We start from the raw sequence: 144179 nt of genomic DNA on the forward strand, positions 1-144179 counted from the left end.
TCCTAAGTATATGCACTTGAACTTTTTGGGATAGGATATCACGACTTTCAGGCCACTGCACTACCTATAGCACTTGGATGTAGAACACAACATATCATGTCCGAGTACCGGTCTGCTACTCTGCTATGGTCATGTAAATATTTATAGAGTCTTCTCTGTTTGATACCATTTTTTAACTGTTTGTCTAACCTATATGTGAATAAAATTGATATATTTATGGCTTTGTACTCCGTTTCTTCTGTATGGCATTAATTTTGGAGTGGCCCAATTCTTACTAAAGGGAAGGTGTTCCTCGTGGACACGACTTAGCCCGTTAGGACATTGTTCTAGGAGTTTATGTATTTGTAATGTTCCGCATATGTTTGTTTGTGCCACCATCAAATTTACAAGGTCATCAGTGAAGACGTGTTTGAAATAGTTAATTTCACAAACCTGCGGTATCTACATTGATGCCTGGAGTCGCAGTGAATTCAGGCACCTGGGGCACAAAATTATCTGCGGGGATCAATGTTGAGTCAGCTGTACTGGGCTGCGATTGTGCACTACTGATGCCTACCCTTGGACGCTTACGTGGCAGTTCATCAGTAGATGAGTCACTAGATTAAGAGGACACAAAATGTCACCTCATCCCCACTACCAGAATCAGTCATGGCACATGCCTCTTTGGCAATATACAGACGCTTAGTCATTTTTTTTTTTTTTTCTGCTGTAAACTTAAATAGTAACAAATATATAACCTAGAAAAAGAAGACGCTGAGAAACTTGAAAGTATGCAAAAATAGAAAAATACTTTATTGAAATGACATACAGTAAATAAAAGAATCCATAAACCAACAGGTTAAAAGAGGACAATTGGCCATGCAACTCACTAGTAAGCAAATACAAACATTGTATTATTTGCTTACTAGTGAGTTGCATGGCCAATTGTCCTCTTTTAACCTGTTGGTTTATGGATTTTATTTACTGTATGTCATTGTGATTTCAATAAAGTATTTTTCTATTTTTGCATACTTTCACGTTTCTCAGCATCTTTTTTTTTCTAGGTTATATATATTTTTGATGCTTTTTGGGTATACGCCCCAGGATCTAGCCCATACCAATTACATGTATACTGATTGCTGCCTTGCACGTGTTGGACTGTCGGATCCATGCTGTATTTTTGGTTAGGTTAATTAGTAACAAGTGTCACAGGCGTTGAAAGCAACGTAAACCTTTATTTTTTAGAATAACTAAATTCCCTAAAACCAATGTGTTTATTTCATCTATCTACAAAAACTCCCGGGTAACAGGTGTCAAACACAGGTGGATGGAGTTTGGTATGTCCCAATTAGGCTCATACTACCGGAGGGTAGCGATGAGACAATGAAAGGGTGAATTTTTTTTACACACGTCTCTGGGCAGTGATTTGCAGGTAATCACAGGTTAATTACAGGTGGGCAGTGATTTGCCGAGATCACTGGTGATACTGGTGGCAGAGTGCTGATGAGGGTGATTCGTGCCAATCAGGAACAGGAGGGTGGAGACTCAATGACAGGATTAATTTTTTTATTTTATACGCTGGGTAGTAACAGACGTCTTGGTGCACAGGAGCCTGAATGTGGCACACAAGGCTACCAGTCTTATGATAGGGTACCAAGGTTACTGTGACGCAGATGGCGGGCGATGGACACCTATATAGGGCACAGTAGATCGGCTGCTGGGTGATCCAGGGGTTAATTTATACGGTTAATCCGTAACTTAAACTTTCACTAGCAATAGCTCCTTCCCTGATCGCTTCCCTGACAGAAGCGGTCAGAGACGGAGACTACACTAAACTCCCCCCTCCAACTGTCAAACTGTGATTGGTCCATCAGCACTGATTGACCAATCACAGCGATTGCCGGCCGAGGACAGCTGTGATTGGTCCTCGGCCGGCATCCACAGTTGCTAGGCGGTCTCGGACAGTCGTCTGTTTTAAACTCCCGCCGCACATCCCGGTGCGGCGGCAGTTTAAAGCGATCACGTAACTGTACGTGGAAATTCAGGAACAGACCGCATCCCATCATGTACAGTTACGTGAAATTGCAGGAAGGAGTTAAGGTTTGTGGAAATCTCTTTTTTTTTTACGAGACTGTCACCACATTATAAGTGCCCCATCTCCTACATAAGGAGATGGGCGCTATTATGTAGGTAACAGCAGTGCTTTTTATTTAGAAAAACAATCTATTTTTACCACGTTAAGAGCGATTTTAGCTTTATGCCAATTAGTTTCTTAATGCCCAAGTGGGCGTGTTTTTACTTTAGACCAAGTGGGCGTTGTACAGAGGAGTGTATGACGCTGACCATTTAGTCAGCGCATAGTGACACTGTTATTCGCTATGTGCTGTCTTATACTGACATATTAACGTTACCAAAGTGTTTAGACCGTGACTAGACATTCCTTCCAGCCAGGACGGGATGTCTATTCACAATCCCGGCACTTCGTAAACGTTTCTGTGGTACTTACAGCAGAGCAAAGCGTAAACTCTCACTGTAATTACCACAGAAACATTAATAAAGTGCCGGGATTGTGAATAGAAATCCCATACTGTCTAGAAAGAGACTAGACATTCCTTCCAAACACTTCAGTAACGTTAATATGTCAGTATAAGACTGCACATAGTGAACAACGCAGTGTCACTATGCACTGACTAAATGAATGGAGAGAAGTGCATGACGCTGATTAGTCAGCGTCATACACTCCTCTGTACAACGCCCACTTGCTCTAAAGTAAAAACACACCCACTTGGGCATTAAGAAACAATTAGCATAAAGCGAATATTGCTCCTAACGTGGTAAAAATAGAGTTTTTCTAAATAAAAAGCACTGCTGTTACCTACATTACAGCGCCGATCTCCTTATGTAGGAGATAGTGCACTTATAACGTGGTGACAGAGTCTCTTTAGCTAAAACAACATCTTGATAAAAATGTGGGGTCAAAATGCTCACTACACCCCTAGTGGACATCCTTATGGGGTGTAGTTTCCAAAATGGGGTATTTTTTGGGGGAGTTTCCTTAGTTTTGGCTCAAGACCTCTTCAAACCTAACATGGTGCCTAAAATATAATCGAATAAGAAGAAGGCCCCAAAATCCACTAGGCGCTCCTTTGCTACTGAGGCCTGTGCTTCAGTCCATTACCACACTAGAGCCACATGTGGGATATTTCTAAAACTGCAGAATCTGGGCAATAAATATGGAGTTGTTTCGCTCTAGTAAAACCTTGTGTGTTACAGAAAAAAAAAAATTTATTAAAATTGAATATCTGCAAAAAAAAAAAATGACAGTTGTAAATTTCACCTCCACTTTTGAATTTTTAATTCAAAGGGTTAAGAAACTTTCTAAATGCAGTTTAGAATATTTTGAGGGGTGCAGTTTTTAAAATGGGATGATTTATGGGGGTTTCTAATATATATGCCCCTCAGAGCCACTTCAGAACTGGCCCCTTCCAAAAAAATAGGCTATTAAAATTTTCTTGAAAATGTGAGAAATTTCTGCTAAACTTATAAGCCTTGTTGAATAAAAAAAAAAAAAACAACGTAACAAAGCAGACATGGGAAATATTAATAGTAACTATTTTGTGTGATATAATGGTCTGTCTTAGAAGAAAGTACATTTAAATTGAGAAAAATGCTAATTTTCTCTTAACTTGGATGTTTTTCACAAACGCTGAATTTTACCTTTGACATAATGTACAATATGTCACGAGAAAATCTTAGAGCTTAATTTTTCAAATCCGACATGTCACTTTATGTGGTAATGAACTTTGGAGCGCATTTACCTATTTGAGCAATTCTGTTAGGAAAGTCAAAAGTATTTGTTTTTAGGTCACTATACTCCGTTATACATCCGCGAAAAAGTTAAAATGTTATAAGGGCTTATTTTTAGCGGGACGACTTCTATGTACCAAAAGAGTAACAATAAAAACGACAACTTTTTGATCACTGTTTTTTTTGGAAGGCAGGACTAACAAAAAACTGCAATTCTGGAATGGTTTATTTGATTTTTTATTTGATTTTTTACGGCGTTTACTGTGCGGGCCAAATCACGTAATAGTTTTAAAGTTCAGGTTGGTACAGATGCGGCAATACCAATTATGTGCACATTTGTTTATTTTTTGTATGGGGAAAAAGTGGACATTGTTTTACTTGGAATTTTTACTATAAAACTTTATTGATCTATTTTTTAGGGTTCTTTTTAGTCCCACTATGGTACCTCACCATGCAAACTTTTGACCACCTTATACTTAAGTGTCTTCAGGCAACAATCCGTAAAAAATGGAACGGAATGCATCCGCATGTCGTCCGTTTTTCACACAGACCAATAGACTTCTATGGGCAATTGCGGTGTGAAAATCGGACAAAGATAGATCATGCTGCGATCTTTTCATCACAGACGGATAGTCCGTGATAAAACAACTGTTGCCTGAACTAGCCCATTAACTGTAATGGATCAGTGTTCAGTCTGGGTGCTGTCCATTTTACACTCCGACAGCACACGGACGTGAAAATCGTCCGTCTGAACGAGCCCCAAGTGGCGGTTCAGGAAAAGTTAAAACAATATAGCTTAGGTCAGCTGTGACAAATACTGTGGCTGCTTGTCATAACGAGGAATAAACGATATGTAAATGAGGCTTATGGTACCTCTAAAAACAATATGGATAATGATCATTCAAGGACATATGTAGTCAAGTTGTTTCTGCCCTCGCTTACATGACCTTTTCTAAAATATCAACTTAGAAATATTTTTTTTTATAATCTATTTGCAAAAAACCTACTGACATAACAGAGGAAGGACTCTGCATATATTTTATTCATTTTTTGCAGTGTAAAAAACAAAACCATAAACAATTTAGTCAATGGCATAGAAATAAATTGAAGAAACACGTAACAACTAAACATAAAATATACACATACGTTAGAATCCAGCAGACAGCATTAGGTTCGAATCACACACACAGTTTCTGTTGCAGTTTTTTTTAGCCAAACACTGGAGTGGCTACAAAAAGAGAGAAGTATGTCTTTTCGTTATACTTTTTTTTTTGCTAATTTCTGGATCCACTCCTGGCTTTGGCACAAGATAAAAAAAAAAAAAAAAAAAAAAAAAAAACATCAGAAAATGCTACGGAAACTGCACGTGCGATTCCAGCCTAAAAGAGGTAGGGAAAGGATATAGTACAAAAATACGGACATCTAAAGAACGAACAAATTTATTGTTACAAACATTAATTCTCATATCAAGAGCGTTTTTTTTTCTTCCAAAAAGTTGTTTATTCAGTCGCCGCAGGTATGAAATAGTACACGGTGTTATGTTATATACAATTCAAATTTACTAAATTCATGTAAATAGCAGCTATTCTTAGGAAACTGAAGGAAAGCTGTACAGATGTTCTTAGTCATAAGGACAGTAAAAAAAACACTGGCTTTAAACGGCATTTCCAGAACCAAGCACACAGCGAGTCTTGTTAAAGCCCTAGTGATGTTTTTAGAAGCGTTGCCATGTCTAGAGGTATAGTTCCTTCATCACCTAGTCAATTAAGAAAAGAAACAGTTAGTATTTTGCATACAAAATTAAAAAAATAAAAGGTCTTCAATGTACATTAACATTTCATTTATCGGAGACGTGGTGGTCCAGAATTCCAATTAACCCCTTAAAGATGGTGCCCAGTTTAATTTTTTTTTAACTTGCCAAATAGGAACTCGTACAGTTTTCTAATATACATGTAATAGAAATTCTGCATGAGGCCCGTCACAGTAGAATGGCATTATCCACAGGATCACCGAATAGGACTAAACATGGTCAGTTTTCACATCCGAGTCCTACCCGTGCGGGACCCGTATTCACAGATCCCTCAGACTTGTCTATTACGGGATCTGTGAAAACAGACAAAAATAGGACGTCTTATTTTTTTCAACGGGCCCTTCACACACACTGTCCGTTAAAACAACGGCCGTGTGAACAGACCATAAAAGATACAGGCAGCCGTGTGACGGCCGTTAAAAAAAAAAACAAAACAAACGGCCGTAACACTGATCACATATACGGTAGTCTGAATAAGCCCTTACATGACATACATGTGTTGAGGCCACATCCATGGGCTATGTGAATAGGACTAATGAGTAAGGGTATGTGCACACGATAGCAGGCATTTACATCTGAAAAGACAGACTGTTTTCAGGAGAAAACAGCTGCCTCGCTTCACACGTAAATGCTCCTCCTCGCATTTTGCGAGCCGTAAATCTTGAGCTGCTCTTCTTTGAGTTCAATGAAGAACGGCTCAAATTACGTCTGAAATAAGTGTCCTGCACTTCTTTGCCGAGGCAGTCAATTTACGCGTCGTCGTTTGACAGCCATCAAACGACAACGCGTAAAGAACAGGTCGTCTGCACAGTACGTCGGCAAACCCATTCAAATGAATGGGCAGATGTTTGCCGACGTATTGTAGCCCTATTTTCAGACGTAAAACGAGGCATATTTCGCCTCGTTTACGTCTGAAAATAGGTCGTGTGAACCCAGCCTAAGAGTAAATACAGGCACAGTAAAATAGCTGCCTCTAGATAATTTTTAAAACGGCCGCCTGCTGTCAAGGGGATGTGGTCATGTTAATAAAATTAAATATTAAAAAGAAACACACACAGAGGAGACAGGAAGAAGAACATAAGAGTTGCTCCTCTCAGACAGCGACAGATATGAGTCAGTAGAAATACTTTATAGCTTCTGCTCCTCAATAACCCATTATTCACCTGTTTATATACCTGAACAGTGTTACCTGAATGACGTGGGTTACACGACGGCCGCCATCTTTAGTCTACTCAGTTAGCCTATGGATACATTTCTATGGACGAATCCGTGGGCTACACTATTTAATAATTATTTTTTTTTAGACAAAGACAACTACACTGATATAAGGAACTGTATGCGAGCAGAATTTTAAATACGTATATATTAGAAATCTGTATGAGTTCATATTCTATAAATAAAATTAGTGGACAACCCCTTCCCGACATCCGTCGTTTACATATGGCGCACGTCGGGGGGGATGGGGAGCATGGGGCGGGCTTACGGGCTGAGCCCGCTCCATAGAACGAGCCGGTCAGCTGTGTGTTAAAGCCGACACATCAGGGTAACCAGCAGGATCCCGCTGGTTTAACCCGTTAAATGCGTGGTTAAAAGCGACTGCAGTAATTAACAGCAGGAGTTCATAGGAGTGTGTCAGTATCACGATATACTGCAATACATTAGTATTGCAGTATAACATGCAAGCGATCCAACGATTCCTGGTTAAAGTGAAAAAAAAAAAAAAAAAAGGTAAAACCAGGAAAAATGTTTCCCCCCCCCCCCCATTTTCCCTCAAGCACAATGTCAAAAAAAATGAATGAAAAATTAATAACTGGTATAGACGCGTAAAAGTCTGAACTATTCAAATATATCATTTAGTACGCACAGTGAACGCCGTAAAAAATAATATACGCCAGAATCGCTGTTTCTTGGTCACTTAATCTTCCAAAAAAAATTGAATAAAAAAAATGTAAGTGATTAAAAAGTCTCATGTACCCCAAACGGTACCAATAGAAACTACAGCTCGCCCCACCCCACAAAAAATAAGCCCTCATACCACTCAAAATATGGAAAAATTTTAAAAAGTTATGGATATCAAAAATAAAACTTGTTTTGTCACCATATTCTGAGTTTTTTTTCTTATAAAAGTAGTAAATCATTAAAAAAAATGTATATAAATTTGGTATCACCGTAATTGTATTGATTCACGGAATAAAGTTAACGTGTCGTTTTAACTGTACGGTGAGCGCCGTAAAAAAAAACAAAAAAAAAACACCCAAAAGACTGAGGAAAAGCATTTTTTTCTCCTATTCCACCCCACAAATATTTTTCTTCCCAGTTACCCACTACGTACATAAATGGTGCTGTGAAAATCTTCAACTCGTCCAGCAAAAAACAAGCCTTCATACGGAAATATTGAAGGAAAAAAGTGAAAATCAAAAAAATGGCTGCGGCGGGAAAGGATTAAGTACCGGTCTATCCTTGGGCCTTAATGAAAAAAACAAAGATTTATTGATCCTTGTCGCATTCCAAGAGCCATTTTAATTTTATGGTCGACATAGCCCTATGAGGGCTTGTTTTTGACACTAGTAATATTTTTTAATGTCACCATTTTGGGGTACATAAAATTTATCAATTAGTCTTTTTAATATACAGTTGAGTCATCTGGCATCAGAAGTTGCACACTGTTTGTTGCTGGAAGCAGAGGCAGTCGGAACAGCTGATAGGTGCAGGGTCCAGGTGTCCTGCGGATAGGTCAGGAGTATGAAAAACCACCCCATGCCAAGACAACCCCTTTAACTTTATTCTACAGTCACACAATCGTTAAAAGTGTAACAACTATGTATTTTTGTTATGGTGAGATTATTAAAAAATTTACCATTTGAGTACCGTGCCAATTTTGGCCTTTAAGACTACAAATATATATATTTCTTTTTTACCTAGGCATGACCTTTAAATATGCTCAGAAACCTGTGGGTTCCTTGCATGAACCCTGGGCAGTCTGTTAGGTATGGGCCTCGATTGCATACAGGGATTCCTCGTGACATGATCAAAGTTGGTTCCCCCTCCGTCTCCATTTAAGTGCTGCGACCTGCATTGATTGTGGCTTTCAAAGTGTTAAATGGCAAAGATCGGAGATTCCTCTAATATCGACGATTAAAACGGAGTTGCAGCGGGCACTTTTTTTGAGAGAGAGCGAGAGAGCGCGCGCGAGAGAGAGAGCATGCATGGCCCCATAGGAATGAATGGGGCCGCGATTCTCCCGTGGATTGTTGGGGGAATTGTGGCCTCCAAAAGCACGTTCGTGTGCATGGGGCCTTACTTTTTTTATTTTATTTATTAGTCCCCTCAGGAGACTTAAAGCAGCAATCGTTGGATCGCTTGCATGATATACTGCAATACTAATGTATTGCAGTATATCGTGATTCTGATGGAGGCAGAGCATCAAAAGGAGTACAAAGATGGCGAACCTGGGGGTCTTTGTTAGGCCCCAGGATGCCATAACCGTGCCACAGGGGCGCCCCCTGGATTCTAACACTTTAAATGCCGTGGTCGCGATTGACCGCGGCATTTAAGGTATTTAACAGGTGGAATAAAAGTGATCTTTGATTACGCCCGTTGCAGTGAGGTGTCTGCTGCGTAACACAGCAATCACCCGCTGTGTATGGAGCAAGCTCAGCCCGTGAGCGCGCTCCATACTTCCCCTTAAGCCTCATCACGTACAGTTACATGATATTGCGTTGAGTTAAAAAAAAATCACCTATTTGGTATAATTGGTTATTTGTAGATTGAAACACCTTCATTAACAGAAATAGCTCTGTAGAACGCTTAGAACTGGGTGAGAAACAGCCAAACCCCGCTACAAAGGGGAGGTTGTGGAAGACTGTTTCATGTCACCATGGCAAGACTTAGCATAGCAACAAGACACAATGTAGTTGCACTGCATTAGCAAGATCTCTCCAAGGCAAAGATTTAGACTGGGGTTTCAAGATCTTTTTAAGAATACAAAGAAACGGGCAACATTGAGTACCATAGACGCAGTGGTTGGCCAAGGAAACTTTGTGCAGCAGATCAAAGACACATCATGCTTACTTCCTTTCGAAATCAGAAGATGTCCAGCAGTGCCATCTGCTTAGAACTGGCAGAAACCAGTGGGACCCAGGAGAAGACTGGCCACACAAGCGGTCTCCATGGAAGAATTGCGGCCCAAAAGCTACACCTTTGATGTGGAAACAAAGCCAAGCGACTCAACTATGCACAAAACACATAGGTACTGGGGTGCATAAAAATAGCAGCAGGTGCTCTGGACTGAACGCAAAAATTTAAATATTTGGCTGTAGCAGAAGGCAGTTTGTACGCCAAAGGGCTGGAACGTTGGATGACAGAGGATCGGTCGGTAAATGTGTTTAACCCCTTAACGCACCTAGATGTGCACTTACGTCAAGGTGCAGGCGGATCAGTATGGAGGGCGCTCTCGTGGTGAGCACACTCCATACCCTGCGGGTGTCAGTTGTGTTTTACAGCCAACATCCGGGACAGACGGCCAGGAAGAGCGATCGCTCTGACCGCAGCATTTGAGGGGTTAAACGGCCAGGAATAATTGCCACTGCAGCATCAGAGGAGTTAGAGAGGGGGCACCCCACCTCCGACAGCTCATCGGCTGCCCCATAGCGCGATCGAGGATCGCCAATGGTTGTCATGGCAGCCCAGGGGCCTAATGAAGGCCCCCAGGTCTGCCTTCACTCTTCGGCAGGGTTTAACAAATGCCTGTAAAAATGACAACACACGTTAGTATTCCAGTGTATTGTACCAGCAATCAGCTATGGCTTTCAGAATATGGAAAAAAAAAATCTTTGGAAAAAAAGAGTAAAACCTAAAAAAAAAAACCTATATAAAAATATGGTATCACCGTAATCGTATTGACCAGCAGAATAAAGTAAATTTGTCGTTTTTACCGCACGGTGAAAGACGGAAAAACGAAACCCAAAATAAGTTATTGCCGGTTTTTCCAATTCCACTTCAATTTTTTTTTCGCTTTCCCAGTACATTATATGGTACTTTAAACGGTGCCAGTAGAAACTATAACCGCAAAAAAACAAGCCCTCACACCACTCCATTGTCTGAAATAAAAAATAAAAAAGTTATGGCTCATAGAAGCCACTTCAGTTATTCTCTTCAGGGTGCTATCCGTTTTTTTGTTTTTTTTAACTGATAGCACCCAGACTCATTAATTTCAATGCTGCCATGCACACTTCCGTTGTTTTGATGGTTCCGTTACTTTTGTCCAGGGACAGTGGGGCCCATTGAAGTATATGGGTCCGTCAAAATAACGGACGGCACACAGAAGGCATCCGTGTGACAAAGTTCCAAAGTTCACAGCATTCAACACACAAGATGGACGTTGACCGACTGATCACAATGGTGCATGACCACCCAGAACTGTGGGATACGCGGGCAGAATCGTACCACGACGGTACAAAAAGGATGCCGCGTGGGAGGAGCTTTCAAAAGGAGCTGTTGTAGTGTCGTTGGGAGCAGGGAACTCGTGCACAGCGTCAGAAAAGTAGTAAATACTCACATTGCACTTTGCTGTAATTCATTATTTATGGCCCTGTTCTGCTCGGTTATGCTCAAAGCTAGAGAAAACTGCGCCAAACCGATCATGTGACGTTCCTATGGGTGTTCCCTGTGTCATGTGACAAGTTAATTTTAATACCTTCCATTTTAAAAACGGAAGACAAAATTAAGTACAACGTCAGTTTAAAACTAAATACACGGAGTGAAGACGGAAAGCACAGGGAAGTTATAAATGGACACACGGATCAGTTTCAAACAGACGTCAAAACGGTGAAGGATGTGTGCATGAGGCCTAAGGGGTTAACCATATATTTATATATTGTTAAATATTTATTTATATGTGGTCCCAATGTTACTAAATTATCTGAACTTCACTGTAGAAGGCAGAATAAAAGTACTAGCACCATGGTAATAGATGTTTGAATAGACAGGGTATTGGCACATTTTAGTGTTTGTATTACTGCGGTCTTACGGAAACTCTTGCAAAATTTTTTATCTCACTGGTGATTTAATTTGCGGTAGTTCGGAATTAGTAGATCCTTCCTGCGTAAGTAATCACCACCAAATGCAATAACTGCAGAGTACAGGAAGGCACAGCATTAGCTAAACTTCACTAGGCTTACTTCAAGCTGAAGGAAATGGTCATAGCTGCTTTTGCCTATTAGAGCAGAGCTACAAAGCAGGCCACTAGTTAGAAAAACATTAGCAGATAAACATTACGCAAAAAGGTACTATTTACATCTAACGTATTACCACAACTGGGCATATGCTTTAGTGAAATATTACATTTTATAATTTTTTATTCAACAGCAGACATATTTTAGACTGAAATCTGACTCATACCTGTATCGGAGGTGGTCATATCTTGCTCCAGTCTTAACTTTTGTTGACTGATTTTTAGCATGGACTCCTCAATAGTTCCTTTGCCGATTAATCGGGTAACAATAACTTCCCTTAAAAAAACAAAACAAAAAACAACTTACTGATAATGCAATACTTTTTGTACAAACTCCGCGTTCTGTCGTATAGTATCACATTAAAGCTAGCCTTGTGCTCATTCAGCTAACACCATCTCGCCAGACTTCCCCAAACATGAACAAGCTTGAATGTCTATTTTAATAGGGAGAGGGAAAGACAAACTAGTCTGATAGCATATTCTCCCACAGAAACTAAAAATTAATCCTTTTTATTTCTTCTACATCTGCCAACAGGGCCGTCTGCACCCCATTCCCATTAAATCTGCCATTATAGAGGAAACTGTGGGGTGCAGTAGACTTCCATTTATTATGTAAGACTAATTTAAGGGTTTACAGTGTGCAACAAACTTTCAACAAGGTGTAAAATACAAAAGTATCTACATGTATAACACAACAAAACGATACTCTAGAAGAAAAAAAAAAAAAAAAAAAAAGGATCATGTAGCAAATGATGATCAGAATCTGCTGCATGTTACAGTACAATTCAGATAGAGGTTTTCAGAAATGGTTTTCAAATCCGCAGCATGCTCATTCTTGTGTAAATATTGCAGATTTTCGCTGTGGATTTTACCCTTTGCAATGCATACCGTGAGATCCGTGGCAAAATCCTTATACAAATGTTTGAGACTGAAGGGTAGAGGTAACCAGACAGATATATTAGTCAACATGTCTGACGTCTTCTATAACAAATTCATGTTAGAAGGAAGAATCCCCCCCCCCCTCCCCTCTTAGGAAAGATTTGCTCGAGTTTCTCTGCCTCTGGATTAATAGGAGCAAAAAAGGGTCTAAGATTTGACCCCTCTCCTGGAGGGACAGGTCATCAACTGTACAGAGCCCTGCGCTAGTATTTACCCCCAGACCCTGGTGTTTGTCAAGTTTTGTTGCATTACAACTTGGAATTAGAATGGATTTTAAATGCAATTTTATGTAATGGACCCGACAAAGTAGTCTTTATTGTTAGGCTATGTCCACACGGAGTATTTTGGGGGAGGAATATCTGCCTCAAAATTGCGTTTGGAACTTTGAGGCAGATTTTCCTCTCCCTGCACGCCGATTTTCGCCCGCGGCAATTGAGCGCCGCGGGCATAAAACAGCGCGAAATACGTTTTCTCTGCCTCCCATTGAAGTCAATGGGAGGCCAGAGGCGGAAGCGCCCGAAGATAGGGCTTGTCGCTTCTTTTTCCCGCGAGGCAGTTTTACTGCTCACGGGAAAAAGACGCCGACGCCTCCCATTGAAATCAATGGGAGGCGTTCTCGGGCCGTTTTTGCAGAGTTTTGCGACGCGGTTTCCGTGTCAAAAAACTCGGCAAAATACTCCGTGTGAACATAGCCTTAAAGTGGAATAAAAAATAAATAGAAATAAAGCTGAAAACTTGTAAGCGCCGCATCCAAGTGATTTTAGAGGGAGGGGGCTCCCTCTCTCATCCCACTGGCATCCCCCGCGTGCATCGCAGGGTGCCGATGGGTTCTTTGGCAGCCTGGAGGCCTAACAAAGACCCCCAGGTCTGCCTTTAGTAATTGCCTCATAGATCATGCCAGAGGCATGACCTAACAGGTGCCTGTCAGTTTCACACTGACCGGCAATAATACACTGCAATATCGAAGTATTGAAGTATTATAATAGCGATCAATAGTTTGTACAGTAAAGTCCCCCAGTGGGACTAAAAATAAAGTTAAAAAAATTAAATAAAATTCTAATAAATAAATGTCCCAAGTAAAAAAAAAAAAAATATATAAACACCCACGCTTTTTCCCCTTACAAAATACTTTATGAAAAAAAGTAAAAAGTTACTCATATTTGGTATCGCCGTGTCCGTAACGAACCAAACTATAAAACTGTTACATTATTTAACCCGCACGGCGAACGCCGTAAAAAAATAAAAAACAACAACGCCAGAATTGTTTTCTGTTCATCCTTCCTTCAAAAGAATTTGATAAAGTGATCAAACCGTTGCATCTACTCCAAAATCGTACCAATAAAAACTACAAGTCGTCCCGCAAAAAAAAGCCCTCATACAACTGCATCGGTCAAAAAATAAAAAAGTTATGGCTCTTGAAATATAGCGACACAAAAGCAAATAATTTTGAAAAAAAAATAATTGTTTTTAGTGTGTAAAAATAGGAAAACATAAAAAAATCCATATAAATTAAATTTGGTATCGCTGCAATCGTAACGACCCGCTGAATAAAGTTATTATGTTATTTATACCACACGGTAAACAGCGTAAATTTAGAACGCAAAAAAATGCTAAATTTTTTCTCCAGTACCCCGCTAAAAAAGTTAATCAATAAATTATATGTACCCCAAAATGGTGCTATTATAAAATACAACTTGTCCCGCAAAAAAAAAGTCCGTATACAGCTGTCGACGCAAAAATGAAAAAAAAAAAAAAAAAAAAAAAAGTTATAGCTCTTTGAATGCGACGATGGAAAAAAACTTACTCAATTGCTCAGTCATTAAGGTTTAAAATACCTTCGGTATTGGGGTATGTGCACACACACTAATTACGTCCGTAATTGACGGACGTATTTCGGCCGCAAGTCCCGGACCGAACACAGTGCAGGGAGCCGGGCTCCTAGCATCATACTTATGTACGATGCTAGGAGTCCCTGCCTCGCTGCCGGACAACTGTCCCGTACTGTAAACATGATTACAGTACGGGACAGTTGTCCTGCAGCGAGGCAGGGACTCCTAGCATCGTACATAAGTATGATGCTAGGAGCCCAGCTCCCTGCACTGTGTTCGGTCCGGGACTTGCGGCCGAAATACGTCCGTCAATTACGGACGTAATTAGTGTGTGTGCACATACCCTTAAGGAGAAACATTTAAATGTCTTGGAATGGCCCAGTCAAAGCCCAGACCTCGATCCAATTGAGTATCTGTGGCAGGACTTGTAGACTGTTTTACACCAACGCAACCCATCTGACTGAGTTCTGCCTGGAAAAATTGGCAAAAGTCCCAGTGTCTAGATGTGCGAAGCTAAAAGAGACATACCTAAAGAGACTGCATCTAATTGCAGCAAAAGGTGTCTCCACAAAGCATTGACTTAAGAGGATGAATACTGCACATTAAAGCTCTATTTTATGTCTTAATTATGGTTTGTGTCACAGTAAAAAATTATTTGCACTTTTAAAGGGCAGGCACGTTGTGTAAATCAAATTGTACCAACCTCCCAAAAATCTATTTTAGTTCAAGGTTGCAAAACAGCAAAAACACCAAGAGGATGAATACTTTCGCAGGGCACTGTATAATAGTTCACTGGAGATAAAAGCTGCATAATACGTGAAATCCATAAAATAAATGCTATGCAGACAGCATTGTTCTAGTTTTGCGGTCTAAGGGACTATTGTCCAGTTCCACTCTCCTTTTACAGTTTACATTTATTTCGATATGTAGTAAGGTGCGTTGTGCTATACATCACTGCTTGTCCTTACTTTCTCTGTCCCACTCTGTGGCAACGATCTTCGGCCTGCTTGTCGTTGTAAGGATTGCAGTCAATGTCATGAAGGATTACAATGTTTGCTGAAGTAAGATTGATCCCAAGTCCACCCGCTTTAGTAGACAGAAGGAATATGAATATATCCATGTCGCTATTGAATTGATCTATGAGATGTATCCTATGATGAAAGATAGAAATCGGTTTAAATCTTAAAAAAGCATTTTTGATACTCAGCCAGTACAACAAAACAAAGCTGCCATGGGTGATTTAATATGTCCATGTGACAGGGGACACGGACTTAAAAGTAAACATGTAGAAGAGCAGATTTAGTTGTATTTTGAGAAAAAGTTAAGAAAACCTTTTATAAAAAAATAAATAAATAAATAAAAAAAAGAAGAGCAGATTTAGTAATTGAATACAATTAGATGCAATAGCACAATCTATTTTCTGCGGTCTTTTAAATTTGAGTTAAAACCGGACCCCTGGGTCCTACACTACTGAAGCTCATTTCCCAGTTTGTGGGGCACTTATAAGACCATTTTTTTTCACAATGGCGTCTTACTTATCTGTAGTTTATAATCATTATGTCCTTGATGTAATTAAAACCGGCACTCCATGCACCTGCAATATAATTGATATGAACATAAAGAGCTGCAGTTTAAAGAATGGGGAGGGAGAGTGGCAGCTGAAGCCTCTCAGATACTGCACACTGACTGTAGGCACTGAGGCAAGGCAGAACGTAGATCACAGCTGTGCTCGAATGTAGTGGAGATAAAGGACAGTCAGAAAGCAAACACCGATGGAAATTACCTACAATCACTACGCAGATTTAAACCCACAGCTGAATATCGGCTTTACAAGACAAATGCAGTTCTTTGACGACATCTCTATACAGAAAAGCAATGGACAAAAAACATCCCTCCTAGATCATAACCAGCGCCCAAAAACGGTCATCATTGCGTCTCCGGTTCCTTCTCACAGCATCATGTGCTTGCTTGTGTGCTATGTCTAATACAATATATCGTTTAAAATACGGACAAATAAACTAAAAACAAGCGCATAATTATCTCTGGGTACCTTTCAGATATCGGAGTTTTCCCATCTAGTCGAATATATCTATGATGGTGGTGGCTCAGAAAAACTTCTAGAACATCCATCATCATGGTAAACTGGCTGAATAACACCACTCTGTCACCCTGGAAAAAAATAAATAAAAAAGTAACTGTACTTTCATAAAACTTTTGATATGTCAGACGTTCTACATGAGCAGTCTTCAGCCTAATGAGAGCAGATCACAGCCGAAGGTGCAGGGCGCTCAGCGGAGTGCTTCTGCTCCTTTGTTTTAGCCACGGTGGGGATCTCAGCACCCTTATCCCCACCAATCCAAACTTCTGATATACCTATTTGACACATCAGAAGTTTGCTGAAAGTACAGTTACTCTTCGAAAGTTGCAGTTCCAGTGCAAAGCTCATCTTATAGTTTTAGCTGCACAGGAGCATGAAAGCAAAAGAACCTCAAGTCCTCCAGGGCCCTCTTGTTCTGGATAATGTTTAAGTGTACAGTTATGTTAACACTGAAAATACATAACATATGTCCTTAAGGAAAACCACAATACACATCTTAAAATGACATAACATTGGGTCAGAGGTTTGCTGCATTGACAACCTTGCCACGGTTACAGTTTTGATCGATCTCTCGCTCTATAGATGAAAACTGTAATCGTGGCAAGGTTGTCATGGCGACATGCAGTATCGAGCGGCTACCGATCACATCTATGTTCATAACTTTGATGTGATAGATAACAGGTGACCCGCTGACACTGAACCCGTCAGTGCCGTTGACCTGACGGATTCAGGCCTCAGCGCATGATACAGCTGCTCTGTATACAGGATACCAAGCAGCTGTATCTCAAAAAGTAACAATTATTTTTAATTAAAAACCCTAATTTATAAAGAAAGGATTTCAAAAAGGTTTACATAGCCTTTAAAGGGGTTGTCCAGTCATAAGAAACTAATGGCCTATTCTAAAGATAGGCCATCAGTATGTGATCGGTGGGGGTCTGATTCCCAGCACCTCCACCGATCAGCTGTATTTCAGGGGCCGCGACGAGCGCTGCTTTCCCCTCATGCCTTATCTGCTTGTACGGAGATTTACAGACACACTTGTTGCAATATGTAATACTGTGAATCGCCGCTACAAGTGTGACACTAATGAAGGGGAAGCAGCGCTTGTATAAGTGGAGCGGTCCCTTTAAAATAGCGGATGGTCGGGGGTGGTGGGAGTCGGATCACCACTGATCAGATATTGATGGCCTATCCCGAGGAAAGGCCATCAACTTCTTATGACTGGAGAACCCCTTTAAATGTGCACATTGTTAAAAAAAATAAAAATTTAGTTCATTAAATAACTATTTTAGTTATTAACTTTTGTAATCTTTTATACAGTTACGCTTTAAGCTTATATTTGGCTAAGGATACACGCATATTTTCTATGCAGTTTAGATTTGGAGTGCAGAAGATATACATCTGCAAGTGAGTAAAGCAAATAGTGTTCTTTGGCTATGTACACCTTTGAAGGGCATTTTTTTTTCTGGTTAGGTCCGCGGGACTGATGGGTTCAGTGTCAGCAGGTTCTCCATGTCTCTGACACGCAGGATCCACCTGTAATCCATCACACCATAACTTAGATGCGATAGATTACAGGTGGATCCTGCGTATCAGAGACATGCAGGACCTGATGTCACTGAACCAGTCAATCCCACGGACCTGACGGGAGCAGGCTTTAGCGCTATATACAGCTGCTCTGTATAGAGAACACAGAGCAGCTGTATCAAAAAGTAAAACAAATTTTTAATAAAAACTATTTATACGGTTACACCAAACACACTGACTGACTGGTGTAATGAATAAAATATATATATATATATATATATATATATATATATATATATATATATATATATAGCCAAAAAAAGGAAAATCCAGCAGCACCGGTGAATAAGAAAAGATGGGTGCAAATCCCAGAGAACCGACCAAGCTCTCAATATCCACAGAAATACAAAAATAGGCAGCACACCATAGATGAAGTGAAAAAAGAAGGGTACTTTATTGGCCCCAAGTGCGACGTTTCAGCTCTATCCACTAGAGCCTTTCTCAGGCTTGAGAAAGGCTCTAGTGGCTAGAGTTGAAACGTCGCACTTGGGGCCAATAAAGTACCCTTCTTTTTTCACTTCATCTATGGTGTGCTGCCTATTTTTGTATTTCTGTGTATATATATATATATATATATATATATATATATATATAATGCACTGCAATTTCAACCACATTTTCCCACTTTCATTTCATTGTAGAAGTGCAAGTTGAGCTAAAATGCCAGTTTTAGGGGATTGGGTGGATTTGTAAGACGTGCTTTACGGTTTACATTTGGAATTTTCTTGTTCATTATGCGACTCATTCTAACGTATTTATAGCAGTTTATCATTAAGAATTTAATTTGAAGGATGCCAAGCAGGATCCGAAAGTTGCCTTCAGACCACTTTTTTTAACCCCCCTACTAATTATCCCTAGCCGTGCTTGTGCAACAGGAAAGAGGACAATACTCTTGAGTGAGCACAGCCCGGGACAGCAGAGTCACTACAGTGGGAGCTGTAAACCAGGCTGGTATCTTGGCTTTAAAATAAAAGCAGGATTGCGGCTCTATTCACCATCTAGCCAAAACTAGAGCGGGTTTGAAGTTCCAGCTCCATTGCAACTCTCAGTTCTGCCCGTGTGGAGAGTAGAGGGAGGGTCCTGTGGGGGACATGCCGACAGCAGTGCAGGGATTCTCTTATCTCTCAAAGTTTTCCTGCCAGATATTACAATGAGAATTTTAGGAGATCAAGTGTATGCATGATGTAATCTCAATCTCCTCCTAGCTAGAGCTGACAACTTCCTATCAGTGTCCCTCCTCTCCTGCACCATGCTGAACTCTCACACGTGCTCATTACAAGCTGCAGCTTCCCTTTATCTGCAGTGAGTGAGCGCCTTTCTTCTAGTAGCAGCTTTACTGCAGAATTACAGCTTCTAACTCCACCTGCTGCTTTCTTTTACTGCAGAGCCAGGGAAACGGCATATTGTTCTTCCCTGCATCATGCTGAAATCCCACACATGCTCAGGAGGGACACGGATAGGAGCTTGTCAGCTCTAGGTGGGAGGCGATTGAGATGAAGTCATGCATATATCAGTTCCCATAAAATGCTAATTTTAAAATTCCAAGGAAAATTTTGAAAAAATTATTATACAGCCACTCTTACATGGAATTTCATCAGGTCTAAGATGTATTAAATAATGAATGCAATATGTATTGTGAAGTCTGATGACAGTTCCTCTTAAAGGCTAAAATTAGTTACATGAGATGAAGCAGCATCACAAACATGGCGACCCTGTGACAACCGGGTTACTTAGCAGCATTTGATAAAGGGGTATTCACAAACTCTTGCACTTTGAATACATAGTTCTCCCATAACACCATCAATCTCTCACTGCAAGTTCTACTAAAAAGGAATATGCTTGAGATCAGGTTATTTTAACTAGTTCTTACGTTATGTGTAATATATATATATATATATATATATATACACACACATATACATATATATTTAATTTCTTTTTGCAGAACAAGCACTTTTAAAAGACATTTTTAGATATTATACAGCAATTAAATTGTAAACTAATCAAGAAGTTATACAAATTAACCAGGCCCATGTTTGCGCAATGTTTAGCTGCACCCTGTAGCACTGCTGTATTTAAAGTCTTTTAGTGAGCCAGATCCTCTCTAGAATTAGAACTGAACAAGGAATTGAAACTAAAAATGATTTACATCAAACTCCTATAGATCACACCTTTTTCTTACTGTCAGACAAAAGTTGGTCAAGAACCTCAAACTTTCCAGAATCTAACAGCAGCTCCTTTTCAAGCTTATATTGAGAAAGGCTTGAAAATTCAGAGCAAAGTCTGTGCAATTCAAAGTCTGTCATAACTTCCATGTCCTCGAAGATGAGCTCAGGATTGGCTTCACAATGTGTAGGTTCCTAAATGAAGAAAAACTAAAATAAATAATGCATCTAAAAACAACCAGGTACTGCAAGTACTAGATTTTAATGAAAAACTAGGTGGATCTGCAATTCGGCCACTGAGGACGCCGTTCTAGTAGGAACATAGAGGGTTAGACTGCATTAGTCAACCCCTTTCTATATACCCTCGGAGTCTAGGGCAACATGGCAGCTTACTTATGCCTTTTTCCAATATTTGTTTGTTCAATACATTTACATAACTCACTATTCATAAAACATAGCACAAAATATTCCGGCATCAAATGTGTAATTTAATTGTAGAGCCCCATTTTACATCTACAAATAAGATTCAGCCACTTTACAAATACAGTACTGGACTATTTTCCAAATCTTGTACTAATCTTAAAACTTCAGGTCTTTATTCCCATATAAAAAGTTGCATTCAAAACACTGTTTGCACCTGGTCTTCTCTCAGGCTGCAGGATTTTGCCACCCTCTGCTGGTTCATTGAGAAAATGTAGTATTTGGACCAGAAAAACACACAGTACTGTAATTGAAGCTTAAAAAAAAAAAAGCGATCATTTTGCCATCCGGTGTGTATAAACACAAGTGCAGCACAAGCTCAGCAGGTAGTCTGTGCAGTGGGGGTTGGAATTCTAGAAGTTCAGAATACTAATTACTAATCTACCCGGTGAAAGCGACTGTTTTGTAGACTATTTTCTAAGTGAACAACGCCTCATAATAATATTCACACTACGAGCTCTTCTGAAATCACAGTACACGGCTGGCGGTAGGGATAGATTCACCTTCAGCATTAGCTTGGACATGGAGCGCAATTTTTCTGCTGTAAAATACTGCCTGTGTAGCAAGGGGTGATTGGCCATTTTTCTTAAGTGCATCATAACATTGCAGAGCTCGGAACTTTTTTCTAAAAGAAAACAAAATGAGACAGCCTCAGTTATTGATGATAAAAATAAACTGCTTCATACGTATTGTTAAATAGGTTGTCTGAAGTGGGAGAAAGAGTTCGGGAAAAACAACCGACCTGGGTCAACATGGTAAAAACTGTAAAAAAAAAATTAAAAAAAAATCTATCACTACTCATCATACATCACAATTTTGTGGATTAACCACTTGTGCAATACTCCTGGGAGGCTAAAGAGGATGGGAAATGACAGGTCCTTCTCAAAGTATTAGGGTATGTTCACACACAGTGACCGAAAACATCTGAAAATACGGAGCTGTTTTCAGACGAAAACAGCTCGGTTTTTTTAGACGTTTTTGTAGTAACTCGCGTTTTTCGCGGCTTATTTTACGGACGTTCTTGGAGCTGTTTTTCAAGCTGTTTGAGCGGGTGTCTTTTTTCGCGCCATATTTTGACAGCGACGCGTAAAATAAAGGCTCGTGGGAACAGAACATCGTAAAACCCATTGAAAGAAATGGGAAGATGTTTGTAAGCGTAATGGAGCAGTTTTTTCAGGCGTAATTCGAGGCGTAAAACGCCAGAATTACGTCTAAAAACACTGCGTGTGAACATACCCTTAGAAAATCAACAAAAAGTTAATTTATATCAGTAATTCAATTCAAAAAGTGAAACTCATTATATAGATTCATTACACAGAGTGACCTATTTCCAGCATTTTTTTTCTTTTAATGTTGAGGATTATGGCTAACAGTTACTGAAAACCCAAAATTTAGTGTCTTCGAAAATTACGTTCTTCGACTTTCACCCATTATTCTAAACTCATGGTGTGATACTCTAATCAGCAAATCAACACTAAACACCCGCAAAGGTTTCCTAAGCTTTTAATGCCTTAACGACATGTCACGTACTGGTACGCGGTAGCCATTAAAAGGGAAGTATGGAGCGGGCTCAATGGCTGAGCTCGCTCCAGACTCAGCAGGTGACGGCTGTGTTATACAGCCGACACCTCTCTGCAACGGGCGGAATCAAAGATCACTTACATTCCTCCCTTTTAACACCATAGATAGCGACAACCGCATTTAAATGTTTAGAATCAGGGGGGTGCCCCCTTGAACACATCGAACTCCGCCCCCTTTGAACACAACATTGCGCTCCCAGGCCTGCCATCTTTGTACTCCTTTGAAGCCCTGCCTTAGGGGGCAATAAGGCCATAATTAATTGATGTTTATATCTAATAATTTTGTACACAAATAAAATTGAACAAAAAATAAATAAAATTCAGAACTCAATTAATTGACCTTGTACTTGAGCGGTTTTTCAGAGACTTTCCGTAATAAACCGTATATCTTTTGAACCGATTTGTATCTGTTTAAAATGCTGGTTTATAATGGAATGCCTTAATGAAACTGGAAAATGACATACAGCAGCTTCCCATAGCACTGCCAGGTATAAGCAGTGTTGCTACAAAATAGAACACTAAATACATAACATTGAGGTAATGCAGGATTTGCAGTGGAACCAATGACCGCTGTTAAGAAAAAGTGCTTCAAGAAAATGGAAAAAAAGTTTTTTTTTTTATAAAACACAAATACAGCAAAACAAAAAGTTTACCTGTTCCCTCAATTGACCTCTTGAGTTTGATCATTAAATCATCGTATAGCTGCTGCTGCTTTTTGGACAAATGGCAAAACTTAATGTGATCTTGTTTAGGAGGCAATTGCTTGAGGACCTAAACAAAATAGAAACAAGCAGATTATACTCCATACAGAATGAACACCACACTCACAAGCGTGACTATAAACCCTCTACACTAAACACAGGTTTACTGCCAGTGCCTCTTGACTGAGGGTGCCTGAACATGCTGCCATCGTGCTTCTATAGGTGAAGAACATGGTTTTGATGTGCTTCACCTGTACAAGCTGCGTTGCTAAGAAACACAGCAATTTGCGGTAAAGCAACGGGCGGTTTTTCTTCTTGTCAGCATGTACGGGGCACATACAGGGACAGGGAAATTACATTGTGGGGTATGGACTGATTTCAGGGATTGCAATAAAGGTTATATTAACCCCTTAGTGACTAGTATATTTTAAAGAGGCTCTGTCACCAGATTTTGCAACCCCTATCTGCTATTGCAGCAGATCGGCGCTGCAATGTAGATAACAGTAACGTTTTTATTTTAAAAAAACGAGCATTTTTGGCCAAGTTATGACCATTTTTGTAGTTATGCAAATGAGGCTTGCAAAATTCCAAGTGGGTGTGTTTAAAAGTAAAAGTCCAAGTGGGCGTGTATTATGTGCGTACATCGGGGCGTTTTTAATACTTTCACTAGCTGGGCGTTCTGACGAGAAGTATCATCCACTTCTCTTCAGAACGCCCAGCTTCTGCCAGATCACGCTGTGACGTCAGTCACAGGTCCTGCATCGTGTCAGACGAGCGAGGACACATCGGCACCAGAGGCTACAGTTGATTCTGCAGCAGCATCTGCGTTTGCAGGTAAGTCGATGTAGCTACTTACCTGCAAACGCTGATGCTTCTGCAGAATCAACTGTAGCCTCTGGCGCCGACACGATGCAGGACCTGGGGCAGGAAGTGAGTGACGTCACAGCGTGATCTGGCAGAAGCTGGGGGCGTTCTGAAGAGAAGTGGATGATACTTCTCGTCAGAACGCCCAGCTAGTAAAAGTAGTAAACACGCCCCGATGTATGCACATAATACACGCCCACTTGGACTTTTACTTTAAACACGCCCACTTGGACATTTGTAAGCCTCATTTGCATAAATACAAAAATGGTCATAACTTGGCCAAAAATGCTTGTTTTTTAAAAATAAAAACGTTACTGTAATCTACATTGCAGCGCCGATCTGCTGCAATAGCAGATAGGGGTTGCAAAATCCGGCGACGGAGCCTCTTTAAGCCTTAATGAGAAAGCAATTTTTTCCCACTTTTCCATCAAACCGCTATAACCATTTTTTTTAAATTGCACCATTTTGGGGCACATAGTTTATTGATTAACTCTTATTAAAGTGTAGCTAAACGTTTGACGTCACTATGACATGTCAGAAGTTTTGTGACACGTTTGGATTGGTGGTGTCCGAACACTGAGACCCCCACCAGTCGCTAGAACGAAGCCGCTGAAGAGTTCGTGTGAGCGCTCAGCCGCTTCGTGTCTGTTCTGCTTTTCCCGGAAATAAATGTATCGTGTACCGACTCAACAGGAAGTCTATGAGCCCGTACTCCGGCTTTTTCCGGAAAGCAAATGTATCTAACAGACACCAAGCGGCTGAGCGCTTACACGAACGCTTCAGCGGCTTCGTTCTAGCGATTGGTAGGGGTCTCAGTGCTCGGACCCCCACCAATCCAAACTTCTGACACGTCACTATGACATGTCAGAAGTTTGTCAAACGTTTAGCTACACTACTATTTTTGTGGGTGTAATGGAAAAAACACAAACATTTTGCCATTCTTTGTTGCATCTTAAATTTACACCAGTAACTGTGTAGTATAAATAACTTTATTAAGAGGGTCAATACAATTATGGCGATACTAAATTTATATAGTTTATTTTTTACTACTTTTGAACAATAAAACACTTTTTCTAAATTATTTGTTTTTGTGTCGCCATATTCTAAGAGCCATAACTTTTTTTTATTTTCCGCCCATGTATATATTAGGGCTTATCTTTTGCAGGACACCTTGTAGTTTTTATTGGTACCATTTTGGGGTACATACGACGAATGCATTTTTTTGGAAGGCAGGATAAACAGAAAACAGCAATTCTAGCATAGTTTCCTTTTATTTCAATTTTGACGGCGTTCACCATGCGGGTTTAATAACGTAGTCGTTTTATAGTTTGGATAGTTACAGATACGGCGACACCAACTCGGAGTATCTATAAAACATTTTTTTAGCTTTTTCATAAAGCATTTTGTAGGGAGAAAGTATTTCTACATTTTAGTTACTTGGAATTTTACTTTTTTTTAGAGCCACTAGGGGACTTTACTATGATATTTTGGTTGCTTTTAGAATACGCAGCAATACTTCTGTAATGCAATGTATTATGCCCGTCAGTGTAAAACTGACAGACATCTTAGACTATGCCTAATCGGAATTCAATAAAGCCGGACCTGGGGGCCTTTGTTAGGCCCCTGGCTGCCAAAAAACAATTGGCGCGTCGCGGGTGTGCTGATGAGGTGAAAGAGGGAGTCCCCCATATTTAAAAAAATATTAATACCGCGGTCATAAGTTACCACGACATCTAAGCGGTTAAACGGGCAGGTTCGAAGCGAATTTCGATCCCGCACGCTAGAGAAGGTGCCTGGCTGTCTTTAGACAGCCCGACACCCGCTCTAGCGAGCATGGGACACCAGCACCAGCCTTATGTCATGGCACAATGTCATAAGCACCCCTTAATGACTGCCGTGAAAACACGTATTGGCTGTCAGTAAGGTGTTAAAGCCACAGTATATAAATGCCGGTAAATACGTAAATAAGATCATCAATTGTCGTCTGTATAAATCAGAGGTTTGGTTTAATTTTTTTCCTGTGTGGTTTACAAAATGAAACCTGAACTTTGCTATTGGCAACCAGAACCAGTTTTGGGAAAGAAGGCCCAGTGACCTCTTTAGAAGTTCCAATTAAAACACAATGTCCAAGAGATTGTATAATTATATGGAATACTTCAGAGCAGGCAAACGTATTAGAATTCCTCATGTATCTCTTACCTCACTCTTTACTCTTTTGAGAATGAATGGCTTCATGATCAGTTTTGCATGGGCAATTCTGCCCTTTTCAAAAGTGCTTTGCTCATCAGTAGATTTCTAAATGAATAGATATTAGACATTACTGGAAACGTCATCTTCTGACATGAGAACAAATATGCAATTGCTAGATCAAGCCTATTGGTGCTTACAAATGGCATTTGTTTTCATTCACCAGTCTTTTGTGGAGCTTTTTTTATTGCACAATACACACTACCCTATAGACATATACGGCAAACATGGTGTAAACTGAGCCCAACAAAAAGATATTCAGGCATCAATCAGCCAAACATATGCCATAAGAACAAACTCACTGTATACGACTGGATACCTTTCAAATGTATGTGATGAATGTAGTGGGCAAATGCGATGTATTTAACAGTCCTGTGCGCTAAATCCTACAAAACGTTACAATACACATAGCAGCGAAAGCCTTTTTTTTTAAGGTGATTTATAGCAATAAGCTGTTAATTGCATTAAGAAGAGATTCTGCAGCAGTTTCTTTGTATTACAAGTGGCTGGGAATAGCATAATATCACCAAATACTTCATAAAAACGTATTTACCACTAGGTGGCGATGATGCCTCTATAGATGTACAGTACAGAAAACACTGGAAATTTGATCACAGCAAGGGAAAGGTTAAAGAGGCTCTGTCACCACATTATAAATGCCCTATCTCCTACATAATCTGATCGGCGCTGTAATGTAGATAACAGTGGTTTTTATTTTGAAAAACAATCAATTTTGAGCAAGTTTTGAGCAATATTAGATTTATGCTAATTTGTTTCTTAATAGACAACTGGGCGTGTTTTTACTTTAGACCAAGTGGCCGTTGTACAGAGGAGTGTATGACGCTGACCAATCAGTGACCAATCAGCGTCATACACTTCTCATTGTTCCAGCCCATTGCTAGTGTGATTGTGCAGTGAAAGAAGCTGGGCTGGAACAATGAGAAGTGTATGATACTGATTGGTCAGCCTCATACACTCCTCTGTACAACGCCCACTTGGTAAAAAGTAAAAACACGCCCAGTTGGGCATTAACCCCTTCGCGCTCAGGTCAGTAATAGTACGTCCTGCTAAGTAGAACGTTCGCGCTCAGGTCAGTACTATTACTGACCTGAGTAAACACGGCGCCATCTTTCCCCGGCGCGTGTCTGAGCTGTGATACCTGCTGTTTCCGACAGCAGGCTATCACAGCTTAGTGTGCAGGGACCGATCGCGGTGGTCCCCGCCGATTAACCCCTTAGAAGCCGCGTTCAATAGCGATCGCGGCTTCTTAGGGGTTAAGCTGCCATCGCCGGCCTGCTACACGATAGCGGGCCGTGATGGCTACTATGGCAACCAGAATCCTAACAATGGACTCTGGCTACGCCATCGACGGAAGCCTAGTGGGTCCCGACAAAATCAGGACCCACTATGCTTGCTGTCAGCGAACAGCTGACAGCTCTAATACACTGCACTACGCATGTAGTGCAGTGTATTAGAATAGCGATCAGAGCCTCCTGCCCTCATGTCCCCTAGTGGGACAAAGTAAAAAAAGTGTAAAAAAAGTAAAAAAAAGTTGTGTAAAAATAAGAAAAAAAAAAGATTTAAAAGTAATAAAAGTAAAAGTCCCCCTTTTTCCCTTATCAGTTCTTTATTATTAATAAAAATATATAAATAAACAAATAAACTATACATAATTGGTATCGCCGCGTCCGTAACGGCCTGAACTACAAAACGATGTCGTTATTTATCCCGCGCGGTGAACGCCGTAAGAGAAAATAATAATAAACCGAACCACAATCACAATTGTTTGGTCACTTCACCTCCCAAAAAATGGAATAAAAAGAGATCAAAAAGTCGCATGTCCCTAAAAATGGTACTGATCGAAACTACAGTTCGTTACGCAAAAAATAAGTCCTCGCACGGCTTTCCTGATGGAGAAAAAAAAAACAGTTCTGGCTCTTAGAATAAGGTAACACAAAAAATAAATTATATTTTACAAAATGTATTTTATTGTGCAAACGCCATAAGACAAAAAAAAAAAACTATAAACATCTGGTATCGCCGTAATCGTATCGCCCCGCAGAATAAAGTGAATATGTCATTTATAGCGCACGGTGAACGCTGTAAAAAAAATTGAATAAAAAACAATAGTAAAATTGCTGTTTTTTTAGTCACCACGCCACCTAAAAATAGAATAAAAACTGATCAAAAAGCCGCATGCACCCCAAGAAAACTACAATGGATTCCTCAAGGGGTCTAGTTTCCAAAAAGGGGTCACTTTTGGGGGGTTTCCACTGTTTTAGCACCACAAGACCTCTTCAAACCGGACATGGTGCCTAATAAATTAAATTAATTAAATGTCACCTCTACTTTGCTCTAAATTCCTGTGAAACGCCTAAAGGGTTAATAAACTTTTTAAATGCTGTTGTGAATACTTTGAGGGGTCTAGTTTCTGAAATGGGGTGTTTGATAAGGGTGTCTAATATATGGGCCCCTCAAAGCAACTTCAGAACTGAGCTGGAAACTAAAAAATAAAATAAAAATGAGGCAATACTTCGCTTCTTACATTATACTGATAATGAGCCGCGCCCACCCCGAGATGACCCCAGTTTTGACCGTTTGTATAAACGGAGACCCCTATTAGACCGTTTCAGTGCCCGGTTTTCCCAAGCATTCACCCCCGAGAAGTGTATTTCTATTGATGAGTCCTTGGTACATTTTAAAGGGAGGCTTCAATTTCGCCAGTACCTGCCGGGTAAGAGGGCAAGGTACGGCGTGAAGATGTATGAGCTGTGCGAGAGTGTATCAGGGTATACCTACAGGTTTAGGATATATGAAGGGAAGGACACCAGTTCTCAGCCCCCAGAATGCCCCCCCTTACTGGGAGTTAATACAAAAATTGTGTGGGATTTGGTGCACCCACTGCTGGACCAGGGTTACCACCTCTACCTGGATAATTTTTATACCAGCGTCCCACTCTTCAACTGCCTCGCTTCCAGAAGGACTGCGGCATGCGGCACTGCTAGAAGAAACCTGAGAGGCCTCCCTACGACTCTGCTTGGGCAAACACTCAGAAGGGGTGAGAGCAGGGCACAATCTAGCAGCAACATATTGTGTGTCAAGTACAAGACCAGGGAGATGCCACACCAGTACCCATGTACGAGGTACCAGTACAGGGACCCCCAAACTAGACTGCATCCTGGACTACAATAGGTACATGGGAGGGGTGGACTTGTCAGATCAAGTCCTGAAGCCTTACAGTACTTCTGGAAGCGAGGCCACAGGCATCGTACCAGGGCAACACTTTTTAGGAGAAGTTCCCCAAACTGGCAAGAAGGGAAAAAGTCAAAAGAGGTGCAGAGTCTGCTATAAGAGGGGGATAAGGAAGGACACAATATATCAATGTGACGCGTATCCCGAAAAACCAGGGCTCTGTATGAAAGAGTGTTTTCAAATTTATCATCCATCCCTTTATTTTTAATTTACCCCAGTTTTACTCGCTCTGATCCACTTCGCACAGCTTACCCCTCCTCATCTTTCCCCTCTGAGCCCTGCTGTGTGCCCAGGCAGCTGATAACAGCCACATGTAGGGTATTGCCGTACCCGGGAGAGCCAACATTACAGTTTATGGGGTGTAGGTCTCCGGTGGCACATGCTGGGCACAATATATCGGACACTGACATGGCATATATATAGAAAATTGCAAATCTCACTCTGCACCATCTGCTGCGCATTATCTTTTACACAATACCTGTGGGGTCAAAATGCTCACTACACCTCTAGATGAATTCCTTAAGGGGTGTCGTTTTTAAAACGGGGTCACTTCTCGGGGGTTTCAACTGTACTGATACCTCAGGGGCTTCTGCACACACGACTTAGCACCAGAAAATTCCCAGTAGGCCACATGGTGGTCCTTTCCTTCTGAGCCCTCCCATGGGCCCAAACGGCAGTTTATCACCACAAATGGGGTATTGCCACACTCAGGACAAATTGGGCAACAAAATGCGGTATTTTATTCCTTGTGAAAATAAGAAATTCTGATCAAAAATGACATCTTATTGGAAAAATTGTCATTCTTTTAATTTCACAGCCCAATTCAAATAAATTCTGTGAAAAAACTGTGGGGTCTAAATGGTCATAACACCCATAAATAAATTCTTTGAGGGGTGTAGTTTCCAAAATGGGGTGACTTCTGGTGGGTTTCCATTGCTTTGATACCTTTGGGGCTCTGCAAATGCGACATGGCACCCGAAAACCAATCCAGCAAAATCTGGGCTCCAAAGAACACATAGCGCTCCTTTCCTTCTGAGGCCTCCCATGGGCCCAAACGGCAGTTTATCACCACAAATGGGGTATTGCCGCACTCAGGACAAATTGGGCAACAAATTGGGGTATTTTATTCCTTGTGAAAATAAGAAATTCTGATCAAAAATGACATCTTATTGGAAAAATTGTCATTCTTTTAATTTCACAGCCCAATTCAAATACGCGCTGTGAAAAAACTACGGGGTCAAAATTGTAACAATAACCATAAATTAATTCCTTGAGGGGTGCAGTTTCCAAAATGGGGTCAGTTTTGGGGGATTCCTACTGTTTTGGCACCTCAACACCTCTCCAAACCTGGCATGCTGCCTAAAATATATGCTAATAAAAAAGCACCACCAAAATGCACTAGGTGCTTCTTTGCTTCTGGGGCTTGTGTTTTAGTCCACGAGCGCACTAGAGCCACATGTGGGACATTTCTAAAAACTGCAGAGTCTGGACAATACATATTTAGTAGTGTTTCTCTGGTAAAACCTTCTTTGTTACAGAAAAAAATAGAATAAAATTGAAATTCAGAAATAAAAACGAAATTTGCAAATTTCACCTCCACTTTGCTTTAATTCCTGTGAAATGCCTGAAGGGTTAAAAAACTTTCTAAATGCTGTTTTGAATACTTTGAGGGGTCTAGTTTTTAAAATGGGGTGCTTTATGGGGGTTTCTAATACATAGGCCCCTCAAAGCCACTTCAGAACTGAACAGGTACCTTAAAAAAAAGGCTTTTGAAATTTTCTTAAAAATATGAGAAATTGCTGTTTATGTTCTAAGCCTTGTAACGTCCAAGAAAAATAAAATAATGTTCAAAAACCGATGCCAATCTAAAGTAGACATATGGGAAATGTGAACTAGTGACTATTGTGGGTGGTATAACCGTCTGTTTTTCAAGCAGATGCATTTAAATTCTGAAAAATGCTATTTTTTCTAAATTTTCTCTCAATTTTGCAATTTTTCTCAAATAAAGACTGAATAGATCGACCAAATTTTACCACGAACATGAAGCCCAAAGTGTCACGAGAAAACAATCTCGGAATCGCTTGGATAGGTTTAAGCATTCCGACGTTATTACCACATAAAGTGAAATATGTCAGATTTGAAAAATGGGCTCTGAGCCTTAAGGCCCAAACTAGGCTGCGTCCTTAAGGGGTTAAGAAACTAATTAGCATAAATCTAAAATTGCTCATAACTTGCTCAAAAATGATCGTTTTTCAAAATAAAAACCACTGTTATCTACATTACAGCGCCAATCAGATTATGTAGGAGATAGGCCACTTATAATCTGGTGACAGAGCCTCTTTAAGCCTAAATGCCTATTTAACCCCTTATTTCTATTTAACCCCTTAGAGAGACAACCTATTTTGGTCCTCAGAACGTGGCAATTTTTTTAACGTTTTTTCATCGTCGCATGCCGAGAGCCATAACATTTTTATTTTTCTGTCGACATAAGGGTTTTGTTTTTTTCCAGGACAAGATTTTTTTTATACATATAATGATTTGTGCAACTTTTGTGGCGGGAGGTTGTTGCGTATGTAGAAAAAAAACCCAGCAATTTAGCCATTGTTTTTGTTGCGGTATAAATAACATAACTTAACATGTTTTTGTGTAGCCACATTCAAAAAGACATAACCTTTTTATTTTTACATCGAGCTGTACAAGGGTTTGTTATTCTGCAGGACGACCTATGGTTTCCATTGGTACCATTTCAGGGTACATGTGACGATCACTTTATTTTCTGGGGGATGGAGTCAACAAAAACAGCAATTTGGCACACATCGTGTGGGATAAATCACGTCAATTTTAGAATACGGGTTTTTTTTAATGCGGTGATACCAATTTTGTAGTGTTGTTAATGGTTTGTTTCCCATAATAAAGCCTTTTTCATTGTAAAAAAAAATGTGTTTTATGTCTATTTTCTTTTTTAGTGCTGTGGATTGTTCCTGCCTGTGAGCATTCTACTGGCTGGCAACCTATTAGGATCTGCCTCTGGCAGGGCCTAATAGGAGTTTTATGATGGCAGACCTGGGGGCCTTTGTCAGGCATCGGGTTGCCATGGAAACCCATCAACACCACGCAATCGCACTGTGGAGGCACCAATGGGCTGACAGAGGAAGCTCCTGCACTCTGTCAAACTCCTTATATTCCACAGTTCCTATTGGCTGCGGCAAAGATTCTAAGCCTGCGCCATGCGACCACCATACATGTAGGACTGTTCGCATTAAAGGGGTTTTCCCTTCAGAGACATTTATGACATATCCACAGGCTGTCTCATTAATGTCCGATAGATGCGGGTCCCACACCTACCTCTAGAACGGGCTCCCTAAACCCCATTCTAGCTCTTTGTGATGCGGCTGAAGCAGGAGATTTCCGACCATGAAGAATCAGCGTAGAGGTTTTCGCAAGTCCCATAGAACTGAATGGTAATTACAGAAACAGCGTAGCTCGCGGCCAGTCACTACTATGGGACTTACAGAAGCAGTGTAACTCAGCGAGCTACGCTGTTTTTGTACTCCCGGCCATATAGTCAGGAAATGGCGGGAGACAGCGGCAGCAGAAAAAGGTAGAACTGGGTATAGGGGCCCTGTTTTAAAGATAGGTGCAGGGACCAGAGCTGGGACCCGCATCTATCTGACATGTATGACACATCCTGTGGATAGGTCATAAATGTCCCTGATGGAAAACCCCTTTAATGACCTCCCATTGTTGCTGTAGATATACAGCACCGAACGGGAAGGGGTTGATAAAACGTGATACAGTATGTTAATAAATGTTCAGTGTAAAATTAAACTCAGACAAAAGGTATGCAACCACTGATTTAAAGTGAATTATTGTAAATTTGTGGGATTATACAGTTAATCTGGTTGGTGCATCCTCAGCATTGAGCCATTTATTGCCAGTATAATGGTGCTCTCTTTAGTTCATGAACACGGAAGCTCTGGATCAGTCACATGACGAAAAGTAACAGAAACCTGAATCCGTTGGGATTGTCATTTTGGCGGATGAAATAGCGAAGCCTTCAACGCAGATGTGAAGAGGGCCATGGTGTAAAATAGTCCAGTATCACAAGCACGCCGCTACTAATATTTAGCTTTCTACACAATTATTTTGACATTACCGCTTTGGAAGAGAACATTCTCTTGATCTCACTCGTGCTGCTGCTGAACATGTGTGGCATCACAAAATTCAGAAGAGACATCAGCTCCAGCAGGTTGTTTTGGACTGGAGTTCCAGTGAGCAGCAAACGATTCTTGGCCTGTTTGGGCAAAATGGAGACTTGTTGAGAACTATATGTACTACTATCTCACAGGCAAATGTCTAATGCAATATTAATTGATGCACAGATAAAAGTAATAAAGTATTCATTGCTTTATGGCCATGCATTAGCCCCCGGTGGGTTTATGAAATAGCCAAAACAGTGCACACAATGCAAGTGGTCTATTTTATTATGGTGCCCTCTGACACGCAACAAGCTACATTAGACTAGACAATTACAGCCTGCTGAATACAGCGCTCCTATTTCTGCATCAATCACCCAACAAACCCCTGGTGAGGCGGCTGACCCAACCAGGCAGGGTGTTGTGGAAATAGCGGAGCCCGCTTGCTGGTTACCCGAGATCTCAATATAGGTGTAGCTCCCAGAACGGAGACCTGCATCTATCGGACATTTATGGCTTATCCAATGGATATGCCATAAATGCCTTAAATGGAAATAACCATTAACTTAGCAAAAAAAAAAAACAAGTGAAAGTGCCACACAAAAAACTGAACAAGGATTTGCTCTATTTCAAGCATTCTCTGAAAAGGGGGCTCCTAATCTTCTATGCCAGGACCAACGGTCTCCCTTATCAAAGTTTAGGGAGGACTTTGTGCCCTGGCTTCTGACTAGGAGGCTGCCCAAGCATTTACCCAGGGCTCAAACTCCCCGCAGACTGCACACCTGCTCATGGTTATACAAGTCTTTTTTTGTCCCTTTTCCAAGCAGTTGTTCCCTTTATAGAACAATATTAGAATGAGGAGAGGAGGGTCTGCCCCCATGATCACTACTTTCAGTTGCGTATCTCGGGTTCGGAGAACCTCCAGAAACATTAACCCCTTCACGACTGTCATATACGTTATAACTGCCGATGCCCCGTGCAGTTAGCGCATATATATATATATATATATATATATATATATATATAGAAATAAAACGTTTTGCAGCGTGCATCGGGGTTTAATGAGTGCAGAGCTGTTTCAGCGCGAGCAGCTCTGCACTAGTCTGTGGGTCGGCTCTCCCTACAAGTGCCGACAGAACTTTGACTTCGTTTCATAAAACATACGTGTTTTTTGTTTTGTTTATGGAACTAAAGTTACGAAGTGCAGCTCTGCTCACAATGAAGTAGTCTGCTCTTTCCTCTCTCCCCGTGTCGGCACCTCCCCCTCCATCAGCTTCTGCCCAGAGATAATGGAGCCAGTGTGTGCGTTATCTCGGCAAATAAGGTACTAAAAGTCTTTTACTCACTCATAAGTCTTGTAAAAAAAAACAGAGTAAAAAAAGTTAGGATATTTAAAGTGGTTGCAAAGTGATTATCGTTTAAAGAAGCGCACATCAGAAATGGAAAATTTGACATGGACACAGTGGCATCAATGACACTTGGTCATGAAAGGGTTAAACTCCTCAGAATGTGACATTATAGCCTAGAAAAATCCAATTCATTTTTTTGTCATTTAGGTTTAGTTCTGCTTTAAATCGCCCTATCATTATGAACATTTCAAGTTGAAAGCACAAAAAAGTGGGTATTAAAAATAAAAAACGTCATGTAAAAAAATAACTGCCCTTTTAGCAGCTCTAACAGGAATACAGAAAAAAAAGCCAAGAAATATGAAGCAGTCGATGACATTTTCAAACAGCAGCATGAACATGCAAGTTAATTGGAAACCTCATATTTCATTGTCCCTAAAAGCCATTACCCACTCCAAAACAGATCAATGCTTAATGCCAGTGTAAATATAGTACTGTACGAGCGCTAGTATTTACAGATTAATGCGGATAAAACAGCTTGGAAGTGCTTCAAGTTACGGCAGCTTCTTTCTATGACATTGATGTATTATAGAACAGAATATGAACCGGCCAACTGAAAACCATGCTTGTCGGAGCAGTGTAATTTATTGGAGACATGAACACTTAATATGCATTCAACTTAAGATTTGCTCCTCTAAAGAAATGAAATAAATCAACAGAATGGCCTTGCCTGTTTAATGGCGAGACTCAAGAGGCTACAAGTGCATCGCACAAAGTCTCCTTAAAAATGATGCACGTTGGGCGATACTTACATTTAAAGTCATAAGGTGCTGATAGCGAATGGAACTCATGTTTTTCAGCATGTGTCCTTCATCAAAGATTGCATAATTGATCTTCAGGCGCCGAAACAAACTGCGATCTTCAGCACTGCTGATTGCGCAATTGTACCTGCAAACAAACAAGCCGTTTTACAGCCTTTCAAACGTGAGGAAAAAGCTCAGTAGAAAGTGATTTCAATCATACGAAACTACTATATAGTTATTTCATAGAGCAAACAACTTTTATTTAAAGTTAGGAGAAATAAATCCCTCACTGCTTTTAAATGACAAAGAAATGCTTTCTATTAACGGATCAGCAGCGGTTGCGCATGATCCACATTTTCTTACAAGGTACCTGCTGGCTCTGACATTTAATGGTCTCTTTATTTTAGGTCAGAACAAAGCAAGGTTGGTTGAAGAAGGCTGTAATGTGGCATATTTACCACAAGAGGTCACCCTATATCTATTACTGTAAGTCAAAGTAAATGTTTAGTAAAACTTACGTTGTGACAATAACATTAAATTCTATAACTTTATTCAAGATGTCATAGCGTAAATGTCTTCTTTCTTCCTGAGAACCTACACGAAAAACACAACATCAATGCTTAAAATTCAAACATAGGCTTGTAAATTAGTATGAAGAAAAAAAAGTACATACCGTAATATAATAAGATATTCATATCTGGACACCACTGATTAAACTCTCGGACCCAGTTATCTTTGAAATAAAGAAAAAGGTTGAGCACAAATGAATTATTAATATATAGATTTACTATTCTTGTTTGGGATAGATTTCAGTTTCCCCCCAAAAAATAAAAAGAATCAATCTGCAGATGACATGCAGATTTGGTCATAGATTGGACTATTTGAATGGCATGAAATCTGCAGCGAATAGTATCGTTCAGCCTAAGTCCACTATTCGAGCCATGAACGGTACGAAGATAGAAGGTCTCCATTCATCACTGATGCAAATTACAACTTAATTAGGTTATACAAAGATGAATCTGCCAAGCTTATTCCCAGAAACAAAGGTGGTCTCTACTAACCTAATGTGGAAGCCGGGACAACCACAAGATGTGGGCCGGTGTCTAAGTTCATGTAAAGATGTGCAAGGAATGCTATGGCTTGAACCGTTTTTCCCAAACCCTAAAAAGCAATGGATAACAAGATTTTAATGGCGTAAAATAAATCTACCACCAAAATGTAAGGAATTATTGAGCTGAGATATTAGAAAAGCAAGACGGCAGTAAAAAAAACAAACAAAAAAAAAACACGACTTCTTTATACATGCGTGATGACAATTCATCTATAGCCTGCTGCTTATGGAATTGGTCATTTAGGACCTGAAGTCTCCCTATACATGTTGATTCATAGTACAGTTGAACACAAGCACTGTTCCCCTTTGGCACCGGTCAGCTGAAAACCGGAGTGTATCTGCTGTCCTTGGCCAACACATGAGGAAAAGCTAGAGCCTAAACAGCCAGCGTTTATTCCCCTTTGCTCTAGCAAACACGTCAGAAATGTTATAACGTCACAGTGACCCCATAACATAGCAAGGTGGTTTACAATCAGGCAGGAATACACTTGAAGAGCAGAGAAACCATGCTAACCATCTCATCGGCCAAAATCCCGTTCACTTTATGTTGGTGCAGGAGAGCGAGCCAATTCAGACCAATCTTCTGATAAGGCTTGAGCACCAGGCTGCAAAGAGTCATAAGAAAGTCAATAAGTAATTTGTCAACTTATTAAAGTAAAAAAACAAAAACAAAAAAAACAAAACATTTTCCTAGACGATTGCCAATAACTTTCCCAAAACAGAACACGTCTCATTAGATATTTTGTCAACAATACTATAATACATACACCACTAATATTATCCGCGGTATGGTCAGTGAATGTACCTCTTGCTGAGAATAGACGGCTGCTGTACATTCCATCCACTTTCTCCATCTTCCGTGATATGTGTCACTTGCTTCAGCAATTTCCTTGAAATATCTTGGCATTTGTTCATAAGTTTCAAAACCACCTCTCTTTCTTTGATCAATATTTTGCAGTCCCAAATCAGGTCTATTGAAAGTGTATTCACTTTGTTTACTTTATTTAGCTGCATAGAAAACAAAATAACTTTTTATATAATGTCGATTGAAATTTGGAAGTGCGGTAGATTTGTTTTCAACCTCACTTAGACAGCAGGTGGCGCTGTTGCATACTTTCATACAAACGTCTATGTTTTTGCCCAGACTTGTAGGACTAAAAACATGTACATATTAATCACTCGTTATTTGGCCATATAGTCCGAGGGTGAGATTACATAGTTTTGGTCCAATGAGAAAAGTATCATATACATTATATATGAAGACAACTGCGGAGTGGGTATTTTGCGCTAAAATGGACACCGCAAAGCAATAACTATTATTCAGACAATTTACCTTACATTACTATGATGTGTGAAGTAGCAAAGGTCATTAGAAGCCATTTCTAACATAAGCCTTCAGTACTATGACCATACACACCATCACATCTCACTAGCTCTACGGACTAGGCTCCACCACTAAGGAGGTCAGATGACCCCTAACCTATTGTATATTGTAAACAGTCAACCCTGAGTGATGGCTGGGAGCCACAGACGACTAATATCAAAGGAAAAAAACAAACCAAAAACGTATTTACACGTGGGCTAACAAGAAAATGCAAAGATTTGCAAATAAATAAATTGGTGTGAAATTTAGCACTCAGCAGGTCAGCAAGCCCAGGGAGCATAAGGGGGAGTCCATACTGAGTTTATTGAAGAGTTTGACACGGAAACTGCGCCAAAAAATGGCCGAAAATGCCTCCCATTGATTTCAATGGGAGGCGGAGGAGTTTTTTTTTCCCGTGAGCAGAAAAACAGATTCGCGGGAAAATGGGAATTGCCCCATCTTCGGGCGTTTACGCCTCTGACCTCCCATTTACATCAATGGGAGGCAAAGAAAGCGTATTTCGCAGCGTTTTTTGCCTGCAGCACTCAATGCTCGCGGCTGAAAAACACAGTGAAAATCGGCGTGCAGGCAGAGCAAAATTTGCAGAATTTCCGCCTGCAAAAAAAACACTGTGAACCCAGCCCAAGGAATTCATTCATTTCCAATAGCCACGGAGCAGCTAAAGAAGTGCGACTGCATATTTACAACACGACTTCCAAAATAAAATAGGTATCATACCATCTAAAGTGCCACTTTTCCTGGGGATAGGATACGTCTGCAATATTGTTAATGGGGTGCCTTATTGTAGCCAGCTCATATGATCAGGACTCGGGAATCCTATGGCGAGCCACATGTGGCTCCTGAACCACTGCTTGGGGACCACGTCTATGCATCGTACATGAATTAGACCTTAGTGATGGAAGTGGCAAGCACAGAACAGAGTACAGAAGAATATAAAGTACTTTGAGAAAGGCTGAGGATTTATTGACAACAGGAAGGACTACTCTAAGAACCAGGGAAAAGGGTGACCACTAAAATGGCCATTTACACATAGCAAGAAGATCTAGACTATGACAAGCACTCGGAAAAATTGCCTAGTTTGAACGCATCAAGCACTCAAGGATTATTTAAAAAAAATTGTTATTGTTGGTGAAAACTAATCATTTACATAAATGTATTTTTTTCAGTTGTGGGATATGCTTGAATTTTAACAAATAAATAGAGGTCATCTGACGTGTTACTACTACTAGTATTATGTGAAGGAAATCTTTTGTAGCACATACAATGGAAGTAAACATATAAACATCTATCTTGTACTATTTTGGAAGGTGGCAGGTTTTATGAAGAGTTTCTAAGTAAATTGCCCTCAACCTCTCCAGTAATCTTCCTGAAATCCACCCCGCTCTCAGGGATAGCGCTATTTACCAGCTTATCTGATAGTCAGAAAGCTGGGGAAAACCCTTTACAATAGCTGGTGACATTACATGAACAGGAGCGGAATCTCTAACCAGCGCTCGGTGCTCCACCTTGTGTGCCAGGACATGTTACATTGACAGGATACTTAAGTGCTTTGCTGTATTAGCCTCACAGATGGTGAATAGGTTTGAAGTTCTTAGCTGGAAGCTATCATTTATTCCTTAGCTGTTCAGAGAAAATAGAGGGGTTGGGGGGGGGGGGGGGGAGGTCACATGGTTGAATACTACGTAAAAGAATTTAACATTCATCCTCAATTAACAAAGAATTTTTACAGCTTTTTTCGGTTATCCCCAGGTAGCACAAGATTTGTAAAGGATTAAAAACATGACAAAAAACTGAGTACATTAAAAAAAAAGTATGATTAGTACATTTGCATTAATACTTAATTAAATGATTGACTAAACCATGGCGGCGTTACACGGACAGGCAATCCTCTAGCATGGCAGAACTGGGGGCCTTTGTTAAACCATCGGCACCTCACAAGTTGCCGGGATTGGAGAGCACGTCATGTTTTCATCATTCACTCACACCTTCAATACTGGTTTATAATTCGGCTAGTTTTGTTTGGACCAGAGAGCAGAATTTTCTGAGAAAGTTAGGCCCTGTTCACACACAGCTTTTTGCAGGCAGAATCTGCCTCAGATTTCCTTCAGCAATTTGGAGGCAGATTTTGACCTGCCTGCGCATTTGTGCTGCATTTTTCGCCCGCGGCTATTGAAGCTAATGCAAGGACCGCAGGACAAAAAACGCTCAGAATTTAGCACCACAGGTTTTTTCAGCCTCCCATTGATTTCAACGGGAAATCAGAGGCAGAACCGCGACAAGAAAGGTCATGACACTTTTTTCCCCCCGTGAGCAGCTAAAAGCCGCCAGGGGGAAAAGAAACGCCTCTGCCTTGAGATCTATGGGGGGTGATTTCGAACCTTTTGTTGCACCGATTTAGACGCGGTGTCCACATCAAAAATTAGTGCCAAAAAACTGAACAGGGTATACATAGAAATATCCATCTTCAACCAGGGTACACATTACAGCATGGATTCTATGATGTCCAATTGCGTACACGACCACAACTCACATTCCATTTTTCCCTCAAGTGGAAGCCGGGGTCAGATTTTGACCAGTTTGATCCTTCCCCTGATTGACTATTAACACATTAAATACACAGTGGGTTTTGTAGTGTGATATCACGCTGAAGCAAGTAATCAGAGTCAAATTAAAGATCGCCACATCGTATAAGTCGCCCATGTGACGGCCATTGAAACAACGGCCATCACACGGACACGTATTTCAAGGAGGCCGACTACACGACCGTTGTTTCAACAGAGCATGTGAAGGGTCCGTGAAAAAAACAGGACAGGTCCTATTTTTTTTGTGTTTTCACACATCCCTCCATGGGCTCTAGTCTATGGGGTATCCGTGATAATGTGCCCCGCATGTGTGCACCTCAGATGTGAAAAACTGCAATTTTTTACGTTCGAGGTTGCTCACCCTCGTGTTAATGTAGCCCAAGCCAGGGAATATAACTGTAGGTCAAACCATCATCGAGAAAGAGCCAAGCTAAAGTATATTTAACCACACACTATTGTTGTTTTTCAGAACCAGGAGTGACCCATAATGTAATTACCGAATCTAAAATTTAGGTCTTAGTCTCTGCTCACATCTGTGTAGTGTTTTAAAAAATATATATATGAACAGTCTAGAATTTTTAGGCTAGGTTAATTTTACCAGTGAGAGATAGATTATACATTTAAAAAAAATCTGTCAAAATGATATATATTTATTTGCATTGTGCACAGAGAAATAAGTATTTGATCCCTTACCAACCATTAAGAGTTCAGCCTCCTCCAGACCAGTTACACGCTCCAAATCAACTTGGTGCCTGCATTAAAGACAGCTGTCTTACATGGTCACCTGTATAAAAGACTCCTGTCCACAGACTCAATTAATCAGTCTGACCCTAACCTCTACAACATGGGCAAGACCAAAGAGCTTTCTAAGGATGTCAGGGACAAGATCATAGACCTGCACAAGGCTGGAATGGGCTACAAAACCATAAGTAAGATGCTGGGTGAGAAGGAGACAACTGTTGGTACAATAGTAAGAAGATGGAAGACATACAAAATGACTGTCAATCGACATCGATCTGGGGCTCCATGCAAAATCTCACCTCGTGGGGTATCCTTGATCCTGAGGAAGGTGAGAGCTCAGCCAAAAACTACACGGGGGGAACTTGTTAATGATCTCAAGGCAGCTGGGACCACAGTCACCAAGAAAACCATTGGTAACACATTACGCCGTAATGGATTAAAATCCTGCAGTGCCCGCAAGGTCCCCCTGGTCAAGAAGGCACATGTACAGGCCCATCTGAAGTTTGCAAATGAACATCTGGATGATTCTGAGAGTGATTGGGAGAAGGTGCTGTGGTCAGATGAGACTAAAATTGAGCACTTTGGCATTAACTCAACTCGCCGTGTTTGGAGGAAGAGAAATGCTGCCTATGACCCAAAGAACACCGTCCCCACTGTCAAGCATGGAGGTGGAAACATTATGTTTTGGGGGTGTTTCTCTGCTAAGGGAACAGGACTACTTCACCGCATCAATGGGAGAATGGATGGAGCCATGTACCGTCAAATCCTGAGTGACGACCTCCTTCCCTCCACCAGGACATTAAAAATGGCTCGTGGCTGGGTCTTCCAGCACGACAATGACCCGAAACATACAGCCAAGGCAACAAGGGAGTGGCTCAAAAAGAAGCACATTAAGGTCATGGAGCCAGTCTCCAGACCTTAATCCCATCGAAAACTTATGGAGGGAGCTGAAGATCCGAGTTGCCAAGCGACAGCCTCGAAATCTTAATGATTTACAGATGATCTGCAAAGAGGAGTGGGCCAAAATGTCATCTAACATGTGTGCAAACCTCATCATCAACTACAAAAAAAGTCTGACTGCTGTGCTTGCCAACAAGGGTTTTGCCACCAAGTATTAAGTCTTGTTTGCCAAAGGGACCAAATACTTATTTCTCTGTGCACAATGCAAATAAATATATATAATTTTGACAATGTGATTTTCTGTTTTTTTTTAAATATAATCTATCTCTCACTGGTAAAATTAACCTAGCCTAAAAATTCTAGACTGTTCAGGTCTTTGACAGTGGGCAAACTTACAAAATCAGCAAGGGATCAAATACTTATTTCCTTCACAGTATACACACACACACACACACACACACACACACACCACACACACACACACACATACACCTTTATCTCGACTGATCACTTGCAGCGTGCTAGCGAACAAAAGCCATTGAAATGTCATTCAAAAAGTCAAGATAAAGGATCTTGCCACGATGTTAATGCATTAAAAGTCAAGATAAAAGACGGCTACATCTGTGTACACACACACACACACACACACACACACACACACCCCCCCCCCTTGGTCAAAAAGTATTGGGACACGCTTCTTAATCTTTGAATTCAGGTGTTTCATTTAGTCCCATTTCCACAGGTATATAAAATCCAGCATCTAGTCATGCAGTCTGTCTTTACAAACATCTGTGAAACAATGGGTCACTCTGAAGAGCTCAGTAAATTCCAGCGTGGTTTTACGGTTATAAAACCCCACAGTTGTAACAAGTCCGTTCATGAAATTTCTTCCCTTCTGTGGTATTATTGCAAAGTGGAAGAGTTTAGGAACCACAGCAACTCAGCCACGACGTGGCAGATCACGTAAAACTGACAAAACAGGGTCGCCGATTGCGGAGGCGCATTGTGCATAAGAGAGGCCAACACTCCGCTAACTCAATAACTGCAGAGTTCCAAACCATATCTGACAACCATCCGCACTAGAACGGTGCACAGCGAAGCTTCATGGTATGGATTTCCATGGGCAGCAGCAGCATGCAAGCCTTAGGGTATTGTTCAACCGCTTAACAAGAAACAGCTGGAAAATACTGATCTGTTTGAGGGAAAACAGCCTCTGATTTTCAGCCATTTAAGCATCAAGCATTCTTTTTTTGTGTGTTTTTTTACGGCCATTTTTTTGGAGCGGTTTTTCTATTGACCCAATGAAAAACTGCTCAAGTAGTGACATGCACTTTTTTTATGCACTGTTTTTACAAACGGCACGTAAAATAATGCCCAGTGGGAACAAAGTGCCGTTTTTTTCCCATTGAAATCAATGGGCAGATGTTTGGAGGCGTTCAGCCCCCACATTTTGAGCCGGCTGAAAATAGGCCATGTGAACATACCCTTACAATCACCAAGCACAATGCCAAGTGTATAGCAAGTGCACCACAACGAGTGGTGTATAGCAAGCTGCCACTGGACATAGAAAAGGGTAATTCGTAACTCCACTCTTCAATCTGGCAAACCTGACTGAATACATTGTGCCAACTGTAAAGTTTGGTGGGGAATGGATAATAATGGTTGGCCTATTGTTCCCTGTTAGCAGCCAGTCATTACCCTATTTACATACACAGGTGTAAATAAAAAAAATTGGTTTCGTGCTCCTTTAAACATTACACCTGACAGCTGAACTGCACCGTCACAATAAGGGCTTATTTACACGAGTGTGTTGAACGTCCGTGGGACGACCGTTGAAACAGCGGCCGTCCCACGGACCTATGTAATTCAATGTGGCCGTTCACAGAGCCGTAGTTTCAATGGACCGTGTGAATGGTCCGTGCGAAAATAGGACATGTCCGTTCTTTTCGCGCATCACGCATCCCTCCATAGACTCAACTATGTCGGGTGCGTGGCATCGCGCCCGGCATCGTGCCTCGCAGCGCTGAGCATGGATGCACCTCGGACGTGAAAAACGTTAGGTGCTTTTGCGGCCACAATTCCCCTGAAAATCCACAGGAGAACTGCAGCCCCATTCATTCCTACGGGGTCATGCACACGACCGTGGTTTCCAGGCTCATAGGAAATAATGCACACGGCCAGCAATTTGCGGGTGACACTCCGCCCCCGGCCGACCCGAAAATCACGGCCGTGCACATCTCTACTGTCGTGTGCATGAGGCCTTAGTCTGAGAATAAAACCTACAAAACCTCTGAGATCTCTATTAAGTACAGAATATAGAAATACAAACCATCACAGGCAGTTAAACATTTTATAAAATGTGACGGAGGAGGGTGGGTAATGCCTAATGCATTAATATAGTAATGTGATATCAACTAGTGAAATCAATATAAATATGGATTTTATTTTACGCTTTGGTACCATAGATGTACAGTTTATGCTAATCCTTTGGGATGTCCAACAGGTTAAGGCCCAATGCACACGAATGTGTTTTTGCGTCCGCAATTTCCCCGAAAACCCACGGGAGAATTGCGGACCCATTCATTCCTATGGGCCCATACACACTATCCGTGTTTTCACGGGTCCCCGCATGTCCGCGCCGCAAAAACTCAGGACATGTCTTATTACGGCCCGCAAATTAGATGCGGACATGCCCATAGAAGTCAATGGGTCCGTGGAAAATGCAGGTACAACTCCGTCTGTCAACCGCAGTTTGCGGATTTGCGGAAGTGTTGCTAGGCGACGACCGGGAAGGAGTTCTGTCGTTATCCTCTTTTACCTAGGCTTTTTTTTTTTAATCCGCATTTTGCTGATTATATACGGATGAACTGCGGAGGACATTTCATGGAACACTGTCCTGGAATTTGCGGACCAGAAAAACACTACGGTCGTGTGCATGAGGCCTTAGGGTGTGTTCACATCATTGTTGAGCTTCCCTTTGTCGGTTCTGTTCGACCTTTCCATTATGGAAACGATGAACAGATTGCCAAAGGGAAACCATAGATCCCCTTTGCAATAACATTGATTTCAATGCTAATGCTTCCATTGGAGTTTGCTTCAGTTTGTCTCCGTTCCGTAAAGTTTTCATTTTGCGCGTAAACAATAGCGTAGTAGACTATGCTATAGTTTCCGCAAAAAAAAAACGAACGTTAAAGAACAGAAATAAAACAGAAACCAACATTACAATTAAATTCAATGGTAACGCAAACTGAAGCTATTGTTTCCGTTCATCGGTTCCTCTGACGGAAAGGTTGAGCTGATCTGAACAGGCCCTTCGCTATAATATTATACAATCAAGATTGCCCACCTAGGATTTTTATATTTATTTATATTGACTTCACCAGTTGATATCTTATTACTGTATTATTGGTGCATTAGACATTGACGGAGAATGTAGGCCATACATTTTAACAGCTTGTGATGGTAATGTCTATATTATGTAATTAAGATTTTGGAGTTTAGTTTATTTTATTGTTATTTGGTTTTGTAGGTTTAGTACGAAGTTGTACCAAACCTGTTGAAAAACAAAGTGGTAGTAGTCTGCGCCTCCATCAACTGTTCTTAAAGAGGCTCTATCACCAGATTTTGCAACCCCTATCTCCTATTGCAGCAGATCGGCACTGCAATGTAGATAAGAGTAACGTTTTTTTTTAAAATGAGCATTTTTGGCCAAGTTACGACCGTTTTTATATTTATGTAAATGAGGCTTTCTAAAGTACAACTGGGCGTGTATTATGTGTGTACATCTGGGCGTTTTTACGATGTAGCTACTTACCTGCAAACGCCGATGCTGCTGCAGAATCAACTGTAGCCTCTGGTGCCGATGTGTCCTCGCTCGTCCGACACGATGCAGGTCCTGGGGCAGGAAGTGAGTGACGTCACAGCGTGATCTCTCGAGAACACGCTGTGTGTCTGCACTGCCAGAAGCTGGGCGTTCTGAAGAGAAGTGGATGATACTTCTATACACAACGCCCAGCTAGTAAAAGAAGTAAAAACGCCACGATGTACGCACATAATACACGCCCAGTTGTACTTTAGAAAGCCTCATTTACATAAATACAAAAATGGTCATAACTTGGCCAAAAATGCTCGTTTTAAAAAAAAAAAAACAACGTTACTCTTATCTTCATTGCAGCGCCGATCTGCTGCAATAGGAGATAGGGGTTGCAAAATCTGGTGACAGAGCCTCTTTAAAGTAGAGTAAGGTCCTTTGGGCCCCCTCAGACACCAAGGCAAGGGTGCAGCTGCTACCTTTGTATCCCTTCTATTACCTGAATTACTTTCTTTATGAAGAGGTTGAGATTTGGGTAATAGGAGAATGCCGGCAACTGCAATTACATGATTGGTCCAATAGGGGAAACGGCACTGATCACTTATTGAGCGCTGTGTATACAGAAACTGATCATCTATTATCACTTTCGAAGTGATGCCAAGTAGAGGGGTCTACTGCCGAGTCTGGTTTGCAGCTCTTTGCTCTGGCTTATAAAGGGGCTATTGAAGCAGTGGCACAACTCTATAATGTCCATAGGCTTTAATAGGGCATATGGACAGGCATAATCCTGTTGGAACAACCCCTTTAATCCCTCATTACAATAGCACAAGTTAAAATTATTCCCTTTCATTAAAAATATGTTTTAAGAGTTTACTGAAGATATGTCATATAAAGTATTGATCATGGGGCAGAATTAATTTTTTACTTCCTGTCAGTAATCCCATTAAGGAACATTTGGCCCGGGTTCACACAGGAGAGATACTCTGCATAAAAGCACGCAGCGTATCCGTCCTGTGCATTGCAGGGAATTTCGGGCGAAAAGCCACACCAAGCGGAGGTGCAGTTTTTCACCTGGAATGTCCGCTGCGGAAAACTGCAGCACTTAGCTGGGCTGCTAGCAGCCCAGCCTCCTGGGATGACGTTTCATCCCAGGAGACCGCTGCAGCCTGTGATAGTCTGCAGCGGCGGTCACATGGGATGAAGCATCATCCCCGGAGGCCAGCCCTCTGACGTCAACCAGGCCGGCTTCCTGGGATGATCTTTCATCTCATGTGACCCCTGCTACTTCCTGTGATTGGCTGCAGCGGCGGACACATGAGATGAAGCATCATCCCAGGAGGCTGGCCTTCTGATGTCACCCAGGCCGGCCTTTCATCCCAGATGTCCGCCGCTACAGTCTGTGATTGGCTGCAGCGGTCAAATGGGATACAACTTCATCCGAGGAGGCCACGCTGGAGGAAGGAACACAGACTTCTGGGTAAGTATCAGGCTTTTTTCCTTTTTTTTAATGCTGCGAACCCGCTGCAAAAAAACACAACTGCTATTTGTTGCGGGATTTAGCTCCCCATTGAATTCAATGAGGAATTCCCGCAACAAATAAGCAGCGTTTACGCAAATACTATGACATGCTGCGGAATAAATTTCCGCACCACAGGTCAATTTCTGAGCGTTTTTTCCGCTCAGTATTTACGCAGCGTGTGGATGAGATTTGTTCACTCGCATCCACTTTGCTGCTACTGTATTCTGCTGCGTTTTTTCCGTCTGCAATTCCAGACGGGAAAAATGCAGCAATTCCGCAACGTTTGGACAAGCCCTTTCAGTCAGTCTCTCCTCAGGCTTATATGGCTACTTACATAATAGATAACATTTAACTGTACAGAAAATGTTTCCTTAAAGGGAACCTGTCACCAGCATTTCACCTATTGAACTTTACTTATCCCACACTGGCCACTGCTATAAAAAGTTCATTGGCATTATCCCCTCTCCTAAACTCCTCCACCGACCGTAAATAATGGTCTGCAAACATTTTGCACCTTTTATCGTAATAATCCGGTGTCCCTTTCTGCGCACACCCCAGAAGAGGACATCAATGCGCAACGGAGGCATGGAGCTGTCAATCAAAAGTAAGGGGGAGGGGTAAACTCAGAAAGACTTGAGGAATGAAGATTTGACTCTTTTCTGCTCATTAGCATACGTTGTGGGAACATTAAAAAACGAAATACTAAAGCCACAGAGCCGACTAAGAAGACAATTATAGGTTATATAGGAATGATATTTCACCCACTACCACCAGGTATTGCTGGTTTAATAGGTGAAATGCTGGTGACAGGTTCCCTTTAAAGAGGCTGTCTTGAATTAGGAAGAAGGGCTTGCTCTTTTTTTTCAGGAAGAGCGCCACTCTTGTCCATGGATTGTGTTTGGTATTGCGGTCCAGCAACTTTAAAGTTAATGCGTCTGAGCTGCATTACCAGAGTCTACGGACAATAGTGGTGCTGTTCCTTAAAAAAAAAAAAATGTTTTGTTTTTTTTCCCTAATCCTGGATAACCTATTTAAAGAGAATTTATCACGGTTTTAATAGGGCATCTATAAGATGATTAAGGTATTGCGCTTCTGTGATGGCTATTGAGAAGTTCATAAGCTTGCACCGTTTGTCGATTATGGAGCTTCTCCCTAGCCTTAGGTGAAATTCACACGAATGTGTGCGTTTTGCGCACGCAAAAAGACTCAGCGTTCTGCGCGCGTTGCCGTTCCGCGTGGCATCATTGTTTGGTGCGCGGCTGCATGATTTACACGCATATGGCATCCTTATGACACACTGTTTCGATGCTTAGAAACTGCAATGAATGTGGTGCTTTTTTTCCCTTCATTTATTTAACTGTCACGCGAATCACGCGCAAATACTTCAGTGTTGCTGTGCGCGATTTTCACGCACGCATTGACTTCAATGGGTGCGTAATGCGCAAAAAACGCTCAAGTATAGGACATGTCGTGAGTTTTACGCAGCGGACTAGCTGCGTGAAAATCACGGAAAGTCTGAACGGCCCCATTGACTTACATAGGTCTGTGCAACGTGCGTGACTTTCACTCGCGTATCACGGACGCTAAATACGCTCGTGTAAATAAAGCCTTACTGTCGAGGAGGCATCACGCATGTCACCTATAAAGCGCTAACTTTGAACTGCGTTCTAGCAGGAGTACAGCAGCTGCTGAAGGATAATGCCATGAGCCTTTACGGCTGCTCTTTATTAAAGGAGTCAGTTTGGTAACAGATTGCATTTAAAAAGGAACAGGTTATCAGGTCTGTCCTATCATACATATACTCCACTTTATACAACAAAAACTGTCATCAGACCTGGATAAAAAGGACGCACAGTTACAACTAATTAGTCACATCCATGCCGCTCCCTCTTAAGCTTTTTGAAAGATACAATTCATTAGCGTCATTAGTTTTAAAACCTAGTTCAAAAGTATGAAAAAAAATATATAGTACATGGCATTAATATGGGAATAAAGGAGGAGACCCTCTCGACAAATTCAATTGAAATCGTCCTCCACTAAATAAAAAAATATTTGTCATAGGTTTTGCTTTCAAAACCCTTCCAACCCCTCAAATACTTAAACTGGATGCCACCAATGGCCGAGTTCCAACGGGCCAAGAAGAGGTAGGTGCATGTGCCTGTTGCATCATCTCCCCCCCTCAAGTCATGATCCGTAGGCCCAAATAATGTTGAGTGCCAAATGGAGTTTAAAAAAAAACCTAGATCTGTTGACCCTAAAGCTAAACAAACAAGACTGACTATTGGCTTAAGATGAATCTAGTGTGAGCCTGCACAGGAACCACCATAGCTGCTCATCCTTTCACGAATGCATAAACCTTAACTAAAAACCAACAACTTAATAGTACTGTAGATGGTGGTGTAAAGGCGGCTAGTGTGTTAGACAAAAATAGATATATTTCAGAATCCAAACAATGGAGATTATATAATATATATATATATATATATATATATATATATATACGCTAGAAAACCTCATGGGGAAAAACAAAAAAAAAAACACTATTCATGAAAACCTTGTAGTTTACTCTCCAAAAGATGACATGCAGCATTAGTCTAAGCCTCATGTAAGAATAAGCCCGGTAATACTTTATCCATGAGCTTAAGCGATGATACATTACCAGATTGTGTGGGTAATAATATGGATGACGTCCTAGCACCAAATGCATTATGTGGGACACCTGGCAATATCTAAAACAGCTGCACCAAGCTTCTACATGACAATGGGATAAGTGCATGGATTTGAATGCGTCACCATATTACTTGGTTAGAAGACATCCCAGAAAACCTCAGAAATATAATCTACAATATCTAAAACACCTGGCAGAGGTTTCGCTACACACCTGGACGTGTAAATGGCACAATATATTGCTGAATGGACAGATGTTGCTATGAGACAAGATAAAAAATGCAATGCCATATAGAATAAAAGGGGATTTTATGGGACTGTATAAATACAACTAAAATAATAGAGCACTAAACTTGGTGTACAAAATAGGACTGTAGTATGCGGGGGGAGGGAAGGTTTGTCTGCTTACAACTCACCCATGAACACGGGATACCTACGGATCCCTATGAACATGTCCCACGTGCACGGTGGTCTGAGTATACAAACGTTTCCCAAAGCAAATACTATTTTAGGAGATCAGTGTCTCTTGTATCTCTTATTTCAGCCATAAGCATGGACTCAACATATAGTCTTCACTATAATGATAGTGTATTGATACAAACTGTCTCTACCATACCTAAATGAAAACTTAAAACTTAGAGAAAACTTTGCAAACTGTATTTTTAGAGATACTTCTAAATATATCCTGTTCATAAAAGGCAGCAAGGATAAACATGAAGTACGCGAATATATATTCATTCCTTGGCCGCTTAACATCTGCTGGAAGTCAATTATTTTTTTGTGCCTTTGTAACATGATTTGGGCATGTAGTTACAGCGACCCAGGAATATTTGGGCGTAGACGCATGAACATGTATATAAAAGGAAAAAAAAAAAAAATCTTCTAAATCACTGCAGGTCAACACAGCATTTACAACATAATTTTTTTGCCAAAGGGAAGAAAAAAAAAAAAAATGAAGACAGACATTTGTGGGAATGGCAGCCCTTTAGCAAATACTTTCACAAAGAATTAGTTAAGGCGAAGCCCAACAAGTTCAGCGGTGAGCTGTCTAATAGACAGATGTTGTCAGAGCAGCCAAAAGCTTCAGGCAAAACTACTCTCCAGTGTGCAAAAGAGCAGCTTGTGACTGTGCTGCAGCTTTAGCAAGAACATATCTCGTGTACTGTCTTTCTGTCCCCATTTTTAGAAGATAAAAAATGCTCCGATGTTTCTGTGATGGGATTGGAAACATTGGTTTGGTTACCCAGAATACCTAGAAACTTTGCCCACTTCTTCCACCTTTGTCCCTCTGTGTAATAAAACAACACTTCAGAATGACAATGTAATCATTTCTACAATAATCCTACATATAAAGCAGCACAATATGTATATAGCAAGGCCTCCACGGTTACAGACTACTAAACACATGCCGTACTAGAAAAGCCAGGCAAGTAATCAGGAAAGAACGTGCTCTACCATAACAAGTACTTCTATTTAACAAACTAAAACGGATGTATAACATGTATGTACTTACCACGTTCACTTAGATTATCCATTTTAAAAAAAATAAAAAATAAAATTCTTTGCTCTATGGGGGTAAGTAAAAGTCTGACAACATCTCAGAAAATGGCAGCAATGTTTAACCAGAAGAAACGTGAAAAGTTCACTTACAGGTTATAGCTGAGGAACATGCCGTAAAAATGGGGGAAAATAATGCTGCTTTGGAAGAAAATGGCATTTCATGCTGGCATCTGGAGGCATGGAGCTGCCCTTGCAGCTGTTTCTTCAAGCAGTCACAGTGGAAGTAAAAATCCTGCCACATTCTTGCCTCCTGCATGATTTGTCTGCTAAAATAGCTCAGGAGAGACTGGCAAAGTTCTCCTCCTCAAAGGAAAGCTCTAATGTCTGCTTCAGCAGAGCTCTGAACCAAGTTTCTAGGTTGCTGAATGAGTGACAGGATTGCCAGCCAATCAGCTTTGATTTTTCAGGAAAATCACCCCTTAATTTATTCAAAATTAGGTCATATGACACTAGATCATCTGCTATTGGCTAAAGATGAATCTAGTGTTAGCCTGCTCAGGAAAAGGCCACCCATCTATGCCTCCTTAGATTGTAGACACCTCTTCCCTATAAACATAAAAGGAGTATTAAAAAAAAAGAAAAAAAGAAAAAAAAGTATTTTACACTGAAATCTTACCAGAGAATCCCAAGAATGGAAGGGCCGGAGCTCAGTGATCCTCTGAGCTTTCTTTAAAGAGCACTGAGGGATGAGAGAGAGCTCATCTAGAGAAGCATTTTGCAGGAAGCTCACTATTTTAGCTTTGAATACCCCCTCCATTATTTCATCCCCACTGCTGTAGTCTTCATCCAGCACACTGCCTGCATCCGAAGCCGACTCCTCGCTTTCTGAGTCTCTTTTAATGAAGCTAATGTTATTTTTGTCTTTTGATTTCTTCTTTAAGCCATTTTGCATTGGTTCAGCACGAGATTTCTTGTTGGGCTTCTGTTTCGTGCGGTTTTTAGGGGTATTTTTGTCTCTTTCGGCAGCTCCTTTGCCATTAGTGACATCGTTTTTGGAAGCATTCTGCAAGTCATCTGTTTATGTAACACAAATACAGATTTAATACAATTTCTGCATGCAGTATTCTCAACTCTAACGTTTGGCATGTATGTTACGACTAATAAGTAGTTGAGAAAATCGCGTTCAGTTGCTCTACTTTAAAAAAATAATTAAAATTAAAGTTTGCACTGTAATTCATTTAGCTTGGACTTTACACGACTACTAACAGGGAACCAAAACACAATGAATGGGGCAGGTTACATATTTATATGGTCACAAGGAGATGAAACATTCTCTTTTCTAATAACATTATGGTTTGACTCCTGCTGCGGTCCCTAAAATCACAAGTTAATACATTATTCCCACTGTGGGTGGAACTCTTAAGTATGCTCCAACATGATCACTGCAGATTACTCATGTCCTATTGATCTGTACAGATGTGCATGAACACAGAGGTCTTTCTGAACTGAATATACTATCCATTCCTCAGGATAGTTTAAGTGTGTTTTTACCAATTATCGCTGTGCTTATAGGTAAAGATACACCCCGTTAAACATGTGATTTGCTTCAAATTATTAAATGTTCTACTCGTCGAAATTGATAAAGTCTAGAAACAACTGTTAACACAAAACACTGATCTACACTGAACAGCCACTTTATTAGAGACATCTGCCCTTTCATGATTGGAGCGTCCCTGTATGGAAATTGGACACGTGACCCCAGCATAAAAATCGAGCGAGCAAATTTTCAGTGGATCAGTTTTAATGTAAATCCACATTAAAATAGGAAAATCATGCGATCTGGGAGACTTCAAACAAAGCATGGTCATTGGTGCTAAAACTAGCCGGGGCCAGTATTTAAAAAGCCACCAACCTCTGATGCAATTGTGTCGAAAGCAAACCAAGAATGGTGAGAACTAAGAAAAACATCCAGAGAAAGGGGATTCTGTGGGCATAAACAACTTGTCAACAAATGGGGTCAGAGGAGGAGGTCAAGAAATATTTTAACAAACAGGCGGTTCAGTGTCAAGCAAATTTCAGACTAATACAACGCTGGTGCTCCAAATAACGTATAAGAGCGCACAACTCGTCATTCCTTAGAATAGATGCACTATAACAGCAGGTGACCAGTTCAGGTGCCATTGCGAAGGAAAACAAAGGCTCTAGTGGGCAACAAAAATTGGATTACTGAGCAGTAGAAAAACCATCACCTGGTCAGAAGAATCCAGATTTGTGTTGCCCAATGCTGATGGGAGGGTTAGAAATTTGCACAAGCAGCATGAAAATCGATGAATCCCTCCTGTCAGATTTCAACAGTTCAGGCTGGTGGAGGTGGAGCAATGGTGTAGGGAGTGTTTTTTGGCTTACCCATGGTCCTGGGATACTTGTGGTTGGACGTTTGAACCCAACATTTTGGCGGACAAAGTTAATTTCTTCATGGCAGCAGGACACTTTAGAGGCAACTGTGAGAAGCTATATTGTCCGCATGGGCCATAACCCTGCAGAACAATCTCAACATCTAGTAGAATCTAAGCCATGACGAATTGCAACGGTTCTGAAGTTCAAAGGAGGCCCAATGTGCTACTAAATGGGTGTGTCTAATAAAGTGGCCATTCATTATATATCTACACACATACATAAAACCACAACAGTTGGGAGACTATCTTAAAGCACACCTAACTTTTCAGGAGTCTAATCAGAATAAGCGGGGTTGTGTTTGTACACGAGGAATAACACTATTTATGGCTATTATATTATTATTACTTGTCAACTGCATTATTTAGCAGTTTTCCCCACTGCCTGCTCTTTAATTCTCAGAGCTAGTGGGTGGAGCCTAACTGCTATCATGTCTTCTATACATTGCACACGGATAAGAGAATCCTGCTCTACTATCTCTATCACATCTATAGAAGCAGCATGGAGGAGATTATACAGCAGTAATGAGCAGTGTAGCTGTGAATCCAACACTGGGGTGAGAACACTAACTAGGAAGCTGCTGCAGCATCTGTGCCCCTCGCTCTGCTGCTGCTCTCCTCCTCCCACCCTCTCTCCATAGACTTTAATGGGCATCTGTAACCGGATCCCTGAGTGGATTATTCGTCTCCTCACGAGGACACAGAAAAAGATGATCAGAGTGACGATACAGTTAGGAGAGGGGAGGGTAGGAAAGGAGCCTGGTAAGTGGATAAAGAAGCCTCTCTCTAGAGATATATTGCAAAGTTTCTTATATTCGCAATAAAATGTATTTCATACTAAATCTTTTATTTATTTTTGCTTTTTTTTTTATTAATGTTATTACATTATTTATTTTCATCTCAAAGAGATTACTTTTTTTATACTTCTAATTTATTAGCATACTCCTATATGCTAATACTTTATCTACGGTGTCATTATGACACAGGTTACTGTGAGGCCAACATTAGTGTGTCCTAACAGCAGGCTTACTGAACAGACAGCCCTGGGGTCCCTTCTCTGTCCCCAGGGCTAACTCCAGAGGGCTCCCCAGTTTCCGTTGGCAGGAAACCTGGGGACGCGATGGAAGTAGGGAGTCCCCTTTTGATCATGCTGTAGTCACAAACTGCATCAAAGGGTTAAACAGCCGGGATCGGGTGTTCCTTCGATCCCAGCCGTACCCAAGAAGCTTCCCTAACAGGAGAAACTTGTTCTGGTTAGCGCAAAAAAATATGACGTGTATTTTGGTGCCTTTAATGCACAGAAATATGCGTCAAAAACAGCTTGATTAAGCTTCAAATCAATAGGAAATCGTGCAGTTCGTACATACACCAGTTTTTTTTTTTAGACAAGAATATTTAGAAACGTGTTGGGAAAAAAAAAGCGTAAGGTCAATTCTTTGACGTGTAAAGTGCGCCAAACTTTACTATAGTCAATAGTTCTAATTGCGCGCTAAAAACGCATAAAAAAAAAATAAGTGGAAAATGCGTCAAAACACCGGTATTTTAAAAGCGCTTCACAAGAAATGCTTGCGTATTTGACACGTTCACACCTATTTTTTTTAATGCCATGTGAACAGGCCTTTCTAATACTTTTGTTTTTTTTTAAGCTAAAGTTGTTTAACATCACATCATTGTATAATAAAAAGCTAGATACACCTTTCGAATATACATTTTTCTGCTACTCGTCATTTTCAAAATCTCTGCTCGCTGCCAGCGAATAAGAACAAATTTAATTTACGTTTAAAGGCTGAAACCTATACATACCTAATACTGTTCATGGCTGAAGGTTTGCTAGAATTATGCAGTCTAGGCAATCCTCTGTGATTGCAACAGCAGATTTCAGGTTAATAAATCTAAGGCCTCGTTCACGTCTGCGTGGGAGGCTCCATTAGGGGCTTCAGCCACAGATCTTGCCGAGATTGCCATAGAAAATAGCGCAGCATGCTGCGCTACTGTCTCCGGTAAAACCATGGACAGCCCGACACAACCCATTAAAGTCAATTGTTTCCGTCGGCCGCTGGTGGTAGTTGCTTCCGTTATTCCCTTGTTCTGCTACTCTGATGGAACAGAACTACGAAATGACAACGCAGGTATGAACCCAGCCTTACTGACTCGGCTATATTGTGGCAAACTATCACTATTGGAGAGGGATTTGTTTAAACAAGAAAGTGTTCTTATTCACTGAAAGCAGCGATATAGAAAATTATGAAAAATGAAAACACAAAGATACACATTTTAATAACTGTTCATGGAGCATTGCTTAAAGAGGCTCTGTCACCAGATTTTGCAACCCCTATCTGCTATTGCAGCAGATCGGCGCTGCAATGTAGATTACAGTAACGTTTTTATTTTTAAAAAACGAGCATTTTTGGCCAAGTTATGACCATTTTTGTATTTATGCAAATGAGGCTTGCAAAAGTCCAAGTGGGCGTGTATTATGTGCGTACATCGGGGCGTTTTTACTACTTTTACTAGCTGGGCGTTCTGACGAGAAGTATCATCCACTTCTCTTCACAACGCCCAGCTTCTGGCAGTGCAGACACACAGCGTGTTCGAGAGATCACGCTGTGACGTCACTCACTTCCTGCCCCAGGTCCTGCATCGTGTCGGCCACATCGGCACCAGAGGCTACAGTTGATTCTGCAGCAGCATCAGCGTTTGCAGGTAAGTCGATGTAGCTACTTACCTGCAAACGCTGATGCAGAATCAACTGTAGCCTCTGGTGCCGACACGATGCAGGACCTGTGAGTGACGTCACAGATCTGCACTGCCAGAAGCTGGGCGTTCTGAAGAGAAGAGGATGATACTTCGTCAGAAAGCCCAGCTAGTAAAAGTAGTAAAACCGCCCGATGTACGCACATAATACACGCCCACTTGAACTTTTACTTTAAACACGCCCACTTGGACTTTTGCAAGCCTCATTTGCATAAATACAAAAATGGTCATAACTTGGCCAAAAATGCTCGTTTTTTAAAAATAAAAACGTTACTGTAATCTACATTGCAGCGCCTATCTGCTGCAATAGCAGATAGGGGTTGCAAAATCTGGTGACAGAGCCTCTTTAATCTTTGTTTACATGAAACCAAAAATAGTCATTAAAGCATAATTTTAAGAAAATATTAAATCCATTCAATTCTGACAGTGGGTTTCAGTTGGATCATAGTACTCCGCTCTGGTATAACTACATCTACACCTGATCATAAAGAACACCAGAATACCACTGCAATAAATAATCAAATAAGTGTACATTTTTTAATCCTGGTAAAATATAGAAAATTATTGAGTACGCCTCATATGAACACTATACTTGTCATATAAAAAAAAAAAAACACAGTATATGGAATTAGTGAGTATTTCGTACTGAAAATCTGCAGCAATTTACATTACAATACAAGTGAATGGGGTTTTAAAAACCCCATCTAGAAGCAGAAAAAAATTCAGCGCAGAATTGAGGGCATGCAACCGATTCTCTATTCTGCAGCAAATCAATTTGGCTATGGATTTTCACCTTTGATTTCACCTTTTGCCATGCAGAGGTTGAAATCCAAACAAAAATAGAAAAAGTCAGCAGCGTGTGGACTCAGCCTTCCTGACCAAGCCTGTTAGGGCCTTGACACTAAATTTTTTGATTTGTGCCTCACCGTATTTCAGCAGTCCTAATTTTCTTATTAGGTTATTGATGTGGCGGTGTATGCGGCCTTGTTTTATGTGGGAGAAATTGTAGATTTTAGGTGTAATTTTGGGAGGACATTATGTTGCAATAATAAATATATATACACATACATACATACACATAGATATATACACACACACACGTCCTTCTCAATGAATTAGACGATCATCAAAAAATCCATTTATTTCAGTAATTCAATTCAAAAAGTGAAACTCATATTAGATTCATTACACACAGAGTGATCTATTTCCAGCATTTTTTTCTTTTACTGTTGATGATTATAGCTAACAGTTAACGAAAACCCAAAAATCTCAGAAAACTAGATTAAATAAACCCAATTTAAAAAATGATTTAATACTGAAATGTTGGCCTACTGAAAAGTATGTACAGTATATGCACTCAATACTTGGTCGGGGCTCCTTTTGCATGAATTAATGCATCAATGTGGCATGGCATGGAGGCGATGAGCCTGTGGCACTGCTGAGGTGTTATGGAAGCCCAGGTTGCTTTGATAGCGGCCTTCAGCTCGTAGGCATTGTTTGGTCTGTTGTCATCATCTTCTTCTTGACAATACCCCATAGATTCTCTATGGGGTTTAGGTCAGGCGAGATCGCTGGCCAATCAAGCACAGTGATACTGCGGTTATTAAACCAGATATTGGTACTTTTGGCAGTGTGGGCAGATGACAAGTCCTGCTGGAAAATGAAAATCAGCATCTCCATAAAGCTTGTCAGCAAAGGGAAGCATGAAGTGCTCGAAAATTTCCTGCTAGACGCTGCGCTGACTCTGGACTTGATATAACACAGTGGACCAACACCAGCAAATGATATGGCTCCCCAAACCATCACTGACTGTGGAAACTTCACACTGGACCGCAAGTAACTTGGATTGATGCCTCTCCACTCGTCCTCCAGACTCTGGGATGTTGATTTCCAAATGAAATGCAAATTTTACTCTCATGAAAACAGGACTTTGGACCACTGAGCAACAGACCAGTCCTTGTAAAGGCTTAGGAAACCTTTGAGGGTGTTTTGTGTTGATTCGCTGATTAGTGTCACACCTTGAGTCTAAAATACATTTTTACCCAATATTCACATTTTCAGAGACTAAGTTTTGGGTTTTCATTAACTGTTCGCCATAATCAATATTAAAAAGGAAAAAATGCTGGAAATAGATCACTGTGTGTAATGAATCTATAGAATATATGGAGTTTCACTTTTTGAAATGAACTACTGAAATAAATTTACTTGTTGAGGATATTCTAATTCACTAAGAAAATGGTGGGGATTCAGTCCACTTTCCGCAGGAGGAATTGACATGCTGCGGTACGAAAAATTCGCACCGCAGGTCTATTTCTGGTCAGAAATATACCGCAGTGTGTGGATAAGATTTGATAAATCTCATCCACTTTGCGGCTTGTGTATTCTGCTGCGTATTTTCTGTCCGCAATTCTGGACGCAAAATACGCAGCAATTCCGCTACGTGTGGACAAGCAGTTAGGCTTTATGCATTGGTTACAATAGATAAAGTTACAGCCTTTTTATGGGGCTGTCAGAACATTGACAACCAGTCTGTCAAACTTCACAGGTAGTCAGCTCAAGGCCCAGATTGGGCAGAGCATATTCAGGATGACTGACAATACCCAAACCACACACGTCTCCATCTCTTACTGCCATATTATGAGGTCTATATAAGAGACAACATTTTGATGGAAACCCTTCCATAATGCAGTGTTTTATTTCTGAAGAGAAGGAGATAAGGTCATACCCGTTCTAACTACTTTCACAATAGGATACCAACATAGCTTTAGTGTTTGACCACCTCTGTGGTACGAGTGATTATATACTTTTTACTTACAGTAATTTGTGTTTGAGAAACAAACAAAATTGCTTTAGCAACTATTTTAAAACTATCAGGAGCCTTTATAGGGTATTGTGATTAAAGCCTTCAAAGTGTAAATATTCATAAAATATGGAAAATTTTAGAAACCAGTGTAAAAAGGTACAATTAATTAACGATAACAAATGTTCAATGTTTAATCTATTAAAATGGGATTTGTAGTGAATATTGTATGCCTGTGTATATCCATAGACTGGTGTCTTTACAAAGCAGATGAATACAGACATGGCTAGATTACAAATAACATTTCACAATATAAGGCTCCTGAATGGTTTCAAAGGGATTGTCTGGAGGAAAGAGAGAAGGATTTAAAGGAGTGCTGTGTAATTCAAGTGCGTCCACATAATGCACAGTGAGAGCTCCACCATCCAGCGGCTCCCCTCTATTACCTATATATGACCTAACAAGGCATTTAGAAAGGGATTCTTCAAAGTGAAAAACCCTGTTAAAAACTTGACATTAACCCCTTCAAGACAGTCATATGGCTACATACGTTCCAACTGCCGATGCCCCGTGCAGTTGTCACATATATAAACTTTGGCAGCCTGGAACAGAGTTTAATGTGTGCAGTGCTACTTCAGTGTAAACAGCGCTGCACTCATGTCTGCCGGGGCTTTGAGATGCCAGTAATACACCCACCTGTAGATGGCGCCACACAAACCCCCCTGTAGATGGCGCCCCGAAGCACCCTCTAGGAGCGGAATCCCTGGTCAGAGGTCGCCTCCTAGAGGGAGCTTATGGGGCGCTCTACCTACAGTCGGAACTGTAGCACTATCTACAGTGGGCACCATTTATGTGGGCACTGGCACTAGTGCCACAGTGCCCACTGTAGAGATCTACAGGGGCATCGCAGTTTTTTCAGGGGGTTAAGACAAAAAAAAACAAAAAACTTAACGCTATGAAAAACAGATTCGAATTTTGAGACACATTGATGTAAAACCGCCATGAAAATCTGACCGTTGATCTGTTTTTTTTTACTGGTCATTTTTTTAAGTCGAGTGAATATAACCTTATAGCCCTCCTCACAGCGATTCAGGCTGACTGAGAGAAGACTTAGGGTATGTGCACACGGTAGCAGGCTTTTACGGCTGAAATGACAGACTGTTTTCAGGAGAAAACAGCTGCCTCGTTTCAGCCGTAATTGCTCTTCCTCGCATTTTGCGAGGCTTCTCTGACGGCCGTAAATTTTGAGCTGCTCTTCACTGACTTCAATGAAGAACGGCTCAAATTACATCTGAAAGAAGTGTCCTGCCCTTCTTTTGACGAGGCTGTATTTTTACGCGTCGTCGTTTGACAGCTGTCAAACGACGACGCGTAAATGACAGGTTGTCTGCACAGTACGTCGGCAAACCCATTCAAATGAATGGGCAGATGTTTGCCAACGTATTGTAGCCCTATTTTCAGACGTAAAACTAGGCATAATACGCCTCGTTTACGTCTGAAAATAGGTTGTGTGAACCCAGCCTAATTGTTACAGAGCTACAACAGTGTATGTATCTATACACATAATATAGACAGACTAATATAAAAAAAAAAAAATATATATATATATATATATATATATATATATATATATATATATATATATATATATATATATATGAATCAAAAAAGTTTTTCACATTTTTAGTCATTTGTCTGCTCATTATAATTGAAAACATGGAATTAAACTTATCTAGACAATTAAAGCCTCAAGTCTAGAGAAAATTCAAAGCGGTTGCAAGGTTATTAAAGGGTTAAATATGCCCTTAAAAAGCAACAGAGTCTTAAAGTGGTAGCACTCAAAAGTGATCTTTAGACATCGGCTTTTTCTGGTCATACCTAAAAGGATTTCTCACAATAAGGGATTAGTCAGACTAGAGTAATACTCGTCCATGTGCTGTGTGTTGAAATAACGGACATCACACGGACCCATTCATTTCAATGGGGCTATTCAGACAAGCGTGAGATTTCACGCAGTGAGTGTCCGTTGCGTGAAACTCACTGCATGTCCTATATAGGTGCGTTTTCACGCACCTAGAAAGTCAATGGCTGCGTGAAAACCACATTCAGCACACGGAAGCACATCCATGTGCTGTCCGTGTTTTACGCATGAATTACATTGAAAAAAAGAAATGCTTGCGAGTGCGGAAAAACACATGCCACTTGCAAAGCACACTACTGCATAACGCAACACACATGGACAGATTGATGCACATTTTGACGTGCGTAAAGTCTGTCATGCTCGTGTGAATACAGCCCAAGACTTTGATTGTTCTTTTTGCACACTTCTAGTATGAGTTAGTGTGCATACGGGACTCCCAGGAGGCAATGCTCGTTCTCACTCACCCTGTTGCCCCTGTTTATTGACTTTTCTAGTTAGGGCAAATGTAATATCTTTATGAACAGAAAAAATGTACTACTAAAGAAAACTGGTTAAAAAGGAACCTCCCCGGTTACCAAAATAAAATAAAATTATTTTCTTAGAATGCTCTATATAGTCACTGAGCATAAATGCTAAATGAATGCTTTTTTAGCTTTAGATTTGTATGATTTTATTACCTTGCTCATCTTCTGCAAATAACTTTAGTGCCTCAAGTGCTTCATGAAAAGACCAGTCATGTTCTTGAAGTACTTCTCTAAGCTCCTGTCCAAAAAAACATTGCATAATCATACAAAAGCACTTATCCAAGGAGTTACAGATCTGGAAATGAAACAATCCTTCATAAAAGAAATCACTTTTCTTATTGACGGACAAATATAAAGAGAAGACATTTTTTTTCGTTCTGATACAGAAAACGGTTTAACGCCTAACATTCATAAAGAATAAGCCACGCTCAGACTTGGGCCCTTTTCACACTGTGTTCATCGTCCACAACTGACGTATACGTCAGGTAAAGCTCCCGACATATACGTTAAACTGAGGCTGTGACTGATGCGCAAGGGTCATTCATCACTCAAACTATAATAGGATATGTTTGACTCTCATGAAGTATCCGTTAAACAGATCCTATAATAGTCTATGGGTGACGAATGACACGGTTAGGCATCAGTCAGCATCTGTCAAAGGGTTAAGACATCAGTTTAACAGAGTCATAAAAAGGAATTAAAAAATGCTCATGACGTATACGTTAAACTGATGCCTGTGACTAATGCTATGCAGTGGCAGCCATCGAGCATAAAACAAAAACGGAACTGGCATAGGCACGTCCTTAAAATCTAAATCTATAACAATATATTTAACCCGCACTGAGTAGTTTAACTTAGGTTAACTTGGCTCCAAAAAAAAAAAAACACGGACAGTAAGTTGCATGTACCCCAAAATGGTATTAATAAAAACTACTCTCGCTCTTCAAAAAAACAAAAAAAAACACTTAAAATCGACAGAAAAAACAAAAAAGTTACGGCTGTCAAAATATGGCGACACAAAAAACAATTTTTCTTTGACCAGTTTTACAAAGTAAAACCTATTTATTAAACAAAAAAAAAACCTAAAATTTGGCATCACCGTAATCATATCGACCTGCAGAATAAAGTTTACAAGTCGTTTTTACTGCACGGTGTGAGCAGTCAAAACAAAACAATAGAGGAATCAGTTTTTTTTCCAACTTCAAACAATTTTTTTTTCCCGTTTCCCAGTATATTAAAATTGTGCCATTAAAAACTACAACTCTTCCCGCAAAAGAAATATGCCAATGTCGACGGGAAAATAAAAATAAAAAAGTTATGGCTTTTGGAATATGGGGAGGACAGAAAAACAAATGAAAAATGGCTGTGGCACCAAGGGGTTAATGAGCTCTGGTCACGGAATAGCGGCCAGACTGCAGTTCTGTAGAACGGCCGCAACGCAGTGGTCGGGGCCATTTGCTTCTGGCTCAAACTACTGCACACCGTTCTTTACATCCAGCGATCGGAGGCAGACGGAGCAGGTGATTAGTGCAGGGTCCGGGTGTCGGACCCACACTTATCATATACTGATGACCTATGCTGTAGATTGGTCATCAGTTGTCCGGTCATGGAAAACCCCTTTAAAGGCTCTATAGTTTGTCATTTTTAGGTGCAAACTCCTGAACTTCATTTTGTTACACATCTGACATGTCAAAAGGTCACTTTTAGATGAATTTTCTCTTTAAAGCAGAAACATACCTCAGGCTATTAAAAGGGTAAATTAATAGAGAATGTTTTTAAGTAGACTGCTGCAACATGTCATATTGACATGCCAGACGAGGACATCAATTTAGTTTCACAAGATTAAAACCCCAGTTTCCCAAAATGAATGGGCTGAAATGCTTTATAGAGCGCCTGAACCAAGCTCTTCGCTTAGGCAAAGTTCACATCTGCGCCTGGACTCCATTCAGACCTTCTGTCGGAACGGAGCCCTGATAAACTGAAACCGTAGGTTTCCATCATCATTGTTTTCTATGGTGAAGGATCCGGTAATAATGGTTTCAGTTGGTCTCCGTCGTGCAAGGGCTCCGTCGATTTGACGGGATGAATACCATAGTCGACAAAGGGCTCCGTTCTGACAGAAAGCTCAAATGGAACGTCGGAACGGAGCCCTGACGCAGATGCGAACGAAGCCTAAGTTAATACAATTCCTTCCAGCTCCATCTAAAGTTCAAAAACCTGTTTAAACGTAGGCTGCTGCCTTTTGATGACGATAAAGAGAGACCATGGGGAAATTTAAAAACGCCCATCCAGCCAGCTGAGCATTTCAGGACTGCTACCTCAGTGATGTTCTAAACGTAACCAGTTGCGTTTAACATGGTGTCCTATCCACGGACAGCATGTTATACAGCATAAGGCCCCATGCACACGACCGTGCCCGCAATTGCGGGCACGGCCGGGCGCTGACTGACAGCCGCATTTTCGGGCCGTGCTCCCATACAAAGGCTCCCATACAAAGTATGGGAGCACGGCCCGCAAAATGCGAAAGAACGGACATGTTCCATAATTCCCGGAACATTTCCACGGCACTGACACCCTTCCGTAGTGCTACGGAAAGGTGTCAGTGTTCAATGAAAGTGAATGGCTCCGTTTTTTGCTGTCGTGTGCATGGGGCCTAAGGAGCGGAGCAAATTGATGTATAATTTTTTATGTGTACATACACTATTTTTATAAACAATATTAACAAACCACAACACAAGCCAGATCAGACAATACAGTAAAGCAAATAGGGAAAAAAAGTAATGGTTCTAAAACAAAACACAAAATGGTGTATTGTAAAGGGGGATATTTGAGACTACGAAAAATAAAGACTGCCTGTATGTGCCTGAAAGTTCACCAGGTGACGCCACCATAGGTCAGAAGTGATTATTTTTCATTTCCGTTATATTACCCAGCTCTGTGCAGTACGGTTTTGATGCTGGCAGGATTTCTGTGGGTAGGATTATGATGTAAAAGACTACAATTCACATGATTCCGCTCTCATCTCACAGACATTGCCTATATAAACAGCAGCCTTCAAGTCCCTCTACTACAAGGTGTAAGGTAGTGCTACTGTGACGCAGTCCTGTGAAACACAATCCCTCTGAGAAGGGAGAGAAAGGAGCAGTGGAGATCACTGATGTGTGACATTTTACTTGAGGGGCGCTAACAAAGTTTTCACAATACGCAACCACATACAAGCAGGAGATAAACACCAGAAGTCTGTTCACATGACTGCATGCGAGACTGGCTCAGAGAGACATTTTAGCTACAGACCGATAGATCTTAGTGCAATTAAACTATTTGCACAATTTCTAAAGACCGGATAACCCCTTTAAGAAGTCTTAAAGGGAATGGGTCGCTAGAAAATTTTTTTTTTTTTTTTTTAGTTAAACAATTATTTTTTAAGTGATTACACATTGTTTCAATTTCAATTTTTTCACAAGTCAGAAAATATTATAAATTAGATTGTAATTTATAATATTTTTATGTGCTGAGAACTAGAGGGAGCAGTTCCCAAAATTGCAGCATGGTCAATGTGGTAAAGCAACCTCATTGCTTTATGCTGTGGATTTGGGGTAGACACACTCGCTCTAGTGTCCTCACACAATCCCCTCTCCCTTCTTATGGCTAGGGCCATGAGGAGGGGGTTTGAATCTTCAAACCTCCTACAGTGTGTGCCGCTATTTTCTGAGCGACTGCACAGTGTAGGAGGATTAGATACAGTGCTCAGCAGACAATAGAATACGAACATAATACACACATCACATACACAAACATAAATTACCTTCTCCTGCCGCCGCCTCCGCTCCTATTCCTTGTGCCTACGCTTCCTTGAACATATGGCCGGAAGCCGCGGCCGCATGTCGTAAATTTTACTGTCCGGCAGCAGGTTCCGGTCCACATGAAAATGGCGCTGGATTTCGGTCTGCGAACGAGCTTAGTTTTAGTCTGTGTGGGAGCGGCGCATGCACCGTCCCACACAGACGGCGTACCCTTCAGAGAATGGAACGGCTCCCGTTCGCATTCTCTATGGGGATGTATGTGCCGTATTCCATCTCTGTATGTGTCGTTAATCGACACATACAGATGAAAAAAAATGGCAGCCCCCATAGAGAAGTAAAAGTAAGAACAAAGTAAAAAGTCGAACACAAAAACACAAATAAATAAAATTTATGTTATATTAAAAGCAATATGATGAAAAAGAAATAAATTTCATTACACCTTCCCTTTAAAACAAGAGCATGACATAGTGGAAAATATACATAGTCAAACACATTGTTTGGCTCAAAAATTCTCACCTCCTTATCCAAATCAGGAAAACGTTTCTGCAGCTTTCTTACGCTGGCTTCTTGTTTTTCATATTCATCATCAGAACCAGAACTGTCATCTAAAACAAACTGCAAGAAGAAAGAAACCAAAGTAATTTATACACTAGCAACTCTAAATTCGACACTCATTTCAATCATATGCAAAAGGTAGATGGCAAGGATTAAAGGGAACTTGCCATGTAGAAAATGCAGTCTGATTTGCAAGCAGCAGGTTATAAAGCAGAAGGAGCTGAGCAGATTGATAGAGTTGGGTGGGTAAATATTTAGTATTACCAATTTTATTAGTTAAAATCCCTGCTCATTCTGGAATTAGGGTTCCAGTAGGCAGTACTACTGAGTAAATGACAGTTCTCCGTATGCATGATCATACATTAAAAGCTGTCAATCACTTACACCTCTTGCACACGTCTGAGTCCAGGATGTGAAAAATAGTCCGACCGCGGTACAGTTGAACGGGACTTCTGCCATCATAGACATTTATGATGCTAGGAGTCTCTGCCTCCTCACGGAACTGCTGTTTCGTACTGAACAAAATGATACAGTATGGAGCAGCAGTTCCGTGGAGAGGCAGAGACTCCTAGCATCATAAATGTCTATGATGGCAGAAGTCCCGTTCACCTGTACTACGGTCGGACCGGAAAATCCGGCTGGCACATGGACCGTTTTTCACGGCCCAAACTCGGTCGTGTGCAAGGTGTTAGTAGTACCACCCACTGTACTCCTAAGCCCAGAAAGTTATACTGTATCTTCTCCCACCAAACTATATATCAATCTGCTCTGCTCCAACATGCTGCCTGAAGATCAGACTGCATGTCCTACATGAGATTCCCTTTAAAAGGAACTAAAAAAACTATCAAATGTGAAAACAAATGGCTAACACAAAATAAAATTTCTCGTCAAATATCATGACCGGTTTTGTATTAAAGTAGAGAAGATGCAGGTGGTTATTACAAGAATAAAACAGTCCTAAGATATTACTAATGGTTTATTATGGTCTGTATATTGTGTCACTAATCTTACTACATCATTTCAAGAATACTGTAGACTGGAATTAGCTTATGGACTGAAATAAAACTGAAAACTGCTGTGCATGCAAGCAATCACGTACGTACATGTGATTACCTATCTAGAATTGGAATGTATACAATATCAAATGGTCACATTGGAATCTCCAATACTGCAGTATTTTGGCACTGCCCCATACCCCTTGAAAAGGCTATGGCTCTAGTTAGAGCAAGGCAGCAGCAACCCAGCCTGCTCCAAATGGCTTGGGAACCGTGTGCCAGCAAATGTGATCTGAACACATCACGGTTGGCTCAGGAGACTACGTTAACGGTCAGTGGCCCTGATTAGTTAGCTACACGTTAGAGACCAACTTACTATTGCTGCGGGCAGAGAAGCCGCTAGAGCCTGCTAGAAAGGGATTTAGAGCTGTGGTATGAGACAGTATATCTGCAGTCAGTGTTTTAGAATGGTGTGGTTTCTTTAAAACTGGGCTAGTTATCTCTACAACAGGACCTGCAAAGATGTAGGGCTTGCGTTAAACACTTCACATTACATCATTCATTATAACCATCTTGTGATCGACTACTACTTACAGAGTCAGATTTTTTTTTCTTCACAATTTGTCTTTCATTCCCATCTTGCTGTTTAGACTTTCCTTTGGGACTGTCTTCCATCTTCCTTTTTCGAGTGGAAGCTTAAAAACAACAATTAGAGAACTACATGCCCACTGCAAAAGGAGTATACTATGACAACCGTTATGTAAAACCTGGGGACCGAGCCCAAAATTGTTGCTTGTAATATTAGTGAAGTTAGGTTTTCAAGACAACAGATACAAGTGAAGTGAGGAACTGAGCAAACTTTTTTTTTTGTAATTGTACCAAGGAAACCAGTCATAACATACCAAGAATATAAAGACATGTCAAATCAACTCTTTTCTAACAAGGGATTTTTCATGTGACAAGATAATGATGCAGATAGAAGAAAATGCTGAGCTACATATTGTGATCTGAGGGTAAATTCTTTCATTGCTTTGATCAGCAACTCAACTTCAGGACATACCCGGGGCAGAATATTGCAACAGCTAATGAAAAAAACATATTTACCCATTAATTTGCTAAGGGTTAATCACAGACTAGTAGGCAGTAGAAAATAGAGGTCAATTCGACAATATATAAATAAAAATTAAAAACACACGAGCAATCTGGAATGTTCCTATCTGAACACCCTTCAGCTAGAATTAGAACATTAGTTATAAATATTTGCTAATTTTCTGTGTTTATATTCAATTGAGAACCCTGTGATACAGTATAGTATTTATGATGCAAATGATCTAAAAGCAGATGTTAAACAAGGTCTCCGCACCTCACACAAACAAAACAGTACCTGAAGTTAAATCACTTGCTATTAAACGGAAACATGCCTACTCCTGTTCAAAACCTTTTAAAATGTGGGCAACAGCTGCGAGATGAAATGGCAAAGAGCCCCAAAGGTCTGTGTGTGGAGACTCGCTTGTTGGCATACAAGCACTGGGAGTAACATTTATATAAACATCTGGAGTCAATGGGGGTGGGGGATATATTAAAAAGGTTTATGCCAGCTTCCTGGTGTACAAGAGTCACAAATCGTGCGCACGCCACTGTTCTGTTGAAGTTCGGGACTTTTTTCACCACACTCTGAAATTGGTGAGAAAAGGGGACAGGACCTCCGATGGAACGACCGTTTTACCATAAGCAGGAACAGATTTGCATTCCTGTCACATGGACAGCCAAAGATGGACCAAATTTATTAAGAGGTGTATATTCCCCCTATTATTCTGTGTAGTGATGTAATCTGGAAGTTAAAGGATTAAATATATTTTCACACAGGCAGAGAATGGTGCAGCAGAGAACCGCGTCATACTGCAATAAACAGAAGCAAAACCGCAAGTACAACGTTTTTGTATCCTTCTTTGCATGTGGTTTTTAATGCTTAGATTTTCCCATTGTTGTCCATAGGGGAAACTACAGCAAGCTGGCATCTAAAGGGCGTGTTGCAGTAAAAACAGTACTCACCATAAAATACTTTTCTGGTCCAGTTCATTGGGGACACAGACCGTAGGGGTACATGCGGTTGCAACGAGGAGGCTTGACACTAAAATAAAAAAGGGTCTCCTCCTACAGGATATATCCTGCCCACAGACACGGAGCTATTCAGTCTGTCCGCAAGCAGTAGGAGAAGCAGATAGAAGGTAAGATAATGATGTCAAACACTAGAGGGGAATCACTCAAACTCACAACCTTGAACAAAAAAAGGAAAGAAACCTTGAAAGTATGGGTGGGAGCGGTATCCCCCAATGAACTGGACAAGAAAAAGGATTTTATGGGGAGTGCTCAAAAAAAAAAAAAAAAAAAAAATTTTCTCGTTTGTTACATTAGTAGATCCAGACAGTGGTACGTCCTAGACCGGTCACTAGGGGTAGGAATAGCAACATAAAACATGGTCAGCTATTTGACAGATGCCTGCAAGACCAGGGAAGTGTCTGCAGAAGCAAAAGGTGTGCACCTGGTAGAACTTGACAAAAGGTGTGAAAGACAACCACGTGGCAGCCTTGCACAATTGAAGGGCAGAGGCCTGATGGCACATAGCCCAGGAAGCCCCAACCGTTCTGGTAGAGTGGGCCATGATCCGGAAAGGGGGAACCTTTACCCAGAACTTGATAAGCCTCGCTAACATTCATTATAATCCGAGCAATGGTGGCCTTGGAGGGCGCCAAACCCTTCCTGGGACCCTCCAGCAGGATGAATAGGGATTCCGACCACCGGAAGGAAGCAGCGATAGCAAGGTAAGTCCACAGGGCGCAGACAACCTCCAGGTTGTGGAGCCAACATTCCCTTGGATGACTCGGAGAAGGACAAAAAGACGGCAATACAACATCCTCATTCATGTGGAAGGCCAAAACAACGAAAGCAAAAAAAATAAAAAAAAAGGAAGCCCCTTGAGCACCTCCGTGTCTTGGTGAAGAGTCAGAAAAGGAGAATCGCCAACTCTGAGACCCTCTGAATGGAGGTCACTGCAACCATAAAAAACACCTTCCAGCACAGGAAACAAATCTCTCTTGCAAGGCTTCAAAAGGAGTCGATTGTAAGAGATCCAAGACCAAATTCAGATCCCAAGAGGGGATCAGAGGATGATAAGCGGGGACCGCATGAGCCACCCCCTGCAAAAAAGTCTTAACGTCAGCGTTAGGCGCCAATGAGCAACTGAAAAAGATGCAAATAGCAGACACCTGTTCCTCCAGGGTGTTTAGTGCCAAATCGAGATCTCTTTGCAAAAAAAGGGGAGAATTCTGAACAAAGAAAAAAATGCAGGGGGGGGCTGCGATCCTCACACTAACAAAGGTGGGCCTATGTACTACGGTAAATGTGGGCTGAAGAAGGCTTCCTAGCCTTAGGCCTGATTTACACGAGCGTGTGCGTTTTGCGCGCGCAAAAAACGCAGCATTTTGCGCGCGCAAAAGGCACTTGACAGCTCCGTGTGTCATCCGTGTATGATGCGCGGCTGCGTGATTTTCCCGCAGCCGCCATCATAGAGATGAGGCTAGTCGACGTCCGTCACTGTCCAGGGTGCTGAAAGAGCTAACTGATCGGCAGTAACTCTTTCAGCACCCCCGACAGTGAATTCCGATCAAAATACACACCAATCTGTGAATAAAAAAAAGACGTTCATACTTACCATGAACTTCCTGCTTCCTCCAGTCCGGTCTCCCGGCCGTTGCCTTGGTGACGCGTCCCTCTCTTGTCATCCGGCCCCACCTCCCAGGATGACGCGGCAGTCCAAGTGACCGCTGCAGCCTGTGATTGGCTGCAGCTGTCACTTGGACTGCATTGTCATCCCGGGAGGTCAGACTGGAGGAAGAACCCGGGAGTTATCGGTAAGTCAGAATTTCTGTTTTTTTTTTACACATACATGTATATTGTGATCGGAAGTCACTGTCCATGGTGCTGAACCAGTTTAACTCTTTCAGCACCGTGGACAGTGACTGTCTCCCGACGTCGCGTACCGGAAAATTTTTTGCCGGGTTCGGTCAAAACGAGTTCCGCCGAACCCGGTGAAGTTCGGTGCGCTCATCTCTAATTTGACACTCCGTTTGGATGTTTGTAAACAGAAAAGCACGTGGTGCTTTTCTGTTTACATTCATCCTTTTGACAGCTCTTGCGCGAATCACGCAGTTCGCACGGAAGTGCTTCCGTGCGGCATGCGTGGTTTTCACGCACCCATTGACTTCAATGGGTGCGTGATGCGCGAAAAACGCACGATTATAGAACGTCGTGAGTTTTACGCAACGCACTGGCGCTACGCAAAATTCACGCATCGTCTGCACTGCCCCATAGAGTAATATAGGTGCGTACGACACGCGTGAAAAGCACGCGCGTATATTACGCTCGTGTAAATGAGGCCTAAGTATAGTGAGGAAAATGCTCTCCGTAAAGCCACGAGCCCTCCGAACAGCAGCATCAACAGCTACACTTAAAAGATGCAACCTTAAATTCTGGTGGAAGAGATGTGCCTGAGAGAGAAGGTTGGGACGGAGAGGTAAGGGCCATCGGCCAACAGGGACACTAGGTCCTCGTACCAACAGCAGCACTGCCAATACGGGGCTACCAGAATGGCCAGAATCCCTTCTGCCCTGAGCCGCAGCGGGAGAGACAGAAAGACTTACCAGAAACTGAAGTTTGATCATGGCGCCACCAGAGCGTCCACAGTGAAGGCCTCAGGTTCCCGGACTCTGGAGATAAAGCAGGAGACATGTCAATTTACGTACGCGTGTGGAACTGCACAAAGGGAATGGTCTCGATTGAGGCCGCGATGGTCCCAAAAACTCACATGCAGGAGGAGTGAAGTTGGCAAAGCCGTTCGTAATGAACGGATCCCGTCCTGAAGAATCAAAAGACACTGGAGAAAAGAAAACCTTCGCCAAGCAAGTGTCGAAGGCGACCATCAAGAACATTATCTGCTGTGACAGAGACAGGCAAGACTGAGTCGAACTGATCAGATTGTCCAGAGTGATCCGGAGAGCAATCTCGTTGTGCTCCCTGATAGACTTGATATGAATGTCATCCAAGTAAGGGGTGACCGACACCCCCCTGATGCGAAGGAGTGCCATTAGGACACAGAAAAAGACTTGGAGCCGTGGCCAGGCGGAATGGAAGGGCCACGAACTGGTAATGTCTGGACAGTACCGCAAAGCGCAGGTGCACATTGCAGATCGAGACGTGCAAACACGTGTCCTTGATGTTCACAGAAGGAAGAAATTCCCCCTGGTCCATGGATGCAATGATAGTCCAAAGATATTCCATCCGAAAAGGACGTACCCGAACGTGCACACGGACACGCTTGTGGTCGAGGATGGGCCGAACTGAACAGTCCTTTCTGGGGGGACGACAAAAAGGTTTGAATAGAAACCCCGGAACCTTTAGCTCAGGGGCACAACAACTATTACCCCTTGAAGAGTGAATTGCCCAAAAGGAAAAAAAAACACGGTCATTCTGAAAGGTGACTGCGAAAAAGCAGACTGAAAGAAACGCTCTGATCGTAAGCTGGCAATTTAGATTTTGTATCCAGAGGATACCACCTCCTGAACCCAGGTGTCCAAAATGTGAGAGCCAGACGTCCTTGAAGAACAGAAGCCCAGCCTGAGGCGAATCTGGCAGAAGTGGCCTCGCAGTCTCCAGCCTTCACCAACAGGGGGTTAGTAAGAGTTACCCAGCTCTCCATCTCCCAGATGCACTGACCAGCATGAGCACCCCCACAGTGTTCCCTCCTTTACGGAGGGGACACAGGTGGAGGAGTTAGTAGAGGTGCTCCTTAGGCTGGTGGGTGACCGAAGCGGGTGCTCTTGTCCCACTAGTCTTCATAAGCAGGTTGGACAGCGGTACATTTGCATACGACACTGTGCGCCTGCCAAAAGGGGAACACAGAAAGACAAAAGTCAAACCTGTGCCCCTAGTAGTTCTTCTAAAACAAAGTAAAATAAAAAGAAAAAATTTGTGAGAGACTCAGCTTAGTGTCATAGGAAGCAAAGACGCTCAGTGTCTGTGGGCAGGGTATATCCTGTAGGACGGGCCACTTTTAGTGTCAAGCCTCCTAGCGGCAACAGCATATACCAATGGTCTGTGTCCCACAATGTAACAAAAAAAGCAGCATGCCCTGAAGACGGACCCAGTTTAACCGCATAGCGTGAATGGGATTTAATAAAAGTCCCATTTACTACAGTGTAATATCTGCCTGTTTCGGTAAATTACCATAGTACAAAAGTTGTGCGACAGTGCCATGGGTGAACACATCCTTAAATGTGGTCACCTCTGAAATCTTTAATAAACTTGTCCATCAGTGTGATTGTGCAACTTCCTAAATACATTTAATTGAAAAATATTTTTTTCTTTTTGATTAATAGTTGCTTTGTATACTTTATCCGTATAAATCCTGTATCAGTCAGGTCAGTGGCACGGACTGGTTCAGTTTCAGCAAGTACTGCGTATCTGACACAAAGTATCGAGCGGTTATAGATCACCTCTAAGTTCATATCTTAGATGTGATAGATTACAGGTGGATACAACATCACAGACACGCGGACCTAACGGATTCAGGTCTTCGCGTACAATACAGCTGCTATGTATACAGAATACAAAGCGGCTGTATTTCAAAGTAAAAATAATTTTTATTAAAATGTATTTAGGAAATTGCACCAATCACACTGATGCACAATTTTATTTAAAGAAAAAAAAAAAATACTATTTCAAAAGGTGTATATATAGCCTTTAAGAAACAGAACAGAGTGCGGATATGCAATGAATGCCACAGGTGGACTTAAAAGTAATTTTTTAATTTTCAAAGTCATTGCTTAAATGGGAGAATAACCTTGCAATATGGTGCTGCCCTGTGCATGAGGCCTTAGGCCCCATGCACACGACCGTGTTTTTGCGTCCGCAATTCCCCCGCAAATCCACGGGAGAATTGCGGACCCATTCATTTCTATGGGCCCATACACACTATCCGTGTTTTCACGGGTCTCCGCATGTCCGCAAATCCGTGCCGCAGAAACTCAGGACATGTCTTATTACGGGCCGCAAATTCGATGCGGACATGCCAATAGAAGTCAATGGGCCCGTGGAAATTGCGGATACACCTCCGTGTGTCATCCGCAGTTTGCGGATATGTTGCTAGGCGACGACCGGGAATGAGTTCTGTCGTCATCCTGATTTAGCTAGGCTTTTTTTTTTTTCATCCGCATTTTGCGGATTACATACGGATGAACTGCGGATGACATTTCACGGAACACGGTCCTGGAATTTGCGGACCAGAAAAACACTACGGTCGTGTGCATGAGGCCTTACAGACCTAATCCTGCTCACAGCTAAGAGGTGGTTATGATTGTACAATGTGTAGCCAATCCTTTGGGATTCAATACATAAGGGCCCTTTTACACCGGCCAATTATCGGGCAAGCTAGCTTTCACAGAACCCTCGTTCATCGGCTGATTATATCATTTTAAATGCCAAAAATATCAGCCGATAGAAATTTATGGGGACGAGCGATGGTAGTAACGAGCCCTCGTTCCCATACATCGTTCCTTGTGAAATGAGCACCGATCAACAAGCTGTAAGGCCTGATCGGATACGCTGCGTAAAAAAAAAAAAAAAAATCACAGCGTATCCAGCCTGGAACTAGCAGCACCATCCATCCTCCATCGTGGTGCTGTTTTTCGGCTGTGATTGGCTGCAGAGGTCGCAGGAGATGAAACGTCATCCCAGGAAGAAGGAAAGTGTTCTGGGTAAGTATGCTATTTTTTTTCCGGAATTGCGATTTTTGCGGTGTAATCTCTGCGATTCCGCTGCAAAAGTCACAACATGAGCTTTCTGTTGCAGGTTTTGCAAAACTCGCAGCAGAAAAACAAAGAAAACGAAGCATAAATTGAAATGTTGCGGATTTAAATTCCGAACTGCAGGTAAATTTATTAAAGTTTACGCTGCGGTTTTGTTTCCGCAGCATGGGCATGCGATTTACTAAATCTCATCCACTTTGCGGCTACTGTAAATGTTGCGGAATTTCCGCACAGAATTCCGTTGCGGAAATTCTGCAGCGTTTACGCTACATGGGAACCTGGCCTAAGAGTACGTTTAGCAGCAACACAAATCAGTCTCCTGGCCTGATATTTTGCAACAACGTACCAATGAAGGTGAAAGTCTGGATTCCAAGCCAATTCGCTTAGGGGGGATTCCTAGACTGGATACAATTGTATGAAGTTTGCAGAGCTTTCATCATCAGGATGTAATCAAGGATGTTTCCATTCAATGACAGTAAAGTCATCTTGGAAATGTTGAGGAATTAAAACATAATGGGGCACATTTACTAAAACGGTACTCTGGTATGTAATTATATTGGAGGGAAAACTTGTGTAAATCGAATCACACAGAGATAAAGAAGAGGGGTTTGATCAGTCTACTGTTTTTCTTTAACCCCTGCACAAAATAATGATCGCATGGGCACAAAGTCTCGGCGGTGATTGACAGCCTGGTTCCTAAAGTAACGTCCAGAATAAGAGAAACCTCTTATCCCAGCCGGTAACCCCCTTAGACACCTAGTCAATAGCGACCGCAGAATCTAGAGAGACTAAGGCCTCATGCACACGACCGTATTTTTTCCCACCCGTAAATACTGGCGGAAATACGGGTCCGGTGTCACACGTATTCGACCCGTTTTGCACCAGTATTTACGAACCCGTGCCCGTAAATATGGGTCCGGTGTCACCCGTATTTACAGGCAAGTTTTTGGCGGCAAAATAGCACTGCACTAATCGGCAGTCCCTTCTCTCTATCAGTGCAGGATAGAGAGAAGGGACAGCCTTTTCTGTAATAAAAGTTAAAGAAATTCATACTTACCCGGCCGTTGTCTTGGTGACGCGTCCCTCTCTTCACCTCCAGCCCGACATCCCTGGATGACGCGGCAGTCCATGTGACCGCTGCAGCCTGTGATTGACCTGTGATTGGCTGCAGCGGTCACATGGCCTGAAACGTCATCCAGGACGTCGGGCCGGATGTCGAGAGGGACGCGTCACCAAGGCAACGGGCGGGATACCGGACTGGAGGAAGCAGGAAGTTCTCGGTAAGTATGAACGTCTTTTATTTTTTACAGGTTTATTCTGATCGGTAGTCACTGTCCAGGGTGCTGAAAGAGTTACTGCCGATCAGTTAACTCTTTCAGCTCCCTGGACAGTGACTATTTACTGACGTCGCTTAGCAACGCTGCCGTAATGACGGGTGCACACATGTAGCCACCCGTCATTACGAGAGCTCCATAGACTTCTATGGACTGTCCGTGCCGTTATTACGGCCTGAAATAGGACATGTTCTATCTTTTTCAACGGCACGGGCACCTTCCCGTGAGAAAACGGGAAGGCACCCGTCGCCAATAGAAGTCTATGAGCCCGTTATTACGGGTCGTAATTACGACCCGTAATAACGGGAGTTTTTACGGTCGTGTGCATGAGGCCTAACATAGGGAAAGGGCTTCCTCTGTCTGCCCATTGGTGAAACGCGATCACAGGGTGCCGATGAGTTCACCATGCCAAACAGGCCTAACTGTCCGGGATCCAATTCTAGTTTTGGTTTAAGGAAAAAAAATAAAAAATGCATGCAAAATCTGCACTGTGTGAATAAAGCCTAATAGTGTTTTACTGACAAGAAAACTATGTATTCCAAAATAATTATACAAGCGATCAAACGATCATGGCCTTCAATCCCCTAGTGTGGCCAATAAAAAAAAATTAAACCATATTTTGTTTGTTTAAGAGTACCAAACTTTTCAGGTGACTTTAGGATAAACTGTTGTGTGTGTAGATTAGGAATAATACTATTTTTGGCCATTATGTGACTTGTATTCTGCATTATTTTGCAGTTTTCCCCTCTGCAGGCTGTAATTTGCAGTTATTTCTGAGCTGGTTGGTGAAGCCCAAGGGATATCATGTCTTCTATACACTGCACACAAGAGTAGAATCCTACTCGCCTACCTTTATCTGGGTATGTGCACACTCAGCAGATTAGCTGAGGATTTTCCGCAACGGATTTCATTGCGGAAAATCTGCAGCGTTTTACAATAGCAGCAAAGTGGATAAGAATGGAACAATTCTCATCTACACGCTACGGGAAAAAAAAAAAAAAAAAAAAATCAGCTGAGAAAATTTTCATAAATTGACCTGTGGTGCGGTTTATTAATCCGCAGCATGTCAATTCACGCTGCAGAATCGATGCACCTTTGTTGCATGTTTTCCCTATTGAATTCAATGGGGAGGTAATCGCAACAAATAGCAAATGTTGCGACTTTTGCAGTGGGAAAGCTGTGACTCCGCAGTAAAAAAATAAATCCCAAGTCAGAAAAAAAAAAAAAAAACCTCTTTTAAATTACCCCCGAGCATGGTCATTGTGTTGCAACCCTCTGTTCTCAGTGTAGCCCCGGCCTCCTGGGAGGACATTTCATCCAATGTCCGCATCATCACAGGAGGCTAGGCTGCACAGAAAAAGTGAGGGACGAGTCGCTATGACATCTGGTATTTACTTTTTTCAGAAGAGATATATAGTCTGAAAATCTGCACCACAATTTGGTGCAGTTTTGAGGACAGAATTCCCTGTGGGTTCTGGGTCAGATACGTGGTGTAAAAGTACTCAGCATATCTGCCCTCTGAAAACATACCCTCTATCACATATGCAGTGTAGCTGTGAATCCAGAACTAGGGTAAGATATAACTAACTAAGGGTGCGTTCACATATCAGTTGCATCAGCATCGGTTTGTCTCTCAAGTGATTACAACCGATACAAAAACGTATGTTGTCATCAGTTTTTATCATCCATTTTTAACGTCAGTTTTACCACAGTGGTCCAACAAAAAGGTAGTCTAGGGTCTGAAAATGTGCCGCTTTTTTTTTTTTTTTAGAGTGGTGCATAGCTCGTGATAGATTGGATACATAATAGATTAGATACTTGTTGTGTACCATGTCTGTGCTCGTCCCCATAAATTACTGATGATCGCAAACGAGGACCAATCAACTAGCTGTCCCACCCCCCCCCCCCCAAACCCCCATGTAGATAGTGCCACAGTAGCTGTGGCCGGGGATTCCCTCCAGGAGGAGACCCTAACACCACGGTCCACTTATGGTCAGTGACGTCAGGGGCTCCTCCTGGAGCACAATCCCCGCCAAATGTATGACCTAGCGGTAACTCCTGACGTCACTGTCCATATATGGATAGTAGAGTCAGAGGCTCCTCCTGGAGGGAATCCCCGGCCACAGCTACTGTGGCACTATCTACATGGGGGGCGGGGGGGGGGGGGGGGGGTGGGACAGCTCGTTGATCGGTGCTCGTTTGCTCCTTTCACAAGGAGCTATCATCAGTAATTTATGGGGACGAGCACTTGTTGCTCCAATCGCACGTCCCTGTACATTTCTAACATGTCAGCAGCGCATCTCAATGTTTACACAGATGTGCGGTCGACAATGATAATATTTTAGGCTGCGTGAACTATACAAGCAGCTGGTGAACAAGCGTTTGCTCATTCATTGGCTGATCGTTGCCCTGCTTACAGAGGGCAATTAATCGGGAACAAGCATTTTGTCAACGCTAGTTTGCCCGATGATTGGCCGGTGTAAAAGGGGCCTAAAATAGTTATTCCTTAACGTCAAGCTTAGCCAACAATAAACAGCAATTCTTAGGGTCAGTTCACACAGAGTTTGACACGTTGACACGGAAAACGCACCAAAAATGCCTCCCATTGATTTCAATGGGAGGCTGAGGAGTTTTTTTCCCCGCGAGCGGAAAAAGAAGCAACATGCCCTATCTTCGGGCGTTTACGTCTCTGACCTCCCATTGACATCAATGGGGAGGCAGAGAAAGCGGATTTCGATGTGGTTTTCTGCGCCGCGGGCGACAAACGCGTGAAAATTGGCGTGCAGACGGACATAGAAAAATCTGACTCAAAATTCCAGACAGAATTTCAAGGCAGACTTTCTGCCTGCCTGCAAAAAAAAAAAAAAATATGTGAACCCAGCCTTAATCAGTCCCAATATTTTCTATTATTATTATTATAAGTAATAATCCTGGTGGTGAGAGTGCCTTCTGAGAGACGTCACCCATTGTTTGCGTATATATAATTATAAAGGTTACTATTACCACAAGGTGCTGGTAAAATGTACTTATGCTTTTAATTATTACATGGTTTACATTCCTTAGACACCCACCCACATGGTTTGCTGCTGCGGCTAGTAACCCTACCCTGCACAGGGTGAATATAACCAACCTAAAACTTCTCCCAAAAAAAAAAAAAAAAAAAAAAAGGGGAATTTATGGACGGCTTTCTTAAAAAGCTATTACTTCTTCCCTTTTCAGGATGATTTTGTCAATTGAAACACCAAACCGGTTGCTAATTTTAAGACTGCATTTTAAAAACCATTGCTTTTTCCAATTCCATCATGTCAGTATAAACACCATAAGTAATCTGTACCGAAATAAAAAAGGGATAATTTTTGGACCACTTTTTTTTTTTTTTTTTTTAACCCCTTTAGAACGGAGCCTGTTTTGGCCTTGAGGTCGAAGCAGATTTATTCCAAATCGGACAAGTTAACTTATGTAGTAATAACTTGGGAATGCTTTTACCAATCCAAGTGATTCTGAAATAGTAAAAAAATTTGGTCGATAAATTCAATGTGTAAAAAACACCAACATTTTTCTATTAAGTGTATCTGCTTGTAAGACACAGTAATAACACAAAATAGTTACTATTTCATATATCACATACGTCTACTTTATGTTTGCATCATTTACTGAACATCCTCTTATTTTTCCAGGACATTACAAGGCTTAGAACGTTAGCAGCAATTTCTCATTGTCAAGAGAATTTCAAACGCCCATTTTTTCAGGGACCACTTCAGTTATGAAGTGACTTTGAGGGCCTTATATATTAGAAAGTCCCCATAAAAATCACCCCATTTTGAGAACTGCACCCCTCAAAGTATCCAAAACAGCAGTAACATTCAGAAAGTGTTTTAACCCATAGGCGTTTCTCAGGAGCAAGTTAGAGGTGAAATTTACAAAAGATCATATTTTTTTTTTGCCAACATGCATTTGTAATACAGTTTTTTCTGTAACACAGAAGGTTGCAGAAGAAATGCAACGAATATATAATTGCCCAGATTGTGCAGTTTTTATAAATATCCCACATGTGGCTCTAGTGTGTTAATGAACCGAAACACAGGCCTCAGAAGCAAAGGAGCACCTAGTGGATTTTGGGGCCTCCTTTTTTTAAAATATATTTTAGGCACCATGTCAGTTTTGAAAAGATCTTGTGGGGCCAAAACAGTAAAAAACAAAAACAAAACAAGAGTGACCACATTTTGGAAACTACACCCCTCATTGAATTTATCTAGGGGTATAGTTAGCATTTTGACCCCACAGTTGTTTTGCTAAATGTATTTGAATTAGTCTGTCAAGATGAAAATCTACTTTTTTTCCTGGAAAAACGTAGACATTTCATTTTCACAAGGAATAAAGGAGAAATAACACCCAGCATTTATAAAGCAATTTCTCCCAAGTACAGCAATACCCCATATGTTGTCATGAATTGCGTTTTGGACACACGGCAGAGCTCAGATGGGAAGAAACTCCATTTGGCTTTTGGTGCTCAAATTTTTGCTGTAATGGTTTTTAGGTACCAAAGCAGTGGAAACACCTGAAAAGTGACTACATTTGGAAAATTATACCACTCAATGAAATCTAGGGTTAGCATTTTGACTCCACAGGTTTTTTTTGCTAAATTTGATTTAGGCCATGAAAAAAAAAAATTTTTTTCTAATAAAAACGTAGAATTTTCTCATTTCCACAAAGCAAAAAAGGTGAAAAAGCTACCTAAAATTTGTGAAGGAATGCCTCCAGAATATGGCAATACCCCATACGTGGTCGTAAACGGCTCTTTGGACACACGGCAGGGCTCAGAAGGGAATGAACACCATTTGGCTTTCGGAGCTCAAAGTTTGCTGGCATGGTTTTCAGGTGCAATGTTGCATTAGAAAGCCCCTAAGTGGCCAAAACAGTGGAAACCCCCCAAAAGTGATTGCATTTGGGAAACTACACCCTCAAGTATTCTATCCATTACAGCAATACCCCATATGCGGCAATAAACTGCTATTTGGACCCACAGTAGAGCTCAGAAGAGAAGCAGCATTTGGATTTTGGAGAGCTGATTTTGCTGGATAGTTTTCAGTGCCGTGTCGATTTGCAATGAACTGGAGGGACCAAGACCGTGGAAACCCCCCAAAAGTGACCCCATTTTGGAAACTACAACCCTCACAGATTTTATCTAGGGGTATAGTTAGCATTTTGACCACACAGTTGTTTTGCTAAATGTATTTGAATTAGTTTGTGAAGATGAACATTTTTAATTTTTACATTTTCACAAGGAATAAAGGAGAAATAACACCCCAGCATTGGTAAAGCAATTTCTCCCAATTACAGCAATACCCCATGTGGTCATAAACTGCTGTTTGGACCCACAGCAGGGCTTAGAAGGGAAGGAGCACTATTTGGCTTTTGGAGCCGAAATGGTTTTCGGGTGCCATGTCGCATTTGCAAAGCCTCTGAGGGACCAAAACGGTGGAAACTCCCAAGAGTGACCCCAAGGTAAAAAAAAGTGTTATATGGTTTTGTTTTGTTTTTAGAACATAAAAAATCCCCAAAAAAAGTATTAAAAAGGTGGGTTTTATTTTTAACATTTTTTCCCTAAATCAATGTTAAAAAAACAAAACATATAAAAGTTAACATATAACTGGTATCGCCACGTCCAGAAAAGTCAGAACTACAACCATATAGTGCTGTTGAACCCGCTCGGCGAAAGCCGTGAAAAAAAATATATATTTAAGACATGCAAATTGCTGTTTTTTGGTCACCTTAGCGCTCAAAAAAAAAAAAAAAATAAAAAAAAAGTGATCAAAGTTACATATACCCCAAAATGGTATTGATGAAAACTACAGCTTGCCCTGCAAAATTGAAGCCCTCACATCGCTATATTGATGGAAAAATTATGGTTCTCAGAATACGGCGACAAAAGATTTTAATTTAGCAAATAGCTTTATTTTTTAAAAGTGGTAAAACCTAAAACAAAAAAGTATCAATTTGGTATCGCCGTAATCGCATCAACCTGTAGAATAAGGTGAATATGTAGTTTTTACCACCTAATGGATGCAGTAAAAGCAAAAAAACTCCCCAAAAAAAAAGAAAAGCCCTTATACAGCTATATAGGACGGAAAGATAACAATTATAGCTTTTGGAAGGTGGGGAGGAAAAAAGTGAAAATCCGAAAAATGGCTGACGGAAGGGGTTAAAGGGGATTTCCGGCACTTAAATAGGCAATCCTTAGGATAGGTCAGCAATGTTTAATTGGTGGGCGTCCAAGTACCAGACCCTCCACAGATCACCACAATGAAAGGGCTGCGACGATTCCGCAGACACTGCAGTCCCTCTATTACTTACACAAACACACCAGATTGTCCATACAGGTGGTTGTGTGTTACTGCAGCTCAGTTTCAGGACCATTACTCATGTGTCAGAAAACAATTAGGGGCTGCGGGTGCTCCACTGTGCTGATCAGCAGGTATTCTGGGGCTCTGCCCCCAACAATCAAAAATTGGTGGCCTACTCTAAGGTTATGCCATCAATGTTTCATTTCCGGACAACCCTTTTAAATATGAACCTTTTGACCATGTACGACTATTCTAAAAAGGAAAGAATGTTTCTCATAATAAGAAGTCTTGTCTGATGCACTAAAACATACCTCTCTCATCAAACTGATCTACACCAGCAGCAACAGCATCCTCCAAAGTGTCAGTGGCTTCAATAAGCTAAAATTGTGGAGAAAAAAAAAAAAAAAAAGATTAGTTTATATTACGACTTGTTTTTTTTATATGCTTTTAACAAAAATAAATTCTGAAACATGTAATACATTTTAGCACAGTCAATGAAAGTTGTAAAAAGAGGGGGAAAAGCATTTAGTTAAACTGCAGTCAATCATATCAATAACTTTCAAATCAATTGCTAATGAATAATGGGTTGCAGAGGGCTACATTACGGGTCTCATATTATGCATGACTAACTGTGTTCCAGCACCCTTGTAAGTAAACTATCAGATTCCCTCGGACAGCAGTTCTGCCACATTAACCTAGGCACCTAACAAGCTGATAGAGTGCAATGTTCTACTGAGAAGTATACAAGTATCCTGCTATTCGCAGATGTTTAGTACTTCTTGCAAGTCATCATGGGTTTGTTGTGCTGTCACACTAGTTGGATCCAGAGGTTAGAAGGTTAAAGGAAAGAATGAGAACCACAAAACTGACAGGCACAAAAAAAAAAAAAAAAAAAAACACTGCTTCAAAATTCCTTCAGCTTTTTAAAATGCAAGCCTTTGATGCTTTTGACACTTTTTGGGGGAGTTTTTTTCTTTTATTCAGCAAATGCAAAAAAAACACAAAAAAAAAGCGCAAATTTTATCTACTTCATATTGATGTCATTGAATAGAGGGTTAGGGACAAAAAACGCTCCAGGATAGATAGGGTATGACCCTATTTTTTCGCTAGCAGTTCAGAACTGCCCAGGACAAAAAAAAAAACAACAACCTTCATTGATTTCTTTGGGAAGGGAGATTGAGAGTTTTATTTTTTTGCGAGTTCCAACATAGCTTCCGCGTCAAAGTTAGCGGCTGATTTAAGCCAAGTAAAGCGTTGCAGGGCTATACAATTAACTGTTGCTCTAGCAGCAAAGCAGGCAGACTCCACGGAGGCTTCACAGTGAAACTTAAAGGGGATAGTGGAGAAAATGCAAAGCAAGTAGTGCCATATATTCCTTTGGTGTTCCTGTGAAAGTGCCCTGTTGTAGCGGTCTAGTCCAGACAGAGTAAGCTTTGCCTTACTAACCCAGGAAGAAGCAAAGGCCAGGCACAGAGTAGATTTGACTGCAACCATGGCTGACAAATAGCAAGTCCAGCTTCTTGTCTAAGGAAACGCTAAGGAATGCTGCGTCCGACAAGGGGAGTGTGGTATTTTTGGAAAGGCATGTCACAGGCGGGTCCCTCTAAATTGGAAAGACTGCTTTTTTTCCCCCAATTCCCCTAAAAAAAAAAAAAAAAAAAAAAAAGGAAACAGCCTCTGTCTTTTTGGAAATGGATAGGAGCCAGTCGGGGAGTTTCCATTCCTCAAATTCCCCATGATTAGGGAAGACTACGGGCTGACATCTATGGTGGTGAAAGGATACCTTCTACCAAATAGGAGAGGAGGAATCATCTTTAACATGTAGAGGGTCCTGTACAGTATGGATCACATCGCTTAGTATCCCGCTGTAACTCAGAACCCGAGTCAGAGGACTCCTCTGAGGAGGCGGACTAAACCATAAAGGAGGGGACCTCACCAGTGGTTGTTCTAACTGAATAGTTCAATAGATACAGAGGCTGAACAGGACCTGTCTGAAAATCTTTCTATGGGGTCTATCCCTTGGGACAAAATACATCCTCTTAGGAGAATCTGCAGAGGGACCAGCTTTAGCAGGTTGCTGGGTTGTCAGACGCTCTAAGGCCCTGTTCACACTGAATTTTTGTGCCGCGAGAACCGGCAAAAGACGGCCGAAATTGCCTCCTATCGATTTCAATAGGAGATGGAGTTGTTTTTACCGCTAGCAAAAGAAAAAAAAAAAAAAAGAACGACATGCCCTTATCTTGAGGCGTTTTCCGCCTCAAAAACCCCATTGAGATCAATGGGAGACTGATATAGACACTTTTTTTACCCGTTTTTCGGCAAAAAATACTCGCGGTTATTCCATCTGTTGGTTGAAAAAAATAGATTAAAAAGAAAGCAAAAAAACAAAAAACACAGCTCATTTTAGGCAATAGGCTGCTGAGGAAGACCAGTCCTCTGATGTGTCCATATCGATGAGACATGCACCTTCATTTCAGCCCCCCGAGACAAGGCAGAGGCTCCAGAAGGGGGGAGAGCAGTGCCAACTTACTGATGGAAAAAACCTCTCCAGAGATTGGCACAAGAGATGGGGCAGAGGTTCATACCAACTGTCCGACATCTTCGGTTGCACACAGGGTCACCCAGTCCTTAACCTCACACAGATAGTGGGTTTACCGGTATATTGATTTTTTTTTTTTTTTTTTTTTTTATAGGTGACCTGCTAGGGAAAGGAGGGGGGGGGGGGGATACAGAGAAGCAGCTTGCCTGGTTTCCTGGCACTCACAGGGAAGTGCGACTAGTGTGGCAGCCAAATGTTAACAACCCTGATGTAGAAGGCAAGAGGAAGACCAAGAGTCTGACCAGTTACCTGTAGAGGAAAAAGAAAAAACGAAAATATTTTTTATTTCTTTTTTAAATGCAGTAGACCTGATAAGTAGGTCTTGTCCGCGTCCTGCAGATCTTAGACTAAAACGGATTAGCCTATGTGTACCTCAGAGGGGGTACACACCATTTCTCTAGAGAAATGCTTCTCAAACCATGAGGTGGCGTTACTGTTGAGGCGCTAACCAGTTGTTGGTGAGGCATATTTGACAAATTAAATAATCACTTGCTGCAACAGGTCTTTTACTGGCTGCATCACGGATTCATTTTGTGCTTATTGTAATGTTAGCGTTCAGGAGACAAATCAAAACATTTTTATTATTGACGCCAAGTTCTGGATCATGAGGACCCTGCTTTAGGACAAGTTCTCTATGTTTCTAAGCCCCCTATTAGAACAAACTGAAGTACCCTCAATGCTACAATCATACACTTTGGTACATTGTTTTCGACCTCATCAACGAACACACAGGTCCATCAAGACCAACCTATAATCCTACCGTGTTGATCGAGAGGATGGCAAATAGACTGATGCTGCCGTTTCGTTTTTCTTGCCCTCATCAGTACAGAGCAGGGTACTGGTAACCTGAATGAGATGCCTTAGACACGGCTCAAGGGAGGTGCTAGGTCTCATTTAACCCCTTAACGCACCATGACGTAACTATGTCAAGGTGAGCAGTAAGTTCGCGCACCTTGACGTACAGTAACGTCAGTGCTTTGACAGTTAACCGCCGCGCGGCGCTACACCGCAGCGGCGGTTAACTGTGCAGGGTGTCAGCCCTGCTCTCCCCGTTGCCGATCAGCAGCCTGTCGCCGGCTGATATCGGCAGTTAACCCCTTAATTGCGGCTCTCGATTTTGAACGCCACAATTAAGGTCTTTAGCGCCGATCGGCAGCCCCCATGTGAAATCACGGGGGCTGGCGATGGTACCCATGGCAACCGGACGCCAGACAATGGTTTCCGGGTTGCCATGTACAGAAGCCCTATGAGGACCACCCCGAAAAATAAAAGAATGTTCAAAAAACGACGCAAACATAAAGTAGACATATGGGAAATATAAAGTAGCAAGTATTTTGTGTGGTATTACTATCTGTTTTACAAGTAAATACATTAAAATTTAGAAAAATGCTAATTTTTGCTAATTTTCTCTAAATCTTGGCGTTTCTTACAAATAAATATTGAATTTAACGACGACATTTTTTCAGTATCATAAAGTACAACATGTCACGAGAAAACAATCCCAGAATCGCTTGGATAGGTAAAAGCATTCTGGAGTTATTACCACATAAAGTGACACATGTCAGATTTGCAAAAATGGGGCTGGTCCTGAAGGCCAAAACAGGCTTAGACACTAAGGGGTTAAGAGACCCAGCGGGGGTGTGGAAACTTATTTACAGGCAATGCTCCTGCGTCTAAGGCATCTCATTCAGCTAACTTTCTGTACTCATGAAGGCCAAGAAACTCCAAACAGTGCTGTCTACAGATAGGTCGCTTTTCTATTTTGGAGGAGTCTCTGGTTTGGCTAATATAAGCCATTTTGCATTACAGGTATATGGAACAGGAACAAAATTTCTGCCAAAAATTTGCCACTTATGAACATATCCTAAAAAGGTACCGCAGCTGCAGAATATGGAAAGGAGTTCACACAGTAAGCCTACTGTAGATTAGTGCATGCTCTGCACAAATAGTTGAATGGTGACTAATTTTAAACAAACTTTGCATAAACCAATAGTACATTGAATAAAAAAAAAAAAAAAAAAACTTGTAATATATCTTAGAGAAAAAGGTCTTTCTCCACTTATTCCCCCCTCCCAACTGCTCACTCCTTTATTAGACGGATTTAACAGTAAAGACGACAGACTGTTAAATTCACTGAAGGATCAGGTTACATGCTGCCCATAGAAGTCTATGGAGAGAGTGAGAGAAAGACACACAGACGCTGATGTAGCTTCTGTTAAGTGTTCTATCTCAACCCAGCTCCGGATTCACAGCTACACTGCTGTATAAATGTTTTTCATGTTGCGGCTGTTTGAGGGCGTTCTACAAAGAGCAGGATTTTCTCTTTTCCAAGTGTGCTGTGTACAGAAGACATGAAAGCAGTTGGGCTCCACCAACTAGCTCAGGAAAAACTTAGAAGTAGAGAATCACATTAAGAAAACAGTTGCAGCCCACAAAACTGCTACCAACTCAATGCCTTACAGATTTCTTACTTTCCTCTGGATCAATAGGGATAAAACAAAGTTCAGAGGTTCATCCACCCCCACCCCACAAAAATAAAACTATTATAAAATCGGGCTATTGAAGACATTTTCGATAGACATTACCTGTAATAGCTCTTCATTGCTCCTTTGTGGGAAGATTTCTTTAAGCCTTTGCATTTTGTCATCTTTGGTTTCTTTCTTCTTAGGAGGTTCTTTTCTTGCAGTAGTCTTTTTTGAAGGGGGGCATTCATCTTCAGAATCCTCAGTGGAAGATTCAGAAAAACCATTCCTTAAAGAGAAAGCAACAGTTCAAATAAACTTGCATGATAAAAAAAAAAATGATATCAAGCGAGAGCCACAATTTAGGTCCTGTTGACAGCTGACATCTGATGTCAGTTTATGTGGTACTAACTTTGCAATGCTTTTACTTATCCAAGCAATTCAGAGATTGTTTTCTCGTGACATACTGTCCTCTGTTAGTGGAAAAATTTGATCGATAGTGTTTATTGGTGAAAAAAAAAAAACTCAAATTGCGAAAATTTGCATTTTTCTAACATTTTAAATGTATCTGCTTATAAGACAGATAGTAAAACCACACAAAATAGCTACTAGTTAACATTACTATTAAGTCTACTTTTAGGTTTGCATCTTTTTTTGAACATCCTTTTATTTTTCTAGGATGCTACAAGGCTTAAAGAGACTCTGTCACCAGATTATAAGTGCCCTATCTCCTACATAATCTGATCGGCGCTGTAATGTAGATAAGTGGTTTTTATTTTGAAAAACAATCATTTTTGAGCAAGTTATGAGCAATTTTAGATTTATGCTAATTAGTTTCTTAATGACCAACTGGGCGTGTTTTTACTTTTGACCAAGTGGGCGTTGTACAGAGGAGTGTATGACGTTGACCAATCAGTGACCAATCAGTGTCCTGCACTTCTCATTGTTCCAGCCCAGCATGATCCACAGCACAGTGAGATTGTGCAGTGAAAGAAGCTGGGCTGGAACAATGAGAAGTGTTTGACACGGATTGGTCCCTGATTGGTCAACGTCATACACTCCTCTGTACAACACCCAGTTGGTCAAAAGTAAAAACACGCCCAGTTGGTCATTAAGAAACTCATTAGCATAAATCTAAAATTGCTCATAACTTGCTCAAAAATGATCGTTTTTCAAAATAAAAACCACTGCTGTAATCTACATTCCAGCGCCAATCACATTATGTAGGAGATAGAGGCTCTGTCACCAGATTATAAATGCCCCAACATTAGAAGCAGTTTCCCCTACTTTAAAGAAAATATCCAATTTTCCTATTTTTGTTAAGGAATAGTTAAGTGGCTTTGAGGGCCTTATATCTTTAAAAAAAATAAGATAAGTCAACCCATTTAAAAAAAACAAAACACCCTTCAAAGTAGTCAAGACAGGATTTAGAAAGTTTAACCCTTTACGCGTTTCACAGGAATGAAAGCAAAGTGGAAGTGAACTTTAGAAATTATTTTTTTATTTTTTTTTGCAGATATTCCATTTTAGTCCATTTTTTTTCAGAAACACAAAGTTTTACCAGAGAAATACAACTCAATATTGAATTGACAAGGAATCTGCAGTTTTTAGAAATCGCTCATGTTGCCCTAGTGTGCTAATGGACTGAAGCACCGGCCTCAGAAGCAAAAAGGAGCGGATTTTGGGGCCTCCTTTATATTAGAACACATTTTAGGTACCATATCAGGTTTGAAGAGGTCTTGTGGTGCTAAAACATAAGAAACACCCCCAAAAAGATACCATTTTAGAAACTACACCACCACAAGGAATTTATCTAGGGATATAGTGAGAAATTTGACCCAACAGTTTTTTTGATAAACGTATTGGAATTAGGGGGTGGTAATCAAAAACGTACAATTTTTTTCCTCATAACATTTTTAGCTCTGATTGTTTTCTTTTTAACCCCTTCCCTCTTTGGCCACTTTTGACCTTCCTGACAGAGCCTCATTTTTCAAATCTGACATGTGTCACTTTATGTGGTAATAACGTTGGAATACGTTTACCTATCCAAGCAATTCGGAGATTGTTTTCTCGTGACACATTGGACTTTAAGATAGTGGTAAAATTTGGTCAATACATTCAGTATTTAATTGTGAAAAACACAAAAAAAATTGTGAAACATTGCAAAAATGTGTATTTTTATTAATTTAAAATGTATCTGCTTGTAAGACAGGCAGTTATACCACACAAAAAAGTCGCTAATTAACATCCCCCATATGTCTACTTTAGATTGGCATCGTTTTTTGAACATCCATTTATTTTTCTAGGACGTTACAAGGCTTAAAACTTTAGCAGCAATTTCTCACATTTTCAAGAAAATTTCGAAAGGCTATTTTTACAGTGGCCAGTTCAGTTGTGAAGTGGTTTTGAGGGGCCTGCACAATACAAACCCCAACAAGTCACCCTATTTTAAAAACTGCACCCCTCAAAGTATTCAAAACAGCATTTAGAAAGTTTATTAACCCTTTAGACGTTTCACAGGAATTAAAGCAAAGTAGAGGTGAAATTTACAAATTTCATTTTTTTTTTGCAGAAATTAATTTTTAATCCATTTTTTTTTTGTAACACAGAAGGTTTTACTAGATAAATGCAACTCAATATTTATTGCCTAAATTCTGCAGTTTTAGGAAATATCCCACATGTGGCCGTAGTGCGCTTATGGACTGAAGCACCGGCCTCAGAAGCACCTAGAGGATTTTGGGGCCTCCTTTTTATTAGAAAATATTTTAGGCACCATGTCAGGTTTGCAGCGCTCTTGCAGTGCCAAAACAGTGGAACCCCCCCCACAAGTGACCCTATTTTGGAAACTACACCCCTTGAGGAAAATTATCTAGGGGTATAGTGAGCATTTTGACCCCACAGGTTTTTTGCAGAAATTATTGGAATTAAGCTGTGAAAATTAAAATCTAACATTTTTTCCCAAAGAAAATGTAAGTTTAGCTAATTTTTTCTCATTTCCACGAGGACTAAAGGAGAAAAAGCTCCACAACATTTGTAAAGCAATTTCTCCCGAGTAAAAGAATACCCCACATGTGGTAATAAACGGTTGTTTGGACACATGGCAGGACTCAGAAGCGCCATTTGACTTTTGGAACTAGGATTTAGCTAGATGTGTGTGGACGCAATGTTGCTTTTGGTATAATTAAGGGGTTAATGAAGCATGAAATTACTTATTTATGGATGTATGGTACTCTTTGAAGCAATCCTCGATACACAGGCCTGGTTTTTCGGGGCAGGTTTCACAGTGGTAAATCGTGTATTTTCTAATTCCCCTTTTGGAACACACACTGCACCTTTTTTGTGTCCTTCCCTTCTTTGCAATTTGGGGCACTTCATTGGGGAAATGTTGCCGTGGTATAATACGTGGACTATCGCTACCAGCAGATGTGCTTGTGCCCGCCCCTGCCTGGTTCCCAAATAAAAGTGCCTTGATCACCACCTCTTGAAAGTTAAGGAATGTCAGTCTGGCCTGCACATCGGGATAGCACGTAAGCGTTATACAATGCCACCTGTATAATGTGCACGGTCACCTTTTTGTACCATGTCTTTGTTTTCCGTAGGGCACTATAAGGCTTCAGTACTTGATCAGAGAGATCAACCCCGCCCATGTACTTATTGTAGCCCAGGATGCAATTTGGCTTCTGGGTCACTGTGGTGGTACCTCGTTCAGGGACAGGGGTGCTGCCACTGCCATCAATTGTGGTCAATATAAGGACAACCCTCTTGTCCTTATATTTGACGAACAGCATGTTCTCGCTGCATAGTTCCCTGCTCTCACCCCTTCTGAGGCTTTGGCTAAGCAGTGTTTTAGGGAGGCCTCTCTGATTTTTGCGCACAGTACCGCATGCTACAGTACTTCTGGCAGAAAGGCACCTAAAGAGTGGGATGCTGGTATAGACGTTATCCACGTAAAGGTGATAACCCTTGTCCAGCAATGGGTGTATTAAATCCCACACTATTTTCCCACTAACTCCCAGGACGGGGGGGGGGGCATTCTGGGGGTTCAATAATAGAGTCCTTTCCCTTCGTAAACCCTAAACCTGTGTCTATACCCAGATGTACACTCACACAGTTTGTACAATATAATTGCATACCTTGCACACTTACTGGGCAGGTATTGGCGGAATCTAAGCCTCCCCTTAAAATGAACAAGAGACTCGTCTATGGAAATATGTTTATCGGGGGTGTACACTTGTGAAAATTTGGTGCTGAACTTATGAATGACTGACCTGATTTTAAATAGACGGTCAAATGTGGGGTCGTCCTGGGGCGAGCACTGTGCAATCATTATAATGCAAGAATTTTAAAATCGCTTCAAAGCGAGACCACGTCATGGCCATGCGGTAAATTAGGGTGTTGTACAAAATATCCGCACTCCAGTATTGCCTAACCTCTGGCTTCCTCACTAGTCCCATATGCAGCACAAGGCCCCAAAATGTCATCATCTCCGCTGAATCTACTGGGGACCACCTAACAAATTATGAAGTGGGGTTTTGGGTTAAAAACTGTTGGGCGTACAGATTAGTCTGGGCCACCATTAAATTAACAAACTCCTCAGAGAAAAAGACCTTGAAAAAGTCAATTTCTATAAGGCCTTCAGTCTCAAACTGAATTCCTGAGCTGCCTATAAAATCAGGAATTTGAGGCTCATAATTTTCAGGGAGTGGAGTCCACACGGGATCATTGGGATTGCCTCAGCTGATCTCCTGGATTGCCTTTGGGGGGGTTCCTCATCACTGGAGAAGGAGGAAACTAAAAAGGAGTGGGGCATATTCCTCCTCTCCCTCGCTGGCCGAAACCGTGTCAGAGGCAATGATGGCGTATGCCTCCTCGACTGAATACATCCTTCTGGACGATTTAGACATTTTGATTTATTACAGGGGGTTGTGTATTGTTTTGACACGTGTATAGTGAACAGAAATTAGAAGATATTAAAAAAAAAAAAAAAAGAAGGTAAAAAAAATATATAGAATTTACTGTACGATCGTCAGTTAAAAAAAAGCTGAACGTCCGTCAGTAACTGACGCTATCTATTACTAAAACAAACCTGTAGTCTAATTGAACTACGGTAAATTTCTACTAAGACTACAGAAAAAATTGCTAGATATATCTATCTAGATCTAAAACGATATTAACGTTTCTAACGCTGGAGTATGCTACCCTAACTCCCTACCTACTAGCTACATCGGACTACTACTAGATTTTAAATTTTAGTGTATTAGAAAAAAAAAACCCGTGCCAGAAAATATGCCGATCAGTGATGTGCGTCACTGATCAGCACGCAGCGCAGGACGCACACTATGGAAAGGTGCGGGTGAAAAAAAAACAAAAACTCTGCGTCGACAAATTACCACAGATGCTGATAACTAATCAGCAGTCTGTGGCCACAGGGTGCACACAGGTAGAGGGGAAAAAAATGAAACACTCCTGGACCAAAAGTTGAGCACAAATGCCGATCACTGATCAGAGCTCAGCAGTCGCAGGATACACAGGTAATTGGTGTGGGTGAAAAAAAAACCACGGATGCTGACCAGTGATGGCGGCCAGTTCGTGGCCGCAGGGAACACAAGGAGATGGTGCAAATTTAAAAAAAAAACTAATCTTGCGCCAAAAATTGAGCACAGATGCTGGTCACTGATCAGCGCTCAGTGGGCACAGGACTCGGACAAGGAGGGGCTGGATTGGGAGAGGGACAAGGACAGGCCCAAGGACAGGGAAAGGGCCAAAAAAAAATCTGTCTGATCTAAAGAAAAAAATAAATAATAATATAAGAGATGGTGATCAGACAGAAGCTGCAAAATCTCAGTTTTTAGACACTGTAGTGATCGGCACTACAAATCCCAGCAAGACCGCACAGACAGTATCTCAACCGCTCTGCACGCTGCCTCAGACTGGAATGGCGGCGTGCAGAGCGTTCTTGGTGTTCAAAACACCCGCCGGTGCTCTGATTGGTCGTCATTACAGACCGACCAATCAGAGCACACCTAGAGGTGGCATCACTGCCACCTCCCTAGGTGACGTTGGTGGTGATGGGTGTTGTCTTAGACAGCACCAACCACCACTGTCTGTGCCGTGACTCCAGGGCACCGTTTTAACAAAAATCGCTGCTATTGGCCGGTAAGAATTGACTGACCAATAGCAGCGATCGCACCTTGGGCGAGTAGTAGAGATGGTCTGCTGTCAGGGACAGCAGCCATCTTTACTTTGTCACGGTGCAATTAGCACTGATGACCGTTTCCCGTTGCGCAGTACCTATATGGCGCTTTGCGGGAAGCACCTCCCAGCAGCGCCGTATATTAAAGGGAGAAAAAGCACCCAAACATTTGTAAAGAAATTTCTCCCGAGTACAGCAATACCCCATATGTTGTCATTAACTGCTTTTTGGCCACACGGCAGAGCTCAGAAAGGAAGAAACTCCATTTAGCTTTTGGTACTCAAATTTTGCAGTAATGGTTTTTGGGTGTCATATCGCATTTGCAAAGCCCCTGAGGTACCAAAAAACAGTGGAAACACCTGAAATGTGACTACATTTGGAAAATTATACCACTCAAGGAAATCTAGGGGTACACTTAGCATTTTGTCCCCACAGTTGTTTTTTTTGCAAATTTTGATTTAGGCCATGAAAATGAAAAAAAAAAAAACAATTTCGAATAAAAACATGGAATTTTATAATTTCCACAAGACAAAAAGGAGAAAAAGCTCCATAAATTTGTAAAGCAATTCCTCCAGAGTATGGCAATAGCCCATACGTGGTCGTAAACGGCTCTTTGGACACATGGCAGGGCTCAGAAGGGAAGGAACACCATTTGGCTTTTGGAGCTCAAATTTTGCTGGAATGGTTTTCAGGTGCAATGTTGCATGAGAAAGCCCCAAAGGGGTCCCATTTGGGAAACTACACCCTCAAGGATTCTATCTAGGGGTATAATGAGCATTTAGACCCAGCAGGTCTATTGCAGAATTTATTGGAATTAGGCAGTGAAATTAAAAAGTTTATGAAGAAATAGAATTTAGAATTTTTGTGTTCAAAAAACAAAGTAGATAAATCCGCCAGGAAAAGATCGCAGACGACAATTTTAATATTACATCCTTAAAATAGGCTAGACTAGCCAATGTATTCCTAAAGATACCAGGCTAACCATGTAGGTAGAAGCTAGATAAGGGTACGAATAATGAATAGTAATCCACCTAAAAGTTCAATTATCGTAGCATTCCCACAGAATCCTAGCTGAAAATATATACACCTGTACCCATCTGGACTAAATAGCAAAGTGTGCATTCACACTGAATAGAGATCGGATACCTAGCAGAGTGTGCATTCACACTGAATAGAGATCGGATACCTAGCAGAGTGTGCATTCACACTGAATAGAGATCGGATACCTAGCAGAGTGTGCATTCACACTCAATAGAGATCGGATACCTAGCAGAGTGTGCATTCACACTCAATAGAGATCGGATACCTAGCAGAGTGTGCATTCACACTGAATAGAGATCGGATACCTAGCAGAGTGTGCATTCACACTCAATAGTGAAAAAGCAACACCTAAGACAGTGTGCATTCACACTGAAATGAGCACCAGCACGTAAGGGTAGTGTGCATTTACACTCAGATAACAGCGCAGCACCTATAGCAGTAGTGTACATTGACTTAACAGAGATTGTACACCCAAGAGAAGAGTGTGCATTCACACTAAATCAATTTAAGCACCTAAGGCCCCATGCACACAAAAATCCACAGTAGAATTGCAGCCCCATTTAATTCTATGGGCCCATGCAAACGACCGTGGTTTCCACAGTCCGTGCATGGCCAAGGAGCCTGAACCTCAGAAAGAACGGACATGTCTTATTACAGCCGTGTTCTGCGGTCCAGGCTCATAGAAAATAATGGACGCGGCCATGTGCACGGCCCTTGACTTGCGGGTAACACTCAGCGGCCAGCCGACTCGAAGATCACAGCCGTGCACATGTCTACGGTCATGTGCATGAGGCCTAACACTTTTCTGCGTCTTTAGTTTGTATAAGACGTTTCTTCAGAGGTGTATAACGAAACAGGGCAGATTAGCACATCGATTTCACATGCAATATTATCAAGCCGCCCTGTGTCTGCTAGAACTTTACTCTAACAGCACGGTTCTGGTATCTGACCGCAGCGCATGCGACGGAACGCCGGCTATTTAAGCCTTTAGCCCTGCCCATCCAGAGGCTGGATGATTACATCAAAATCCCAGAGGGTGCTAGGACATACGCTCCGCCCTCTCAGGAGCTCGTCCAGATCTATCCTCCGTGAGCATATTGGACGCCGCCTAGCGTCACGTTACGTTACCATGGGAACCTCCGAGTAGAAAATGAAAATAAAAAAAGAAAAAACATGGAATGAAAAGGTGTGGCCAAACTCGACTGGTACGGTATGCAAACATCTGAAGCATATGTTTGGCAGAACGTTGCAAATGGTCCCGCCAAACATGATGTGTACTGTAAAACCCCGCCGAAATAAAGGGTTGTAAGAAGTTGTTCTAAGAAATGTCGTGCTTCGTTCAACAAGACAAAGAAGAAATAAAAAATAAATAAATAAACAAAACCAAAAAGATCTAGAAAGGCATAATCCATCTATCTATATTAAAGAAGCACTCCACATTTTTTATTTCTTTTAATTGCACCCTCCACTTGTACATTGGTGTTCCAGTGGGGTGCTGTTTGCAGAAATACTTACCGGTCCCCGCATCTTGTATTTTTCGTGTCCAGCGCCGCTCACGTGATCTTCCCTCTGACTTGTCTGGCGTCACTGTGCTTTTGAATAAATCGGAACTCAGGCTCCAAATGCATTCCTATGGAAGCCAGAACAAGGCTCCATAGGAATGCATTGAGAGACTTGTTTTTTTTCTGAATGGCAGCGATTCAGGTCAGAATGAAAAATTACGTGAGTGACGCTGGACCCGAAAAACGATAAGATGCGGGGATCGTTAAGTATTTCTGCACAACGCACCCCACTGAAACACCAATGAGCAAGAAAAAAAAAGAAAAAAGTGGAGTGCTTCGTTAAAAAACAAAAATAAGAAGTCATTGGTTACTTACTCTTGTCGTGGGTGGACTTTCCTGTGCACAGAACTGAAACTTGGCTTATTTTCATGCTCTTCATTCTCAGAATCTGACTCAAGGTAGCGAACACCTTTATTTTTGTTAAATAAGGACACATTGTTCAGTCTCTTAGACTCAGGCGTTTCTGGAATGCTGGTAACTGGAAAAACACACATATGTTATCAGAATAAATTGAGAAATACCTACAGCCGAACTGATTTAATGAAACCAAAGTTTATCACTAGACACTATAAATAAAATGTCGAAAGGGTCGTGGTCTCTCCTATCAAGGGTTCGGTGAAGTTCCGGCAACGATATCCTCGCTGATCAGTAAGTTATGGCATATCTTATATTTGTGATAAAACCACTTCAACATAAAAACTTGTTAAAAATCAAACAAACATCTTACTTGCTTTGCCATGTAACTCAGATTTTGGAGTGCTGGGTCGGCTTGATCCTTCATTTTCATTAGAGACTAGGTCCCCTTTCTTATTCTTATCAAAACGGAAGCGGTCAAGGTTAAAGGTGCTCATAACTTCACACAACTGAGCAATCTAGAAGAAACTGAAATTTAAAGAGGAATGAGTTGTGACAAAACACAAAAATTTGTGTGTGACAAATACATAAAACAATTTAAAAACTACGTTTACAGTTGTGTCATAAACAAGGAACCCTAAAGTAGAATTTATATTTATGTCCGCTATCATCCAACAGTTATTTTGATACATAACATGCATTAGTGAGAGGAATTTCGATGAAGGTAAAGCATGAGACAAGTCGGCGATGGGTTAAAAGGGTTTTTTCCTAGGTTTGTTATTTCTTTCATAAAATGATTATATTATTTGTTTATTATGCTCTAACTTTTTCCCCAGATGGTCAGTAAAAGACCTTTGGTGACATTGTTAGTAGTGGTCATAACCACAACTGTGTCTTCTAACAAACCGAGCCCCCCTGTATGATCATCACACGATCAGGATCGGTTGCTTTTTCCCCCCCACATTTTATATTTTCAAACAGCTACACAAAAACAATCTTAAAACGGATCTGTCAGCTGAATACGTGACTCTAGATATTAGCCAAAACAGCATAAAAAAAACATTGCGCCGTTTAGCTAATATGAGTGACTAAAGAATACACCACATTCAGTATCTGCACACAGAGAAACCAGTGACTCATCCTGTGGAGGGCAGGGCTCTCCTCAGAATACACTGGTGTGTTCTTTGATCACCCCTATTAGCCAAAATGGCACAACATAACAAAAATACTTTTTGACCACATTTTTATTGGACGTTAGTCTTTATTTGTTGCTGGATACAATTTTAAGGACAGGGATTTCCTTTTCGACCGCTTTGTCTCGTTCAGTGTTTGATGCTGTCCGCCCTTAGACACACATTAGAGTCTCTGTCAATATTATGGAGCCGATTTGGAAGCATAACCAAGCAGCCGATCATATGATTATTACATAATCGCCATGACTAATAACACATGCAGAATTTAATGTATGTATTACTCACCCATGGGGAGGCTGGGGAGTAAGCCGTCAACCTAATGCTCGTTTGGCCAGTATCTATCTAAAGTACACGGCCTGCTTAGTTATATAACAGAAGTTTTTTTTCTTCACAGCTTCAAAGCATTGAAAAAAGTCCTGAAATAGTTTTGCAAAACACAAAACTTGGCTTTAGGCAGCAAATGTACAGAATACTGCCAGAACTACCCATCTGTTGGCACTTCAAAATCGGTATGTAGCAGAAATGTAACCAACCGCCCAGATCGGCCATTCTACGAATAAACTCAATGGTAGCTGCATGTTTAGTAGATGGAGCACCTAGCACGGTTAACACATGCAATTTGGACCTCGGCAGCAGCTTGTCAGCTGATGCGCAGCTATTCTTACATGTAAGGTAGGGTTGTCGTGATACCAGAATTTGGACTTCGATACCGATACTTTGTGTAGAATTGCGATTTCATTTTCTGATGTGAGGCACGTGGTGTGATGAATTTTGAATGTGCCTCACATTAATAGTAATTAACCCAATCATGTTTCTGGGTCATAATGGGTTACATGATGGGTTAAGGTACATGATGGGTTAATTACTATTAATGTGAGGCACATGTAGGTTACATTTATCACACCTCGTGCCTCACAATAAGTGAAAGAAAAGCATTTTATTTCTTTACATTGTGCACATGATAAATGACGCAAAAAAATTGTTGTGCAGGTTATTACGGCCGCGCCAATAACGAATGCGTATATTTTATGTATTGAGACTTATTCTAATGTTTATTGTAAGAAAAGGTGTGGTTTTTTAATTATTATTTAACCCCTTAAAGACGGATATATCCGTCACCAGCAGGTGTTCGTTCCCGCATAGCGACGGATATATCCGTCGCTCTGATCGGGTGGGTACTGCCAGCGTAGCCACGCGGTCAGCGGCCGCAGCACGGCTGTTCTACACAGCCTGGCTCCTGCCACAACTGCCGGAATCGAAGCACGCTCCGATTCCAGCAGTTTAACCCATCAGATGCCGCTGTCAAAAGAGACAGCGGCTTCTAAGGTGTTTGACAGAGGGAGGGAGCTCCCTCTGTCACCCCATCGGCGCCCCCGCAAACAAATCGCGGGGCGCCGTCGGGTTTCCCTGGCAGTCGGGGGCCTAAAAAAAGGCCCACAGGTCTGCCTTCAGCATCCGCCTATTAGCCAATGCCAGAGGCATGGCCTAATAGATTACCATAATGCTTTGATATACGAAGTATACCAAATCACTATACAAGCGATCAGCAGACCGCATGGTGAAGTCCCCTGGTGGGACAAAAAAAAAAAAAAAGAAAAAGTAAAACAGTTAAACAAAGTTTATGGAAGAAGAAAAAAAAAAAAAAAACTTAGTCAAAATAAAACCACTTTTTTACCCAAAAAGTAGTTTTATTAAAGTAAAAGTGTAAAAAAGTAAAAAATAAAAAACCACCATGAAATAACAGTATCGAACAGTTTGAGGGTGCACGGCATAGAAGCCGTACCGAAGAGTCGACGCATCCTTAGTTTAAGGGCCCTTTTACACTGGCCAATTATCGGGCAACCAAGCATTCACAAACCGCTCATTCCCAATAATTGCCCTGTGTAAACAGGGCAACGATCAGTCAAAGCATATAGTTTACGCAGCATAAAACATTAACGTTGCCGGCAGCACATCTCCCGAGACATGCTGCCAACACGATAGAAACGTATGGGGACGAGCAATCGTCCCCATACATTACCAATCAATGAGAGATGCCTTGTTGATTGGCACTCGTTTATACAGCCCACGTCGGGCCGTTACAGACCTCTTTCAACTTTTTGCAGTGAATCTAACCTTTTGCAAAGCAAAGGATGAAGTCCACATGTAGAAGGGCCGGTTCACATCAGCGTTCGCTTTCCGTTCAGGGGTTTCGTCTGAGTGGAACCCCTCAACGGAAAGTCAAACGGAAACCACATCTTCCGTTTGCATCACCATTGATATCAATGGTGACGGAAACATTGCTAATTGTTTCTGTTTGTCACCGTTCCGGCAGGTTTCAGATTTTTCGACGGAATCAATAGCGCAGTCGATTGCGCGCAATCCCACAGCATATGGAGGAGTTCGGCAGGCTCCAAATCACATCTCGGGCATGTAGCATCAGGCCGAATTACCATGCGATGTAACACCTCAGGTGTTTTATACACCCGGTGTAGTATGTAGAGCTGGGAGCCTGCCGCCCTTGCTCAGCGAAACATTCAGAACAGCTTCCATTATAGTGGACCACTGGTCTTCTTCAATCCCGTGTATGTCCCCTTCCCAGTTATGCACAGCCAAAGGATAACTATCCAAAAATTTGGTCATCACGAGTCAATATACTCACGATATAATCCCTTTCGTGATCCCAGAAGGGCCAAGAGCTTGAACAATATTATCCTGTTGTATAGTTACTTGGGACTGTGAGAACTGTGCCTGAAACGCGTGTCTTAATTAGGCATGCACGGTGCATCGAAACTTCGATACTGTGCATCCCTAAACGGTTCGATACCGCTATTTCCTGTATTTCGATACTGAGCTGCGCAGCCGCACAGCTCAGTATAGTAACACATGAATGCATGGGAGCGCGGCTGCGGCTGTGTAATACATGTGTAATTCAGCCACAGCCCCGCTCCTGAGTTATGATAAGTTTGCGGGGTCAGGATGATTCGATGCGGCCATCGCTGCACTAATGAGCGGCAGCACTGGAGACAGAACATGGCGGGCGCACTACAAAACACCCCCATGTTCTATCCTCAGTGCCTGAACTGCCGCTCATTAGTGCAGCGCCGGCCGCACCTCCTTATGCTGACCGCGCGCGCACTTCCTGTCAGGAGCGGGGCAATGGCTGTATTACACAGCCGCAGCCCCGCTCTATAACGGCGGAGACCAGAGAAACCTCTCATCTCCGCCTTTATTCTCCTGAATGCTGCGATCACAGCTGACTGCAGCATTCAGGGGAAAATGAGAAGGGGGGATGCCCCTGGATCGCGTCACAGGGAATTCCTGTGACGCGATCGAGGGCTATACCATATATGGGCAGACAGCCCAGGGTCTATTGACGGACCCCAGGGCTGTCTTACCATATTTCATGTTGTTAGGACATACCCAAGTATGTCCTAACAACTGCCTGTGTGCTATCCGTACACAGGCTAATGTACTGGCACATATCTGATATATGTCAGAACATTAAAGTTTAAAAATAAAGTAAAAAAGTATTGTTAAATTTTAAAAAAAATACACATTCACCTTTTTTACAATAAACATTAAAATAAGTCTCAATACATAAAATATACACATTCAGTATTGGCGCGCACAACAATTTTTTTGCATCATTTATGATGTGTACGCTGTAAAAAAAATGAAATAAACACTTCTTTCTATCACTTATTAATGTGGGGTGCGATGAATTTAACCTCCATGTTCCTCACATTAATAGTAATTAACCCCATCATGCACCTCACACATTAACCCATTATGACTGAGAAACATGATGGGATTAATTACTATTAATGTGAGGCGCGTTCAAAATTCATCACACGTCGCGCCTCACCTCAGAAAACGGAAGAATTTTTTTTTTATTACTGTTGGCAAAAGTATCGAAATTGGTATCGAAATCGCAATACTAAACGAAGTATCGGTATCGAAGTCCAAATTCTGGTATCGTGACATCCCTAGTCTTAATTGTAAATACCTGTAAAACCCTCTATGTGGTACATTAAGTTCTGCTGGAAGAATTTAAAGGTAGACCAATTACCTCTCCCTTTAGGCCGACTTCAGACGAGCGTATATCTCGTCCGAGTGACGGACGTTTTTTTGGGGTTATTTTTAACGTCCATCACACGGACGCATGTATTTCAATTGGGCCGTTGTTTTAACGGACCGTGTGAAGGGCCCGTGAAAAAATAGAATGTCCTATTTTCGCGGATCCCTCAATAGACTACGAGGGATCCATGAAAACGGGTCCCACATGGGTACGACTGACGTAAAAAACTTGTTAGTGTAAATCAGGCCTTAGACGAAGTGTCTTCATGCTGCTTCAAGACCCTTAGTTAAAAAATCTAAACCTGTGCTGCACATACACAGTAGTGAAGTTCCTCCTCTGAAGACAAGGGGAGGAATTAAACTACTGGGCAAAGGGACGTGACTTTGGTGAGCCAGTGCAAAAATGTCATGACTGGCCCCCACTTCTTTAATAGACTGGAGGTTAATATGGTCTTTGTTCCCAGTGACCGGGCTGTGTCATAGTATCCTGTACTTATCAAACAGTCCCTCACGCATTCTCCCCGTATCCCCCTTCCTGGGCACTCAGCAAATCCACTTAGATGGCTTCACGCCGTTGCAGCACTAGACTCAGAATTAGCCAACGCTGCGCTCCTCCTCTCTCCTAGCCTAGACGCCTGGGAAACGGTTCCCGACAACCAGGAAGTGATGCTGCAGCACACCTCTGAATAGAACTACAGGAGGGAGAATGTCCAGACCAACAGAAAGGGAGAAGGAAGACAGACAACCAATGAATGAATGAATGAATGTTAAGAACCCAGGGGCTAACAGGAGACACACACAACAATGCCAATCCCCCCCGTATTTGGGTGTCCGCCCCCAAACCCGCCTTACAAGTTCTCAACACACTTGAAAACTGTTCCGCCGCCATAGGGCTCGGTGAAGGTGCACCATTTGCGCTTTGGTTAAAGCAGTCCTGACTGGGCATGCCTGCAGTCATCTCAGAACTGCTAGAGAGGACAGCAAGACAGAAATAAAGGGGTTTTCCCATGTTGAAGATTTATGGCATATCGACAGGATATGCCATAAATGTCCATTAGATTAACCTATTTCTAGAACGGGGCCCTCCAAACCCTGTTCTACCCTGCTCGGCTCCCGCTGCCACTTCCTGATTAGGTGGTTGTGAGTTACGGAAACAGTCGAGCTTGCTGAGCTACACTGTTACCCTTACTCCCATAGAAGTGAAGCTTCCAATCCCATAATCAGAAAGTGGATGGGAGGCAGCGAGACCTGAGTAAGGTAGAGTGGGATTTAGGGGGCCTAAATGGAAAGCTACAGTTTCACTTTGGTTTCCGTTCATGGGCTCCTCTGACGGAACCACGACAAGAATGTGAAGGAAGGATAAGGGTTTAGACGTTGCAATTATTTGGTACTAAAAACTCAATTTTATACAGTACAAAATGACCGAATAAGGTTTAGCAAAACCTCACTCGCACGCAGTGGATTTTTCTGTAGCAGAAATAAGCTGAAGATGTGGAGCTTCAAATTGGCAGAACGACTATTAGGTCTCAGACGTGCAGCGGATTTCAAACTTTGCAATGCAAAGAATAAAAACAGCAATAAAATCTGCAGCAAAAAAAAAAAAAAACACATGTAACACGCAGATTCTGGGTGGAAAAAAACTCAGCCACATCTGAACCCACTCTAATTTCTTCTTGAAAAATAAATAAATAAATACTACATCTCAACGGTGTGCCAAAAAATAAAGCTACGACTACCCTTAGGCGGTTTTCTTTTACAGCACGTTTGTGATGTGAATTTGCCATTTACACATTGAATGCGCTCAACATGTAGACCATGTCGATGCCTATAGCGGGCTTGATGTACTCTAACAAATTTTTCTGGGCAGTCATTTGGTGATATGCGTAAAAATACCTTTTCAATATAAAGGGATCCAGCAACAAAAACCCACGTGTATATTTTTTATTTTTCTTACAATGGGCGCCAATATCGTACGTTTACAATGGTATGGCGTAGTTGCCTACACAGGGGGCTATACTCACGTTCTGGAGATTCTCAGCATAAAACATTGATCATACATGACATATGAGGTGTGAACAGAGCATAAATTTGTTTACAAACAGTCAATTTTCCCTTTAGACAAATTGAGCTTGCGGTGACTACTTTGCTTTTTGGACAAGTTGGGAAAAAGTTATGTTATTCCAAAACATCTTTTTTTCTTAACCTTTCCCAAACCCTCACTGTGACCGAACGTCAAGCGGCTGACATCTAAATGCTAAGGACAAAATATTGCATCAACGATTCGATGTAGGGTCTATGGCCACATCACTGAGGACCAATGGGGACCAGAGCAGAATTTTGACAAAGGCCAGGATCACACAGTTTTGATGCAGCTTTTGGCTTACTGAGTGGACACAAAAGATAGGAGATGCATGCGTCTTTTCTTTGTACCTCTCCTTCCTTTTGGATCCACTTCTGGCTTGGACTCAAAAAAACAGCATCAAAAAAGTGTGTGTGCGTGTGTGTCCCTGGCCTAAGCCTCTAATCACAGGAGTGAAAAACAGCCGTGCACTGGACACTTTTTAATGGCAGTCAAACGGTCATTTTCAGAACAATTAATTTCTATGGGTATATTCACACGTCAGTTTTCAGTGTAGCTAAACGTTCGACAAACTTCTGACATGTCATAGTGACATGTCAGAAGTTTGGATCGGTTGGGGTCCAAGCACTGAGACCCCCACCAATCTCTAGAACGAAGCACCAGACGTGCTCGTGTGAGCGCTCATCTGCTTCGTGTCTGTTCGTCTATTTCCGGAAATAAACGTATCGGTGTACAAACTCAATAGAAAGTCTATGAGCCCGTACTCTGATACATCGGCTTTCCGGAAAAAGCCGAACAGACACGAAGTGGCTGAGCGCTCACACGAGCACGTCAGGTGCTTCGTTCTAGAGATTGGTGGGGGTCAGTGCTCAGACACCCACCAATCCAAAGTTCTGACATGTCAGAAGTTTGTTGAACGTTTAGATACACTTTAAGGGACTGAATATTGGCCATCAAAAAATAGACCATGTTCTATTTCCAGCTGATTACTTGGCCCGAGAGCCGCCCATACAGGTCAACAGATCCAGTCAGATGGTTGAAAATTTGAAGACAGATGCCAAACATCTAGTTTTGATCCGTTTTATAAACAGATTTTTTTATTTTTATATGTCAGGTGAATATAGCCTTAGAATAGACATTTATTGGTAGGGCCTATTTCTGGGTTTGGACGAGCCTTTGAAAGAACTACAAGCCTAAAGTACAGAGCTTCGAAAAGGTTAAATGCTTTTTGAGGTGGGAGATCATGAGGTAGACATTTTTCTACACTTCTAGTCAGCATCTCCCAAGTGGCTGCTTATAGGGAACAATAGATTATCTGTTATCCAGCTGAAAGCAGATAGTGTCACTTTAAAAAAACAACCAAAAAATGTTGAGGTACAAAGAAAAGAAAAAAAATCACTATGATATAAAACTATAAAAAAGTAAATCACGTGATATCATCAGCAGTTTGAGTGGCTTACTACTGACACATTCCAGACAATAGACTCGCTCGGAGCAGCGCCACTGGGACTTCCGTCTTGTATGTCATTCGACTTTATTGTCTCACAGAAGTATGGCGAAGAGCAAGCATTAAATAACCAACATTCACACAGAACCGGAATCCATCACACACCGCTCCCCAGGTACGGTGTACACACGCTCCCACACAAAGACACCGGCCGGCTTCTCCCCACACTTAATGTGTGACATTCAGGCCCGCGGCTCAGGCCCGCCACGGTCCCCCCATCCCCCCCCCGGGGCGCTGCTCATGTCTCAACACATGCAGCCCTCACGACAGGCTGCGCGTTCCTCACCTCCTCCTCCGCTTCCCGCGGCTTCTCAGCCTCAGGTCTCCTGTAGCGCGCAGTTTGATGACGACACCACTCAAGCCGGGAATAGCAAGACGCGCAAGTGACGTTTGAGGCGCACTAAAACACTCACAGCGTGTGACGGCCGAACGCGGGACTCGGTGACGTCACTACTTTAAAAGCCGAACTCCTTGGTTACTATAGCAACAGCAGCGCTTACTCACTAGCCCTTGGATTATAGGTAGAATAGTGTGTAGTAAAACGTCTGATGTGGCTATGATTGCAATCAATGCCACAGAGAAAGTGCAAAGTTAAAAAACTGTGGCTGAAAATTGAGGCACGGATATAAAAGTATCTTTTTGTCCTATGAACTGGAGCAGAATTTGTTGAATGTTCTCCCAATGCACAAAATCGGAGCATTTGAGAGGTTGGTGTAAATACTTGGGCACGCTCAGTGACCTTCACAAAGTAAGATGTTCAAGTAGCAACGTTTTTTTACCTTAAGGGTATGTTCACTCACAGAGTCAAAAACGTCTCAAAATACGGAGCTGTTGTCAAGAGAAAACAGCTCCTGATTTTCAGACGTTTTTTGTGCCACTGACGATTTTCGCTGCGTTTTTTACGGCCGTTTACGGCACTTCTTTTTCGCGGCCGTTTTTTTCTGTGAAAATAGGCCGTGTGAACATACCCTTAGAAAAGCACTCCTTCAATGTACACCTGGACTGGCATAGTCTGTTATGTAGGTTTTTGGCTTAGAAAGTGACACAAACTTTACATCGCTCATACTTACCCCCTCTTTTGACGTTCGCTTCGGTCTCCTACGGTGACGTTGAAGGCCATGTGACGCAGCAGCCTGTGATTGGTTGCAGTTGTCATATGTGATGGAACAACATCCCAGGAGGCCGGACTGCAGGAAGGAGGGCGTTCTGGGTAAGTATGATCTTTATTTTTTTTCCGGAGTTGCGATTTTTGTGGCGGAATTATTGCAACTATGCCACTAAATTCGCAACACTTAGTTTTTTGTTGCAGGTTTTTGCCCATTGAATTCAAACCCGCAACGGAAAATCAACAAAAACGCAACATAACTTGACATGCTGTGGAATTAAATTCCACACAGTCAATTTATTAACGTTTACGCTGCAGGTTCTTTCCGCAGCGCGGGGATGAGATTTTCTGAATCTCATCCACTTTGCGGCTACTGTAATGCTGCGGAATTTCTGCACAGAATTCTGTTGCAAAAATTCTGCAGCATTTATGCTACGTGGGAACCCGGCCTAAGGGTGAGGCCAGATTCAGACGAACGTGTGCGTTTTGCGCGCGCAAAATACGCTGCGTTTTGCGCGCGCAAAAGGCACTTGACAGCTACGTGTGCCCTGTTCAAATGGATGCGCGGCTGCGTGCTTTTCGCGCAGCCGCCATCAATATGACACTCCGTTTGGATGTTTGTAAACAGAGAAGCACGTGGTGCTTTTCTGTTTAAATTCATTCTTTTACTGCTGTTGCGCGAATAACGCTTGTCCCACGGAAGTGCTTCCGTGGGGCATGTGTGATTTTCACGCACCCATTGACTTCAATGGGTGCGTGATGCGCGGAAAACGCAGAAATAGAGAACATGTCGCGAGTTTTACGCAGCGGACTCACGCTGCACAAAACTCACGGACAGTCTGCACTGCCCCATAGACTTGCATAGGTCCGTGCGACCCGTGTGAAAACCATGCGGGCTGCATGGACGCAAATCACGTTCGTGTGAATCCCCCCTGACAGTCATTGAAGCACAGGAGACAGAAGAGGATGAAGATGTACAGGACTTGTCTATGGCACTGATGGGACCCAAACCTGAGGGGGAAATACTGAGCATTATTTTATTAGTTGTGGCTCTATTGTTCTTATTGTTTGAGGTTTCTAATCAGAATGTATGTAAATATGCCACAGTACTGCAAACCACAAAGTTATCAAAAGTGTTTTATTATGTGGAGTTATGAGGTGAAGGTCACTGGTTGTTGTCACTCATAAGCAAGAAGTACAGTTAGGTCCAGAATTATTTGGACAGTGACACAATCTTCATGATTTGGGCTCTGCACGCCACCACATTGGATTTGAAATGAAACAACTGAGATGCAATTGAAGTGTAGACTTTCAGGTTTAATTCAAGGGGTTGAACAAAAATATCCTGTGAAACGTTTAGGAATTGCAACCATTTTTCTACACAGCCTCCTCATTTCAGGGGCTCAAAAGTAATTGGACAAATTAACATTACCATAAATAAAATGGTTTATTTTAATACTTTGTAGAGAATCCTTTGCAGGCAATGACTGCCTGAAGTCTGGAACCCATGGGCATCACCACACGCTGGGTTTCTTCCTTTGTGATGCTTTGCCAGCCTTTACTGCAGCTGTCTACAGTTGTTGCTTGTTTGTGGGTCTTTATGCCTTAACCCCTTGAGTACCCAGCTCATTTTGGCCTTGAGGACCAGACCCATTTTTTCAAATCTGACATGTGTCACTTTATGGCTGGGTTCACAAGACCTATTTTCAGATGTAAATGAGGCGTATTATGCCTCGTTTTACGTCTGAAAATAGGGCTACAATACGTCGGCAAACATCTGCCCATTCATTTGAATGGGTTTGCCGACGTACTGTGCAGACAACCTGTCATTTACGCGTCGTCGTTTGACAGCTGTCAAACGACGACGCGTAAAAATACAGCCTCGTCAAAAGAAGTGCAGGACACTTCTTTCAGACGTAATTTGAGCCGTTCTTCATTGAACTCAATGAAGCACAGCTCAAAATTTACGGCTGTCAGAGAAGCCTCGCAAAATGCGAGGAGGAGCATTTACGTCTGAAACGAGGCAGCTGTTTTCTCCTGAAAACAGGCTGTCTTTTCGGACGTAAATGCCTGCTATCGTGTGCACATACCCTATGTGGTAATAACTCTGGAATGCTTTTACCTATCCAAGCGATTCTGAGATTGTTTTCTCGTGACATATTGTACTTTAGGTTAGTGCAAAAATTTGGTCGATAAATTCATTGCTTATTTGTGAAAAACACCAAAATTTAGAGAAAATATGAGGAAATTATGATTTTTCCAATTTTAAATGTATCTGCTTGTAAAACAGATAGTAATACCACACAAAATAGTTACTAATTAACATTTCCCATATGTCTACTTTATGTTTGCATCGTTTTTTGAAAATCCTTTTATTTTTCTAGAACGTTACAAGGCTTAGAACTTTAGCAGCAATTTCTCATATTTTTAAGAAAATTTCAAAAAGCTATTTTTTCAGGGACGAGTTCAGTTCTGAAGTGGTTTTGAGTGCCCTATATATTAGAAACCCCCATAAAACACCCCATTTTGAAAACTGCACCCCTCAAAGTATCCAAAACAGCATTCAGAAAGTGTTTCAACCCTTTAGGCGTTTTACAGGAATTGAAGGAAAGTAGAGCTGAAATTTTCAAATTTCATTTTTTTTACCAAAATTCATATGTAATACATTTTTTTCTATACCACAGAAGGTTTTACCTGAGAAACGCAACTCAATATTTATTGCCCAGGTTCTGCAGTTTTAGTAAATATCCCACATGTGGCCCTAGTGCGCTAATGGACTGAAACACAGGCCTCAGAAGCAAAGGAGCACCTCTTGGATTTTGGGGCCTCCTTTTTTCAGAATATATTTTAGGCACCATGTCAGGTTTGAAGAGGTCTTGTGGTGCCAAAACAGTGGAAACCCCCAAAAGTGACCCCCATTTTTTCAACTACACCCCTCAGGGAATTTATCTAGGGGTATAGTTAGCATTTTGACCCCACAGGTATTTTGCTATATTTTCTGGAGTTAGTCTGTGAAAATGAAAATCTACTTTTTTTCTGGAAAAACGTAAAAATTTCTAATTTTTGCAAGAAATAAAGGAGAGAAAGCACCCCAACATTTGTAAAGCAATTTCTCCCGATTACGGAAATACCCCATATGTGGTAATAAACTGCTGTTTGGACCCACAGCAGGGCTCAGAAGGGAAGGACCCCCATTTGGATTTTGGAGCTCAGATTTTGCTGAATTGGTTTCTCGGGGCCATGTCGCATTTGCAGAGTCCCTGAAGTACCAGTACAGTAGAAATTCCCCAGGTGTGATCCCAATTTGGAGACTATACCCCTGAAAGAATTAAATTAGAGGTGTAGTGAGCATTTTGAGCCCTCAGGTGTTTTATAGATTTTGGAAGACGGAGTTTGGATCCAGCACAGACGATTCGATAAAATGGAAGAAGTTTTTCCAAGTTTAATGGGCCAAAATTTTGGCTGGTTAAAAACAGGAGTAAAGAGCACAGCGTGACATCCTGATAATGTAAGGAAAAAAGGTTGATAATGGTTGATAGGAAGCCTACGCGTTTCAGACGCTTCGAGCGTCCTTAGTCATGGCTGAAGCTACTTTTTTTTTACTTTTTTTCACTTTTTATTTTACACATACTAGGGGACTGGAAGATCTTATCTTCTGATGCCCTGTACAATACACTGCACTACTTCTGTATGTACTTGTGTAGTGTAGTGCAGTGTATTGTAACTGTCACTTTACAACTGGCAGTTGAGCCTATTACATCCTGCCTTGGGCAGGACCTAATAGGCTCGCGTACCTGGCAACCAGGAAGCCGTTGCTAGGCTTCCTGGTTGCCATTGCAACCATCAGAACCCCACGATTTTTCGCGGGGGGGGGGGGGCAATGGGGTGCAGAGGGAGCCCCCTCCCTCTGTATCAATCACTTAAATGCCGCTGTCGCTATTGACAGCGGCATTTAAGGGGTTAAACTACAGCGATCGGAGAGGACAGTGATCGCTGTAGTTGCAGTGAGACGTCGGCTGTATATTACAGCCGACATCCGATGAAGATGGAGCGAGCACAGCTCCTGTGCCCGCTTCATCCTCAGGGCGTTACTATACGCCCATTTTCGGGAAGGGGTTAATAAAAATAGTGTTTTGTTTTTTTACACCGCTTTCTCTGATCTCCTCACGGATCTCACAGAAATGAGGAGATCAGAGAAAGTGACAGGAGCTTTCTCTTGCAGACGATGTCACAGACGGCTGTGATTGGTCAGTCTTGAGAGACTGACCAATCACAGCAATCGCCGGCATTGGGGACTGCTAATTGGTCCCCAGGCCGGTAGCAGAGACGGTTAGCTGTCAATGACAGCTGCCGCCGCTGTTATATCACTATGTGATTTCACATAGTGACAGTTTATTCCTTCTCCGCAATAGTACGGCGAAGGTACGCTGCAATAAGCGGCCAGCGACGTACTATTACGGAGAAGGTAAGCAAGGGGTTAAGTTTTGTCTTAAAGGTGTTGTCCGAGATACGATAAAATTTTCAAAAAGTGTGTCATACATTACCCCTTATACAGACAACCTAAATAAAGCAGTATTTAAAAAAAAAAATCCACTTACCACATATCTTCTTTGAATTTAGCGCCGTTTGTTTACATGCACTCCAGGTCCGGTTTGTTGATGTTTCCTTCTCATGAACCTTCTTTTCCCTGCATGCATTGCAGGCTGTAATGAGCGTGCATGTACAGCCTACCAAGAGTTCATGTGAGCTGTGCTTGCTCATCCCCGCTGAGATCCTTCGTGTTTTCTTGCTGACATTCTTCTTTTTTTGCACCCCAACACCTCCGTAGATGTCATCTGCCACCTCCATAGATGTCACACTCCCCCTCCCCCACCTGTACCTAGCGCTATTGTACGTAGCGCTATTCTACCTCAACGAAGGAGCGGAATCCCACTGTGGTCGTGGATTCCGCTCCTGGACGCTTCGCTTGATGTATCTGTCCATATATGGACAGAGACATCAAGTGATCCGTTCTGGACAGGAATCACCGGCCACAGTGGCGCTATGTATATAAAGGCGGGGGGTGTTTGTGGGGGGTATCTACAAGTGGCTGTGTTTCGCAGATCTGGTGATTGACTTGGCCATTGCAGAATATTCCACTTCTTTGCCTTAAAAAACTTTTGGGTTGCTTTCTCAGTATATTTTGGGTCATTGTCCATCTGTACTGTGAAGCGATGTCCAATCAACCTTGCTGCATTTGGTTGAATCTAAGCAGAAAGTATATCCTTCCAGGAGATGCCAGCACATCCTGCCGTGCTGGCCTGCAGTGACCACTAGGGTGCGCGCACGAGCTCAGTCCCGGCCTTAAAGGGCCAGCGCGCACACATGTTTAGAATTGTCTAATCACCCTGGACTATTAGAAGGGCCCTGCCCCTTCATTCATTGCCTGTGCATTGTGTTTACCCTTGTTAGTCTTGCAAATGGTCCCTTAGTGTTTTCCAGTTCCCAGTGTTCCCGTTCCTGCTACCTGTATCCCGTGCTACCGTTGTATCTGTGCCTTAGAGAGTTGGAGTTGTGTTGTGCCACCGATCACGCCTGTTGTGTTACACCACGTCTAGTGTCTGCTGCCAAGGTCCCATCCGAGCCTAACTATCGCTACTGTCTGAATTACCACAGGTACCCTTACTCGGACTATAGACTTTGCCTGGTACACTGTGTGGCCAGCTGCTATCCTGCTTCGGCAGTACGGCCCAGTGGGTCCACATACCCACAGATCATGACAGTACGCTCAGGCCATGGACCCCGCTGGTCATCCCAAGACCATGACGACGTCACAACTCATGCGGGAGGATATGCTAGAACGTTTCTGCTCCTATTGTCCCTGCTGTTCCTCCTACTACACTTCCTGGCAGTGCTGACCCTTCCCCCCCCCCCCCCGTTTTTCCCTGCCACTACCTCATCACTATGTTGGAGATGCAAGGACCTGCAGGGGATTTCTAAACCAGTGCCAGATCCACTTCAGCCTGTACACCAGAGTATTTTCTACTGACGGCGCAAGGGTTGCTTTCATCGTCTCTCTCAAAGCCCTAGCATGGGCAAATCCCATCTGGGAGCGTCAGGGACCAGAGACCCATGACTTCCAGGGTTTCCTATGGACATTTCGCACTGTATTTGAAGAGCCTGGACGGGTCTCGTCAGCAGCTGCCTCCCTGCTGAACCTTCGCCAGGCAGACACTTCCGTGGGTGTGTACGCCATTCACTTCCGCACCCTGGCGGGAGAGCTGTTATGTAGCAATGAGGCTTTGGTGGCTACATTCTGGCAGGGACTGTCGTCCAAGATCAAGGACGAACTTGCCGCTCGTGATCTGCCATCTACCCTGGATGACCTCATCTTGTTTGCCACCCGGGTTGACATGAGGCTCCGGGAACGATCTTAAGAGGTTCGTCGGGAGAGAGGACTCCCTAGGCTGGCCTCCACTTGCCAGCAATCCCTGTTACCCTCGCCAGTTTGCCCACCTGAGGAGCCTATGCAGGTGGACCGGCAAGTTATCTGTACAGGAGAAACAAAGCAGACGCACTTCGGGACTTTGTCTGTATTGCGGTCTTGGTGGCCATGTTGTGCGTCTGTGCCCTCAAAAGCCTAAGAAACTCCAATGCCTAGGATTGGTTGGTGAGACAACCCTAGGCGATACAGTGCTGGATAAGAAACTCTCCTCAAAACTGTCCATCCCCGTGACCATTGTGTCTGGCGGGAGTACCCACCGGGTCTCTGCCTATCTGGATTCTGGATCCGCAGCCAATTTTATCCAGAGGGACCTAATGGATCTCCAGTTTCCCACAGTTCCCCTGGAGACGTCTTTGGCTGTTGCCTCAGTGAACGGTCTGCCACTGCCCGATCCAGTCGTATCTAGGACCAAACCGCTGAGGTTCCAAGTTGGAGCTCTTCACTCAGAGCTAATTTCTTTCCTCGTCCTGCCCAGGGCCATCAACGCTGTTCTGCTGGGTCTGCCTTGGCTTCGACTACATGCCCCAATCCTGGACTGGAATTCCGGTGAGGTTCTACAGTGGGGCCCCAAGTGTCACCAACACTGTTTGGGACAGATCCATCCGGCCCAACCTCCTCTGCCTCGGTCTTTGGCAGGATTACCCCCTCACTACTCACAGTTTGCAGATGTCTTCAGCAAGAAGGAGGCTGAGACGCTGCCCCCACATTGGGCGTATGACTGTCCCTTTGAACTGGTTCCTGAGGCGTCTCCTCGTGGATGGGTATACCCTCTCTCCTTGCCAGAGACCCAGTCTATATCCAGGAGAATTTGGAGAGGGGTTTTATACAAAAGTCCTCCCCGGCCGGGTCCGGGTTCTTCTTTATCAAAAAGAAAGACAGATCTCTTCGACCTTGCATCGACTACCGGGGTCTCAATCAGATCATGGTCAAGAATAGATACCCGTTGCCACTTACACTACCGTTCAAAAGTTTAGGGTCACTTAGAAATTTCCTTATTTTTGAAATAAAAGCAAATTTTTTTTCAATGAAGATAACATTAAATTAATCAGAAATACACTCTATACATTGTTAATGTGCTAAATGACTATTCCAGCTGCAAACGTCTGGTTTTTAATGCAATATCTACATAGGTGTATAGAGGCCCATTTCCAGCAACCATCACTCCAGTGTTCTAATGGTACATTGTGTTTGCTAACTGTGTTAGAAGGCTAATGGATGATTAGAAAACACTTGAAAACCCTTGTGCAATCATGTTAGCACCGCTGTAAACAGTTTTGCTGTTTAGAGGACCTATAAAACTGACCTCCCTTTGAGCTAGTTGAGAATCTGGAGCATTACATTTGTGGGTTCGATTAAACTCTCAAAATGGCTAGAAAAAGAGAGCTTTCATGTGAAACTCGACAGTCTATTCTTGTTCTTAGAAATGAAGGCTATTCCATGCGAGAAATTGCCAAGAAACTGAAGATTTCCTACAACGGTGTGTACTTCTCCCTTCAGAGGACAGCACAAACAGGCTCTAACCAGAGTAGAAAGAGAAGTGGGAGGCCCCGCTGCACAACTGAGCAACAAGACAAGTACATTAGAGTCTCCAGTTTGAGAAATAGACGCCTCACAGGTCCTCAACTGGCAGCTTCATTAAATAGTACCCGCAAAACACCAGTCTCAACGTCTACAGTGAAGAGGTGACTCCGCGATGCTGGCCTTCAGGGCAGAGTGGCAAAGAAAAAGCCATATCTGAGACTGGCTAATAAAAGGAAAAGATTAATATGGGCAAAAGCACACAGACATTGGACAGAGGAAGATTGGAAAAAGGTGTTATGGACAGACGAATCGAAGTTTGAGGTGTTTGGATCACACAGAAAAACATTTGTGAGACGCAGGACAACTGAAAAGATGCTGGAAGAGTGCCTGATGCCATCTGTCAAGCATGGTGGAGGTAATGTGATGGTCTGGGGTTGCTTTGGTGCTGGTAAAGTGGGAGATTTGTACAGGGTAAAAGGGATTTTGAATAAGGAAGGCTATCACTCCATTTTGCAACGCCATGCCATACCCTGTGGACAGCGCTTGATTGGAGCCAATTTCATCCTACAACAGGACAATGACCCAAAGCACACCTCCAAATTATGCAAGAACTATTTAGGGAAGAAGCAGGCAGCTGGTATTCTATCTGTAATGGAGTGGCCAGCGCAGTCACCAGATCTCAACCCCATAGAGCTGTTGTGGGAGCAGCTTGACCGTATGGTACGCAAGAAGTGCCCATCAAGCCAATCCAACTTGTGGGAGGGGCTTCTGGAAGCATGGGGTGAAATTTATCCCGTTTACCTCAGCAAATTAACAGCTAGAATGCCAAAGGTCTGCAATGCTGTAATTGCTGCAAATGGAGCATTCTTTGACGAAAGCCAAGTTTGAAGGAGAAAATTATTATTTCAAATAAAAATCATTATTTCTAACCTTGTCAATGTCTTGACTATATTTTCTAGTCATTTTGCAACTCATTTGATAAATATAAGTGTGAGTTTTCATGGAAAACACAAAATTGTCTGGGTGACCCCAAACTTTTGAACGGTAGTGTATCTCTGAACTGTTTGACCGCATACGAAGAGCCAATATTTTTACCAAGCTAGGCCTATGGGGGGCTTACAACTTAATCCGGATCCGTCAGGGTGATGAATGGAGGACGGCATTCAACACTGGAGACGGGCACTATGAATACCGGGTAATGCCCTTCGGCCTGTGTAACGCTCCTCCGGCCTTCCAAGAGTTCGTCAAAGACATCTTCCGACATCTCCTTTGTGCCTGTGTCGTGGTCTACCTTGATGACATCTTGATCTTTTCCCCAGACCTGACGACTCATCAGAGACATGTCCGTCAAGTTCTGCTGCGATTAAGGGAGAATCGCTTATATGCCAAGCTGGAGAAGTGCGTGTTTGAGAGAAATTATTTACTCTTACTGGGCTACATCATCTCGGATCAAGGCCTCAAGATGGATCCTGACAAGGTAAAGTCTATCCTGGAATGGCCACGTCCTCAAGGCTTAAGGTCCATACAGCGCTTCTTGGGGTCCGCCAACTTCTACCGGCAGTTCATCCTAAACTTCTCTTTGCTGACAGCGCCCATCTCTACACTCGCCAAGAAGGGCATGAACGCCAAGGTGTGGACTCCAGAGGCAGAAGCTGCATTTAATAGCCTGAAGAGTGCCTACCCTCAATCATCCTGATGTGTCTCGATAGTTTTCGTTGGACGCCTCCTCGGTTGGTGCAGGCGCACTTCTGTTCCAGAGAGGTCCCAAAGGCAAGGCAGTGGTATGTGGCTATTATTCTAAACTTTTCTCTCCCGCAGAGCGCAACTACTCGATTGGGGATCGGGAGTTACTGGCCATCAAGTTGGCTCTGGAGGAGTGGAGACATCTACTGGAGGACGCAGCTCACGCTATTCTGATATTTACCAACCACAAGAACCTCACCTATCTCCAGCCGGCCCAACGGCTGAATCCCCGTCAAGCCAGGTGGTCTCTGTTCTTTGTCCGGTTCCAGTTTGAGCTCCACTACCGTCCTGCCGACAAAAATGTGAGGGCCGATGCCTTGTTCAGGTCGTTCGAGACTGAGGACGCCATGGAGTCTTCGCAAAACATCATTGATCCGTCCTGCATTGTCTCTGTAAACCCCCTGCAAGTTAGAGACATTCATCCGGGGAGGACTCTTGTACGCCTGACTCTTCATCTTCAGGTAACATGATGACTGGGTGCAGCTTCCTTCCTTGGGCCGAGTTCTCCTATAACAACCACACAAGCTGCCACACCATTCTTCATTATTTACGGCCAACACCCACAAATTCCTCTCCCCGTGTCAGCTACGTCCCAGGTGCCTGCAGCTGACTCTGCATTTAGGGACTTCCTGCAGATCTGGCAGCAAACCCGATCTTCTATTCTGCTGGTGGTCGACTGCACGAAACAGAAGGCAGACACAAGGAGAAGAGAGCCTCCTCAGTTTCTTCCGGGTACCAAGGTCTGGCTATCCTCTAGGAATATCCGGCTGAGGGTGCCGTCATACAAGTTTGCTCGCAGGTTTCTTGAACCCTTCGAGTTCCTACAGCAGATCAACCCTGTCTCCTACAAGCTGCGGCTGCCTCCCACCCTCAAGATCCCCAACTCCTTTCATGTCTCGCTCCTGAAGCCTGTGGTCCTGAACCGCTACACCAAGACTCCTAGTCCTGCAGTTGCCCCCAGCGGTTCATCAGATTCATTCGAGGTTAAGGAAAAAAAAAAAGTGGGAGGAAAAACTTTTTATCTAGTGAATTGGAAGGGATTTGGTGCAGAGGAGTGGTCCTGGCAGCCAGAGGAGAACCTCAATGCTCCTACCCTCATTAAGAACTTCCTCTCTCGCTCTGATCCCAAGAAGAGGAGGTGTAAGAGGAGGGATACTGTAACGTCCGCAGCCACAGATCGCAGACTCCTCTCATCCTGCCGACCCCTTCCTCCCAGGAGATGCCAGCACACGCGGTCGTCCGGGCCTGCAGTGACCAGTAGGGTGCACGCGCAAGCTCAGTCTCGGCCTTAAAGGGCCAGCGCGCACACATGTTTAGAATTCGAATCACCCTGGACTATTAGAAGGGCGCGGCCCCTTCACTCATTGCCTGAACATTGTGTTTACCCGTGTTAGTCTTGCAAATGGTCCCTTAGTGTTCTCCAGTTCCCAGTGTTCCCGTTCCTGCTACCTGTATCCCATGCTACCATTGTTTCTGTGCCTTAGAGAGTTGGAGTCGTGTTGTGCCACCGATCACGTCTGCTGTGTTACACCACACCTGGTGTCTGCTGCCGAGCCGAACCATCGCTACTTTACCTGGTACACTGTGTGGCCAGCTGCTATCCCGCTTCGGCGGTACGGCCCAGTGGGTCCACATACCCACAGATCGTGACAATAACTGTGTATTCAATATGTTTTGGTAAACAGCTAAAATGCCAAAACTTGTGTCACTGTCCAAATAATTCTGGACCTAACTGTACATGGCAGCTACAGTGAAGGAAATAAGTATTTGATCCCTTGCTGATTTTGTAAGTTTGCCCACTGTCAAAGACATGACCAGTCTAGAATTTTTAGGCTAGGTTAATTTTACCAGTGAGAGATAGATTATATATAAAAAAAAAAGAAAATCACATTGTCAAAATTCTATATATTTATTTGCATTGTGCACAGAGAAATAAGTATTTGATCCCTTTGGCAAACAAGGCTAATACTTGGTGGCAAAACCCTTGTTGGCAATCACAGCGGTCAGACGTTATTTGTAGTTGATGATTTGGTTTGCACACATGTTAGATGGAATTTTGACCCACTCCTCTTTGCAGATCATCTGTAAATCATTAAGATTTTGAGGCTGTCGCTTGGCAACTCGGATCTTCAGCTCCCTCCATAAGTTTTCGATGGGATTAAGGTCTGGAGACTGGCTAGGCCACTCCATGACCTTAATGTGCTTCTTTTTGAGCCACTCCTTTGTTGCCTTGGCTGTATGTTTCGGGTCATTGTCGTGCTGGAAGACCCAGCCACGGGACATTTATAATATCCTGGTGGAGGGAAAGAGGTTGTCACTCAGGATTTGACGGTACATGGCTCCATCCATTCTCCCATTCATGCGGTGAAGTAGCCCTGTGCCCTTAGCAGAGAAACACCCCCAAAACATGTTTCCACCTCCATGCTTGACAGTGGGGACGGTGTTCTTTGGGTCATAGGCAGCATTTCTCTTCCTCTAAACACGGCAAGTTGAGTTAATGCCAAAGAGCTAAATTTTAGTCTCATCTGACCACAGCACCTTCTCCCAATCACTCTCAGAATCATCCAGATGTTCATTTGCAAACTTCAGACGGGCCTGTACATGTGCCTTCTTGAGCAGGGGGACCTTGCGGGCACTGCAGGATTTTAATCCATTACGGCGTAATGTGTTACCAATGGTTTTCTTGGTGACTGTGGTCCCAGCTGCCTTGAGATCATTAACAAGTTCCCCCCGTGTCGTTTTCGGCTGAGCTCTCACCTTGCTCAGGATCAAGGATACCCCACGAGGTGAGATTTTGCATGGAGCCCCAGATCGATGTCGATTGACAGTCATTTTGTATGTCTTCCATTTTCTTACTATTGCACCAACAGTTGTCTCCTTCTCACCCAGCGTCATACTTATGGTTTTGTAGCCCATTCCAGCCTTGTTCAGGTCTATGATCTTGACCCTGAGATCCATAGAAAGCTCTTTGGTCTTGCCCATGTTGTAGAGGTTAGAGTCAGACTGATTAATTGAGTCTGTGGACAGGAGTCTTTTATACAGGTGACCATGTAAGACAGCTGTCTTTAATGCAGGCACCAAGTTGATTTGGAGCGTGTAACTGGTCTGGAGGAGGCTGAACTCTTAATGGTTGGTAGGGGGATCAAATACTTATTTCTCTGTGCACAATGCAAATAAATATATATAATTTTGACAATGTGATTTTCTTTTTTTTTTTTTATATATATATAATCTATCTCTCACTGGTAAAATTAACCTAGCCTAAAAATTCTAGACTGTTCATGTCTTTGACAGTGGGCAAACTTACAAAATCAGCAAGGGATCAAATACTTATTTCCTTCACTGTATGAGATCCCTGAAGTCATGTTATGTGACAATACTCCTGGGTATCTTATGACTTGAAAAAAATGCTACCCACGACCTGTTATATCCCTAGTGGTACATTTTCTTTCTAATAAAATCCCAGAGTATATATAATCATATGAGGTGCAGTGTAAAGACTACTTATAGTCGTGACACCCCCCCCCCCCCCCCCCCCCCCCCGCTGCGTTTACACAAGAATGCCTCCTCATTTATATTGTGTTTGTGGCTATAAGACCTTATTCACACGAACATGCCCGTTTTGCGTGCGCAAAAAACGCTGTGTTAACCCTTTCCCGCGATTGGGCGTGACTGTATGTTCAGAATGAAAGTGATTTCCCACATTCGGGCGTACAGTTACGCCCAAGCTTCAAACTGTCACCATCTCAACAGACATGGTGACAGCGTCCCGATCGCAACTGTCATGGACAGTTGCCGAGCAGGACTCGCAGTACAGGACCAATCAGAGTGGTCCTGTGCCGGCACGAGCTGTGATTGGCCAGTCAGTAGTGACAGGCCAATCACAGTGCAGGAGCAGTGGTTTGCCGGCATCTCCGTCTCTGACAAGCTCATTCCTGTCAGAGAGCTTGTCAGAGCTGCAAGCAAGTGAAAATACAGTTTAGATTGTTAAAAAACAAACAAACAGCGATCTGCCCCTTTTGTGTCCACTAACCAGTGATCACCCCCTTTGGTGCCCACTGGTTAAGAAAAAAAAACTAATAAAAAAAATAAATATATATATATATATATATATATATATATAATATCATTTCAGTCCCCCACAGTGTCCTTCTGCCGTACTGTGATCTGTCACCTGTCGCAGTACCCGGTCGCCATCACCCTGCTGTGTCCCTAGATTGCCCACTGCCCAAGTTCCCTGTTAGGTAGCAATGCCATGTCTCATTTAGTTTTTCCCCTGGTAGGTACCCTTACTAGTTGAATACAGCAGGGTCGCTGGTCTGTTCTCATTCCACAGTTGAGAGTAGCAGTTTATTTTTTGATAAAAAAAAGGTTTTCAAAAAAAAGTTACAAAAAAGATTTGTTCATTAGTTAGGTAGCAAGAGTTCGTTAGTATGACCAAAAGAGTCTTCTCAGCCGAGGAAGCATATGAAATGCTGTGTTCCGATACGGACAGCGCGAGTGAAGGTGAATTACAGTTCGTGCTTCCATCTTCCTCTGCATCCAGTGACTCTGAGTCTGCACCCCCCAGTCGGCGCACAAGAGCCGTAGGTCCTTCTCTGCCTGAGCTGACCTGGGAAGCTGCTGACAATTATACCCCCAGGTGCCTGAATTTACAGCCCCCTCAGGCATTCAAATTGAAATTACGGGTTTCAGCCCCATTGATTATTTTATGCGGAACAATTTATCGCCCAGAATCCCGACTCATTTTATGGGAGAGGCTAAAATTGGACCCCCACAAACCCAGTGGAATTGCGGAAGTTTTAGGGCTTATTTTTAAGATTTGGTCTCATAAAAAAGGCCAGCATTAGAGACTATTGGTCCCCTGATATTTTATATAATACCCCCCTTTACCGCACAGTAATGACAAGGAAGCGATTCGAAACCATCCTAAAGTTCCTGCATTACAATGACAATAGTCAGTGCCCACCGCCACAGGACCCAAATTTTGATAGGCTATATAAAATAAGACTATTAATTGCCCACTACTCCCACATTTTTTCCCAAGTTTATACCCCCCAGCAAAATATTTTGGTGGATGAATCACTAGTGAGCTTCAAGGGTGGACTGCACTTCAGGCAGTATCTACCCAATAAAAGAGCCCGGTACGGCATAAAACTCTACAAGCTGTGTGAAAGTGCCACCGGTTACACCTACTCTTTTAGGGTCTATGAGGGAAAAGACTGCCATATAGATCCCCCAGAATGCCCCCCCTTCCTAGGAATTAGTGGAAAGATCGTATGGGATCTTATCCATCCTTTACTTGGCAAAGGATATCATCTTTATCTGGACAAGTTTTACAATAGTGTCCCATTGTTAAAAGTTCTCTCGTCCAGTCCACCTTGGCGTGCGGAACAATCCGCAAAAATCAGAAGGGCCTCCCCAAAACTTTGCTGGGTCAGATCCTAAAATTAGGAGAGAGCAGAGCTGTGGATGTCAGCTGTATGTTACAGCTGACATCCACCTGTAATGGCAGGAACCAGAGCTAGCTCCGATCCCTGCCATTAACCCCTTTGATGCAGCGATCGCGGCATCTTAGTGGTTGCTAGCAGATCACCAGCCTGACAGGCAATCAGGACTGGCGACTGCTGCTATGGCAACAGGAGACCCAATGGCCTCCTGCTCTGCCATTACGGAAGCTAATTTGGCCCCGCCGGTAGGCGAAGCCTAATCGGCTTGAATAACGGACAGATCTAATACATTGCACTACGTAGGTAGTGCAATGAATTAGAAAAAAAAAATCAGACAGTTGGACCTTCAAGTCCCCTAGTGGGACTTGAAAAAAGTTTCAAAAAAGTGAAAACAAAAAAAGTTTGAAAACATAATAAAAATTTCAAGTAATAAAATAAAACACAATCGCCCTTTTCCCTTATCAAATCCTTTATTATTGAAAAAAACCATAGTAAACCATATTCATATACCGTATTTGGTATCGCCGTAACCGTAACGGCCTGAGCAATAAAAATATTATATTATTTATTGCACGCGGTGAACAACGTAAAAAAAACTTGTAAAAAACTATACCAGAATTTCGGTTTTTTTGGTCACTTTGCCCTTACAAATATTGGAATAAAAAGTGATCAAAACGTTGCATGTATCCAAAAATGGTACCTATAAAAAAAACTATAGGTCGTCTCGCAAAAATCATGCCCTCATACAGCTCCGTTGACGAAAAAGTTAAAAAGCTGCTAGCTTTTATACCCGGCGTTGCTCGGGAGGTAGACTTACGGTATGGATAGAGTAAAAGCTCAATATTTAAATACCTCTCAGTATGAATTTAATTGCTACCTCTTGATATGAATTTAATTGCTAGAGAGTGTAAATAATGTTATTGGAAGCATAAATGAAATGAAGCAATATATTCATTACAGATTTAGGCCTCATGCACACGAACATAAAAACGCCCGTAATCACGGCCCATAATTACGGGCCCATAGACTTCTATTAGCCACTGGTACCTTCCCGTTTGCTTGTGGGAAGGTGCCCGGGCCGTTGAAAAATATAGAACATGTCCTATTTCAGGCCGTAATTACAGCACGGTTAGGCCCATATCAGGCTTCATGCCCACTTCAGTCTTTTTCTTCAGGGTGCTAGCCGTTTTTCAGACGGCTAGCACCCTGACCCATTCATTTCAATGGGGCCATGCACACTTCAGTTTTATTGACAGTCCCATTGCTCCGTTCCGACAAAAGTACAGCATGTCCTACTTTGGTCCGAGATTCCGTGATCGTGAGACCCATGCAAGTCAATGGGGCCGTCAATAAAACTGAAGGCACACCGAAGGCATCCGTGTGCCGTCCGTGTGTGACGGAGCCGTTGCCTAGCAACTGCGGGGCGGGCAGAGGTTCACATACAGACAGATACTGCACTAATCGGCAGCCCCTTCTCTCTGTCAGCACTGATAGAGAGAAGAGGCTGCTGATCAGTGCTGGAACGCAGCGATATTAAGAAAAATAAGTTCATACGTACCCCGGCCGTTGTCTTGGTGACGCGTCCCTCTTCTGACATCCAGTCCGACCATCCAGTGGACCTCTGCAGCCTGTGATTGGCTGCAGCGGTCACATGGTCTAAAACGTCATCTCAGGAGGCCAGACTTGAGGAAGAAGCAGGCAAGCAGGGACTTCTGGGTAAGTAGTAACTTTTTTTTTGTTGCAGTTTTTTTTTAATGAACCATTAATCTATATTGTGAGCGCCGCGCATGGTATTCCCTGTCCAGCGGTAGTCTCTGTCCAGGGTGCTGAAAGAGTTAAGGGGCTGCACTGATAGGCAGTAACTCTTTCAGCACCCTGGACAGTGAGTACCGCTGGACAGGGAATAGAATGTGCGGTGCTCACAATATCGTGTACATAGTGTGAACGGGTTTCAGTTTCCTCTCGGAAACACACGGGAAGCACACGGTTCCAATCATGGACACACGGATCCATGAAAAACGGCAGTGAAAACGGTGATGGAAGTGTACATGAGGCCTAAGTCTATGGGGCGCCCATAATTACGGGTGGCTAGGTGTGTGCACCCGTAATTACGGGAGCGTTGCTAGGCGACGTCAGGGGATAGTCACTGTCCAGGGTGCTGAAAGAGTTAACTGATCGGCAGTCACTCGGGACAGTGACTACTGCTGAAGTTAGGGTATGTTCACACGCCCTATTTACGGACATAATTCAGGCATTTTACGCCTCGAATTACAGCCGAAAAAAACGGCTCCAAACCGTCTGCAAACATCTGCCCATTGAATTGAATGGGACTTACGGTGTTCTGTGCAGACAGGCTTTTTTTTTACGCGCCGCTGTCGAAAGACGGCGCGTAAAAAGACGCCTGCCTCAAAAAACTGCATGTCACTTCTTGGGACGTAATTGGAGACGTTTTTCATTAACCAGCTCCAATTACGTCCGTAAAAAACGCCGCGAAAAATGCGTGCACTTGTCAAAACATCTGAAATTCAGGAGCTGTTTTCGCCTGAAAACAGCTCCGTAATTTCAGACGTAATTGGCATTGCCGTGTGAACATACCCTTAAAAGTATTAAACGTTAACTTAGGGTATGTTCACACGATTAATAAAATACGTCTGAAAATACGTCTGAAAATACGGAGCAGAAGTTTTTTGAGCAACTCGTGTTTTTCGCGGCCGTTTTTGGAGCTGTTTTCAATAGAGTCTATGAGAAAACGGCTCCAAAAACGTCCCAAGAAGTGTCCTGCACTTCTTTTGATGAGCCGTCATTTTACGCGCCGTATTTTGACAGCAACGCGTAAAATGACAGCTCGTCTGCACAGAACATCGTAAGACCCATTGCAAGCAATGGGCAGATGTTTGCCGACGTAATGGAGCCATCTTTTCAGGCGTAATTCAAGGAGTAAAACGCCTCCATTTCGTCTGAAAAGAGGTCGTGTGCACATACCCTTACCCAGATCTCCTTCTTCTTCCTCCAGTCCGGCCTCCCGGGATGACGTTTCATCCCATGTGACCGCTGCAGCCAATCACAGGCTGCAGCGGTCATATAGACTGCTTTTAAACCAATGAAAAATCGGGCTTCAAACAAACTTTCTAAAATATATATTAGATGGTTCTCACAACTTGGCGACAGAAAAAATACATTCTTTTTACAAAAGTAATTTTATTGTGCAAAACATTGCCAGAATCGTACTGACCCGCAGAATAAAGTTAACATGTAATTTATAACGCATGGTGAACGCTGTATAAAAAAACACTAAAAAAACTATGCCAGAATTGCGGTTTTTTGGTTACCTGGCCTCCCAAAAAATAGGATAAAAAGTGATCAAAGAGTCGCATGTACCCCAAAATGGTACCAATAATAACTACAGCTCGTCCCGCAAAAAAAAACAAACAGCCCTCATAGCACTACGTCTATAAAAAAATAAAATTAGTTAAGGCTCCAATAAGTCAGGAAAGAAAAATATTCCGTTGTGTAGGCCCGAGGGGAACATTTCTTCTGTTTCAAGAGGCGATTTATCAAGGCCCTAAAATTAGGGAACCAGGAAGGGTAGGGCCCAAACATATCTGCTGGAAGCGACGGCGCACTTATTATACCAGGACAACATTTTCCCAGCAAAATTTCCCAAACTGAAAAGGTGCCGAGTGTGGACCAAAAGGGGGATAAGAAAGGACACCATTTATCAGTGCGACACTGGCCTGTGCAGAAAGGATTGCTTCACAGCGTAACACACATCTATGGATTATTTTATTGTTTTTTTACCCTATTATTATACCACCTGACTATGCCCCTTTATATACTCTGCCCAGCTTACATGTACCCCCACATTATAAACGGAAATACCAGCAATACTGAAACAAAACTACTACCAAGCAAAATCCGCCCTCCAAAAGCCAAATGGCGCTCCCTCCCCTCTGAACCCTACAGCATGCCCAAACAGCAGTTTACTTCCACATATATGGCATCGCCATACCTGGGAGAACCCTTTTAACAATGTTTGGAGTGTGTCTCCAGTGGCACAAGCTGGGCATGACATATTTTCCACTGAAATGGCATATCTAGCGAAAAACATAAATTTTAAAATTTGCACCATCCGCAGCGCATTCATTTATGGAAAAGACCTGTGGGGTTAAAATCCTCACTGCACCCATTAATAAATGCCATGATAGGTGTAGTTTCCAAAATTGGGTCACTTCTCAGGGGTTTCTTTTATTATTTCACATCTGAGCCTCTGCAATTGTCAACTAATACTTTGTAAATCGCCAAATTAGGCCACAATTTTACACTACCGTTCAAAAGTTTGGGGTCGCCCAGACAATTTTGTGTTTTCCATGAAAACTCACACTTCTATTTATCAAATGAGTTGCAAAATGACTAGAAAATATAGTCAAGACATTGACAAGGTTAGAAATAATGATTTTTATTTCAAATAATAATTTTCTCCTTCAAACTTTGCTTTCGTCAAAGAATGCTCCATTTGTAGCAATTACAGCATTGCAGACCTTTGGCATTCTAGCTGTTAATTTGCTGAGGTAATCGGGAGAAATTTCACCCCATGCTTCCAGAAGCCCCTCCCACAAGTTGGATTGGCTTGATGGGCACTTCTTGCGTACCATACGGTCAAGCTGCTCCCACAACAGCTCTATGGGGTTGAGATCTGGTGACTGCGCTGGCCACTCCATTACAGATAGAATACCAGCTGCCTGCTTCTTCCCTAAATAGTTCTTGCATAATTTGGAGGTGTGCTTTGGGTCATTGTCCTGTTGTAGGATGAAATTGGCTCCAATCAAGCGCTGTCCACAGGGTATGGCATGGCGTTGCAAAATGGAGTGATAGCCTTCCTTATTCAAAATCCCTTTTACGTTGTACAAGTCTCCCACTTTACCAGCACCAAAGCAACCCCAGACCATCACATTACCTCCACCATGCTTGACAGATGGCGTCAGGCACTCTTCCAGCATCTTTTCAGTTGTTCTGCGTCTCACAAATGTTCTTCTGTGTGATCCAAACACCTCAAACTTCGATTCGTCTGTCCATAACACTTTTTCCAATCTTCCTCTGTCCAATGTCTGTGTGCTTTTGCCCATATTAATCTTTTCCTTTTATTAGCCAGTCTCAGATATGGCTTTTTCTTTGCCACTCTGCCCTGAAGGCCAGCATCCCGGAGTCGCCTCTTCACTGTAGACGTTGACACTGGTGTTTTGCGGGTACTATTTAATGAAACTACCAGTTGAGGACCTGTGACGCGTCTATTTCTCAAACTAGAGACTCTAATGTACTTGTCTTGTTGCTCAGTTCTGCAGCAGGGCCTCCCACTTCTCTTTCTACTCTGGTTAGAGCCTGTTTGTGCTGTCCTCTGAAGGGAATTTCTCGCATGGAATAGCCTTCATTTCTAAGAACAAGAATAGACTGTCGAGTTTCACATCAAAGCTCTCTTTTTCTAGCCATTTGGAGAGTTTAATCAAACCCACAAATGTAATGCTCCAGATTCTCAACTAGCTCAAAGGAAGGTCAGTTTTATAGCTCCTCTAAACAGCAAAACTGTTTACAGCGGTGCTAACATAATTGCACAAGGGTTTTCAAGTGTTTTCTAATCATCCATTAGCCTTCTAACACAGTTAGCAAACACAATGTACCCTTAGAACACTGGAGTGATGGTTGCTGGAAATGTGCCTCTATACACCTATGTAGATATTGCATTAAAAACCAGACGTTTGCAGCTAGAATAGTCATTTACCACATTAGCAATGTATAGAGTGTATTTCTGATTAATTTAATGTTCTCTTCATTGAAAAAAAACTGTGCTTTTCTTTCAAAAATAAGGAAATTTCTAAGTGACCCTAAACTTTTGAACGGTAGTGTACATGGTACTCTTTCACTCCTGAGCTCTATCAAATGTCCAGGCAAAATATTAGGGTCACATGTAGGGTGTTTCTAAAACCGGGAAACACAGCATAATAATTAGAGAGCTGTATTGTTATGGTGTCACAAGCTGGGCACCACATATTGGCATATCTATGGAAAAAAATCCCATTTTTACTCTGAAATATCGAGTGCACACTAATTTCTATAAAACACCTGCAGGGTTAACATGCTCACTACACCCCTAGGTGCATGTATTGAGGGGTTTAGTTTCCAAAATGTGGTCACTTCTGGGGGGTTTCCACTGTTTTGGTCCCACAGGCGCCCAGAAACCAATCCAGCAAAATGTGCACTCCAAAAGCCAAATGCCACTCCTTCCCTTCCGAGCCCTACTGAGTGCCCAAACAGCAGATTATGACCACATATGGGGTATTGCCGTACTCTGGAGAAATTGCTTTACAAATGTTGGGTTCTTTTTTTCCTTTATTTGTTGAGAAAATGAATTTTTTTTAGCTAAATCTACGTCTTATTGAAGAAAGGGATTGTTTTTATTTTCACTGCTTTATTCTAATAAATTCTATCAAACACCTGTGGGGTCAAAATGCTCACTACACCCCTAGATGAATTCCTCAAAGGGTGTAGTTTCCTAAATGGAGTCACTTTTTGGGCGTTTTCATTGTTTTGTCCCCTCAGGTGATTTGTAAATGTGACATGGCCTCCGCAAAACCATTCCTGCTAAATGTGATCTCCAAAAGCCAAATAGCGCTCTTTCCCTTCTAAACCCTGCCGTGTTCCCAAACATCCGTTTATGACCATATGTGGGGTATTGTTTTACTCTGGAGAAATTGCTTTACAAATTTAGCAGTGCTTTTTCTCCTTCAGTCCTTGTGGAAAGGAGAAAAAATGAGCTAAACCTACATTTTCTTTGAAAAAATTTAGATTTTCATTTTTCACGGCCTAATTCCAATAATTTCTGCAAAAAACCTGCATGGGTGTAGTTTCCATAATGGGGTCACTTGTGGGGGTTTCCACTGTTTTGTGGCTTTATAAATGCGACATGGCCTCCGCAAACCATTCCTGCTAAATTTGAGCTCCAAAAGCCAAATGGCGCTCTTTCCCTTCTAAGCCCTGCTGTGTATCCGAACAGCCGTTTATGACCACATATGGGATATTTTTTTACTCGAGAGAAATTGCTTTACAAATTTTGCAGTGCTTTTTCTCCTTTAGTCTTTGTGGAAATGAGAAAAAATTAGTTAAACGTACATTTTCTTTGAAAAAATTTAGATTTTCATTTTCACGGCCTAATTCCAATAATTTCTGCAAAAAAATATGTGGGGTCAAAATGCTCACTATACCTGTTAGGGATCTGCCAGGTACTTCATCTAGGTATACTCCTGGGATTAATCAATCCACACCTGAGGCCAGACCTGTTCGACTGACACCATCTCCCACCAACCAGGGTGGCAGGCTCAGGAGTGGGAGAGCCTATCGCGGCCTGGTCTGTCGGAGTTAGCTCCGCCCCCTGTCCTTTATTACCTGCCCTGTTCTCTCCCTCAGTGCTTGTAATTCTTTTGGATTCCTGGCCCCACTGCTGCTTGCTCCAGCCTGCTTCTGCCGTGCTTCTGCCTTGCTGCAGTTCTGCTTGACCTGCTTTGCTTTGCCCCTGGCTTGCTTCTGTCTCCTTGCCCGCTCGGGTGTACTCACTTCGTCCTGGTCCTGACTGTTCGTTCGCCGCTCCGTTTCCTCGTGGCGTTCCGTGGCTACTGCCCCTTCCCTTGCGTGTTCCCTGTTTGTTTTCCTGTGCACTTAGACAGCGTAGGGACCGCCGCCCAGTTGTACCTCGTCGCCTAGAGCGGGTCGTTGCAAGTAGGCAGGGACAGGGCGGTGGGTAGATTAGGGCTCACTTTCCCTTCACCTCCTTCCTGCCATTACATAATTACAAGCCCTTACCTAGTCTACCATTTCTCCTACGCTGACGCTATCATGGACCCCCTTGAGACCCTGACCCAGCAGATGCAGGGCCTCTCCCTACAGGTCCAGGCCCTGGCCCAAAGGGTCAATCAGGGTGACGCTGCTTTAGTAGTACCCCTCACCTCACCTCTAGAACCCGACCTCAAGTTACCTGACCGGTTTTCAGGGGACCGTAAGACGTTTCTCTCCTTCCGGGAGAGTTGCAGACTGTATTTCCGCCTAAAGCCCCACTCCTCAGGTTCCGAGAACCAGCGGGTGGGTATCATCATATCCCGACTCCAGGAAGGGCCCCAAGAGTGGGCCTTCTCCTTGGCTCCTGACGCCCCTGAACTTTCCTCTGTTGATCGTTTTTTCTCTGCCCTCGGACTCATTTACGACGAGACTGACAGGACTGCTTTAGCCGAGAGTCAGCTGGTGACCTTACGTCAGGGTAGGAGACCGGTTGAGGAATACTGTTCTGATTTTAGGAAGTGGTGCGTAGCTTCTCAGTGGAACGATCCGGCCCTAAGGTGCCAGTTTAGGTTAGGATTATCTGACGCCCTGAAGGATCTGCTGGTTAGCTACCCCTCGTCTGACTCCCTTGACCAGGTTATGGCCCTAGCAGTACGACTTGACCGACGTCTCAGGGAACGTCAGCTTGAACGCTTCAATGTGCTCCCCTCTGACTTTTCTGCGATCCCCCCCGAGGTCCCGTCTCCTCGCCCCCCCACGGAGGACTCGGAGGTACCTATGCAACTCGGGGCCTCCATGTCCCCTCGACAACGTAGGGAGTTTCGCAGAATGAATGGTCTCTGCTTCTACTGTGGGGACGACAAGCATCTACTGAACACCTGTCCCAGGCGCAAGAATAAGAAGCCGGAAAACTTCCGCGCCTAAGTGATCATCGGGGAGGTCACTTGGGCGCACAGGTATTTCCCGTTAATGTGAAACGCAATAAAATTTTGCTTCCCTTTCAGGTCTCGTTTGCTGGCCGGTCTGCCACGGGCAGTGCTTTCGTGGATTCTGGCTCATCTGCTAATATCATGTCTGTGGAATTTGCTATGTCTCTAAAAATGCCTTTTATTGATTTACCTTATCCTATCCCTGTAGTAGGAATCGACTCAACTCCCCTTGCTAATGGTTATTTTACTCAGCATACTCCTGTTTTTGAACTCCTGGTTGGCTCCATGCATTTGGAGCAGTGCTCTGTACTGGTGATGCAGGGATTATCGTCTGATCTGGTTTTAGGCCTTCCCTGGTTGCAGTTGCATAATCCCACGTTTGATTGGAATACTGGGGATCTCACCAAATGGGGTAATGAATGTCTTATGTCATGTCTTTCTGTTAACTCTATTTCTCCCCGGGAGGAGGTAAACTCGCTTCCTGAGTTTGTTCAGGACTTCGCCGATGTGTTTTCTAAGGAGGCCTCCGAGGTGTTGCCCCCCCATAGAGATTACGATTGCGCTATCGATTTGGTGCCTGGTGCCAAGCTTCCTAAGGGTAGGATATTTAATCTTTCATGTCCTGAACGTGAAGCTATGAGGGTGTATATCCAAGAATGCCTGGCCAAGGGTTTCATTCGCCCCTCGACTTCTCCTGTAGGTGCTGGCTTCTTCTTCGTGGGGAAGAAGGATGGTGGTCTTAGGCCGTGCATTGATTATCGTAACCTGAATAAGGTCACCGTAAGGAACCAGTACCCACTTCCTTTGATTCCGGATCTTTTTAATCAGGTTCAGGGAGCCCAATGGTTTTCTAAGTTCGATCTACGGGGGGCATATAACCTTATCCGCATCAAAGAGGGAGATGAGTGGAAAACTGCGTTCAACACACCCGAGGGTCATTTCGAATACCTGGTCATGCCCTTTGGGTTGTGTAATGCCCCTGCTGTCTTCCAGAATTTTATTAATGAAATCCTGAGAGAGTACCTGGGTAATTTTCTTGTTGTGTACCTTGATGACATACTGGTGTTTTCCAAGGACTGGTCCTCCCACGTGGAGCATGTCAGGAAGGTGCTCCAGGTCCTTCGGGAGAATAATCTGTTTGCTAAGACTGAAAAATGTGTCTTTGGGGTACAGGAGATACCATTTTTAGGGCAAATCCTCACTCCTCATGAATTCCGCATGGACCCTGCCAAGGTTCAAGCTGTGGCGGAATGGGTCCAACCTGCCTCCCTTAAGGCGTTACAGTGTTTTTTAGGGTTCGCCAACTATTACAGGAGATTTATTGCCAACTTCTCGGTCGTCGCTAAGCCTCTTACGGACCTTACCCGCAAGGGTGCTGATGTCCTCCATTGGCCCCCTGAGGCCGTCCAGGCCTTTGAGACTCTCAAGAAGTGCTTTATCTCGGCCCCCGTGCTGATTCAGCCCAACCAAGAGGAGCCATTTATTGTGGAGGTTGACGCTTCCGAGGTGGGAGTGGGGGCCGTCTTGTCCCAGGGTACCAGCTCCCTCACCCATCTCCGCCCCTGTGCTTACTTCTCTAGGAAGTTTTCGCCCACGGAGAGTAACTATGATATTGGCAACCGCGAACTTCTAGCCATTAAATGGGCTTTTGAGGAGTGGCGGCACTTCCTGGAGGGGGCCAGACACCAGGTAACGGTCCTTACGGATCACAAGAATCTGGTTTTCCTAGAATCGGCCCGGAGGCTTAATCCTAGACAAGCTCGGTGGGCACTATTCTTTACCAGATTTAATTTCTTGGTTACCTATAGGGCTGGGTCCAAGAATATTAAGGCTGATGCTCTGTCACGTAGTTTCATGGCCAATCCTCCTTCCGAGAAGGATCCTGCTTGTATTTTACCCCCTGGTATAATCGTCTCTGCCACGGATTCTGATTTAGCTTCTGATATCGCGGCTGATCAGGGTGCAGCTCCCGGGAACGTCCCTGGGGACAAACAGTTTGTTCCCCTGCAATACCGGCTGAGGGTACTCAGGGAAAACCATGACTCCGCTCTATCTGGTCATCCTGGCATCTTGGGCACCAAACACCTCATTACCAGAAACTATTGGTGGCCTGGGTTGCCTAAAGATGTTAGGGCTTACGTCGCCGCTTGTGAGGTTTGCGCTAGGTCCAAAACCCCTAGGTCCCGACCTGCGGGCCTACTACGTTCCTTGCCCATTCCCCAGAGACCTTGGACCCATATCTCCATGGATTTTATCACCGATTTGCCTCCATCTCAGGGCAAGTCGGTGGTGTGGGTGGTAGTAGACCGCTTCAGCAAGATGTGCCACTTTGTGCCCCTTAAGAAGCTACCTAACGCCAAGACGTTAGCTTCTTTGTTTGTGAAACACATCCTGCGTCTCCATGGGGCCCCAGTCAATATCGTTTCTGACAGAGGGGTACAATTTGTTTCCTTATTTTGGAGAGCTTTTTGTAAAAAGTTGGAGATTGATCTGTCCTTCTCCTCCGCCTTCCATCCCGAAACTAATGGCCAAACGGAAAGGACCAACCAATCCCTGGAACAATATTTAAGGTGTTTCATCTCTGACTGTCAATTCGATTGGGTCTCATTCCTTCCCCTTGCTGAATTTTCCCTGAATAACCGGGTCAGTAACTCGTCAGGGGTCTCCCCGTTTTTCTGTAATTTCGGGTTTAACCCAAGGTTCTCCTCCGTTTCCCCTGGTTGTTCCAATAATCCTGAGGTAGAGGATGTTCATCGGGAACTGTGCACTGTCTGGGCCCAGGTTCAGAAGAACCTAGAGGCGTCCCAGAGCGCACAAAAGATTCAGGCGGATAGTAGACGTTCTGCTAACCCCCGGTTTGTCGTCGGGGATTTGGTCTGGTTGTCGTCCAGGAACTTGCGCCTTAAGGTCCCGTCCAGGAAGTTTGCTCCCCGATTTATTGGACCTTATAAGATCATTGAAGTCCTCAACCCTGTATCCTTCCGTCTGGAGCTCCCCCCATCCTTTCGCATACATGACGTCTTCCATGCCTCCCTCCTTAAACGCTGCTCCCCGTCCTGGTCCCCCTCGAGGATACCTCCTGTTCCCGTTCTCACCCCTGAGGGGGTGGAATTCGAGGTGGCCAAGATTATGGACAGTAGGATGGTCCAGGGCTCCCTCCAGTACCTGGTCCATTGGAGAGGATACGGGCCGGAGGAGAGGACTTGGGTACCTGCCCGTGATGTTCACGCTGGGGTATTGATCAGGAGGTTCCACCTTCTCTTCCCCACTAAACCGGGTCCCCTTAGTAAGGGTCCGGTGTCCCCTCATAAAAGGGGGAGTACTGTTAGGGATCTGCCAGGTACTTCATCTAGGTATACTCCTGGGATTAATCAATCCACACCTGAGGCCAGACCTGTTCGACTGACACCATCTCCCACCAACCAGGGTGGCAGGCTCAGGAGTGGGAGAGCCTATCGCGGCCTGGTCTGTCGGAGTTAGCTCCGCCCCCTGTCCTTTATTACCTGCCCTGTTCTCTCCCTCAGTGCTTGTAATTCTTTTGGATTCCTGGCCCCACTGCTGCTTGCTCCAGCCTGCTTCTGCCGTGCTTCTGCCTTGCTGCAGTTCTGCTTGACCTGCTTTGCTTTGCCCCTGGCTTGCTTCTGTCTCCTTGCCCGCTCGGGTGTACTCACTTCGTCCTGGTCCTGACTGTTCGTTCGCCGCTCCGTTTCCTCGTGGCGTTCCGTGGCTACTGCCCCTTCCCTTGCGTGTTCCCTGTTTGTTTTCCTGTGCACTTAGACAGCGTAGGGACCGCCGCCCAGTTGTACCTCGTCGCCTAGGGCGGGTCGTTGCAAGTAGGCAGGGACAGGGCGGTGGGTAGATTAGGGCTCACTTTCCCTTCACCTCCTTCCTGCCATTACAATACCCCTAGATAATTTCCTCAATGGGTGTAGTTTCCAAAAGCGGGTCACTTGTGGGGGGTTTCCAGTGTTTTGTCCCATCAGGGGCTTTGCAAATGTGACATGGACTCCGCAAACCATTCCATCTCCAAAAGCCAAATGGCGCACTTTCCCTTTTAAGCCCTGCCGTGTGTCTAAACAGCCGTTTATGATCACATGTGGGGTATTGTTTTACTCGGGAGAAATTGCTTTACAAATTTTGTGGTGCTTTTTCTCCTTTCGTCATTGTGGAAATGAGAAAAAAAATTAGCTAAACCTACATTTTTTTTGAAAAAATTTAGATTTTAATTTTCACGGCCTACTTCCAATAATTTCTGCAAAAAACCTGTGCGGTCAAAATGCTCACTATACCCCTAGATAATTTCCTTGAGGTGTGTAGTTTCCAAAATGGGGTCACTTTTGTGGGATTTCCACTGTTTTTGCACCACAAGAGCCCTTCAACCCTGACATGGTGCCTAAAATATATTCTAATAAAAATATGGCCCCAAAATCCACTAGGTTCTCCTTTGTTTCTGAGGCCGGTGCTTCAGTCCAGTAGCACGCTAGGGCCACATGTGGGATATTTCCTAAAACTGCAGAACCTGGGCAATAAATGTGAAAATGTGAAAAATTTCTGCTAAAGTTCAAAGCCTTGTAACGTCCCAGAAAAATAAAAGTATGTTCAAAATACAATGCCAATCTAAAGTAGACATATGGGGGATGTTAATTAGCGACTATTTTGTGCGGTATAACTGCCTGTCTTACAAACAGATACATTTATCACTAAATTATGGTTATTTTCACAATTAAATACTGAACGAATTAAGCAAATTTTGCCAGTAACATAAAGTCCAATGTCACGAGAAAACAATCTCAGAATCGCTTGGATAGGTAAACGCATTCCGAAGTTATTAGCACATAAAGTGAAACATGTCAGATTTGAAAAATGAGGTTCTGTCAGGAAAGTCAAAAGTGGCCAAAGAGGTAAGGGGGCTATATTTACGCCACAGTGAAAAAAAATGTCCATTAAAAACTGATCAACTGTCAGTTTTTCATGGCCGTTTTGCTTCAGTGTGTCTCTAAATTTTCATCCATTTCCAATCCGTCTGTCCGTTTTTAACCCCTTAAGGACGCAGCCTAGTTTTGGCCTTAAGGCTCAGAGCCCATTTTTCAAATCTGACATATTTCACTTTATGTGGTAATAACGTCGGAATGCTTAAACCTACCCAAGCGATTCTGAGATTGTTTTCTCGTGACACATTGGGCTTCATGTTCGTGGTAAAATTTGGTCGATATATTCAGTGTTTATTGGTGAAAAATTGCAAAATTTAGAGAAAATTTTGAAAAAATAGCATTTTTCAGAATTTAAATGCATCTGCTTGTAAAACAGATGGTTATACCACCCAAAATAGTTACTAGTTCACATTTCCCATATGTCTACTTTAGATTGGCATCGTTTTTTGAATATTCTTTTATTTTTCTTGGATGTTACAAGGCTTAGAACATAAACAGCAATTTCTCATATTTTTAAGAAAATATCAAAAGCCTTTTTTTTTTAGGTACCTCTTGAGTTCTGAAGTGGCTTTGAGGGGCCTATGTATTAGAAACCCGGATAAAACACCCCATTTTAAAAACTAGACCCCTCAAAGTATTCAAAACAGCATTTAGAAAGTTTTTTAACCCTTCAGGCATTTCACAAGAATTAAAGCAAAGTGGAGGTGAAATTTGCAAATTTCATTTTTCTTGCTGAATTTCAATTTTATTCATTTTTTTTTTCTGTAACACAGAAGGTTTTACCAGAGAAACACTACTAAATATGTATTGTGCAGATTCTGCAGTTTTTAGAAATGTCCCACATGTGGCTCTACTGCGCTCGTGGAATAAAACACAAGCCCTAGAAGCAAAGAAGCACCTAGTGCATTTTGAGTCCTCTTTTTTATTAGAATATATTTTAGGCAGCATGCCAGGTTTGAAGAGGTTTTGAGGTGCCAAAACAGTAGGAATCCCCCAATAGTGACCCCATTTTGGAAACTACACCCCTCAAGGAATTCATTTATGGTTGTTGTTACCATTTTGACCGCACAGTTTTTTCACAGCACGTATTTGAATTGGGCTGTGAAATGAAAAAAATGTCATTTTTTTCCAATAAAATGTCATTTGTGATCAAAATTTCTTATTTTCACAGGGAACAAAATACCCCATTTTGTTGCCCAATTTGTCCTTAGTGTGGCAATACCCCATTTGTGGTGATAAACTGCCGTTTGGGCTCATGGGAGGGCTCAGAAGGAAAGGAGCGCTATGTGTTAGTTGGAGTACAGATTTTGCTGGATTGGTTTTCGGGTGCCATGTCGCATTTGCAGAGCCTCAGAGGTATCAAAGCAATGGAAACGCGCCAGAAGTGACCCCATTTTGGAAACTACACCCCTCAAGGAATTCATTTATGGTTGTTGTTAGCATTTTGACCGCACAGTTTTTTCACAGCACCTTTTTCAATTGGGCTGTGACATTAAAAAAAATTAAATTTTTTCCAATAAGATGTAATTTTTTATCAAAATTTCTTATTTTCACAGGGAACAAAATACTCCATTTTGTTGCCCAATTTCTCCTGAGTGCAGCAATACCCCATTTGTGGTGATAAACTGCCGTTTGGGCTCATGGGAGGCCTCAGAAGGGAAGGAGCGCTGTGTGTTCTTTGGAGTGCAGATTTTGCTGGTTTGGTTTTCGGGTGCCATGTCACATATGTATCAAAGCCCCAGAGGTATCAAAGCAATGGAAACCCACCAGAAGTGACCCCATTTTGGAAACTACACCCCTCAAGGAATTCATTTATGGGTAATGTAACCATTTAGACACCATAGTTTCTTCACAGAACTTATTTGAATTGGGCTGGGAATGAAAAAAATATATATTTTTTCCAATAATATGTCATTTTAGCTCAAAAATTCTTATTTTCACAAGAAATAAAATACTCAATTTTGTTGCCCAATTTGTCCTGAGTGCGGAAATACCCCATTTGTGGTGATAAACTGCTGTTTGGGCCCATGGGAGGGCTCAGAAGCAAAGGAGCGCTATTTGTTCTTTGGAGTCCAGATTTTGCTGGATTGGTTTTCGGGTGCCATGTCGCATTTGCAGAGCCCCAGAGGTATCAAAGCAATGGAAACCCACCAGAAGTGACCCCATTTTGGAAACTACACCCCTCAAGGAATTCATTTATGGTTGTTGTTAGCATTTTGACCGCACAGTTTTTTCACAGCACCTTTTTCAATTGGGCTGTGACATTAAAAAATATTACATTTTTTCCAATAAGATGTAATTTTTTATCAAAATTTCTTATTTTCACAGGGAACAAAATACTCCATTTTGTTGCCCAATTTCTCCTGAGTGCAGTAATACCCCATTTGTGGTGATAAACTGCCGTTTGGGCTCATGGGAGGCCTCAGAAGGGAAGGAGCGCTGTGTGTTCTTTGGAGTGCAGATTTTGCTGGTTTGGTTTTCGGGTGCCATGTCACATATGTATCAAAGCCCCAGAGGTATCAAAGCAATGGAAACCCACCAGAAGTGACCCCATTTTGGAAACTACACCCCTCAAGGAATTCATTTATGGGTAATGTAACCATTTAGACACCATAGTTTCTTCACAGAACTTATTTGAATTGGGCTGGGAATGAAAAAAATATATATTTTTTCCAATAATATGTCATTTTAGCTCAAAAATTCTTATTTTCACAAGAAATAAAATACTCAATTTTGTTGCCCAATTTGTCCTGAGTGCGGAAATACCCCATTTGTGGTGATAAACTGCTGTTTGGGCCCATGGGAGGGCTCAGAAGCAAAGGAGCGCTATTTGTTCTTTGGAGTCCAGATTTTGCTGGATTGGTTTTCGGGTGCCATGTCGCATTTGCAGAGCCCCAGAGGTATCAAAGCAATGGAAACCCACCAGAAGTGACCCCATTTTGGAAACTACACCCCTCAAGGAATTCATTTATGGGTGTTGTGACCATTTTGACCCCATAGTTTTTTCACAGATCTTATTTGAATTGGGCTGGGAATGAAAACAAAATTATTTTTTTCAAATAATATGTAGTTTTGGCTGAAAATTTCTTATTTTCACAAGAAACAAAATACCCCATTCTGTTGCGCAATTTGTTCTGAGTGCCGCAATACCGCATTTGTGGTGATAAACTGCCGTTTGGGCCCATGGGAGGGCTCAGAAGGAAAGGACCACCATTTGGCCTACTGGGGATTTTCTAGTGCGAAGTCATGTATGCAGAAGCCCCTAAGGTACCAGTACAGTTGAAACCCGCAAGAAGTGACCCCGTTTTAAAAACTACACCCTTAAGGCATTCATCTAGAGGTGTAGTGAGCATTTTGCCCGGAGACCTACACCCCATAAACTGTAATGTGGGTTCTCCCGGGTATGGCAATACTCTACATGTGGCTGTTATCAGCTGCCTTGGCACACAGCAGGGCTCAGAGGGGAAAGACGAGGGGGGATAAGCTGTGCGGAGTGCATCAGGGTAAGTAAAATTGGGGTAAATTATAAACCAAGGGATGTATGATAAATTTTAAAACACTCTTTCATACAGAGCTCTGGTTATTCGGGACACGTGTCACATTGATATATTGTGTCATCCCTTATAGCAGACTTTGCACCTCTTTTGACTTTTTCCCTTCTTGCCAGTTTGGGGAACTTCTCCTGGAAAGTGTTGCCGCCCTGGTACGATGCGTGTGGCCCCGCTTCCAGAAGTACTGGGTGCCCCCCTTCTTGGTCCCTAAAGATTAGGTTCTTGATAATCACCTCTTGAAATTCCAGGAAAGTTCCTGTCTGGCCTGCACATCGACGTTGCACGTACGCATTGTACAAAGCCACCTGTATGATGTGCCCGGCCAGCTTCTTATACCACACCGCATGGCACTGTAGGGCTTCAGGATTTGATCTGACAAGTCCATCCCTCCCATGTACCTATTGTAGTCCAGGATGCAGTCTGGTTTGGGGGTGGCCTTTCCTTCATATATCCTAAACCTGTAGGTATACCCTGATGCACTCTCGCACAGCTTAGACATCTTCACGCCATACCTTGCCCTCTTACCCGGCAGTTACTCGCGGAATTGAACCCTCCCTTTAAAATGTACCAGGGACTCATCAATAGAAATACACTTCTTGGGGGTGAATGCTTGGGAAAACCGGGCACTGAAACGGTCTAATAGGGGTCTCCGTTTATACAAACGGTCAAAACTGGGGTCATCTCGGGGTGGGCAATGCTCATTATCAGTATAATGTAAGAAGCAAAGTATTGCCGCATTTATTTATTTTTTTAGGTTCCAGTTCAGTTCTGAAGTTGCTTTGAGGGGCCCATATATTAGAAACCCCTATCAAATACCCCATTTTAGAAACTAGACCCCTCAAAGTATTCACAACAGCATGTAGAAAGTTTATGAACCCTTTAGGTATTTCACAGAAATTTAGAGCAAAGTAGAGGTGAAATTAACATTTTTTTTTTTGGCAGAAAATCCTCTTTATTCCATTTATTTTACAACACAATTGGATTTATCAGAGAAACGCAACTTAATACGTATTGCCCAGATTCTGTAGTTTTGAGAAATATCCCACATGTGGCCCTAGTGCGGTAATGGACTGAAGCACCGGCCTCCGAAGCAAAGGAGCACCTAGTGGATTTTGAGGCCTCTTTTATATTAGGCACCATGTCCGGTTTGAAGAGGTCTTGTGGTGCCAAAACATTGGAAACCCCCCAAAAGTGACCCCAATTTGGAAACTGGACCTCTTGAGGAATCCATTGTAGTTTTCTTGGGGTGCATGCGGCTTTTTGATCAGTTTTTATTCTATTTTTAGGTGGCGTGGTGACTAAAAAACAGCAATTCTACTATTGTTTTTTATTCTATTTTTTTTACAGCGTTCACCGTGCGCTATAAATGACATATTCACTTTATTCTGCGGGTCGATACAATTACTGCGATACCAGATGTTTATAGGTTTTTTTTAGGTCTTATGGCGTTTGCACAATAAAATAAGTTTTGTAAACAATCATTCACTTTTTGTGTTACCTTATTCTAAGAGCCAGAACTTTTTTATTTTTCAATCAATAAAGCCGTGCGAGGACTTATTTTTTGCGTAACGAACTGTAGTTTCGATCAGTACCATTTTTCGGTACATGCGACTTTTTGATCTCTTTTTATTCCATTTTTTGGGAGGTGAAGTGACCAAACAATTGTGATTGTGGTACGGTTTATTATTATTTTCTTTTACGGCGTTCACCGTGCGGGATAAATAACGAAATAATTTTGTAGTTCAGGCCGTTACGGATGCGGCGATACCAATTATGTATAGTTTATTTGTTTGTTTATATATTTTTATTAATAATAAATGACTGATAAGGGAAAAGGGGGGATTTTTACTTTTAATAGTTTTAAAACTTTTATTTTCTTATTTTTACACATCTTTTTTAAACTTTTTTTTTACTGTATTACTTTGTCCCACTAGGGGACTTGAGGGCAGGAGGCCCTGATCGCTATTCTAATACACTGCACTACATGCGTAGTGCAGTGTATTAGAACTGTCAGCTACTCACTGACAGCAAGCATAGTGGGTCCTGACGTTGTCAGGACCCACTAGGCTTCCGTCTATGGCATAGCCAGACGCCATTGTTTGGTGTCCGGTTGCCATAGTCACCATCGCCGGCCGCTATCGTGTAGCAGGCCGGCGATGGCAGCTTAACCCCTAAAAAGCCGCAAACTCTATAGAACGCGGCTTTTAAGGGGTTAATCAGCGGGGACACAGCGATCGGTCCCCGCTGTAGGAGCTGTGACAGCTGCTGAACAAGACAGCAGCTGTCACAGCTCCTGTATGTGTCGGGAGGACGGCCGAAATGGCAGTTACTCCCGAGACGTACTATTAGGTCATGGAGCGCGAACGATATAGCTGCCATGACCTAATAGTACGTCCAGGAGCGGGAAGGGGTTAAAGGCCGTTTGACATCCGTTTTGCATCAGTTTTTCATGGCCGTTAAGAAAACTGATGAATTTCATTGGTCAGGCTTTTTTTGTCCCAACCCCCTGAAAACATGCAAAGGAAGGTCACATGTTCACCTAGACACTATTTACAGCCTCCCTGTATATGATGCCACACACCTCCTGTATATGATGCCACACACCTTCATGTATATGATGTCACACACCTCCTGTATATGCTACACACCTCTTGTATATGCTACACACCTCCCTGTATATGATGCTACACACCTCCCTGTATATGATGCCACACACCTCTCTGTATATGAGGCCACACACCACCCTGTATATGATGCCACACACCTCCTGTATATGCCACACACCTCCCTGTATATGATGCCACAGAGCCCCCAGTATATGATGCCACACACCTCCCTGTATATACCACACATCCTCCCTGTATATGCCACTCAGCCCGACATGAATACCCTACATACTCACTGATGCAACGCTGTCTTCATGGGATCTGCGGCGACACAATGGCACTTACCGATGCAGCTTGTCTTCACGCGTGGTCACACGTCCTCACGAGATCTGCGAAGGCAGCGCAATGACGTCATCGCGTCGCCTTCGTAGAACCCGGGAAGACGAGAGACCACACCTGAAGAGGTCGGCGCTGCATCGGTGAGTGTCAACGCGTCGCCGACAGCCAGCAAGGGAACTAGTAGTTCCCTTGCCAATCCCCATGTCACAGATCAGTTTTTAACGGTTGTTACATGTATTGACAGCCGTTAAAAATTGATCCATTGACTTCTATGGGGGCCGTCAGGCCGTGAAAACAGCCAAAAATAGGACATGTCCTATTTTTCGACGGCCATTATTCATGGACCGTCAAAAAAATGGCCGTGTGAATACACCCATAGAACATTATTGTTCTGAAAACGGCCGTGTGAAGGCCGTTTTTCACTGTCGTGTGAATAAGGACTTAGGTGTTCTGTCTAAACTCTTGAGAGGACGTCCATGGCCATGTCTTTCTTTTTTCTTACTTCTCTATCTCTCATTATTGTAAGCTTTTATTTAATTTAACCGTAAGGCAAGAGAGTTTGTTTAAGATTTCCTTATCACAGTAGTAGGGCCCTCCTTTGTACAGGACAAAGGAAAGGTGCCCCCCCCCCACACACAGTGATAGCGGTCCCTTACACACTTTCATAATGCCCTTCCTGTGTGGTACACAGTAATAGTGCTTGCACACAGTAATGATGCCCCCTTAATGCCCTCTCTCAGTAAACATACCCTCTTAGTGCCACCCACAAAGTAAGGGTGCTCTTTACTGGCCACACAGTAACGATGCCCCCGACACAGTAATAATGGCCCCTTAGTGTCCCCCACATAAGTAGTAATGCGCCTTTGTGTCTGCCCAGACAGAAAAAGTGTCCCTTAAACTAATTACTCACCTAGCCCTGTTCCCATGACGAGCAGATGATTCAGCATTCCTCCTCTGGGCTGTGCAGTATGTGGTTGGGTGCAGACAGGCGTGATGACGTCATCGTGCTGACCTGCGACGAGTCGCCAAGGGGACAAAGATTAAATGGTGGAACAGTTGTATTTAACTGTATCTACGTCCTCGGGATGCAGCTGCACGGCGTTATGGAAAGCGCTCGTAATCCGGGACTGCCGTGCTGGATCCGGCACAGTTGGGAGGCATGATAAAGGGATTT

The 144179-nt window shown here is 42.5% G+C and overlaps 1 protein-coding gene and 1 pseudogene across 3 annotated transcripts; one reads left to right on the forward strand and one right to left on the reverse strand.

Annotated features, from left to right (window-relative positions):
* Nucleotides 1-4810: 4810 nt before the first annotated feature.
* Nucleotides 4811-106941, reverse strand: SMARCAD1 (SNF2 related chromatin remodeling ATPase with DExD box 1). Of its 3 annotated transcripts, none has more exons than XM_075860659.1 (24): nucleotides 106812-106941; nucleotides 98060-98214; nucleotides 97648-97810; nucleotides 88660-88825; nucleotides 83787-83853; nucleotides 68530-68630; nucleotides 66902-67000; nucleotides 62736-62820; nucleotides 52807-53204; nucleotides 37832-38034; nucleotides 37541-37631; nucleotides 36977-37076; nucleotides 36589-36648; nucleotides 36434-36509; nucleotides 35925-36060; nucleotides 33727-33864; nucleotides 26271-26366; nucleotides 23160-23277; nucleotides 21430-21551; nucleotides 20453-20641; nucleotides 16647-16765; nucleotides 15565-15747; nucleotides 11996-12105; nucleotides 4811-5542 (listed from the first exon to the last, which is right to left on the reverse strand). In XM_075860659.1, the coding sequence occupies exons 2-24, from the start codon at nucleotides 98181-98183 to the stop codon at nucleotides 5481-5483; spliced, it is 3006 nt and encodes a 1001-aa protein (XP_075716774.1). In that variant the 5' UTR covers nucleotides 98184-98214; nucleotides 106812-106941; the 3' UTR covers nucleotides 4811-5480. The 3 variants fall into 3 exon arrangements, with proteins under 3 accessions (XP_075716774.1, XP_075716775.1, XP_075716776.1); XM_075860660.1 differs by lacking the exon at nucleotides 106812-106941 and adding an exon at nucleotides 106486-106720; XM_075860661.1 differs by lacking the exon at nucleotides 106812-106941 and adding an exon at nucleotides 106479-106500.
* A 37032-nt stretch (nucleotides 106942-143973) lies between these two features.
* LOC142737095 (chitinase domain-containing protein 1-like) overlaps nucleotides 143974-144179 on the forward strand; it is a 1353-nt pseudogene continuing 1147 nt past the window's right edge.

This window comes from Rhinoderma darwinii, chromosome 1 (assembly GCF_050947455.1).
Source record: "Rhinoderma darwinii isolate aRhiDar2 chromosome 1, aRhiDar2.hap1, whole genome shotgun sequence".
Taxonomy (NCBI): domain Eukaryota; kingdom Metazoa; phylum Chordata; class Amphibia; order Anura; family Rhinodermatidae; genus Rhinoderma; species Rhinoderma darwinii.

Coding starts and splice junctions, on each gene's coding strand:
- SMARCAD1 (XM_075860659.1), bottom strand. CDS start 98,183: ATGAGCACCTTTAACCTTGACCGCTTCCGTTTTGATAAGAATAAGAAA. Junction 36,510..36,588: donor GAATATCTTATTATATTACG/GTATGTACTTTT, acceptor TTTTTCGTGTAG/GTTCTCAGGAAGAAAGAAGA. Junction 16,766..20,452: donor TGTCTGACAGTAAGAAAAAG/GTGTGATCTATA, acceptor ATTTTTTTCCAG/GGTGACAGAGTGGTGTTATT.